This window comes from Pseudophryne corroboree, chromosome 2 (genome assembly GCF_028390025.1).
Source record: "Pseudophryne corroboree isolate aPseCor3 chromosome 2, aPseCor3.hap2, whole genome shotgun sequence".
Lineage (NCBI taxonomy): Eukaryota > Metazoa > Chordata > Amphibia > Anura > Myobatrachidae > Pseudophryne > Pseudophryne corroboree.
The window spans coordinates 419,566,112-419,710,290 of NC_086445.1; positions in this window are offsets into that span (position 1 = coordinate 419,566,112).

Genomic DNA, 144,179 nt, shown 5'->3' on the forward strand with positions numbered 1-144,179 from the left:
TTGGAACCTGGCCTGAAGGTGATAATAAACTTGAAACGAGTAAAAAATAAAGCCCAACGAGCTTGCCGGGCATTCAGCCGTTTAGCTGATTCAATGTACTGAAGATTTTTGTGATCAGTCAAAACTGAAATGGTATGTGTTGCTCCCTCAAGCCAATGCCTCCACTCCTCGAAAGCCCATTTAATAGCCAGTAATTCCCGGTTACCAACATCGTAGTTGGATTCAGCAGATGAGAATTTCCTGGACATAAAGGCACAAGGATGTAATTCTAGAGAATCCGGATCCTTCTGAGATAGGATAGCCCCTACTCCAACCTCCGAGGCATCAACCTCAACAATGAAAGGCAATTCTGGGTTGGGATGTCTGAGGACCGGGGCTGAGACAAAGGCTTGTTTCAAGGCCTGAAAAGATAACTCAGCTTCACGTGACCAGTTGGTTGGATCCGCTCCCTTCTTAGTCAGTGCCACAATGGGAGCAACTAGGTCGGAGAAAGAGTGAATAAATCTTCTATAATAATTCGCAAACCCTAAAAAGCGCTGAATTGCTTTTAAGTTGGTGGGTTGCGCCCAACTAAGGATGGCCTGGAGCTTCTTCGGTTCCATACAGAATCCCCGAGGGGAAATAATGTACCCTAAAAAGGATACCTCCGTGACATGAAATTCACACTTCTCCAGCTTGGCATATAGGTGATTTTCACGTAATTTTTTTAGAACCTGACGCACCTGGGTAACGTGTTGTTCAATAGAGTCAGAATATATCAAGATATCGTCTAAATAGACTACTACGAATCTTCCAAGAAAATCACGGAGCACATCGTTAATGAGATCCTGAAAAACTGCCGGAGCGTTAGACAGGCCGAATGGCATAACCAGATACTCATAGTGACCCGACTGAGTACTGAATGCCGTTTTCCACTCATCCCCTGACTTGATTCGGATGAGGTTATATGCTCCTCTCAGGTCAATCTTAGAAAAAATCACAGCCGAACGTAGCTGATCAAAGAGGACAGAAATCAGCGGCAAAGGGTAAGTATTTTTTACTGAGATTTTATTCAAGGCTCTAAAGTCAATGCAAGGTCTGAGTGATCCATCCTTCTTCTCCACAAAGAAGAAGCCTGCACTTAAAGGGGATTTAGACGGCCTGATAAATCCTTTCCCTAGGCTTTCTTTAACATATTCATTCATGGCCACAGTTTCTGGTCCGGACAATGCATATAACCTTCCCTTAGGCAAAGTGGCACCAGGAATTAGCTCAATAGCACAATCATAAGGCCGATGGGGAGGCAGAATGTCCGCATTGCCCTTGGAAAATACATCAACAAAATCCTGGTATTCCACAGGAATGGGTGCGGGAATGACAGCAGCTATTCTGATGGGAAGCGTAATACATTCCTTATTACAGATGGTACCCCACTGTGAGATCTCCCCCGACTGCCAATCAATGATGGGATTATGAAAGGCCAGCCAAGGGTGACCCAGAACCACTGGAACTGCTGGGCAATGGGTAAGGAAAAATTCAATTTTTTCGGAATGAAGAGCTCCTACCGAAAATAGTACAGGAGGTGTACAGAGAGAAATAACCCCATTGGACAAGGGACTCCCATCTAAACCATGCATGGTGATACACCTACCCAAGGCTAACTGAGGAATACCTAAGGCCTTGGCCCACGTTAAGTCCATAAAGTTCCCTGCAGCTCCACTGTCAACAAAAGCCGACACTGAGGAACAGAGGCTGCCAAAGGAAACTTTAGCTGGGACTAACAGTGAATTATTTGAGGAGATAAGCTGCAGACCAAAGTGAACCCCCTCACAATTCACTTGGTCGAGGCGTTTCCCGACTTGTTCGGACAATTACGGGCAAAATGTCCCTTACTCCCACAGTACAAACAAAGACCAGAATTTTGCCTTCTGGTTCTTTCTTCAGGAGACAGCTTGGAGAGACCTATCTGCATGGGCTCCTCTATGTCCACAGGAATGGAAAAAACACCAGGAGTAGACCCGACAGATGCTCCTTTTTCAGCCCTCCGCTCTCTGAGACGACGATCAATCTTAATAGAAAGCTCCATGAGTTTATCAAGAGTCTCAGGAGCGGGATACTGAAGGAGACTGTCTTTTATAGACTCAGATAAGCCGAGGCGAAACTGACTGCGCAGGGCTGGGTCATTCCATCCACAGTCGTTCGACCAACAGCGAAACTCCGTACAATAAATCTCTGCGGGATTCTTACCCTGTCTGAGAGCACGCAAATGACTCTCGGCGGATGCCTCTCTATCAGGGTCATCATACAATAGCCCTAAAGACCCCCAGAAAGGCGTCTACAGACAACAATGCCGGATCGTCAGTTCTTAAACCAAAAGCCCAGGTCTGGGGATCCCCCTGAAGTAAAGAAATAATAATTCCGACCCGCTGAGATTCCGTACCTGAGGAGACTGGTCTTAAACGAAAATAAAGTTTACAAGACTCTTTAAAATTAAAAAACTGCTTTCTATCCCCAGAAAAACGGTCAGGCAAATGCATTTTTGGTTCAGGAACGACCCTCAGGGAAGTCCGTAACAGATCTTCCTGTGACCTCACCCGAAGGGATAGATCCTGAACCATCTGAGTAAGTTCTTGAATCTGACTAACTAGAAGCTGGCCAGGATTTGGCCCTACACCAGTGGGATTCATGAGGCCGACAAATCTTCCAAACAAAAAATCAAACCCTGTTTAATTTTAAATTTTAGTCGGGCCGGTAATAATGTTATGATACCAGTACGTCTGACCAGAGGTGATCTTATGACGGAGGTCAGAGTACTGGAATGGAATGCTGGTTACGGGAGCAGGAAAGCCTAGTAACCCCTGGCGCCCTAACTCCGTTGTCTCGCCCGTGTTATCAGAAATCCCCTGCGAGACTATGGTTGCTTGAGCCCATGGCAGCCGCGTTTGAAGGGCGGATTATGTCTGCCCAACTCCGATGCCCCCTCAGGTCTTAATGGGAGACAAAGGGAAATCCGAGACAGGGTGATAACAAGGGGCCCTCTGACTAAGCAACCAGGCCAGGGGCTACAAGCTAACTAACTTAAACCAGAAGTATGTGCGGACAAACCGCCAGGGAAAAGGACAACCAAAAATCCACGAATCCGTTACTCCTATCCAGCACCGCTGGATACCAGAGTGGATTTGTGGGAGCGGAATCCTCCGCAAAAGCTCCGAAACACAATGTAACCAAATAATAAATAGTAAGCGGTCAAGCCGCAACACACGGCTACGCCGCGACTCACGAACACCACAGGATGTTAAAGGTGCTCGGTCAGGACTCCAGGAAAAGATGACAACTTCCGAGTATTGGACCACTGAGGACAGGAACGACCGGATAGACAGGACTGGAAAACTCTCTGCAACAGACACAGCAAACAGGAAGCTATTACCGGCGTCTGTGAGAAGTCCAGAGAGTGCTTTTAACTGGGAGCTCTCCAATCAGGAGCCAGACAGGGTAATTAACAATCATGCCGTGCAGCTGCATGCTGCACGGCCAGGATACCAATGAGGTGATTAATCTAGACCCAGCAACGGGGAACGCGGTCCGACAGTGGCGTCCCCGTTGCTAGGGTCTGAGCGGCTCCGTGCGCCCGGCGTCTAGCGTTGCTAGGGAGCCGGCGGCTGTCCGCATGCGGCGTCCCTAGTTGCTAGGCGCCGGGCCGCACTGACGGGCGGACCCTCGGCGCCTAACAATATCCAGCTCCCGATTATCAGTGATGAGAACCGTTGAAAAGAGTAGAGAGCTGGCCCAGGTCGGCTTGTCTTTATATACACTTACAAACAGTACAGTACAATGGTCCCTACATTCTTATTGTTCATTGGACACAGGAATTCGTCTTCGCATTATAACAAAAGGTCATAGGTTGGTTCATACAGGTGGGCTGTGACTATTCCAAACTGCTCAGGTGGGAGGGAAACTGGGTTTCCCGCCGCATGGGTAATAAAGTGCAAATATAGTAAATGTCCATAAACTTCTTATGTCCATAACTATACGCACGAGCGAGTAATCCGCTTCAAATTAACACCGGAATATTGCTAATTATATTCTCTTCCGATGGATACTAAACACCACTGTGTAACCCCTGTCTGACCCTTCATATCATACAAAGAGGGATCTCTCTGTCTCTGAACATACTACATTGACTAAACTTTCAGATTCTATCAAAGGGACCATAATCTACAAAATACATTATATGACTAAAATATGTAACGATCGAGTCGCCCGCTAGACGCACACAAACTCTACCGTAAATGCGCATACTGTGCGCCTGCGAGTGCACGCGACCGCGAGTATACGCACGCACGGGAGGGCTCATGCACGTGCAGCGGGCACACGCATGAGGTGCATATATGGCAATGTGCAGCGTGATATTTTTCTGACTTTGACAGTGCATTTGCGCTGTGGCCAAGGCACCATTGGCACACACCTAGTTACTGCCCTGGTACACAGCATATTATGATTCTCATACTGGGCAGGATGTACTAAGCGGAAAATGCAGGTCAGCGCCGCGGCGGGGTTCGCCAGCTTTAGCTGGCGATAGTCCATAGAAGCCTATGGGCTTCTCTCCGCGGCGCTGTGTGAGGGATCCGATCGGATCCCTCCCAGCATGCCTTGCGGCCACCCCCGTCACCCTGCGCATGCGCAGACTGACTCCTGGGCCGAATCCCGGAAGTCAGGCTGCCGCTGTGCATCGCGGAGGACAGCTCTTATTGGAAGAGCTCTCCTCCGCAATGCTGATCGCATATGTAAGTACATATGCGATCAGCATCGTGGCGCATGGCGGCGATGGGCGGCGATGTACATTAGTACATCCCGCCCACTGTAATGATGATGTATAATACCTGTGCACAGGAGAAGTCTCATACTGTACTGATGATGTATAATACCTGTGCATGTTAGGCGCATCGGGTCTCGTCGCCGCCCGGCCGTTGCCGCGTCACGTCGGAAGCCAATCATTGGAGTCCTTCCTGCCTTCCTGTTGGTAGAAACCTGTGTCCGAGATCTCCAGGTTCCGGTTCACCTACGGTTGTTTGCCCGGTGTTGTGAGTAGCGGACTTTGCCGCATCTTGCGGCCTTGGCCATAGTATTTCTGTTATACTTGTTGCCAGTGTTTTTGCGGAGGTGCTCCGCCATAGCTGACCTCCCCAGTACATGACGGTGCCGTGTAGGGTGTGGACAGTGTTACCTTTGTTGCCTTTTTCCATTGGCGGCCGTGCCGCACATACGTTTAGTTTTTAGTTCTGAAGTAGCCCCTAGCTATGTTTGTTTAGTTAGAGGTCCCCTTGTACTTATCCCATCTCAGTTTACGCCTTGTCTCATATTAAGACCGGGGGCATCGGAGTTGGGCAGACTTAATCCGCCCTTCAAACGCGGCTGCCGTGGGCCCAAGAACACATAGTTTCGCAGGCGTAGACTGACCACGTGGGTGGAACAATGGAGTTAGGGTCCTAGGGGTTACTGCTATACTTCGTCCTTATTTCAGCGTCACGTTCCTGTGCTCAGGACTTACCCACTCACTATCCTACGTTCTAAGCACAGAAAACCTAACATTATCACCGGCCAGCAACAACAACAACAACAACAACAACAAAAAGGGCTAAATCCGATATTCTAATCAGGGTGGCCTTGAAATTCTGTTCTCATGAATCCGGCAGCATTAGGACAGAATCCCAGCCAGCTTTTGGCCAATCAGATTCAGGAACTCAGATGGTGCAGGATCTTACCCTTCGAGTAAGGTCGCAGGAAGATCTTCTGCGAGCCTCCCCGGGTATGATTCCTGAACCAAAGATGCACCTTCCTGACCCCTTTTCGGGTAAACGAAAAGATTTCTTTAATTTTAATGAAGCCTGTAAACTTTATTTTCGTTTAAGGCCCAGGTCCTCAGGTCTAGAGTCTTAGCGGGTGGGCATTGTGATGTCTTTGCTTCAAGGCGATCCACAAACCTGGGCTTTTGGATTGAAATCTGATGATGCAGCCTTGCTAACAGTAGATGCCTTCTTTAAGTCATTAGGCCTTTTATGTGATGACCTAGATAGGGAAGCGTCGGCTGAGAGCCACCTACGTGCACTAAAACAGGGTAAAAATCCCGCTGAGGCGTATTGTACAGAGTTTCGCCATTGGTTGAACGACTGTGGCTGGAATGATCCTGCCCTGTGCATTCAGTTTCGCCTCGGTCTGTCAGAAGTAATCAAGGATAGTCTCATTCAGTATCCAGCTCCGGAGACTTTAGATAAGCTCATGGAGCTTGCTATCAAAATTGATCGCCGTCTCCCAGAGCAGAGGGCCGAAAGAGGGGCAAATTTCAGGTCTAGTCCATGTGTGTATGCTCTCCCTGAGGACGTCGAGGAGCCCATGCAAGTGGGTCTCTCCCGGCTGTCTCCAGAAGAAAGAGCCAGAAGGCTAAATTCAGGGCTCTGCTTATATTGTGGTGGCAAGGGACATGTTGCGCATAACTGCAACCGTGAATTGTGAGGGGGTTCACTTGGGTCTGCAATTAATCTCCTCAAATGATTCCTTGTTAGTTCATGTAAAAATGTATTCTGGAAGTCTCAGTTCATTTGTTTCAGCCTTCATTGATAGCGGAGCTGCCGGGAACTGTATGGATCTTGCTAGGGCTCAGGCTTTGGTAGTTCCGCAGCTTCAATTAGATAGACCTATCACTATGCATGGACTAGACGGTGGTCCACTCTCTAATGGGGTAATTACTCATCGGACCCCTCCAGTACAACTGACAGTGGGGGCATTACATTCCGGAAAAAAATAGTTTTATCTCACCCATTGTCCGGCTGTGCCTGTCGTCTTAGGTCACCCCTGGCTTGCCCTTCACAATCCCATCATAGATTGGCGGTCTGGGGAAATTTCTCGGTGGGGTTCCTTCTGTGTTAAAGGATGTATTTCTCGTCCAGTCCGGGTCACAGCTGTTACTCCGGAACTTATACCTTCGTATATCTGGATTTTGCTGATGTTTTCTCTAAAGGTAACGCCGATATCCTGCCACCCCACCGGTCATATGACTGCACCATTGACCTTGTCCCTGGTGCCACTCTGCCAAAAGGGAGACTTTATGCATAATCTGGCCCGAGACTAAGGCCATGGATGATTATGTACAGGAGAGCCTGAAGAAGGGGTTTATTATGCCCTCGAAATCTCCCTTAAGTGCACGTTTTTTGTTGTTGTTGAGAAAAAAGATGGATCTCTAAGACCGTGCATAGACTATCGGGCCTTGAATAAGATTTCTATTACAAACACCTACCCCTTGCCGTTGATTTCGGTGTTGTTTGATCAGCTCCGCACTGCGGTTATTTTCTCCAAAATCGATCTCAGAGGAGCCTACACCCTCATCCGAATAAGATCTGGGGATAAGTGGAATACGGCTTTCAGTACACAGTCCGGACATTACGAATATCTTGTGATGCCGTTCGTTCTGTCTAATGCTCCTGCGGTGTTTCAGGATCTTATTAACGATGTCCTTCGCGACTTCCTAGGGAAGTTCGTGGTCATTTATTTGGACGACATTTTAATTTATTCCGAGTCTCCAGAACAGCATGTTGTCCATGTGCGACAAGTGCTTCAAAGGTTACGGGAGAATCATTTGTACGCCAAATTGGAGAAATGTGATTTCCACATCACTGAGGTGTCCTTTTTAGGATATAATACTTCTCCAAAGGGGTTTTTTATGGAACCTAAGAAACTCCAGGCTATCCTAAATTGGACGCAACCCACTAACTTGAAGGCTATCCAGCGATATTTGGGTTTTGCTAATTATTATAGACGTTTATTCATGCCTTTTCAGATTTAGTTGCTCCTATTGTGGCGTTAACAAGAAAAGCAGCTGATCCTTCCAACTGGTCGCCTCTAGCCGAGTCTGCCTTCCGGGCCCTCACACAGGCCTTTGTTTCAGCTCCAGTTCTCAGACACCCCAACCCTGATCTTCCCTTTATTGTCGAGGTGGACGCCTCAGAGGTTGGAGTGGGAGCCATTCTTTCTCAGGAAGACCCCAGGTCTCTGGTGTTACACCCTTGTGACTTCATGTCCAGGAAATTCTCTTCTGCTGAATGCAACTATGATGTTGGTAATCGAGAATTGCTGGCAGTCAAATGGGCTTTTGAGGAATGGAGGCACTGGCTTGAAGGAGCTAAGCATACCATTACGGTATTCACTGACCACAAAAATCTACAGTATATTAAATCTGCTAAACGGCAAAATGCTCGGCAGGCCCGTTGGGTGCTGTTTTTTACACGATTCAAGTTTATCATCACCTACAGGCCCGGTTCTAAGAACACCAAGGCCGATGCCCTGTCACGTTGTTTTCTTCCGGCTCACAATAACCACTCTTCCGCAATTCCCATTGTTTCAACATCTGTCATCTGGGCCGGCCTCACACAGGATTTGTTCACACAACTTGTCCAGGTTCAGCAGCAGGCTCCCAGTAATACTCCTGTTGGTCGTCTCTTCGTTCCCGAGTTCTTGAGAGGCAGTGTCCTTGCAGTATTTCATGATAATAAGGTTGCTGGCCATCCTGGTATTGCTAAAACCTTAGAGTTAATCTCTCGCTCGGTGTGGTGGCCTAATCTTTCTAAGGATGTTAGGGAATTTGTCCTTTCCTGTCAAGATTGTGCTAAGCACAAAGAGCCGGTTGGGCAACTCATGCCTCTTTCAATTCCACTAAGCCCATGGTCACACATTTCCATGGATTTCGTAGTGGATCTTCTTCTTTCATCCGGGTTCCAGGTGATTTGGGTAGTTGTGGACCGTTTTAGCAAGATGGCCCACTTTATTGCCTTACCCGGTTACATTCCGCTCAAGTTTTGGCTGTTCTGTTCCTCCACCATGTCTTCAGGCTTCATGGTTTACCTGTGGATATAGTCTCTGACCAGGGACCACAGTTTATTGCCCATTTTTGGAAACGTTTTTGTGCCTCGTTAAACATGAAACTCTGTTTAACTTCTGGATACCATCCACAGTCTAACGGGCAGACTGAAAGTGTGAATCAATTACTAAAACAATATTTACGTCTCTATACTGCCAAACTTCAGAACGATTGGTCAGATTTTCTTCCTCTGGCCGAGTTTGCCTACAATAACTCTTGTCATTCATCCACCAAGGAGTCTCCGTTCTTTTCGGTTCTGGGCTTCCACCCTAGAGCTAATTGCTTTACTCCTCATTATCCAGCTTCTTCTTTGACCTTAACATCCCGTCTCAGAGTTATTTGGAGGAAGGTACACCTTGCCCTTAAGAAAGCTGCTTTCCGAGATAAAAAAATTTCGGATAGATTCCGACGCCCATGCAACTTTAAGGTAGGAGATAAGGTGTGGTTGTCGACCTGCAACATCAAGCTCCGACAGCCTTCGGCTAGATTGGGACCTGATTATCAAAAAGGTTAATTCAGTGACTTTTCGGTTACAGTTGCCAAAGTCACTTAAAATCGCCAACACCTTTCATTGTTCCCTGTTTAAGCCATATGTTTTTTTCCAGGAAATTCCCTCGGAAAATTTTACGGGGTAGACCTCCGGTGGATGTTCTGGGCCAACAAGAATTCTTAGTAGAGAAGGTGTTGGATTCTACATTCTCTTGTGGTCTGCTGTATTTTTTGTCCATTGGAAAAGGTACGGCCCAGAAGAGAGGTCTTGGGTCCAGGACAAGGATTTACATGCCCCTAGACTCAAGAGGATGTTCTTTTGGGAATTTCCTCATAAACCCGGGTGTAGGGGTTCCTTAACCCCTCCTCAAGGGGGGGGGGGGTACTGTTAGGCGCGGCGGGTCTCGTCGCCGCCCGGCTGTTGCTAGGCAACGGGGCCGGCGTGTCACGTCCGCCGCACCTTCCTCTGCTCCCCGCACAGCGCCTGGCAACAAGAGGACGCTGTGCGCGGAGAAACGCCGGCTCCCTAGCAACGGGGATGCCGGAGGCGGACTGCGTTCCCCGTTGTCCTACAATTAGAGTCACCTGTCAGTGCTGGGTCGTGCAGCAGAGCAGCTGCACGACATCTCTAATTTGGGTTGCCTTCAGCTATTGGAGGAGATCCCTCTTATATTCTCCCTCAGTGCCTGACACAGACGCTGGTGATAGCTTCCTGTGAGCTGTTCCTGCTCTGGAGAATTCCCTGTCTGGTGTTCTGTGGTCCGGTCTACCTTGTTCCTGTGGTACTGAGTCCTGGTGTTCGGAAGCCAATCATTGGAGTCCTTCCTGCCTTCCTGTTGGTAGAAACCTATGTCCGAGATCTCCAGGTTTCGGTTCATCTACGGTTGTTTCCCCGGTGTTGTGAGTGGCGGCCTTTGCCGCGTCTTGCGGCCTTGGCCGTAGTATTTCTGTTATACTTGTTGCCAGTGTTTTTGCAGAGATGCTCCGCCATAGCTGTCCTCCCCGGTACACAACGGTGCCGTGTAGGGTGTGGACAGTGTTACCTTTGCTGCCTTTTTCCATTAGTGGCCGTGCCGCACATACATTTAGTTTTTAGTTCTGAAGTAGCCCCTAGCTCTGTGTTTTGTTTAGTTAGAGGTCCCCTTGTACTTATCCCGGCTCAGTTTACGTCCTGTCTCATATTAAGACCGGGGGGCATCGGAGTTGGGCAGACTTAATCCGCCCTTCAAACGCGGCTGCCGTGGGCCCAAGAACACATAGTCTCACAGGCGTAGACAGACCACGCGGGTCGAACAACGGAGTTAGGGTTCTAGGGGTTACTGCTATACTTCGTCCTTATTTCAGCATCACGTTCCTGTGCTCAGGACTTACCCACTCACTATCCTACGTTCTAAGCACAGAGAACGTAACAGTGAGAAGTCTCATACTGTACTGATGATGTATAATACAGTACAAAGCATATGATGATTTTCATACTGTACTGATGATGTAAAATACCCGTGCATGGGAGAAGTCTCATGTTGCACTAATCATGTATAATTCAGTACACAGCATATGATGATTCTCATACTGATACTCAGTAGTAGGGAAAGTAATGGAAAAACTAAGAAAGAGTTGTGGAATATCTTAAATCAAACAACTTACAGGATCCAAAACAGCATGGATTTAGTGGTGGGAGATCATGCCAAACAAATCTTATTGACTTTTTTGACTCTGTGATGAATGTAATAGATCAAGGGGGAGCTGTAGATGTAGCATATCTAGACTTTAGTAAGGCATCTGACACTGTTTCACATCACAGACTGCTAAATAAACTTGAAAGCGTGGGGGTGGATTATAAAACCGTTAAATGGATAAGAACCTGGTTGCAGGATAGGAAACAGACAGTTGTAGTTAATGGAGTGCAATCTATGGAGGGAAATGTTACCAGTGGGTTACCCCAGGGATCTGTACTTGGTCCAGTTCTCTTTAATATCTTTGTTTGTGACATTACAGATGGTATTGAAGGGAAGGTATGCCTTTTTGCAGATGATACAAAGATATGCAACAGCGTAGACACACCGGGAGGGGTAAAACAAATGATTGATGACCTAGGTAGGCTTGAGAAATGGTCAAGAACGTGGCAACTACAGTTTAATGCTAAAAAATGCAAAAATCATGCACTTGGGTCTCAAAAACCCAAAGGCTAAATATAGTATCAAGGGTACTATAATGGAAACTACTGAGGAGGAAAGGGATTTAGGAGTCACAATTTCAAGTGACTTGAAGGCAGGAAAGCAATGCAACAAAGCAATGAGAAAGGCAAGTCAGATGCTTGGTTGCAAAGGGAGAGGAATCAGTAGCAGGAAAAAAGAAGTGATAATGCCACTGTATAGGTCATTGGTTCGGCCCCATCTGGAATACTGTGTCCAGTTCTGGAGACCATATCTCCAGAAGGATATAAATACATTAGAGAGTGTACAAAGAAGGGCAACTAAAATGGTGCATGGCCTACATCACAAAACTTACCCGGAAAGTTTGGAAGAGAAAAGGGAAAGGGGGGACATGATAGAAACTTTCAAATATATCAAGGGTCTTACAAAGTTCAGGAGGGAAACATTCTTCAAAGGAAGAGAAGTATTAGAACTCGAGGACATACACTGAGACTTGAGGGGGGGAGATTCAGGGGAAATTTAAGGAAAAATTACTTCACAGAAAGGGTAGTGGATAAGTGGAATAGCCTCCCATCAGAGGTGGTAGATGCTAAGACTGTAGAGCAATTTAAACATGCTTGGGATAGGCATATGAATATCCTTACAAAGAATTAAGGTTCAAAAAGGGTTGAGATTGCCTAAAGGATAAAAAAAAGGGGCAGACTAGATGGGCCAAGTGGTTCTTATCTGCCGTCAAATTCTATATTTCTATGTTTCTATGATGTATAATACCTGTGCACAGGAGAGATCTCATACTGTACTGATGATGTATAATACAGTACACAGCATATGATGACTCTCATACTGTACTGATGATGTATAATACCTGTGCACAGGAGAGATCTCATACTGTACTGATGATGTATAATACAGTACACAGCATATGATGACTCTCATACTGTACTGATGATGTATAATATCTGTGCACAGGAGCAGTTGATGATATGTAATACCAGTGCACACTCACTTCAGATGATGATTCTTAGACTGTACTGATGATGTATAACACCAGTGCACAGGAGATGATAAGCCTTATATGGTAGTGATGATGTATAATACCAGTGTACACTCACTTCAGATGATTCTCAGACTGTACTGATGATATATAATACAGTGCACAGCATATGATGATTCTCATACTGTACTGATGATGTATAATACCTGTGCACAGGAGATAATTCTCAGACTGTACTGATAATGCATATCAGTGCACAGGAGATCAGTGACGGATTCGGGGAGGGGGGGGCACCAAGGCACGTGACTTTCTTTCCCCCTGCATCATCCTTCCCCCTGTCGTTTAGGATCATTTTAATTTATTTTATTTATAACAGAGCTAGGTGTCCCCCGGGCCGTTTCTGCAAGACTGCCATAGTGGTCCAGTGGTTTGTGCAGCTACAGCAGCTGCTGCCACAACTCATCAGTCACTGTCGGGGGCAGACGCGGGCCCGTGATCCTACTTCTTTTGGTGACGCGACGGTGGGTGGGCACCCTCATGCGGAGGAGGGAAAGGAAAGCTGCTGCCGGAGTAACACGTGTCTGTGACTCTGAGCTGCCGTGTGGATGGCCATCGGTGGGCTGTCCATCGATGGTTGCCATTGATGCCACCATCTGTGATATCTATCGATGACACATAAACCATCTATGGCGAACCATCAATGATTTGTACCACTCGATGGCCATCGCTGAAAGGTGCTGGCTGGGCCAAGGACCCAAAAAATAAATACAAATGGGGGTGGGGCTTAGCTAGTGTCGGGGGCGGAGCTATGCTCAACACCATTCAAAAAAATAAAAAAATAAAAAATTGTTTATGCTGTGCCATCGATGGAGGGAAACCATCAGCTTATCTTCCATCGATGGCAAAAGCATTCGACATCGGCCATAAACCATATATGCCCACTACATCATCCGACGGTGAGTCATGCTACTCCTGGAGAAGAGGGGTGATGTTTGTGCTCACCGCACTATTTGTGGAGGTACGAAAGGGTAAATGTATGGAACAAGCTTATTGGGGGGGGGGTATCAGTGCATGTTATGTGCACTGATACCACTTCCCTCCCATGTATGAATGCAGCAATGCGTGTCCAGTGACAGGGGCACTGTCATATCGGTGCTGCTATCTAAAATGTATAGGGCAGTATATGAATGGTCGATTTCGACAGCTGCAGGGCACCGATGCCCTAGCTCCACATCAGGGACAATTCTGGTAATTTTCTCTCCGTCGTGCCCGCTACAGTAGGAATCGGTCAGGATGCAGGAGATATGCCTACTCTTCGGTGGGTGCTGGGGACTACCTGAAAATTTTTCCAAGAGAGTAGACAAGTATGTGTATAATACCAGTGCACAGTCTCAGACTGTACTGATAATGTATCTTGTGCACCGGAAATTTTTCGGGTTTTGTGTTTTGGTTTTGGATTCGGTTCCGCGGCCGTGTTTTGGATTCGGACGCGTTTTGGCAAAACCTCCCTGAAAATTTTTTGTCGGATTCGGGTGTGTTTTGGATGCGGGTGTTTTTTTACAAAAAACCCTCAAAAACTGTACTGATAATGTATCTTGTGCACCGGAAATTTTTCGGGTTTGTGTTTTGGTTTTAGATTCGGTTCCGTGGCCGTATTTTGGATTCGGACGCGTTTCGGATTCGAACGCGTTTTGGCAAAACCTCCCTGAAAATTTTTGGTCGGATTCGGGTGTTTTTTTTACAAAAAACCCTCAAAAACAGCTTCAATCATAGAATTTGGGGGTAATTTTGATCCCAAAGTATTATTAACCTCAATAACCATAATTTCCACTCATTTCCAGTCTATTCTGAACACCTCACACCTCACAATATTATTTTTAGTCCTAAAATTTGCATCGAGGTCGCTGGATGGCTAAGCTAAGCGACCCAAGTGACCAACACAAACACCTGGCCCATCTAGGAGTGGCACTGCAGTGTCAGACAGGATGGCAGATTTAAAAAATAGTCCCCAAACAGCACATGATGCAAAGAAAAAAAGAGGTGCGCCAAGGTCGCTGGATGGCTAAGCTAAGCGACCCAAGTGGCCGACACAAACACCTGGCCCATCTAGGAGTGGCACTGCAGTGTCAGACAGGATGGCAGATTTAAAAAATAGTCCCCAAACAGCACATGATGCAAAGAAAAAAAGAGGTGCAATGAGGTAGCTGTGTGACTAAGCTAAGCGAACCAAGTGGCCGACACAAACACCTTGCCCATCTAGGAGTGGCACTGCAGTGTCAGACAGGATGGCAGATTTAAAAAATAGGCCCCAAACAGCACATGATGCAAAGAAAAAAAGATGTGCACCAAGGTCGCTGGATGGCTAAGCTAAGCGACCCAAGTGGCCGACACAAACACCTGGCCCATCTAGGAGTGGCACTGCAGTGTCAGACAGGATGGCAGATTTAAAAAAATAGTCCCCAAACAGCACATGTTGCAAAGAAAAAAAGAGGTGCACCAAGGTCGCTGGATGGCTAAGCTAAGCGACCCAAGTGGCCGACACAAACACCTGGCCCATCTAGGAGTGGCACTGCAGTTTTCTAGCGAGAGGATGAGTGCTTCCATCCTCATCTGAATCTGAACCACTAGCCATGAACATAGGGCCTCAGCCGTTCCTTGCCACTCCGTGTCATAAATAGCATATTGGCAAGTTTACGCTTCTCATCAGACACTTTTAATTTAGATTTTTGGGTCATTTTACTGAACTTTTGTAGTATACTTGACGACACAGAGGTAGAGCAGTGGACTACTGTACCGTTCTGCTATATATATACTGGTGGTCAGCAAAATTCTGCACTGTCCTCCTACTATATACTGCGCACAACTAAAATGCAGCACAGGTATGGATGCATAGTATACTTGACGACACAGAGGTAGAGCAGTGGACTAAGGTACCGTACTGCTATATATATATATACTGGTGGTCAGCAAAATTCTGCACTGTCCTCCTACTATATACTGCGCACAACTAAAATGCAGCACAGGTATGGATGCATAGTATACTTTACGACACAGAGGTAGAGCAGTGGACTACTGTACCGTACTGCTATATATATACTGGTGGTCAGCAAAATTCTGCACTGTCCTCCTACTATATACTGCGCACAACTAAAATGCAGCACAGCACAAATATTGGAAAGCTGCTCAATCAGATGTAATATCAGTCAGGTGCTAAAAGGGAGGGGTAATTCTGTGTAAGAAAAAACAATCTGTGTTCCCTAATGCACACTGAGTGAGTAATAATACTACATAATAAATCGGATAATCTTAGTTGCGGAGATCTTAGTTGCGTATATCTGCAGATATAGGGTTAAGCCCCCAGGCCGATCGACAAGGCTTCTCCGTCACTGGGGTCCCTAATACTAGGTATGGGTCCGGGGTGCAGGACCCCATCATGCCGGCACAGGTCGGCTACCCCAGGTCAGCACACAGGTGAAAGTTATGTAGTATTATTACTCACTCAGTGTGCATTAGGGAACACAAATTGTTTTTTCTTACAGAGAATTACCCCTCCCTTTTAGCACCTGACTGATATTACATCTGATTGAGCAGCTTTCCAATATTTGTGCATTGTATTTAGAGAGGCATGGATGGGTCAGCATTAGGAGGGATTGCTGACTCCAGAGTGCCATTGGGGAAGCCAGGGGTGTCTCCAGGTAAGCTGGCTCTCAGATGCTGTAGTAGCCATTATCATGTGGCCTTACACTGGGCATTTAGACCCAGACATATATGTAATTATTTATGGGGTGGGTGTGGGGTGCGGTGGTCCCTGTCGGTATGGCTGGGTGGCTTCAGATCGGCACCAAAATGCTGCACTGTACTACTATATATACTGCTCACAAAAATGCAGCACAGATATGGAATGGATACTTGCAGTAACACAGAGCTGCAAGATACAGCAATGGCCTACTGTACTGTACAACTATATACTGTTGGTCACCAAAATGCTGCACTGTACTACTATATATACTGCTCACAAAAATGCAGCACAGATATGGAATGGATACTTGCAGTGACACGGAGCTGCAAGATACAGCAATGGCCTACTGTACTGTACTACTATAATTATATACTGGTGGTCCCCACAATGCAGCACACTGAGCACAGATATTTGCAGCACACTGAGCACAGATATGGAGCTTTTCAGGCAGAGAATGTAGATATTTGCGGTACACTGAGCAGAGATATTTGCAGCACACTGAGCACAGATATGGAGCTTTTCAGGCAGAGAACGTAGCCACGTCCTCTCCGTTAAATCTCCAATGCACGAATTAAAATGGCGGCGACATGTGGCTCTTTATATAGAATACGAATCTCGCGAGAATCCGACAGCAGGATGATGACGTTCGGCCGCGTTCGGGTTAACCGAGCAAGGCGGGAAGATCCAAGGCTGCCTCAGAACCGTGTAAAATAGGTGAAGTTCGGGGGGGTTCGGATCTCGACTAACCGAACCCGCTCATCTCTAAATACAAGTAATAATAATAAAATGTTATTTTATTTACATAGTGCTCTTTATACAACAGAGTACAATTCTCAGACTGTACCCAATAACGTATAACAAGTATCCAGCAGACCACAATCCTCAGACTGTACCTGATAATGTATAACAAGTACACAGCAAAGTACAATCCTCAGACTGTACTGGTAATGTATAACAAGTACCCAGCAGACCACAATCCTCAGACTGTACCTGATAACGTATAACAAGTACACAACAGAGCACAATCCTCAGACTGTACTGGTAATGTATAACAAGTATCCAGCAGACCACAATCCTCAAACTGTACCTGATAACGTATAACAAGTACACAACAGAGCACAATCCTCAGACTGTACTGGTAAGGTATAACTAGTACACCACAGAGCACAATCCTCAGACTGTACTGGTAAAGTATAACAAGTACACCGCAGAGCACAATCCTCAGACTGTACTGGTAATGTATAACAAGTACACCGCAGAGCACAATCCTCAGACTGTACTGGTAAAGTATAACAAGTACACAGCAGAGCACAATCCTCAGACTGTACCTGATAACGTATAATAAGTACACAGCAGAGTGCAATCCTCACACTGTACATGATAACATATACCAAGTACACAGCAGAGCACAATCCTCAGACTGTACTGGTAAAGTATAACACGTACACAGCAGAGCACAATCCCCAGACTGTACCCGATAACGTATAACAAGTACACAGCAGAGCACAATCCTCAGACTGTACTGGTAAAGTATAACACGTACACAGCAGAGCACAATCCCCAGACTGTACCCGATAACGTATAACAAGTACACAGCAGAGCACAATCCTCAGACTGTACTGGTAATGTATAGCAAGTACACAGCAGTGCACAATCCTCAGACTGTACCCAATAACGTATAACAAGTACACAGCGGAGCACAATCCTCAGACTGTACTGGTAAAGTATAACAAATACACAGCAGAGCACAATCCTCAGACTGTACCCGATAACGTATAACAAGTACACAGCAGAGCACAATCCTCAGACTGTACTGGTAATGTATAACAAGTACACAGCAGAATACAGTCCCCAAACTGTACCTAATAACGTATAACAAGTACACAGCAGAGCACAATCCTCAGACTGTACCCGATAACGTATAACAAGTACACAGCAGAGCACAATCCTAAGACTGTACCCGATAGAGTATAACAAGTACACAGCAGTACACAATCCTCAGACTGTACCTGATAACATATAACTAGTACACAGCAGAGCACAATCCTCAGACTGTACCCGATAACGTATAACAAGTACACAGCAGTGCACAATCCTCAGACTGTACCTTATAACGTAGAACAAGTACACAGCAGAGCACAATCTTCAGACTGTCCCCAATAACGTATAACAAGTACACAGCAGAGCACAATCCTCAGACTGTACTGGTAAAGTATAACAAATACACAGCAGAGCACAATCCTCAGACTGTACCCGATAACGTATAACAAGTACACAGCAGAGCACAATCCTCAGACTGTACTGGTAATGTATAACAAGTATATAGCAGAGTACAGTCCCCAGACTGCACCTAATAACGTATAACAAGTACACAGCAGAGCACAATCCTCAGACTGCACCTGATAATGTATAACAAGTACACAGCAGAGCACAATTCTCAGACTGTACCCGATAAAGTATAACAAGTACACAGCAGTACACAATCCTCACACTGTACCTGATAACATATAACTAGTACACAACAGAGCACAATCCTCAGACTGTACCCGATAACATATAACAAGTACACATCAGAGCACAATCCTCAGACTGTACTGGTAAAGTATAACAAGTACACAGCAGATCACAATCCTCAGACTGTATTGGTAATGTATAACAAGTACACAGCAGTGCACAATCCTCAGACTGTACCCGATAACATATAACAAGTACACAGCAGAGCACAATTCTCAGACTGTACTGGTAAAGTATAACAAGTACACAGCAGATCACAATCCTCAGACTGTATTGGTAATGTATAACAAGTACACAGCAGTGCACAATCCTCAGACTGTACCTGATAACGTATAACAAGTATACAGCAGAGCACAATCCTCAGACTGTACCCGATAACGTATAACATTGGGCCCCATATTACAAAAAGGATATAGAGGAGCTAGAAAAGGTTCAGAGGCGGGCGACCAAACTAATCAAGGGCATGGAGACGCTGGAATACAAGGAAAGGCTTGCAAGGCTAGGCATGTTTACATTGGAAAAAAGGAGACTAAGAGGGGACATGATCAACATCTACTAATATATAAGGGGTCAATACACAGAGCTTGGGAGGGACCTGTTTTCTATAAGATCAGCACAGAGGACACGTGGTCACTCGCTTAGGTTAGAGGAGAGGAGTTTCCGCACATTGAGGCGAAAAGGTTTTTTCACAGTAAGGACAATACATGTTTGGAATTCCCTGCCTGAGAGAGTAGTAATGGCGGACTCAGACAACACCTTTAAGAATAGGTTAGATAAATTCCTATTGGATAAAGATATTCAGGGTTATGGTGTGTAGTCACGCATTATAGTTAATATAACTAGTCCTAACATAAAAATAACTAGTCCTATAATAAGACTGCATAGGAGACCACAAATAGGTTGAATTTGATGGACAATTGTCTTTTTTCAACCTTAGTTACTATGTTACTATGTTACTATAACAAGTACACAGCAGAGCACAATCCTCAGACTGTACTGGTAAAGTATAACAAGTACACAGCAGAGCACAATCCTGAGACTGTACTGGTAATGTATAACAAGTACACAGCAGTGCACAATCCTCAGACTGTACCTGATAACGTATAACAAGTACACAGCAGAGCACAATCCTCAGATTGTACCCAATAACGTATAACAAGTACACAGCAGAGCACAATCTTCAGACTGTACTGGTAAAGTATAACAAATACACAGCAGAGCACAATCCTCAGACTGTACCCGATAACGTATAACAAGTACACAGCAGAGCACAATCCTCAGACTGTACTGGTAAAGTATAACAAGTACACAGCAGATCACAATCCTCAGACTGTACTGGTAATGTATAACAAGTACACAGCAGTGCACAATCCTCAGACTGTACCTGATAACGTATAACAAGTACCCAGCAGAGTACAATCCTCAGACTGCACCCAATAACGTATAACAAGTACACAGCAGAGCACAATCCTCAGACTGTACTGGTAAAGTATAACAAGCACAAAGCAGAGCAGAATTCTGCCCTCTAGGGTCCTACAATTTGTTTTACATAATAAAACTTTTTGTAAAACAACGTAACTATGATTTCAACCTCATGTGTTAAATTATTATCTACAGTATATCAGTGTTTTCCATCTCTGGTTCACAAGAAACCCTAACAGTGCATGTTTTACAGATCTCAGTATTATGGTGCCTACAAACGGTGCAATTCTGCCTATGTGGCTGATTTGCACTATGCGATTTTCCTTGAACTCCCTGGAGCCCAGAACGAACCACCGATATTGTCATACACACTGCAATTTGGGCTATGCACGATTTTGACTATGGCCAATTTTGACTATACTATGTACTAGATTGTGCATTTTCTAGTCAAAATTGGCGTGACTGCACAGTCTTTTTTTTCTTGTGATACCGACTCTGCGGGAGTGCGCATTGGCATTGCAAGCCCTAAACACACAGTCAGTGTTGGACTGGGGCATGAGGGCCCACCGGGGAAACGCAGTGGTAGGGGCCCATGTTTAGGAGTTTGGTCAGTCGCAAGAGTGGCTGTGGCCAGCCGCCACATTGGTTTGCTTAACCATTAGAGAGTGCATTGATAAATATATATACAGTAAATACTGCAAGTGCATATATGATAATATACTAGACTAATAACAGCAATGCACTGTAGAAAATATACCATAGTTCTGTGCAACATAAGGTAACATATGTATAATGGCCCTCATTCCGAGTCGTTCGCTCGGTAATTTTCTTCGCATCGCAGTGAAATTCCGCTTAGTACGCATGCGCAATATTCGCACTGCGACTGCGCCAAGTAATTTTACAATGAAGATAGTATTTTTACTCACGGCTTTTTCTTCGCTCTGGCGAACGTAGTGTGATTGACAGGAAATGGGTGTTACTGGGCGGAAACATGGCGTTTTCGGGGCGTGTGGATAAAAACGCTACCGTTTCCGGAAAAAACGCAGGAGTGGCCGGAGAAACGGGGAGTGTCTGGGCGAACGCTGGGTGTGTTTATGACGTCAAACCAGGAACGACAAGCACTGAACTGAACGCAGATGCCGAGTAAGTCTGAAGCTACTCTGAAACTGCTAAGTAGTTTGTAATCGCAATATTGCGAATACATCGGTCGCAATTTTAAGAAGCTAAGATACACTCCCAGTAGGCGTAGGCTTAGCGTGAGCAACTCTGCTAAATTCGCCTTGCGAGCGATCAACTCGGAATGAGGGCCAATGTGTAATTCAAGTACACAGTCTGGAACAGATCCTAGAGGAAGAAGTGTTCCCCCCCAGGCAGCGGGGCCAACCGGGGGTTTCCCTCTGTAGCCCTGTGGCCCAGTCCGACATGGTGCGATATGCACTACAGTATGTTTTCTACCTATATAAACTATACAGTCCATATCAGTAGTTATATCACACCGTGTGTATGCGGCAAAACAATTGAAAAATCCACAGCGCCACCTGTGGATCTTTGATAAACTATCAGCCAGTAATGCTGTGCACTAACTAGGAGATCTGTATAACATACACCATTAGGGGTCCCTGGGAACTGGAGTTGGGAAACACTGCTCTATTTTGACATAAATGAAAATATATACCGTATATACTCGAGTATAAGCCGACTTTTTCAGCACTTTTTTTTGTGCTGAAAAAGCCCCCTCGGCTTATACTCGAGTCAGTGGGAAGGAGGGACACGGAGGGCACAGCGCGTGCCTCTCCTGTGTCCCTCCTGCGTCTCCGGCTGCAGTTGCGGGTCTATCAAATGAAGTACCCATTCATGAGCTTTGATTGGCTCACAAACCGACACTTCATTTAACAGACCCGCCGCGGCCGCCGGAGACGCAGGAAGGACACAGGAGAGGCGCGCGCTGTGCCCTCCGTGTCCCTCCTTCACAAGACAGCATGGGAGCGGCGGACGGTAATTTATACCTGGCACTGGGGGAGCATATTTGGCACTTGGGGGGCATATGTGGCACTAAGGGGCATATCTGGCAGTATGAGGACATATCTGGCACTGTGGGGGTATATCTGGCACTATGAGGGCATATCTGGCACTGTCGGGGCATATCTGGCAGTGTGAGGCCATTTCTGGCACTGTGGGGGCATATCTGGCACTATGAGGGCATATCTGGCACTATGAGGGCATATCTGGCACTGTGGGGGCATATCTGGCACTATGAGGGCATATATGGCACTGTGGGGGCATATCTGGCAGTGTGAGGGCATATCTGGCACTGTGGGAGCATTTCTGGCACTATGAGGGCATATCTGGCACTGTGGGGGAATATCTGGCAGTATGAGAGCATATCTGGCACTGTGGGGGCATAGCTGCTAGTGTGAGGGCATATCTGGCCCTGTGGGGGCATATCTGGCACTATGAGGGCATATCTGGCACTGTGGGGGCATATCTGGCACTATGAGGGCATATTTGGCACTGTGGGTGCATATCTGGCAGTGTGAGGGCATATCTGGCACTGTGGGGGCATATCTGGCACTATGAGGGCATATCTGGCACTGTGAGGGCATATCTGGCACTGTGGGGGCATATCTGGCAGTATGAGGGCATATCTGGCACTATTAGGACATATCTGGCACTGTGGGGGCATATCTGGCACTGTGGGGGCATACCTGGCACTATGAGGGCATATCTGGCACTGTGGGGCATACCTGGCACTATGAGGGCATATCTGGCACTGTGGGGGCATATCTGGCAGTGTGAGGGCATAGCTGGCACTGTTGGGGCATATCTGGCACTGTTGGGGCATATCTGGCACTATGGGAGCATATCTGGCACTATGAGGGCATATCTGGCACTGTGGGGGCATATCTGGCAGTGTGACGGCATATCTGGCACTGTGGGGGCATATCTGGCACTATGAGGGCATATCTGGCACACTGAGGGCATATCTGGCACTGTGGGGGCATATCTGGCACTATGAGGGCATATCTGGCACTGTGGGGGCATATCTGGCAGTATGAGGGCATATCTGGCACTGTGGGGGCATATCTGGCACAATGAGGGAATATCTGGCACTGTGGGGGCATATCTGGCACTGTGGGGGCATATCTGGCACTATGAGGGCATATCTGGCAGTATGAGGGCATATCTGGCAGTATGAGGGCATATCTGGCACTGTAGGGGAATATCTTGCAGTATGAGGGTATATCTGGCAGTGTGAGGGCATATCTGGCACTGTGGAGTCATATCTAGCACTATGAGGGCATATCTGGCACTGTGAGGGCATATCTGGTACTGTGGGGGCATATCTGGCACTATGAGGGCATATCTGGCACTGTCGGGGCATATCTGGCAGTGTGAGGCCATTTCTGGCACTGTGGGGGCATATCTGGCACTATGAGGGCATATCTGGCACTATGAGGGCATATCTGGCACTGTGGGGGCATATCTGGCACTATGAGGGCATATATGGCACTGTGGGGGCATATCTGGCAGTGTGAGGGCATATCTGGCACTGTGGGAGCATATCTGGCACTATGAGGGCATATCTGGCACTGTGGGGGCATATCTGGCACTATGAGGGCATATCTGGCACTGTGGGGGAATATCTGGCAGTATGAGAGCATATCTGGTACTGTGGGGGCATAGCTGCTAGTGTGAGGGCATATCTGGCACTTTGGGGGCATATCTGGCATTATGAGGGCATATCTGGCACTGTGGGGGCATATCTGGCACTATGAGGGCATATTTGGCACTGTGAGGGCATATCTGGCAGTGTGAGGGCATATCTGGCACTGTGGGGGCATATCTGGCACTATGAGGGCATATCTGGCACTGTGAGGGCATATCTGGCACTGTGGGGGCATATCTGGCAGTATGAGGGCATATCTGGCACTATAAGGACATATCTGGCACTGTGGGGGCATATCTGGCACTGTGGGGGCATACCTGGCACTATGAGGGCATATCTGGCACTGTGGGGCATACCTGGCACTATGAGGGCATATCTGGCACTGTGGGGGCATATCAGGCACTGTGGGGGCATATCTGGCAGTGTGAGGGCATATCTGGCACTGTTGGGGCATATCTGGCACTATGGGAGCATATCTGGCACTATGAGGGCATATCTGGCACTGTGGGGGCATAACTGGCAGTGTGACGGCATATCTGGCACTGTGGGGGCATATCTGGCACTATGAGGGCATATCTGGCACACTGAGGGCATATCTGGCACTGTGGGGGCATATCTGGCACTATGAGGGCATATCTGGCACTGTGGGGGCATATCTGGCAGTATGAGGGCATATCTGGCACTGTGGGGGCATATCTGGCACAATGAGGGCATATCTGGCACTGTGGGGGCATATATGGCACTATGAGGGCATATCTGGCACTATGAGGGCATATCTGGCACTATGAGGGCATATCTGGCAGTATGAGGGCATATCTGGCACTGTAGGGGAATATCTTGCAGTATGAGGGCATATCTGGCAGTGTGAGGGCATATCTGGCACTGTGGAGTCATATCTAGCACTACGAGGGCATATCTGGCACTGTGAGGGCATATCTGGCACTGTGGGGGCATATCTGGCGCTATTAGGGCATATCTGGCACTGTGAGGGCATATCTGGCACTGTGAGGGCATATCTGGCACTGTGGGGGCATATCTGGCAGTATGAGGGCATATCTGGCACTGTGGGGGCATATCTGGGACTGTGGGGGCATATCTGGCACTATGAGGGCATATCTGGCACTGTGGGAGCATACCTGGCACTATGAGGGCATATCTGGCACTGTGGGGGCATATCTGGCACTGTGGGGGCATATCTGGCAGTGTGAGGGCATATCTGGCACTGTTGGGGCATATCTGGCACTATGGGAGCATATCTGGCACTATGAGGGCATATCTGGCACTGTGGGGGCATATCTGGCAGTGTGAGGGCATATCTGGCACTGTGGGGGCATATCTGGCACTATGAGGGCATATCTGGCACTGTGGGGGAATATCTGGCAGTATGAGGGCATATCTGGCACTATGAGGGCATATCTGGCACTGTGGAGTCATATCTAGCACTATGAGGGCATACACCGTGAGGGCATATCTGGCACTGTGGGGGCATATCTGGCAGTATGAGGGCATATCTGGCACTATTAGGGCATATCTGGCACTGTGGGGGCATATCTGGCACTGTGGGGCATATCTGGCACTACGAGGGCATATCTGGCACTGTGGGGGCATACCTGGCACTATGAGGGCATATCTGGCACTGTGGGGGCATATCTGGCAGTGTGAGGGCATATCTGGCACTGTGGGGGCATATCTGGCACTATGGGAGCATATCTGGCACTGTGGGAGCATATCTGGCACTGTGGGAGCATATCTTGCAGTGTGAGGGCATATCTGGCACTGTGGGGGCATATCTGGCACTTTGAGGGCATATCTGGCACTATGAGGGCATATCTGGCACTGTGGGGGCATATCTGGCACTATGAGGGCATATCTTGCACTGTGGGGGCATATCTGGCAGTATGAGGGCATATCTGGCACTGTGGGGGCATATCTGGCAGTATGAGGGCATATCTGGCACTGTGAGGGCATATCTGGCACTGTGGGGGAATATCTGGCAGTATGAGGGCATATCTGGCACTATGAGGGCATATCTGGCACTGTGGGGGAATATCTGGCAGTATGAGGGCATATCTGGCAGTGTGAGGGCATATCTGGCACTGTGGGGGCATATCTGGCAGTATGAGGGCTGTGTACGGCTAGAGCTGCATTTCCCACCCTAGGCTTATACTCGAGTCAATACGTTTTCCCAGCTTTTTGTGGTAAAATTAGGTGCCTTGGCTTATATTCGGGTCGACTTATACTCGAGTATATACGGTACATGGGTTATAGTTATACTATCCCAAATAGTTCTGTAATATACTTTGAGATTTGCTGTAAATTAAATAATATCTTTGCAGAAACAAAAGAAACTATGTCCAAGGAATCAGTACGATTTACCGGTGGATGGGATGCCGGCTGTCAATTTCCCGGCAGCTGCATCCCGGCCGCCAGAATGCCAGCAGTGGGACGAGCACAAAGAGTCTCCCTGCGGCTCACTGTGCTCGCCACGCTGCAGGCTCGGTGTTGCTTACAGAGAAGTACTTATTAAGAGGTGTTTGTACAGCCATACAAATCTATTTATAGGCATTTTCTGCTTGAAGGTTCAAGGCAAAGGTGATGTAACAAAAGGATATTTATGAGAGGAACAGCAAAGCTACTGGAAAATTTTGGTTACAATTTTAAAATTAAGCTAATTGGGAACTTCCATTTACTTAATAAGTCCTATTTATTTACTATGCTAGGAAAAATCAGAATTGCTCTGGGGGTGTGCGAAAGTAGACGTATAGAAATCCCTGCATCTCATTTTCAGTCCTGCATTTCAATAGCAAAACCCAGCAACTGCAGGAAAACCCAGCACTGCATGAAAACCCAGCACTGCATGAAAACCCAGCAACTGCAGGAAAACCCAGCACTGCATGAAAACCCAGCAACTGCAGGAAAACCCAGCACTGTGGTGGTTTTTAAATGTACGGCTGTTAACTGAATTCCTCGTATGTAGGCTGTATGAGGGTATATCTGGCACTGTGGGGGCATATCTGGCAGTATGAGGGCATATCTGGCACTGTGGGGGCATATCTGGCACTATGAGGGCATATCTGGCACTGTGGGGGAATATCTGGCAGTATGAGGGCATATCTGGCACTATGAGGGCATATCTGGCACTGTGGGGGAATATCTGGCAGTGTGAGGGCATATCTGGCAATGTGAGGGCATATCTGGCACTGTGGGGGCATATCTGCCAGTATGAGGGCATATCTGGCACTGTGGGGCATATCTGGCACTTATGAGGGCATTCCTGGCACTGTGGGGGCATATCTGGCAGTGTGGGGGCATATCTGGCACTGTGGGGGCATATCTGGCACTGTGGGGGAATATCTGGCAGTATGAGGGCATATTTGGCACTGTGGGGGCATATCTGGCAGTGTGAGGGCATATCTGGCACTGTGGGGGCATATCTGGCAGTATGAGGGCATATCTGGCACTGTGGGGCATTTCTAGCACTGTGGGAGCATATCTGGCACTATGAGGGCATATCTGGCACTGTGGGGGCATATCTGGCAGTATGAGGGCATATCTGGCACTGTGGGGGCATATCTGGCAGTGTGAGGGCATATCTGGCACTGTGGGGGCATATCTGTCAGTATGAGGGCTGTGTACAGCTAGAGCTGCATTTCCCACCCTAGGTTTATACTCGAGTCAATACGTTTTCCCAGCTTTATGTGGTAAAATGAGGTGCCTCGGCTTATATTCGGGTCGACTTATACTCGAGTATATACGGTACATGGGTTATAATTATACTATCCCAAATAGTTATGTAATATACTTTGAGATTTGCTGTAAATTAAATAATATCTTTGCAGAAACAAAAGAAACTATGTCCAAGGAATCAGTACGATTTACCTGGCGGATGGGATGCCGGCTGTCAATTTCCCGGCAGCTGCATCCCGGCCGCCAGAATGCCAGCAGTGGGACGAGCACAAAGAGTCTCCTTGCGGCTCACTGTGCTCGCCACGCTGCAGGCTCGGTGTTGCTTACAGAGAAGTACTTATTAAGAGGTGTTTGTACAGCCATACAAATCTATTTATAGGCATTTTCTGCTTGAAGGTTCAAGGCAAAGGTGATGTAACACAAGGATATGTATGAGAGGAACAGCAAAGCTACTGGAAAATTTTGGTTACAATTTTAAAATTAAGCTAATTGGAAACTTCCATTTACTTAATAAGTCCTATTTATTTATTATGCTAGGAAAAATCAGAATTGCTCTGGGGGTGTGCGAAAGTAGACGTATAGAAATCCCTGCATCTCATTTTCAGTCCTGCATTTCAATAGCAAAACCCAGCAACTGCAGGAAAACCCAGCACTGCATGAAAACCCAGCACTGCATGAAAACCCAGCAACTGCAGGAAAACCCAGCACTGCATGAAAACCCAGCAACTGCAGGAAAACCCAGCACTGTGGTGGTTTTTAAATGTACGGCTGTTAACTGAATTCATCATATGTAGCTAAATGTATAACAAAATAAGTGAAGGAGGGTATAAGAAACAGTACCTAAAGTCTGTTTATGCTATATGACACACACGCATGCACTCACACACACAGGCCCAGATTAATCAAGCCTTGGAGAGTGATAAATAGCATGGTGATAAAGTACGAGCCAACCAGCTCCTAACTCATTTTTCAAACACAGCCTGTGACATGGAAGTTAGGAGCTGACTGGTTGGCACTTTATCACTGTGCAATTTAACACTCTCCAAGGCTTGATAAATCTGTGCCACATTTTCATATACAAATACAATTACAAGTAAAAGTACAATTTATGTATAGGACTGACTATTTGCCCTCTTAACATCTGTAGAACATTGAAATGTACATCTTAAAACAGCATGCATTTTCAATGCTTAAAAATTTAAGTTGATAACCATCACAATATTACTTAACAGCAATGAAACAGTTAAATATCTTAAGCATTCCTTTCGGACTGAGCTCATTTAATGGAAACTGTATGTTAAGAATTTACTGCTAAAAAGCAATTTTCAGATTTACATCTCCATCTACAAATGTGCCCTGATTTCTCTACAGATTTGTAACATACCCTTGCAGACAGGCTTGGAGTTTGGCTCTGTACCATTTGGTGCAAAAGAGAAAAAGGGAAATTAAACAACTGTATATCAAGAGACTCTGTGTCAGTTTGGGGAATGAAGAGCCCACTGGGGGAATGCAGTGGTAGGGGTCCTCGCAATTTATATTAAGTTTAGAGATGAGTGGGTCCAGTTCTCCGAGAACTGGATCCACCGGAACATTGCGTCTGGCTCGGGGTGTCCCGTCTGAATCGGATCCCAAAAAGAGGCAAAACTTCATCCTCACGCTGTCGGATTCTCGCGGGTTTTGGATTCTATATAAGTCACCTGGTAATCGGTGCCATTTCATTCCTGCTGTGGAGCTTGCAGTGAGCGGACGTGTCCTTGCTGTGTCCATCCAGGGGTGCCGCAGTGTTGTCCATCAAGGGGCCGGGGTTGTTTTATCCAAGGATACTCTGTCTGTGCTGTGTCCATCTAGGGGTGCTGAGATAGCCATTCAGGGGTCCTGTAGGAATACATATGATATCCCGGCAGATGGGATGTAAGCTGTCACTATACTGACAGCGGTATCCCGTCTGCCAGAATGCCGGCAGCGAGTCCACTTGCCACGCATCGGGCCCAGTAGCATCGTTTGCTCGCCACAGTTTCTATTACCACTCGGTGGTGTCTCGACAGCCGGTATATTGACTGCATCCCATCCTGCAGTATTGTCCATCAAGGGGCTGGTGCTGCTTTAGCCAGTGGTGCTCTGTCCGTGCTGTATCCATCAAAGGGATGCTGTATTTTCTATCCATGGGTGCTCTGTCAATCTATGGGTGTGAACCCAGTGTAAAAATAAAAGCAAAAAATCTAATTATAAAAAAATATACATTTATTTGCTATACCCCAGTATACTATGCTATTATTTTTCTGTGACACTGCCGGCCAGACCGCAGTGTATCGTACACGTATTGTGACACTGTAGGTAATCTGTCCCCATGCATGCTTTGTTGTGCATAAAGGTGCTGTGTCCGACAAGGGACTGCTGTGTTCATACTGCAATGGGCTCTAATGTGGCCCCTGCCTACGTGGGTATCTTTATGCACGACTATGGGGGTAATTCAGACCTGATCGCTAGGCTGCATTTTCGTACAGTGGGCCTATGCATGTGTATGCACCGCAATGCACAGGGCGCGTCACACGGGTACAAAGCGGATCACCGCTCAACGATGGGTTTGTGCAAAGGATCCATTCGCATGGGCATTCGCAAGGAGATTGACAGGAAGAAGGCATTTGTGGGTGTCAACTGACCGTTTTCTGGGAGTGTTTGGAAAAACACAGGCATGTTCAAGCATTTGCAGTTCAAGCGTTTGCAGTTCAAGCAGTTCAATTTTTGCACTGCGTCAGATAGTTGCTGCCCACAGGGGAGTGTATTTTAGCTGTGCAAGTGTGCGATCGCTTGTGTAGCAGAGCTGTACAAACATTTTGTGCAGTCTCAGCCACTGCGATCACTTCAACCTGTCCGGGACTGGAATTGACATCAGGACCTGATGTCATCACTTGCTAGTGAACAGGTCTGAATTACCCATAATGAGTTAATTAATATTCTGCCAAAGTATGGTGCTAAGATCATCTATTATAAGAGATTTATTGATGATATATTTATGTCTTGGAATGGCACTGAGGGGAATTTTTATTTGATGTTGAAGGAATTGAATGCCCTGGAATCCACTGTTTGCTTCGCTGGACACTCCAGAATGGAGTCTATTTACTTTTGGATGTAAGTTTTTTGGGAGGGTACCAGGTTGAGGATCACTCTCTACAGAAAGGAGACGGATGCTGCTAGCAACCATCCGCCAACTCTTAAAGCTAGTCTCCCTATCTCGTAGGTTATGCGGGTTCTTTGCAATAATACCAATCTGGTAACAGCAGAGACACAGATTGTGGAGATGAAGGAGCGGTTCCTTGAAAGAGGATATAAGAAGGATGTGGTTGAGAATTGTCTTATGAAAGCTCGAACTAGATTAAAATCTAATTAAGCACAACTGAATTATTTTTGTCACACAATACAATGACAGGGCACCTGCGATCTCAAAAGCAATCAGGAGACATTGGCCTTTAATATGTTCTGAGCCAAGGTTTGGCGGTACGCTGGAAGATCCACCTATGATGGCATTTAGGCGTGGGCGTAACTTGAAACAGATTCTCATGCATCCAACCCAACAGACTTGAGCAAATTATAGAACATGGTTAAAGACTGAGAAGCCGGGATGCTTTAAGTGTGTGGGGTGTGTTACATGTTACTCACTTATGCCAGGCAGTACGTTTCCACATCCTCATACAGGGAAGCCAATAAGCATCTGCTACAAGCTCCATTGTAGACTAAGCTTTGTGATATACATACTGCTATGTCCCTGTGGCTTGGCATATGTGGGGATGACGACATGTGGGTTTCGTGAGCAGATGGCCAACCATAGAAGTTCAATACATCAAACCATTGATGTCAGGGGCTACTGATAAGCCAGCTGCCCAGCATTTTTTGACAGCAGGACACCAGGTGTCATCACTTAGGTGTAGAATAATATACTAGGTGCCTGCACTAGTGAGTGGAGAAGACCGTGCTTGATCGTGAGGAAGCTAGAAGCGAGCTGGATTTTCAAGCTTGATACACTTGCCCAGGGGGTGTAGTATGGTATGCAGGTGGCCAGGCTCCCGGCGACCAGCATACCGGCGCCGGGAGCCCAAAAACATGTTGCAAATTATTAATAGGTGGATTAGTGCAGGGCCGGTGCTAGGGTGTTCGGCGCCCCCTGCAAACTATAAATTTGCGCCCTCCTATACTTTACAAAGGCACAGCGTGTACCTTTGGTGCGCATTGGAAAAGGGTGTGGTCTCACAAGGAAGGGGCGTGACCACACAATAGTACCTCAATTTCAAATTACGCCACACAGTAGCACAATCTTATTTACATTGCAACGCATGTAGTAGTGCTACTGATATACACAATGCCCCCAGTAAAGTGCTGCTTATACACATTATGCCCCTGTAGTAGCCACACCTTTACATGTAATGCCTCCTGTAGTAGTGCCACTTACACACATAATGGCCCCTGTAGTAGTGCTACTTATACACATAATGCCCCTGTAGTAGTGCCGCTTATGCACATTATGCCCCCTGTAATTTATTTATAAATTAGCAGTTTCTTATATAGCGCAGCATATTCCGTTGCGCTTTACAATTAGAACAACAGTTATAGAACAAAACTGGGCAAAGACAGACAGACATAGAGGTAGGAAGGCCCTGCTTGCAAGCTTACAATCTATAGGGAAATAGGCATTGATACACAAGGCTAGATGCTACCTGTTACATAATGGTCCACCAGATTGCTAGGTTCTTAATGGGTTGTATGATATGATCACCCAGCAATGTTGGAAGATAAAATGTGAGGTTATGTGGACTGTACAGAGAGGATGTAACTGGATAAGGAAGCATTGAAGGTTATGTGGGTGGGTCTGGAATTTGGTAGGCTTGTCTGAAGAGATGGGTTTTCAGGGAAAGTTTAAAGGTTTGGAGACTAGAGGAGAGTGTTATTGTGCGTGGGAGGGCATTCCACAGCGTGGGTGAAGCCCGGGTAAAGTCCTGTAATTTTGAGTGGGAACAGGTAATACATGTGGATGAGAGACGCAGATCTTGTGCAGAGTGGAGTGGTCTGGTAGGGTAATATTTTGAGATGAGTGAGGAGATGTATGATGGTGCAGTTTGGTTAATAGCCCTGTATGTAAGTAAAAGTATTTTATATTTAACACGATAGAATACCGGTAACCAATGGAGGGACTGACAGAGCGGATCAGCAGTAGAAGAACATCTAGAGAGGAAGATTAACCTCGCACCTGCATTTAAAATGGATTGTAGTGGTGAGAGCCTATGTTTGGGAAGATCAGTAAGGAGACTATTACAATAATCAATGCGGGAGATGATGAGTGCATGGATTAGAATTTGTGCAGTCTCTTGTGTAAGGTAAGGGCATATTTTGGATATGTTTTTACTGTGCATGTTACATGATTTAGAGACAGATTGAATGTGTGGAACAAAGGACAGTTCAGAGTCAAGGGTGACACCTAGGCAGCGAGCTTGTGGGGTAGGGTGGATAGTTGCATTGTCGACAGTTATGGAGATATCAGGTTGGTAACTACTCTTGGCTGGTGGGAAAATAATTAATTAGGTTTTGGAAATGTTGAGTTTGAGGTTGCGAGATAACATCCAAGATGAAATGGCAGACAGGCATCCAGTGACACGAGCAAATACAGATGGTTATAAATCTGGGGAGGATAGGTAGATTTGAGTATCATCAGCGTACAAATGATACTGAAATCCGAAGAAGCTGATTAGTTTACCAAGAGAGGAGGTATAGATTGAGAACAGCAGAGGACCTAAGACTGAGCCTTGCGGTACTCCAACTGATAGAGGTAGAGAAGAGGAGGTAGAATCAGAGAAGTGAACACTGAAAGAGCGATTAGACAGGTAGGATGAGAACCAAGTAAGGGCTGTGTCCTGAAGACCTAGGGATTGTAGTGTTTGTATGAGAAGAGAGTGGTCAGCAGTGTCAAAAGCAGCAGCGAGATCTAGAAGAATAAGTAGTGTGTAATGGCCTTTTGATCTAGCAGTGACTAGATCGTTCACTACTTTGGTCAGTGCTGTCTCTGTGGAGTGTTGGGCACGAAAGCCTGACTGAAGTGGGTCCAATAAGTTGTGGGAGTTAAGAAAGTGTGTAAGGCGAGTGTAGTCAAGTCTCTCAAGTAGCTTGGAGGGACCTGGTAGCTCAGAAATGGGACGGTAGTTAGAGAGTGTGTTTGGGTCAGAGTTGTGTTTTTTTAAAATGGGAGTAATCACTGCATGTTTAAACAGAGACGGAAAGATACCAGTAGAGAGAGAGAGAGAGAGGGAGAGAGAGAGAGATTACAGATTTTAGTTAAGGTTGGGATAAGCACAGGAGACAAGGTTTTACTGACCTGTGAGGGTATAGGATCAAGAGGAGAGGTAGTGGAGTAGGAGGATGAAAAGAGTGTTGATACTTCATCTTCACTTGTGGGATCAAATGAAGAGAAAGTGCCAGAGGGTTCAGGTAGGGAATTGAGCAGGTCACTGGCTGAGTTAGAGCATACCATTTCATCTCGGATTTTATCACTCTTATCCTTGAAGTAGGAAGCAAGTTCTTGTGCAGTTCTAGTGCCGCTTATACACATTATGCCCCCTGTATTAGTGCCGCTTATACACAAAATGCCCCTGTAGTAGTGCCACTTATACACATTACGCCCTCTGTAGTAGCACCGCTTATACACATTATGCCACATTATGCCCCCTGTAGTAGTGCTGCTTAGACAAATTTTGCCCTCTGTGGTACACACTATGCCACCTGTAGTACAACTCCACCTGTAGTAGTGACACATACACACAACACCCCTGTAGTAGTGCCATTTATACACATTATGCCCCCTGTAGTAGTGCCACTTATACACATTATGCCCCCTGTAGTAGTGCCGCTTATACACTTTATGCCCCCTGTAGTAGTGTTGCTTATCCACATTATGCCCCCTGGCATAGTGCTGCTTATACCCACAACACCCCCTGTAGTAGTGATGCTTACACACACAATTCCCCCTGTAATAGTGCTGCTTATACACACAATGCCCACTGTAGTAGTGCCACTTACCCAAAAAGCCCCCTTTAGTAGTGCCGCTTATACACATTATGCCCCTTGTAGTAGTGTCACTTACATAAAATGCCCCCTATAGTAGTGACACTTATACACATTTTGCCAACACAATACCACATACACACACAGATACACACACATACATAGATACAGATTAACTGTATCCCATACATACAGACATACACATTCACACACACATACACATAGATAAACACACACAGATACATAAACACACACAAACTTTCTCTCACTCTCTTTCCATCCACTTACCTAAGGAAGCCTGGCTGGTCAGAGCTGTAACAGCTTATCCTCCTGTTCCTCCTCATCAGCAAGGTCCCATGTAGCTCTGCCCCTCAGCTCTGTGTAGCTCCGCTCCCTTTTTAGATCCTGCACATTGCACTGTCATAGGGGAGGGGGAGAGGATGCTGTCTGTCATAAAGTGTGACAGGCGCAGCAGCAGGGATGCAGAGCAGGGAGAGAGCCTCTCAAGCCTGGCGCCTCCCTGCTCTACATCCCTTTGCAGAGCGGGTAGCACCAGGCCTGGATTAGTGCAATAACCATTAAAAAATGTTGTCTATGCAACAAAGACCATCACCAATGCCCCCAATGATTAATTTACATTTTTAGAATCAAACAAATAAAAAATTACTACTCAATCCTTTCTTCCACTACATACCCTCCCTTGGGCCCTTCATCTAGTTATTGATAAAGGTGTGCACCAGACCATTTTTGCTGATTTTGGTTTCATATTTTGTTTTCCAAACATTTACAAAAATAGAGAAAATCACATGATTTTGGCCTTTTTTTGTTCCTAGAGTATTATTAACCACAATAACATTAATTTCCAGATATTTCCAGGCAATTTTGACTACAGTACAAACAATTTAAAAATATATACAATATATATTTTTAGATGCTGGTATCATCTGTTGAAATTATTTTAAACCTTAATGGAGTATCAGTTCCTGAAAGGCATATTTGACCTAGCACAGGAGCCTGTTGCTCTCTTGCTGGCAGTTGTTTGTCAACAACGAGTGAAGTGCCTCAGGTTGCCTCAACCTGCTTTACGCAAGGTATGTACCATGTAAATATGTATGTTTTTGACCAATGTACACAACTAATTTTTGTATTAATTAAACATATTTTCACTTTATTGCAGACATCCTGGCCGAGTCCTGGCTGCGGTTCCTTTATATGGAATCCAAAACCTGCAAGATCTGACGTTTGGGTAATGATGTTTTGGCTCGATTTGGAATCCAAGTCTGGTGGGAAACCCAAGCCGAGCACGCACATCTCTAGCCCCTCATCCTTCATAAATTTTCTTTGGAATAAAAATAATATTCAATTTACTGTTACTAATCAGTCCTTCCTTTTTCCTTTACCGGCCTTCCAGTACATACATAGGGTGGAATTCAAATGTTTGAAAAGTTGGTTGGGTGTGTGTTTTTTCCTGTCTACTAGATAGGAAAAAACAGACTCCCAACTGACTTTTCAAACATTTGAATCTCCCCCACTGTCTACCTTCATTTGTTAGGTGGATACTGGATAGTGGGTACAATGGCATTTTGTAGGCCAAGAATGAGCTTTTTTTAAAATGTCCCGGTACAGCCAAGGAATTGCTTATCTGCTAAAGTAGAATCAAGACGGAATTTGGTAGCGGATCCTCAATTAACCGCTAAATCCTGATGGACTGCTGCCCATATGACCCCCTGCTCCCTCATAAATTTGCTTTGAAATAAAAAATAAGATTACATTTACTAAATAATCAATCCTTCCTTCCTTTACCTGTCTTCCACTACATACATACTCCAACTCCCTCGGGCCTCTGCTCTAGCTCTTGATAAATTAAAACATTGTTGGTTTCTATGGGTTTGTACAGTTGATTAAACTGCTTTCCTGTCTGGCACTGCAGTGCCATTCTGTTTCCTAGATGTGCTATGTTGGAAGTTTACGTGCTGCGTTTGTGCTGCCCATTTCTGTCGCTTAGCTTAGTCATCCAGCTACCTTGGTGCAACCTTTTGGCTTAAACTGGATGAAACCAATATTGTGAGGTGGTCAAAATTGACTGGAAATTAATGTAACTGAGGTTAATACTACTGTAGGAACAAAAACAGGCCAACAATCTGTGATTTTAGCTGTTTTCGTGTAAAAAAAAAAAATCCACAGGGGCAGTTACTGCAAAACTAAGTAGAGATCCAAAACGCAAAGGAGATACAGATCCAAAACCCATGATGGAGACCAGCGCAGGGCCGGATTAACAATGGGGCGGATGGAGCTGCAGCTCCAGGCCTCCCCATCAAAATAGGCCCACAGCATCTCTATGAAAAATGTTTCTCCTATTACAGGCTGCTGAAACTCTGGTAAACCACCTCCCCTGGCTGCCCGCCAGCAAATAAAGCACCAGGCACTCTCACACACGGACTCACACATGGCCGTGGTACAGTGGGAGGCTTCACTAGCTCTGCATGTCAGCTCAGTGTTTCAGGCTGGCCCCTCCTCCCAGGGGGCAGAGCTACCGGAGCAAGAGATCCAGGCACCGTGACCAGGCACAGTCAGAAAGTAAGAGTGTGACCAATGCAGGCATCGCTGCTCAGCACTGCACGGTGGGTGGCAGCTGTTATTGCTCCACACAGAGGGACACTGCTGACATCAGAAGAAGAGCCTGATGTGAGTGGCAGGGGAAGGATGGCCCTTGAAAGCAGGGGTATTACAGGCTGAAGCACCTCCCTGCATCTTCCATGTGTGATGTGAGTGACAACTGCTCTCCTTCCTGCAGCTGCGCATGGGGTGTGCTATCCTCGTGGCAGATCTATATCAGGAGGCGGAAGTAGAATAATGGGGAGTGCAGAAGGGATGATTCTACTGTACAGTAGCTGCCTGAATTTCACCATTAATGAGGCAGGAAAAATGTAATCAGTGGGGATATTTTACATTAATGACAGAAAACATAAAGACTTCTTTATATATCTGTATATATCTACCAAATGGTGAGGTTTGTTCTGTGATTTATAATATAACTAGTTATTGTGCAGATATTTTTGCTTTCTAGACCTACCCTCCCATCTGTTTCTGCTCTTATTCTTCCTCCCATCTCCCCCTATTTTACCTCTATTCCTCCTGTCTCCTCCTATTCTTCCCCGTATTCCTCTCATCTCCCCTTATTCCTCCCATCACCACCTGTTCTTCCCCTATTCCTCCCGTCTCCTCCTATTCTTCCCCGTATTCCTCTCATCTCCCCTTATTCCTCACATCACCACCTGTTCTTCCCCTATTCCTCCCGTCTCCTCCTATTCTTCCCCGTATTCCTCTCATCTCCCCCTATTCCTCCCATCACCACCTGTTCTTCCCCTATTCCTCCCGTCTCCTCCTATTCTTCCCCGTATTCCTCTCATCTCCCCCTATTCCTCCCATCACCACCTGTTCTTCCCCTATTCCTCCCGTCTCCTCCTATTCTTCCCCGTATTCCTCCCATCTCCCCCTATTCCTCCCATCACCACCTGTTCTTCCCCTATTCCTCCCGTCTCCTCCTATTCTTCCCCGTATTCCTCCCATCTCCCCCTATTCCTCCCATCACCACCTGTTCTTCCCCTATTCCTCCCGTCTCCTCCTATTCTTCCCCGTATTCCTCCCATCTCCCCCTATTCCTCCCATCACCACCTGTTCTTCCCCTATTCCTCCCGTCTCCTCCTATTCTTCCCCGTATTCCTCTCATCTCCCACTATTCCTCCCATCACCACCTGTTCTTCCCCTATTCCTCCCGTCTCCTCCTATTCTTCCCCGTATTCCTCCCATCTCCCCCTATTCCTCCCATCACCACCTGTTCTTCCCCTATTCCTCCCTTCTCCTCCTATTCTTCCCCATATTCCTCTCATCTCCCACTATTCCTCCCATCACCACCTGTTCTTCCCCTATTCCTCCCGTCTCCTCCTATTCTTCCCCGTATTCCTCTCATCCCCCCCCATTCCTCCCATCACCACCTACTCTTCCCCGTATTCCTCCCATCTCCCCTATTCCTCCCGTTTCCTCGTATTCCTCCCATTTCCCCTATTCCCCCCGCCTCCTATTATTCTTCCCCTATTCTTCCTGTCTTCTCTTGTTCTACCCCATATTTCCCCAATCTCCTTTATTCCTCCTTTCTCCTCTTAATCTTCCCTGTATTCCTCCTTTCTCCCTTTTATTCTCTCCCCTATTCCTCCCATCTACCAACTCCAGAAAGCGTGACTTTCCTGGGCTTGTATTTGCTAGGTAACACCATCAATAGATGGCATTGCCTATAGAAGTCTATAGGCGGCTTATTGCAAAAATCCCAGAGAAACATCAGATTGCCGAGCCTTTGCACTTCTGGGTTAGAAACCCAGAAGTAACTGCATCGCCAGAACAGGTCTATATTGGAAGAGCTGTCCCAGTGGATAAGTATTCGTGTATACAGGGATCAAAATTGCAGCATGCATGCAAATAGGGGGCGATGTATTGGAGTTTTATTTGCAATGGTTGACACATATCTCCCTATAGCTGTTATTGGGGTATGTTTATTACAGGTTTTTTTTTTGTGTGTGTATTTTTTTGGGGGTGGGGGTGGGTAATGTATGCCAGGACTGATAAGGCTGCCATTTAATTTCACTGTGTAACACCTTGTTAAGATGGCAATAGTCCACTCATGAGGTTCACTTTAACTTACCCTCACGTGTTGGCCGTACTTCTATTTGTGAAATTGTTTAAAGGGAGGGGAGAGGCACCATATCATGTGCTTGCTTGGTCGGGGTGCCGTGTCTCCAGGCTACATCCCTGCCTCCTCCGTGCTGCGTGACGTCACACCAGTGCTGCCACACCACCGCACTCAAAAGAAGCCGAGCCTGAGCTCAGCTTTATGAAGGTGGCCCTGCCAGGTGTCTGATCTTTAAGTGTCTGTCTTGCTGACTGCTGCCGTTCATGTGTTGTGCTGCAGGGTGCTGCTGCTCTATCTATCTATGCAGCAAAGTGTCAGCACATTGTGTTGTGTTTTAAAGACAAAAGGCATTGAGTACTACAAAACTTCAGTGCTCAACAATGATCACAAGGATGACAGCAGAGATACTGTATAACCATAGATCATCAGATACTTATCAGCCACAGATGTCAGGGTGGTCAAAAAGTTAGGCATGAAAGCTGTCAGCCTAAATATACAGATACTCTTTCACAGGTAGCGTGTGTTTTTTGATTCCCTTTCTGGGGTTTGGATTCATGTTTATATGTTTTTACAGTATCTTTAGTTATAATTTGTCATTTATTCTTAACCATTCTAAATTCGCAGCTTGGCACGTCATTGTTTTTCTATTTTTCAAATATGAGAGGCAGTTGCCGGCATCTGGGGTTGCTATAGCAATGACAGCGCTGCACTGCATATTATGGTCATGTTAACAATAGGTGTTTCCCTTTGTTCAAAGACTCTCACATTACACTATTAATATACTCTTTGTGCAGACCACACCCCCACAACAATGGTCACACCTCCAACATCACTAATCACATCCGCATGATGCTAATCACACTCCCTGAAGGTGGCACACAATAGGCCCTTCATAAATTTCAGCTTCAGGCCCATGTGGACCTTTATCTGGCACTGGGCCAGCGCACATCTCTAGTTAAATTAATGTTTTTTTTGTTAATGTAACCGGAGAGTGTGTTATAAACACGCCTCTCACCATTCTGACCATTGGGATAGAGGGCCTAATTCATGTTTGTACGTAATGCCGATGTTTTAGCAATGGAGCAATAATCAGCAGAATGCTCATGTGCGCATGAGTGATTGACAGGTGCAGTGCGCATGAGTGATTGACAGGAAGGGACTATTTGGGGGTGTTAACGCATGATTGTCATGCCCATTTTTACCTAAGTGCCAATAAGTGTAACATTTATTTTGTTGTACATATATTATTATTATTATTATTATTATCCTTTATTTATATGGCGCCACAAGGGTTCCGCAGCGCCCAATTACGGAGTACATAAACAAATAATCAAACAGGAAAACAGCAACTTACAGTTGATGACAGTATAGGACAAGTACAGGGTAAATAAACCATACTTGCCTACTTTTGAAAAGTAGTTTCAGGGAGATTATAGATCGCACTCTAATGCGCCGCGTGGCGCAGCATTGAGGGGGCGTGTCACCTTCCACCCAATGGGCGTGTCTATCTCCACATATGGGCGTATCTACTGTCAATCAAGGGTGTGTCCTGCAGTGTCAGGTGAAAGCCAAAGTACAAAGCTCAGTACTGGCTACACACTGACATCGCAGCTACATTACACAGCAGAGCATAAAACCGGCATCACACTTACATCATTATACACATACAGTATATGTGACATATACATTTGACAGACTTTAATCAAGCCCTGGTGATAACTACTGGGGAGGATATTTTCCAGTGTCAGGGGGGGGGGGGGGGTCAGAGAAAGTGAGGTAATGAGAAGGGGAGAGCAAGAGTGAGGGAGAGAGAGGATGTCAAGGAAAGTGAGGGAATGACAAAGAGAGACAGAAGAGCAAGAGTGTCAGGGATAGAGGGAGAGAGTGTCAGGGATAGAGAGGGTGAGAGAGTGTCAGGGATAGAAAGAGAGAGGGGTGAGAGAGAAGGTGTCATTGATAGAGAGAGAAGAGGGTGAGAGAGAGGGTGTCAGGGATAGAGAAATAAGGGGGTGAGAGAGAGTGTTTCACTGATAGAGGGGGGGTAGAGAGAGAGGGTGACAGGGATAGAAAGAAGGGTGTGTGAGAGAAAGGTTGCAATGGATAGAGAGGGGGGTGAGAGAGTGTGTGTCAAGAATAGAGAGGGAGAAAGAGTGTGCCAGGGATAGAGAGAACGAGAGAGGGGGAGTGTGTCTCAGGGATAGAGAGAGAGGGAAGAGAGAGAAGGGGCTGAGAGGGAGTCAGGGATAGAGAAAGGGGGGTGAGAGAAAGGGGGTGAGAGACGGTGTCAGGGAGAGAGAGAGAGAGAGAGAGAGAGAGAGAGAGAGAGGGTGTCAGGAATAGAGAGAGGCAGTGGGAAAGATGGTGTCAGGGAGGGAGAGGGAAGAGAGAGAAGGGGGTGTGAGAGAGAGGGTGTCAGGGACAGAGAGGGAGGGATGAGAAAAAGGGGTGTGAGAGAGTGTCAGAGATAGAGAGAGGGAAGAGAGAGAAGGGGTGAGAGGGTGTCAGGGATAGAGAGATGGGGAAGAGAGAAAAGGGGGTTAGAGGGAGACAGGGATAGAGAGGGTGTTAAGAATAGAGAGAGGGGAGGTAAGAGATAGAGAGAGAGTGTCAGGGATAGAGAGGGGGGGGAGAGAGGAATGAGAGAGAGTGTGTCAGGGATAGAGAGAGTAGGGGCTGAGAGAGAAGGTATCACTGATAGAGAGAGGGTGAGAAAGTGAGAGGGTATCAGGGATAGAGAGAGAAGGGTGTGAGAGAGTGTAAGAGAAAGAGATGGTGCCAGGAATAGAGAGAGAGGGGGTGAGATGGTGTCAGGGATAGAGAGAGGGGGTGAGAGGGAAGAGAGAGAGGGTGTCAGGGATAGAGAGAGGGGGGTTGAGAGAGAGAGGGTGTCAGGAGTAGAGAGAGAGGGAGTAAGAGAGAGATGGTGTCAGGGATAGGGAGAGAGGGTGTCAGGGAGAGATAGATAGATAGATAGATAGATAGATAGATAGATAGATAGATAGAGATGGGGTGAGAGAGAGGGAAGAGAGAGGGTGTAAGGGATAGAGAGATAGGGGGGTGAGAGAGACGGGGGTGTCAGACAGAGAGAGATCTGAAGGCAGATCTTCTTTTCAACCCCAACAGGAATCAGGTCCTGCAGCAGAGAACACTAACCAGGCAGCACGGAGGTAGCTGTGAGGAGTTGCCGGTGTCAAGACTTCAGCAGCCAGATCATGCCATGAGAGGGGGTTTGGGGGTGCTGCGGATAGGGAAGGGGGAAGTCTGCAGCTATGAGGGGAGAAAGTGAAAGGCTAAGGAAACAAGCCTCTCTGCAAACAGAGCCTACCCTGCTGGATAATAGGACCTCCGTGGCTCTGCTACGTGTGACTGTTGTGCTGGACATGCTGTCACAGTAGATGCCGGCGTGGACTGGTGGCAGGAGAAGCTCAGGCTCCTCCAAGCTGCAAAGTCTCTGTAGCTGCCGGTGTTCTGTAAGGAAAGCATGGTGAGTGATGTGTTACGGGAGTGGGGTCACATGCGTTCCTTCCCACAGTCCTACCAGCCCCGACCCCGTTAATTCCATACTCGCGCATGCGCTGTCCATATTCTATTGGGATGGGGGGGGGGGGGCACGCTGTGGAAATCCGGGAGCTGCACTTTAGTTTGCGGGGCAGAGGGGGACACTGGTAAAAAAGCAGGAGCCTCCCACATTTAGGCAAGTCTGCCCAGCAAAAAAAAGTTCACATATTATATATAAAATATATATGTGTGTAGCAGCGCTGAATGATATACAATTATACTGTAGTAAAATTTAAAAAAAATTATTTAAACATATAAAACTTTAAAATTCAATAACACATAATATGTATATGCTCAGGACTCCTTTAAACCCCGTACAATTATGCAGGGTCACCCGCTATCATTTGTTCCAATCAATATGGACAGCTCTTGGAAGAACTGTTCATTTTGATTGGAACAAATGATAGCGGGTGACCCTGCATAATTGTACGGGGTTTAAAGGAGTCCTGAGCATATACATATTATGTGTTATTGAAGTTTAAAGTTTTATATGTTTAAATAATTTTTAAAATTTTTACTACAGTATAATTGTATATCATTCAGCGCTGCTACACACATATATATTTTATATATATATTATGTGAACTTTTTTCCTGGTTATACGATATAAGAATTGACTACGCTTTATTAGCAGCTGCTTTTGGAAATTTAACCCATATAAGCGCCAAACTTTCTTTCCTATTGGATAAGTCTGACCAGCAGCCTCCCTCACACACATGACCCAGCCCTGCATACAACAGCCATCCTCACACACATGACCCAGCCCTGCATACAACAGCCATCCTCACACACATGACCCAGCCCTGCATACAACAGCCTCCCTCACACACATTATGCCCCAGCCCTGCACCTAGCAACCTGCCCCACAACTATATGACCCAGCTTGGCACTCAGATTCTTAACCTCCCTCAAACATATATACCTCTGCCCTGCCCCAGTCACCTCAATCTCTCTCTGCCCGAGTCCAGCTCTGACTGACTTGGAGCTGGAGGGGGCGGGGCTACCAGCCGGAGTGTGGAAGAAGAGCACCCAGCTGCAGCTATGAAGTCCCGGGGCCTGGCTGGGAGGATGCTTGGAGGCTGTTCCTGCTCTGGCAGCCGAAGGAAAGGATGTCAGACGCTGGTGAGCACACCCACCCTCCCCCCTTCCCATCCCCTCCCTCTCCTTACCCACTGGGGAATGTCAGGGCTCCGGTGCACAAGCACATAGATATGGGTAACTTCCTGGAAGCTGGGACATCTTCTCCCTGCCGGCTGCTACATTCTGCGCCAGGACCCGCGGCTGCTGTCTCCTCCACAGACTGCCCCGCCCCCCGGCTTCCTCTGTGCACTGCATAACGGCCACCGCTACTGACAACTCGCGGTGGCCGACGCTTAGGTAACATGACGTCAGACGTCGTGACATCTCCTGTTTAGGTCCCATCCTCAGGTATTTGCACATGCGCAGTCAGTATTTTTTTTCGCACCAAGACCGCAAAATGCGGGAGGGCAAGCAGAGTTTGCGGGGCAGCGGGAGGCTCAATTAAAAAACGGGAGCCTCCCGCTAAATGCGGGAGGGTAGGCAAGCCTGACATAAACATAGTTACATCAGCAGATGACACTGGAATAAGTATCAGGTGGCAGAAGAGTCGGAAGACTGATGGATTTGGTGCAGTTGAAGATTATTAAAGTAAGAAAAAGGATAAGCACATTCGGGAAGAGGGCCATACTCGTGAGAGCTTACATTCTGAAGATATAAATGTTAGTTTATCATATAATATATATGATAAAGCTTTGCAAATATTACAATAAAGCTCTACTATATTTATAATAAGCAGTATAAGTGAAATAAGCATCATGAATCACAAATCATCCATGTCATAAATGTGCATCAATACCAGTAACTAGAGATGTGCACCGGACATTTTTCGGGTTTTGTGTTTTGGTTTTGGATTCGGTTCCGCGGCCGTGTTTTGGATACGGACTCGTTTTGGCAAAACCTCCCTGAAAAATTTTTGTCGGATTCGGTGTGTTTTGGATTAGGGTTTTTTTTTTCCAAAAACCCCTCAAAAGGAGCTTAAATCATAGAATTTGGGGGTAATTTTGATCCTATAGTATTATTAACCTCAATAACTACAATTTCCACTCATTTCCAATCTATTCTGAACACCTCACACCTCACAATACTATTTTTAGTCCTAAAATTTGCACCGAGGTCGCTGGATGACTAAGTAAAGCGACCCAAGAGGGCGGCACAAACACCTGGCCCATCTAGGAGTGGCACTGCAGAGTCAGACAGGATGGCACTTAAAAAAATTGGCCCCAAACAGCACATGATGCAAAGAAAAGAGAAAAAGAGGTGCACTGTGGTCGCTGGACGGCTAAGCTAAGCAACACAAACCCCTCAATATCACAGGAATTATTCGTTCTAATCAATGGTATTATTGGTCCAAATCACTGGAAGAAAATGACAAAATCACTGGAATTATTCGTTCTAATCAATGGTATTATTGGTCCAAATCACTGGAATTATTTGTTCTAATCAATGGTATTATTGGTCCAAATCACTGGAATTATTCGTTCTAAACAATGGTATTATTGGTCCAAATCACTGGAAGAAAATGACAAAATCACTGGAATTATTCGTTCTAATCAGTGGTGTTATTGGTCCAAATCACTGGAAGAAAATGACAAAATCACTGGAATTATTCGTTCTGATCAATGGTATTATTGGTCCAAATCACTGGAATTATTCGTTCTAATCAATGGTATTATTGGTCCAAATCACTGGAAGAAAATGGAATGGATGGATACTTGCAGTGACACAGAGCTGCAAGATACAGCAGTGGCCTACTGTACACAACTATATACTGTTGGGTCACCAAAATGCTGCACTGTAATACTATATATATACTGCTCACAAAAATGCCGCACAGATATGGAATGGATACTTGCAGTGACACAGAGCTGCAAGATACAGCAATGGCCTACTGTACTGTACTACTATAATTATTATATAGATGACAGATATAAAGTTACATTGTGGGGGAATCCAGTATACGTTCTGTCACCGGGGGTAGTACTGGTGACCGGCGGTCAGGAGACCGCCGGTCAGCTTACCGACGCCGGGATCCCGGCAGCATACCGACGCCGGGATCCTGGCGGGGAGGGGCGAGTGCAGCAAGCGGTCGCCACGGGTTCTATTCCCACTCTATGGGTGTCGTGGACACCCACGAGTGGAAATAGTCCCTGTTGGTCGGCATGCCGACCATCGGGATAGTGAGCCGCCGGGCTGGTGGAGGAGGTCATGTGACTGTCGGTCAACTGACCGGCGGTCACATGAATACCACCCCTGTCACCAGGTACCAGTGAATGACCACATCATGTATATAGGTGACAGATATAACGTTACATTGTGAGGGAATCCAGTATACGTTCTGTCACCAGGTACCAGTGAATGACCACATCATGTATATAGGTGGCAGATATAAAGTAACATTGCGGGGGAATCCAGTATACGTTCTGTCACCATGTACCAGTGAATGACCACATCATGTATATAGGTAACAGATATAAAGTTACATTGTGAGGGAATCCAGTATACGTTCTGTCACCAGGTACCAGTGAATGACCACATCATGTATATAGGTGACAGATATAAAGTTACATTGTGTGGGAAATCCAGTATACGTTCTGTCACCAGGTACCAGTGAATGACCACATCATGTATATAGATGACAGATATAAAGTTACATTGTGGGGGAATCCAGTATACGTTCTGTCACCAGGTACCAGTGAATGACCACATCATGTATATAGATGACAGATATAAAGTTACATTGTGGGGGAATCCAGAATACGTTCTGTCACCAGGTACCAGTGAATGGCCACATCATGTATATAGATGACAGATATAAAGTAACATTGTGGGGGAATCCAGTATACGTTCTGTCACCAGGTACCAGTGAATGACCACATCATGTATATATAGGTGACAGATATAAAGTTACATTGTGAGGGAATCCAGTATACGTTCTGTCACCAGGTACCAGTGAATGACCACATCATGTATATAGATGACAGATATAAAGTTACATTGTGGGGGAATCCAGTATACGTTCTGTCACCAGGTACCAGTGAATGGCCACATCATGTATATACTTATACTGGTGGTCCTCAGTCCCCACAATGCAGCACACTGATCAGATATTTGCAGCACACTGAGCACAGATATGGAGCGTTTTCAGGCAGAGAACATAGATATTTTCAACACACTGAGCACAGATTATTTGCAGCACACTGAGCACAGATATTTTCAGCACACTGAGCACAGATTACGGAGCTTTTCAGGGAGAGAACGCTGCCACGTCCTCTCCGTTCAATCTCCAATGCACGAGTGAAAATGGCGGCGACGCGCGGCTCCTTATATAGAATACGAATCTCGCAAGAATCCGACAGCGGGATGATGACGTTCAGGCACGTTCTGGTTAACCAAGCAAGGCGGGAAGATTCGAGTCTGCCTCGGAACCGTGTAAAATGGGTGAAGCTCGGGGGGGTTCGGATCCCGAGGAACCGAAACCCGCTCATCTCTACCAGTAACTATATAGCTGTAAATATACCAAGATTATATTATTAGATATTATTATATATATTATATATTATTATATCAGGCACTGCATTGGTTTTGTTGTTGTACTGATAACATACTAGTCAGTAATTCCATCTTCTTTAATTTCAAACCACTTTTATTGTGAAGTCAACATATCCAATATACTTGTACTTTCTGTCAACGACAGTGGTACTAGACAGGTGCTTTTAATGCTAGTTCATTTTCCAGCAGGAAAATGTACTTATAGTAATAGAGATTCATTCTTCAGCGGAAAATCTTAAGTCAAGTGGTGTTACATGTGAGCGATGATGCTACAAAGTTTCTGCCCTTAGGGTTACAATCTCCCATCTGTCACCACCGTTGCTTTCATAGGTTTGTCACTGCCTGCTGTTCCAGACAATTGTGAAATGATTGACAGGAACTCCTTGATGAAGACTGGGCAGTATGAATTATGAATCAATATTGAAAACAAGAATTTTACAATGCTTCGCTCATTTTTAACTGAAATTCTCCACAATAGCTAAGAATATCTTTCTTACAGAACTCTCATATTTTAAGCTCAACACCCTCTCTAACTTATTTCCTTACACAAGATTGCACATTGCATGCTGCCAGGAATTAATACATATTGGTATGCCTGATGCCAAAACGACCCATGTGAGCATATTAGGATCTGTCACACAACAATACCAAGAGCAAGCCCTAACTGTTAGGGTACATGTTAGGCATGTTTGATTCAGTGCTCCAGGGGCTGCTAAAAACCTGGACCAGGGTTGAGTACCGTCCCTCTGAATAGTAGATGTATTAGCAAAGGCGGAGTTGAGCCAGTTTATCCAAATACGCTCAAACATCAACTCCGCATTTCTGGCTAGGAGGACTTTTATTTCATGGGTGATAGTATCATTAACCAGGGAGAGCCAAACAGAGTTCATTGGTCCTACAGTAGCCATCCAGGAATAGTCAATGCAAACTTTGGCAGCACGCACATGTTAACAGCGTATTGTCGGGATATTTGTCTAGTTTATCGTCCTCAATAATAACCCTCCACACACATAATACATGGGTAAGAATATCACATGGGAATCCCATAGAGGAGACAGTCCATATTACCATTCCCCAAAATAACCTAATGAATGTACACTCCCATAATCAATGCCAGAAAGTACCCACTTCCTCATGATATTTAGGGCAGTGAGAACTAGATCTACCTCCAAATCTAAACAACCAGTCAGGGGTTAGATATACTCTATGCAGTAAGAATAGTTGGATTTGTTAAAAGCGAATTGAAAAGGTAGACACCCGTCACCTTCCCAGGGCTTCCTGCCATGTCTCATCCAAGATAGTCCTCACATCTATCTCCCACTTATTTTAAGGAGCTGCAGGTCTTTGTTCTTTGCTATAATACGTCTGCATTAAAGAGGAGTAAAGAAAGGACACTAGGTGATGGATGCCAGCTGTGCATAAGAGATTTTTAACAGGAGAATCCTTAATCAAGCAGGGAGTGTTTAAAAACTAAATGGATAATGCATGTTGGGGTTGCACATATCTATAAAAATATGTAGTTGGTAAACCAAATTCTAACTGCAGCTGAGAAAATGATTTGAGGCCCCCGGAGATATAAAGCTGCCCCACAGATACCATTCCCCACTTACCCCATACCTCCCTAACATGAAGGGTGGAAAGTTCAGCGAGCTTCTTAGTCTGCCAATGGGGGGATATGGATTCCACCCTTGAGCCTGTTAAATATCAAGCAATAATAACATTTGGGTCTTAAAATAATAGGGCCTTCATTCACCACTTAAAAGTGAAGACCAAAACCACACAATTAATGAGGCAGTCATTGTCGCTTTATTGTAACGGGACTTACAAAGCGTTTTGCCCTCATCCTACAAACATTTCAGTCTTTACAACATTGACGTCTGTATTCAAGTAAGCTGAGGATGATTACTATGTACTAGTGGGGTGCAGAGCTGAGTCTTTGACCCGAGTGACAGAAATCTTAGCTCCACTAATGAAGTACATAAGAGTGTGTTTGTGGAATTGCAAACACATGCAGACCTTGAGAAAACAGCTAAGAAAGCCATATCATTTTTGGGTGCTCAGGAGCAAATAGCGACTGATAATGATTACAGATAACAGCACTAGTGAACTATTGAACTGCTTGTGACTGGCTGTTTGTGAATGCTCCACTAACACTTATTGGTACTGTTTTTTTTATTGCTTGGCATAGATTTTGAATTTGTGAGCGTTTAAGAAAATGTGTTTTTATTTTATTTTTTGCCCATAGGAGAGTTGCTTCTGCTGTACTAGAGAGGTTTTTGTAGTTTAGGGGCCAATTTACCAATGAGTTTAAGCTATTTTGGCTATTTGCTTATAATAAATGGTGTTCCAGGCCAATTAGCTCCTAACTGTCATGTGTGTGAAAAATGACAGTTGGAGCACCATCATCATCATACACAACGAGTTTTAAATAGTAAAACTCACTGAAAAATGGGCCCCTTATTGCGATGCCTTTAGAGAATGCATTTGTTACACATACAGTATATAAATGATTTACAACAGTGACGCAACTGGGACGTGTTTGTGATGCTTGTCTGGCATGTGCTACTGTTGCTGAAAGCATATCAAGGATTACAGATGGGATAAACTAAGCTATTTTTGTGTGTGACTTTTTCAGCCATAAATTGCACTTATTTTGCAGACAATTCTGCAAGAGCCCACTAGGCCCTAATTATGCAAATTTATCCAGTCAGTTCCAGGGCCAAAGGTACTAAGCCTTGAAAAGTGATAACTTGCACGGTGATAACGTACCAACTAAGCAGCTCCTAACTGTCATTTTTCAAACCTAGCCTGTGACATGACAGTTGGGAGCTGATTGGCTGGTACTTTATCACTGTAAAATGTATCACTTTTCAAAGCTAAAGGCCCATACACACTGTGCGATTTTATGAGCTGAAAGCAGGTCACTTTTGGTGTTTTGAGCTGCTTTCAGCTCAAAACCGCCCAGTGTGTATGCCCTAGCGATGAGCCCTGATGTGCGCTCCCGCTTCATCGCCAGCGGCCGCCGTTCATCTGCTGGTATTACCAGTAGATGAATGGCGGGGTGAACGGCTTTCCATAGTGTCCTGCTATGGAAAGCCGTTCACCTCCACTGACATCGCTGAGAAGGAGGGAAAAGCACTCAGTGTGTATGCAGTGAGCGATTTTCAGCCCAGCGATGTCAGCGATCATCACTGTGCATACACGCTGGGCAAAAACTCCCAGTGTATATGCACCTTTAGTACATCTACACCCCCCCCCCCCCCCCCCATCTGCTTGTAAACCTGGGACTTCTGTGGGGTGGTGCTAATCATTTCCACTGGCAGCACGCTGGTTCATTTCCAAGCATAGTGCACAGGAGCAGTTGTGTCACAAGGGGGTTGGCACCAAAGTGCAGACTCCAGCTCAGTAACAGAAGCAGGGTGCTGCACTGTAAACTTACGTGCAGCAACCCAGCTTCTGTCATCCTGTAGAAGCCAGCACGCCAGTCTCCGGGGGCAGACTGCATCTCCCTGATCCCCAGAGTGACGAAAACGGGGTAGGGAAGCTTGACCACGACTATCCTGAGAAGTCACGACGGGTGAATCTTGTGAGTCTGACAATTTACTGTAACTGTAGGCCCTCTAGGCTTGCTGAGAACACTATATAATTCTGCAAATCATGTGTGTTTTATATATATATGTATATATATATATATACACACACACACCATATTTGCTTTCCCCTTCTGTAAGGGGGGGCACCGGACTCCAACCTGCCTCCAGGTGACTGGAATGAACTTATGCCCCTGATGGTGCTATATGGCTTTAGGGTTATATTATTTTGCGACCTATAGAGTTCAAGGGCTAAGGGGGTCATTCCAAGTTGATCGCTCGCTAGCTAGTTTTAGCAGCTGTGCAAGCGCTATGCCGCCACCTACTGGGGAGTGTATTTTAGCTTAGCAGAAGTGTGAACGCATGTGCAGCCGAGCTCTGCAAAAACAGTTTGTGCAGTTTCATAGTAGCTCTGAACCTACTCAGCGCTTGCGATCACTTCAGCCTATTCGTGTCCGGATTTGACCTCATACACCCGCCCAGCGAACGGCCAGCCACACCTGCATTTTTTCAGACACGCCTGCGTTTTTGCAAACACTCCCTGAAAACGGTCAGTTGACAGACAGAAACGCCACCTTTCTGTCAATCTTCTTGCGGCCGTCAGTGCGACTGAAAACTTCGCTAGAACCTGAGCACAACCACAATGGGCTTTGTACCCATACGTCGCGCGTGCGCATTGTGGGGCATGCGCAGAAATGCCGATTTTTAGCCTGATCGCTGCGCTGCGAACAACGGCAGCTAGCGATCAACTCGGAATGACCCCCTTAGTGTTTAATTAACTTCTTGCTGCCGTCTGTGCTTTTACAGTATACATAAAGTCATGGTTTAAATACAACTTACTGTCTAACGCTACAACCATATTACAGTTTACTGTAACTGGTTATTTAAGCGTTATTAGGAAAGTTGATTTCTGAAATGAAAGCCACTTCTTATTAAAGCAAATACTGTAATAGTGACTCTTTGAAGCTTACATATTGTTTTCACAAAGCTTATATAACAACTAAAATAAACAAGCCTGTCCCAAACACTGCTGAGAAGATTTATCCAGAGCACTACTTTTCTGGCAGCTTTTGCTAGAAAACAATTGTCTGTGAGAAGAAAAGGTGCTGTGAAGCAATTGAGCAACCTTGCTTGGAGAAGTAAAAACATTGGAGACTACTGTATTTTAATCACCTGTGACTCTGTGCTGAAATAACAGTGGCATCCTGGCAGATGGAATAAATAACATAATATCAGACAACTGTTATACATAAAACAATAGTTTACCAAAATACAGCTGTGGAGCTCAGCTATTTTGTCAGGGCAGATTCTCAGTAGAAGCTCTTAAGTAATGGTGCATTAAGTATTCTTTCAGCATATAAATAATAAATGTAAAAAGTGCCAACAGCAAAAAAAATCTATTTTTTTTTAAATATCAATTGCAGACTGCCAGAAATCAGATGATCCGGCCTGCAATCTAACAGGTAATCAGTGGTGTAACTACAGGGTGGCTAGAATGGCAAATGTCCACGGGTCCCATAAAATGAAAGGGGCTCACTGCATACTTACCTACTATCCCGGAAGCTGTGGGAGGCTCCCGTTTTTTGGGGTAGCCCCCCGCACCCCCGGAAGAGTGGGCAGGTCTCCCGCATCCTGCTCGCACCCTAGTGATGCGGGCAGGATGGAGAGATAATCTCCCGCATTCGCGGGTCCGTCGGGTGGAGAAGGGGTTAAAATGACGCAAATTGCGTCATTTTAGCCCCGCCCCCTTCCCGCGGACCCGCGAATTGCGACATTTCCCGATGCTGGGGCGGGGCTTAGTGATGTCACAGTCCGGACCCGCCCCCGAAGAAACCTGCAGTGTCTCCTCTCCGGGCTTCTCCCGGAGAGGAGAAATACAAAGTAGGTAAGTATGGCTCACTGTGCTCCGGAGTATGAGCTGCATCATTTCAAAAAGCCAGCAGCCATGGACTAGATGCTGCGACCACGCCGATGCTGCTGCCTGCTGGGCACCCCTGACCCCCCAGCATCAGCTGTCTCCTCGTCTGTTAGCTCCTTGTTTGGCTCCGCTGAAACTGACAAAGCTGCACATGTAGACCCAAGGATTTATAGAAATCAAATAGGAGGCACACCTTGAAAGTTTGCCAGGGGCCACCAAGCAGAACCTGATTGGGGGGGAGGGCACAGGGGGTACGTTACCCCAGGCCCCCCTCTTTTATGGCCCCCCATGCCTGCCATTCTGCACATTAGCACTTCTGTGGGGTGAAGTCAGGTCATGGGTAGCATTGGTATGTACTGCCACTGCCGTGACTTTCTAGCACTACTTCAGTGAGATGCCGGTTCCAGTCAGACACTTAGTGGAGAGCCTGTTCATTCCCACCCAGTGGCTGCCTATCCTGGTCTGCAGCTGCCAATGGTTTACCCGCTACTATTACGGTTCAATATTTGGCCATTCACATCAGTCCCTGCCCAGTGGAGCTTACAATCTATATTCCCTACCACACACATTCACACTAGAGTTCATTTTCCTGGGAGCCAATTAACCTACCAGTATTTTTGGATTGTGGGAGAAAACTGGAGTACCCAGGGGAAACCCACAGGGCGAATATACAAACTCCACAAAGCCATGGTGGGAAACGACCCCGTGACCTCAGTGCTGTGAGAGAATAATGCTATTACACCATCTATGCTGTCCATATCTATCTATCTATCTATCTATCTATCTATCTATCTATCTATCCAGAGCCGGCACTAACCAATATGACGCCCTAGGTAAGATTTTGGCTGGTGCCCCCTAGAACCACCATTAGTTCAGCTTATGACCCTGCACCCCTTTCCCAGCACCATCACCCCTCACCCATAGAATTCCTTATTTTAGTGTTCTTACTACCTATATTTTAAATAGGAACAGTGTGCCCAAAAAGGGGTGTGTTTTTGCTGGCAAGGGGCATGGCAACGCAATAGTACCCCCAATTGAAATTACGTTGCACAGTACTGCAACTTTATTATCACACTGAATTGCTCCTTATTTACATTACACTGCACCATATTGCTCTTTATTCACATTAGACCACACAGTAGTGCCCTTTCTAAATGTAACACCACACAGTAGAGCACCTTATACACATAATGCCACACAATAGTATGCCTATATACACATAATACCACACAGTAATGCCCCTTACACATATAACACACATTATTAATATTCTTATAAACATAATGCACCTTACACATTATGCCAACCTTTATTAATGCCCTTATACACATAATGTCCCTTACACATATGCTGCAATTATTAGTGCCCTTATACACATGACACACATAATATCCCTTACACGTATACTGAACATAATTAATGCCCTTCTACACATAATGACACACATAGTGCCCCTTACACATATGCCGCACATTATTAATGCATTTATACACATAACACGCATAATGCCCCTTACACATATGCTGAATACTATTGCACAACCAACCCACTCACACACAGCACTCACATAGCCGTTTACACTGTGACCTCTGCCTCTGCTTGGATACAGATGTGTCCTCATAAATCTTACCTCAATACATCTTGCAGCAGGAGATGCCTGGCATGGGTAAGCTGGCAGCTCTGCTAACGTCAAGCGCCTTTTTTTGATGCAAATCCATCTTATTTGCATTGCTATGTGCCTAGGATACACAAGCAGCTTCTGCTGTTTAAAATTATATGCAGCATGCCTATATACTGTGTGCGACTATGGCTGTATCTGCATATGAAATGCTACACACAGAATATAGGCATGCCGCATATCATTTTAATCAGCAGAAGCTGCTGGTGCCCCTAGGCATTTGCCTAGTTTGCCTATGCCTAGGGCCAGCTCTGTATCTATCTATCTATCTATCTATCTATCTATCTATCTATCTATCTATCTATCTATCTATCTATCTATCTATCTATCTGTACATATTTAAAATGTGCCCTCCCTTTCTGACATAGGACCATGTGCCACATTAGCAGTTTTACTATTCCCATATGGTGCTATCAACCTGAACTATAAGACAAAACAGAAATGGCATAAAAGAGGCCATGTGTACGCCTTTTATTAATTGTTTTTAACAGGACTCACCTCTTATGCAAAGCAAGTATGAGGGGGCACCCAAAAGAAACAGGAATTAATGATTATTTAATTTATTTTTTGTACATTTTGAAACTTCAATCACCCTCACTATACTATTCTCTTGAATCAATACATTTGTCCGAATGTTTTTTTTCCATTGCTCAAAACATTTTGTTAAACTCATCTTTGTTGATGCCTGATAGCACTTTTGTCTTTTTTTGTTTCACCTCTTCAATATAAGCAAAACGTTTTCCTTTATGGTCTCTTTTCATCCAAGGAAATAAAAAAAAGTTTCATGGGGAGAGATCGGGTGAATATGGTGGGTGAGGCAAAGGTGTCATGTCGTTTTTGGTTAAACATTGCTTAAAACTCAGTGCTGTGTGGGCAGGTGCGTGGTCATGATGGAAGAACCAGTCACCTGTTCGCCTGTTTCTTCCTCAAATCATGATGCAACCTTTTCAAAACTTCCAAATAAAAACTTTAGTTGACATGTGGTTGGCATTTTTTCCCAAAAGGAAACAAAACTTCAGAGCAGCATGATGTTCATGTGAATCAGCCATCACAAAAACAAGTGAAAGAGAAAGGGGAAAGAAACTCGTTGGGAAAAAAAAAATCACTGCAGTCAAATGATACCATTACCCGCAACGTTAGTAGGAATCAGAGTTGCCTATCCTCCCTCATTCTGCAGGAGACTCCCTGAAATAGCAGCAATCTCACTGACTCCCTGAATAGTCCAGCAATCTCCCTGATTTTACCTTACCCCCATTATATAGCTGTTACATTCTTGGGGAAAAGATAAATTAGCGATATATACATTCAAATGGAATCATCAGTGCCATTTCTCTGTATTAGTTATAAGGCACAATGATCCCTATATCTACATTCAGTTTAAATAAGGTTTTTCATGGCCACTTACAGTATATGTGTATACAGTATACTAAGTTTGGGGCTCATTTACATTTGGATGTAAGTCATTTTCATGACACGACTCTCAGATGTAGCTGTACACGTCCGCACTTATAGGTGTTAATTTCACAATTTCCCTGAAATGCTTTTTCAAAAGTAGGCAAGTATGGTGGGAATACTGGCTCAGAAGGGTTCTGCGAACATTCACCTAGCGACGGAAGCCCGTACTACATGCGCCGCGCCCTCTAGAACACGATTCCTGCTACTTTTGGGTAACCCCTCGTGTGTATATATGTTTGTGTGTGTGTGTATATATATATATTGTGTTTTGGTTTTGGGTTCGGTTCCGCGGCCGTGTTTTGGGTTCGGACGCGTTTTGGCAAAACCTCACCGAAATTTTTTTGTCGGATTCGGGTGTGTTTTGGATTCGGGTGTTTTTTTCAAAAAACCCTAAAAAACAGCTTAAATCATAGAATTTGGGGGTAATTTTGATCCCATAGTATTATTAACCTCAATAACCATAATTTCCACTCATTTTCAGTCTATTCTGAACACCTCACATCTCACAATATTATTTTTAGTCCTAAAATTTGCACCGAGGTCGCTGGATGGCTAAGCTAAGCGACCCAAGTGGCCGACACAAACACCTGGCCCATCTAGGAGTGGCACTGCAGTGTCAGACAGGATGGCCCTTCAAAAAAATTGTCCCCAAACAGCACATGATGCAAAGAAAAAAAGAGGCGCAATGAGGTAGCTGTGTGACTAAGATAAGCGACCCAAGTGGCCGACACAAACATCTGGCCCATCTAGGAGTGGTACTGCAATGTCACGCAGGATGGCCCTTCAAAAAAATACTCCCCAAACAGCACATGACGCAAAGAAAAAAAGAGGCGCAATGAGGTAGCTGTGTGACTAAGCTAAGCGACCCTAGTGGCCGACACAAACACCTGGCCCATCTAGGAGTGGCACTGCAGTGTCACGCAGGATGGCCCTTCAAAAAAATACTCCCCAAACAGCACATGACGCAAAGAAAAAAAGAGGCGCAATGAGGTAGCTGTGTGACTAAGCTAAGCGACCCTAGTGGCCGACACAAACACCTGGCCCATCTAGGAGTGGCACTGCAGTGTCACGCAGGATGGCCCTTCAAAAAAATACTCCCCAAACAGCACATGATGCAAAGAAAAAAAGAGGCGCAATGAGGTAGCTGTGTGACTAAGATAAGCGACCCAAGTGGCCGACACAAACATCTGGCCCATCTAGGAGTGGCACTGTAGTGTCACGCAGGATGGCCCTTCAAAAAAATACTCCCCAAACAGCACATGACGCAAAAGAAAAAAAGAGGCGCAATGAGGTAGCTGTGTGACTAAGCTAAGCGACCCTAGTGGCCGACACAAACACCTGGCCCATCTAGGAGTGGCACTGCAGTGTCACGCAGGATGGCCCTTCAAAAAAATACTCCCCAAACAGCACATGATGCAAAGAAAAATGAAAGAAAAAAGAGGAAGGTCAGGCATCGCAACCGACACAATTGGACTCTCCTTGACGATTTGTGATTTCGAAGAACGCACAGTTCTTTGCTGTGCTTTTGCCAGCGTAAGTATTTTCTTTTTTCTAGCGAGAGGATGAGTGCTTCCATCCTCATGTGAAGCTGAACCACTAGCCATGAACATAGGCCAGGGCCTCAGCCGTTCCTTGCCACTCCGTGTCGTAAATGGCATATTGGCAAGTTTACGCTTCTCCTCAGACGCTTTTAATTTTGATTTTTGGGTCATTTTACTGATCTTTTGTGTTTTGGATTTTACATGCTCTGTACTATGACATTGGGCATCGGCCTTGGCAGACGACGTTGATGGCATTTCATCGTCTCGGCCATGACTAGTGGCAGCAGCTTCAGCACGAGGTGGAAGTGGATCTTGATCTTTCCCTATTTTTTTAACCTCCACATTTTTGTTCTCCATATTTTAATGCGCACAACTAAAAGGCACCACAGGTATACAATGTAGATGGATGGATAGTATACTTTATGTATGACGACGAGTGACTGAAGACACAGAGGTAGGTACAGCAGTGGCCTACCGTACTGCTATATACAGTATAATGGACCTGGTGGACACTTTCAGCAGACTGCTAAACTAGTACTACTAGTATAAAAAAAAAAGCCACCACAGGTATACAATGTAGATGGATAGTATACTTATGAACGACGAGTGACGACACAGAGGTAGGTACAGCAGTGGCCTACCGTACTGCTATATACAGTATAATGGACCTGGTGGACACTGTCAGCAGACTGCTAAACTAGTACTACTAGTATAAAGAAAAAAAGCCACCACAGGTATACAATGTAGATGGATGGATAGTATACTTATGGACGACGAGTGACGACACAGAGGTAGGTACAGCAGTGGCCTACCGTACTGCTATATACAGTATAATAAATGGACCTGGTGGACACTGTCAGCAAACTGCTAAACTAGTATAAAGAAAAAAAGCCACCACAGGTATACAATGTAGATGGATGGATAGTATACTTATTATTATTAATGGATGACGAGTGACTGACGACACAGAGGTAGGTACAGCAGTGGCCTACCGTACTGCTATATACAGTATAATGGACCTGGTGGACACTGTCAGCAGACTGCTAAACTAGTACTACTAGTATAAAAAAAAAAGCCACCACAGGTATACAATGTAGATGGATGGATAGTATACTTATGGACGAGTGACTGACGACACAGAGGTAGGTACAGCAGTGGCCTACTGTACTGCTATACACAGTATAATGGACCTGGTGGACACTGTCAGCAGACTGCTAAACTAGTACTACTAGTATAAAGAAAAAAAGCCACCACAGGTATACAATGTAGATGGATGGATAGTATACTTATGGACGACGAGTGATGACACAGAGGTAGGTACAGCAGTGGCCTACCGTACTGCTATATACAGTATAATGGACCTGGTGGACACTGTCAGCAGACTGCTAAACTAGTACTACTAGTATAAAAAAAAAAGCCACCACAGGTATACAATGTAGATGGATGGTAGTATACTTATGGACGACGAGTGACGACACAGAGGTAGGTACAGCAGTGGCCTACCGTACTGCTATATACAGTATAATGGACCTGGTGGACACTGTCAGCAGACTGCTAAACTAGTACTACTAGTATAAAGAAAAAAAGCCACCACAGGTATACAATGTAGATGGATAGTATACTTATGAACGACGAGTGACGACACAGAGGTAGGTACAGCAGTGGCCTACCGTACTGCTATATACAGTATAATGGACCTGGTGGACACTGTCAGCAGACTGCTAAACTAGTACTACTAGTATAAAGAAAAAAAGCCACCACAGGTATACAATGTAGATGGATGGATAGTATACTTATGGACGACGAGTGACGACACAGAGGTAGGTACAGCAGTGGCCTACCGTACTGCTATATACAGTATAATAAATGGACCTGGTGGACACTGTCAGCAAACTGCTAAACTAGTATAAAGAAAAAAAGCCACCACAGGTATACAATGTAGATGGATGGATAGTATACTTATTATTATTAATGGATGACGAGTGACTGACGACACAGAGGTAGGTACAGCAGTGGCCTACCATACTGCTATATACAGTATAATGGACCTGGTGGACACTGTCAGCAGACTGCTAAACTAGTATAAAAAAAAGCCACCACAGGAGTGTTTTTCAGGCAGACAAACGTATACTGGTGGTCACTGTCAGCAAAACTGTGCACTGTACTCCTGCTATAGCTGCTCCCCAGTCCCCACAATTAAGCAGTGTGAGCACTCAGCACAGATATATCATGCAGCACACTGAGCACAGATATGGTATGGAGCGTTTTTTTCAGGCAGAGAACGGATAAAAAAAAACTGGTGGTCACTATCAGCAAAACTCTGCACTCTACTCCGAGTCCTAACAGCTGCTCCCCAATCCTCTCCACAATTAGTAATAAAACAAGCAATCAACTGTCTCTTCTACAATTATAAACGGAGAGGACGCCAGCCACGTCCTCTCCCTATCAATCTCAATGCACGTGTGAAAATGGCGGCGATGCGCGGCTGCTTATATAGAATCCGAATCTCGCGAGAATCCGACAGCGGGATGATGACGTTCGGGCGCACTCGGGTTAGCCGAGCAAGGCGGGAGGATCCGAGTCTGCTCGGACCCGTGTAAAAAAAGGTAAAGCTCGGGTGGGTTCGGTTTCTCGGAAACCGAACCCGCTCATCACTAATATATATGTACAGAGTCCAACAATGTGGAGGTGCACTCATCCAGTTAGAAATTCTTCAACAGCTTCAATTTCATAGTAGTTTTATTTCAGTCGAAATCAGGCTTATTATTGTCAACGTTTCGATCCAATATCCAGGATCTTTATCAAGACCAGCTTCCGTATACACAAAATGATTTTACAGCATCACATATTGATCACTACAAAAACAGAAAATACAGATAAAAACAAAAAATTATAATAAACAGAAACAGAAACAATCTCCTAGGTCCCTGACCCTTGGCATTGGATGTGTTTACTTTTAATGTATTCACACCTTATGTGTCTATATGTATACAAGATATAGTTTCAGCATTAACATATCAAAGACCAAGCTCACCAAATGTGCAGAAAAACACCATATTAATGTAACCATAAATAGTAAACATTATATGGGGAAATACAACCATCCTAAAGGAATACTATAGTGTTAGAATCAGGAGACCAGCACCCGTGAGGCCATAAGTGAACACAAATAATCCACTTACTATCATAGGTCAATATGTCATATTCAGACAGTATCGTGGCAGCATGACGTGCGATCCATAATTCATATAACAACTCTGCTGTGGTAGCTCAAACAGTAAGGCTAATAGAAAAATGTCAACAACTCATCACCCTCAGGAGTGCACAGAGTGTAATACTCGCAATATATTAAATTCACTCTCAGTGAATATATCAACCGGACAAATGGGGACAAGACATCACTGCTGATAAGAATCACATAAGAAGATATGGACGGTCAGAATGCTAAATAAGCAACATGTTTTCTAAAAAAAAAGTATCACTAATAGGCAATTTAGTACTCACCACTAGGATGCCCCGTCTGACACGCAGTCCAACTACAGCCACACAACAAGCCAACATGCACAGTGACCTTATATACCCCTGAACTGGAAGTAGGCTGTGCGTCCATGGAGTAAAACTACTTAAAAACTACTTGTAAACAGATTACCATACTAATGCATACTCAGGGTAACCAAGCCTTCAACAATATAGTGTCTAAAGAATTATAAATAGAAGCAGTAACGTACCAAGACATACTAAATCACGGGAGTCTGTGAACGCGATGCGTTCCACCTCTTGGAAACCGGATGTACCATGCGCACCATGTGCCCAGAGAGAAAAAAAATATTAAGCAAAACAAAACTAAGTGCGCCAGCCAGAACGGCCAGACGCGTGCCGCACCATGGCCCCAACACTGCACGCCCGCCACAATATATATATATATATATATATATATATATATATAATAGATAGATAGATAGATAGATAGATAGATAGATAGATAGATAGATAGATAGATAGATAGAAAAAATGTGGCAGTGTGAGGGTAAATTGTTTTACTGAAACGTGTTCAGAGTGTGTCTGGATGGAAAAGGAAAAAGGAGGCGTTACCACACATAATGGCTTCTGCAGAGAAGAGACAGTCATAGTGGAACTGTGCAGTCAAGGGCTGGCTGATGCCAGTGTATCCAGTCAAAGTGGGATTTTATGTACTACCCTGGTGATAAAGAGCCAGTTGGAAGTGGTACAGTCAGAGCAGTGGCGGAACTAGCGAGCGGTGGGCCCAGGTGCGACAAAATGCTTTGCCCCCCCCCCCCCACCATCCCATCCAAATCTACGGCAGACAGCGTCCCCTTTTTTACACATTACGGCAGACAGCGTCCCCTTTTTACACATAATGGCAGACAGCGTCCCCTTTTTACACATTAAGGCAGACAGACAGAATAGATAGATAGATAGATAGATAGATAGATAGATAGATAGATAGATAGATAGACAGATAGATAGATAGACAGAAAGAAAGAATAGATTATACTTACTGTCTCCGCTGGCAGTCAGGCTCCGCAGTGCAGCTTGATGGCGGATGATGATCCCGGGCAGAGGAGAAGAAGAAGGAGGTGGGAGGTGTAGGAGGGAGTTGCAGCAGCGCAGTGTAATTGGTGGAGGCGCTGCTGCAGCTGTCCCGCTCCTTCACCAAAGACTGTAAATGCTGGGATGCGCTTCCCAGCATTCACAGCGGTGGAGGGCAGCCTATGGTGAAGGAGAGGGAAAGCAGCAGCAGCGCCTCCACCAATTGCACTGCGCTGCTGCGGCTCCCTCCTCCACTTCCCTCCTCATCCTTCCCCTGCCCGGGATCATCATCCGCCATCAAGCTGCACCGAGGAGCCTGACTGGCCCCCCAACCCACCGCCCCCCCTCCCCGGTGCAGCACTCCTCGGCGGGCGGAGGACAGTGGCATGTAATGAGTCAGTTTGACTCATTACATGCCGCGCTGGCTTTGGGCCCGTGGACAGTGGCGGGCCCAAGTGCAAGGCACTGCTTGCACTGCCGGTAGTTCCGCCACTGAGTCAGAGTGAAGCAGGACATGTGGTCAGGATTCTACTTGCAAGGAAGCAGGACAGAGCTATGTGTTGCTGAGAAGAAGCCAGGACGGATAGTTAGAATGTCATTCAGATCTGATCGCAGCAGCAAATTTGTTAGCAGATGGGCAAAACCATGTGCACTGTGGGTGTGGGTGTGTGTGTGTGTGTGTGTGTGTGTGGGGGGGGGGGGCAGATATAACATGTGCAGAGAGAGTTAGATTTGGGTGGGGTGTGTTCAGACTGAAATCTTAATTGTAGTGTAAAAAAAAAAAACAGCCAGTATTATTTACGCTGCACAGAAACAATATAACCCACCCAAATCTAACTCTCTTTGCACATGTTATATCTGCCGCCCCCTGCAGTGCACATGGGCCCTCATTCCGAGTTGATCGCTCGCTAGCTACTTTTAGCAGCCGTGCAAATGCATAGTCGCCGCCCACGGGGTAGTGTATTTTCGCTTTGCAAGTGTTGTGCGCACACCTGTGCAGCCGAGCAGTACAAAAACATTTTGTGCAAAACAAGACCAGCCCTGTAGTTACTTATTCTGTGCGATGATTGCTGCGACGAAGGTCCCGGAATTGATGTCAGATACCTGCTCTGCAAACGCATGGAAACGACTGCATTTTTTCAAACACTCCCAGAAAACGGTCAGTTGACACCCATAAACTCCCACTTCCTGTCAATCTCCTTGCGATCGGCTATGCGAATGGAATCGTCGCTAGAGAAAGTGCAAACTACGATGCCCTTTGTAGCCGTACGCCGCACGTGCGGGTTTTGCCATTTTTTTTAAAAATGATTGCTATGCAGAGAACAACGGCAGCTAGCAATCAACTCGGAATGAGGGCCATAGTTTTGCCCATTTGTTAACAAATTTGTTGCTGTGATCAGATCTGAATTAGGCCCTTAGTCAGGGGCGAAGATGTGAGTAAGGGCCCTGAATGGGCCCCCCTTTTTTTAAGTGCCTTGGGCCCACTGAGCCTTTATCCAGCTCTTCCTCCAAGCCTCTACTTATGCCATTGAAGGTAATCCTTTCTAATTCTGAGAAAATCAATAATCTGCCATAAACCACATGAACTTGGATTTTACTTTAAAATGCCATACAGCATACCTCCCAACTGTCCCGGTTTTCGCGGGTCAGTCCCGTTTTTTTTGGACTGTCCCGCTGTCCCACCTTCGGGTCTTAGTGTCCTGTGGTGTGTGTGTGAGTGTGTGTGTGTGTGTGTGTGTGGGGGGGGTGGGGGCGGTTTGGAGGCACCTGTCAATAACTCCTCTGCCTAGCAGAGCAGCGTTTTATAGACACTGTATGCATGTGCACAGCGTCTATTTAATGGAGACAGAAAGAGAGGGGGCATGCCAGCAGCTCACAGAGCACTGGGCATGCCCCCTCAGTGACGAAAGATGGGGGGCATGACCAGCGATCGAGGCACTGCCGTGCATAGGCCACACCACATTTTTGCCGCGGTAGCGCGCTGTGTGCACGCATGACAAAGGTGTTCCGCTTTCGGCAAATGGAATGTTGGGAGGTATGCATACAGGATTTCAGCACTCTATCTTTCACCTTTCCCATAGGCTACAAGTCTAGCTGCATCCCTCCTAACATAGGTACTCTTTTTCTTACACACCTAAAGCTACTGTAGCAAGGGAAACCTGCAATTTAATTCCCAATTTCACACACAATGGGTGGAATTCAAATGTTTGAAAAGTTGGTTGGGTGTCTGTTTTGTCCTGTCTACTAGGAAAAAACAGACTCCCAACTGAGTTTTCAAACAATTGAATATTCCAACTTCATACTGTACATTTGCATTTAAAGGGCTAGATGCATCATCACTTGGAAAGTGATAAAATGGAAAGTGATAAAGTACCAGCTAACCAGCTCCTAACTCATTTTTCAAACCCAGCCTGTGACATGGTAGTTAGGAGCTGATTAGCTGGTACTTTATCTCTGTCCACTTTATCACTCTCCAAGTGATGATGCATCTAGCCCGAAGTGTTAACAGAGCCAACAATCTACTGTACCTCCACAAGCTATTATTGTACTTACAGCAATAAGGAGATCAACTTATTAAATTGGAATTTAATATATAAAAATTATACAATACACAGAGACTCCAAAAATCAATTTATAAAGATGACATATAATATAACATGCATGGCTAATCTCAACCGTAACTAGTTTTCTGTGGGTTGTGTGCATGAACATGAGCACCTGTGTATAGTCGTACCCGCATCGCATAGACATTGCATTGTCTAGTAGCGGGTGTGATGTGTGCGCATGTGCATACGCATCAAGGCAATGATAAAGCTGGCTACATCTGTAACAAATTGTAAACTGAAAGGAAAACATACAGAAGGTATAAATGTACATCTGAGCTTATACCAACTGTGCCCTGGACTGTAATGAAAAGATGGATATGACTGATTTCCTAAAAACTGGCAACAACTATTACATGACCTGGTGGTATTTATATTAGTCGGTTAATTTGATTTTCCAGAAAAACTGTGGCAACAATGATAACCAGCGTTAGGTCTTGCAGCCTAGACTGGCATTGTAAAAATAAGGAGGCTTTGCCAGCTGGTGGTATCAAAGATGCGACACTCTCAGTGTGGGGGTACCCACCACAATTCCATGGCTGGGACCAGAGCTTGGTTCTCCCATGGGGTCAGCTCAGAAATAAAGTAAAAAGTGCAGTAGGACTGGGTATGCCTGGGGTGTGGTATGCTTGTCCGGCGGTCAGCATACCGAAGTCGGGATCCCGGCAGCGGAATCCCAGTGTGTGTGTGTGTGTGTGTGGGGAGGGGGTGTTAGTGTAGCTAGCCCCTTGCAGGGTTTGCTGCGCTCGCCACACTGTGGGCTCAGTGGCGACCTGTGGTCACCGTGGGTTCTATTCCCACTCTATGGGTGTCGTGGACACCCACGAGTGGGAATAGTCCCTGTTGGTCGGTGGTGTAAGAGAACAGGATGTAGGGGGAGGTTATGTGACCGTCTGTCTCCTGACCGCCGGTCACATGATTACATCCCATACCAAGAAGGGATGTGATCAGCTCTGTGTGTACGATGTACATACAAGCTGATCACTGTGTAAGAAAAAAAAATCATACTTACCTACCCAGGGATTGGTGATTGATGGTCCTGGAAAGCTGCCTTTCATCTGGGCTCCCTGCCGCTGCTGTGACCCCCAGTGCAGTAAAATAATGCTGCAAAGTGGCAGCTCATTTTACAGCACTGGAGGTGATAGCAGCAGGGAGCCCCGATGACTGGCAGCCTTCCTGGAACACCAATCACTGATCCCTGGGTAAGTATGATCAGCGGTTAGGGGGCCTCGCGATGGGCGGGAGGGTGTCTGTCGGTGGCAGTAGCAGTGATGTTGGCAGTGGTGCATGTGCAGCACACACATGGGGTGTTTTGTGCAAAAAATACCCTGATATTGCTGTGTAGTGGCATCGCAGGGACAGAGATTTCTCGCAAGCTCTGTCCCTGAATGCGATAATTGATAGATCCATGCTATGTAATCAATTATTGCATTGCGATTGGGTCGATTTGATCACATTCCATTCACATCCTCAGATGCGGATGGAGATTAATCGGCCCCTATACAATTTCCGGGGGTGATCCACCCTTTGCTGAGCAGTAAGTGGCATACCCCTTTCCAGGGGCGGATTGGGAACAAAAAGCGGCCCTGGAAAAATTTGTACTAGTGGCCCCACATGGGCAGCACCAGAGGTGTAAGGTCTAGCCATGGGCCATGGCAGCAGCACCCTCCCCGCAAGACTTTCCAGATAGTGGGCATGTCCAGCATCAAGCGGGAAGTTAAAAGGAAATAAAATTTAATATTATGAGCACATTACATGATACACCTTCAGAATTTAGGAAACTATATCATTCTTTAGAAAGATATATTTTCTTGCTTATTACACCAACCGCGTATCTTGTCACTATTCACTCAATCTTATATGTCAGCCAAGCAGGCAGACAGAGCATACACTAGATCATCTGCAATCACAAGCTAAGTGGCAAAGTCATTTTCATATATGCAAATTGTTTGGCCTCTTATTCATTATGTCTATAAATAGGACCACATGTCCTCAAACAAAACAGGCCCCGCGGGTGCGTCTGCCCACCGGGAATCTTCCCTGTTAGCCCTATGGCCAATCCGCCTCTGCCCCTTTCTGTAGGGTGCATGGCCACTTCTCCCTGATTTGGCAATGCTCCCCATGACCTAGAGCCATCCTCCATCTCAACAGCCATATATATATACTTTATGTTCTGCAGCCCTGCAGAACTGGGAAAACAAGCTACAATAATTGCATACAGATATTTTCATAATAACACATATTAATGCAACTACAGCTTTTGTATTTATAGTTACATATATAAACCAAAGCATGTTAACAACATATAGAGGGCCAGATGTACTAAGCTTGAAAAGTGATAAATATCACTGTGATAAAGCACCAGCCAATCGGCTCCTAACTGTCATTTTTCAAACACAGCCTGTGACATGGCAGTTAGGAGCCGATTGGCTGGTGCTTTATCACAGTGATATTTATCACTTTTCAGGCTTAGTACATCTCCCCCATAGCCTGTAGCCATTTCTGAGAATGTGCTCTATCTAGCTGTAAACCAAATGGGCTTAGAAAAAAAAAAACAGTCTGCTAAGTGAAGAATATTTCAACTTGAGGCTATTTATACTGTATGTCAGTAATACAGACAACCATAAATTTAGAGCTGAAATCAATGAAGATGTCAGACAGTCATGACTGGTTTACAGTAGTCTAGATTTACTATCTTTCTCTTTTCTCTCTCAGAGTTACCTCCCACATCATGCCCTCAGGCATATCAGTTAATAATAATAATAATAATAATAATAATAAAGTGATCTCTATTTTTGATGCCTGTCAAGCCTATCCAGATTTATTAAATTGTGTAAGAAAAGATTAAATAACCCAGATATTTTAAAAGGCTACAGTTAGACATATAAAAATGTGTCCCCTGCGTTGTTCATCACTGTAATGTTTGGCTATATAAAAAAGCACATACTGTACGTATACTACCTGTCAGCATTTTTTGAACACCTCCTTTTTTTCAGTGTTTATTGAAATACAGTATAAGCAATTCAAGTCCACTGAATAACCACAAATAGTAAAAAGATGAGCAGTAAACTGCTAGTGTGGTACCCCCGCCCTAGCCAATTTGATGCCCTAGGCAAGATTTTACCTGGTGCCCCCTAGCACCGCTGCTAGTTCTGCATCTGACCAAGCCCCCCTCAGACAGTGGGGCCCACTGGAGGTTTACCTTCTGCCCAGTGGTGGGATTCAAATAAATTAACAACCGGTTCTATGTCCTAATGACCATTTTAAGTACACCGAAAGGTAGTTTAATAATTCATGCATTTAATACTCAAATAACACCCATTATGCGTTATGCCACACACTGTAATGCCAATTACATATTATGATACACACAGTTATGGTCCTGACACCATTTTATATACCCCCACACAATAATGCCACTTACATTGCCTGGGGTCTCCTGTGCGTTGCCAGGGGTTTCATGCGCGTTGCTAGGGGTCTCCTGTGCGTTGCCAGGGGTTTCATGCATGTTGCTAGGGGTTTCCTGTGCATTGCCAGGGGTTTCATGCGCGTTGCTAGGGTTCTCCTGTGCGTTGCCAGGGGTTTCATGCATGTTGCTAGGGGTCCCCTGTGCGTTGCCAAGGGTTTCATGCGCCTTGCTAGGGGTCTCCTGTGCGTTGCCAGGGGTTTCCTGCGTGTTGCCAGGTATCTCCTGGCCGCTGCCCCAGTAAAGTTGAGAAGGGTGGGTGCGGACTTCAGTGGTTACTGCTAGCCCCCGCAGTAGATTGAGACACGCTGGGGGCTGCGGAAGCGCTTCTGTACCATAGCAGTCACAGCAGTGTAAAAAAAACACCCTCTTAAAATGCCCGCCGCCGAGGAGACAGGTGCTAGAGGTCAAATGTGACCTCTAGCATCTGTCTCCTCTTTGGCGGCGGCCATTTTTTTTCTTTTTTTTTACATTGCTATGGTACAGAAGCACTTCCGCAGCCCCCAGCGTGTCTCAATCTACTGCGGGGGCAGCGGCGGCTAGCTCTACTGGGGCAGCGGCGGATTCCATGGGTGCTCCTCGCGGTCCATAGGTGCTCGGGTCCGGGAGCACCCACGCAATTAGCAACCGGTTCTAAGAACCATACCTAACTTTAGGTATCGGTTCTAAAGAACCGGTGCAAACCGGCTGAATCCCACCACTGCTTCTGCCCCTGTGGACCAGTCCAACCCTGCATAATGCCACACAATAATGCACTTTACACATATGCTCCACATTAGTAATGCCCATAATACATATAATTGCCACACAGTAATGCACCTTACACATATGCCCACATTAGTAATGCCCATTATATACATAATTACATACAATAATGCACCTTACACATATGCCCCACATTAGTAATGCTAGTAGCTTTTTTTTTTTAAATAAAACTTACTTTTGCTTGCTGGCTTGCTGTCAGTCAGTGCGTCCAACCCTGCAGTGACCTGAATCCCTGACTGTGGCTATAGGGAGACAGTGTCTCCACATAGGCACATAGGAGGTGGAGCTTCTGCTGCTGGTGGTCCTGTGCAGCAGTCCTCCTCCTGCAGCCATTTTTGATACTCCCTGCTGCCCTCACTGACTGTTCCTGGCCCGTCAGCTCCCGTTGCTGGGAGCTCCAATTGCTGTAGCCAGCCCAAAGTAGGACCTCTGCCCAGGGGCAAATCTAGAAGAAAAAGATAGGGGGCACAATGATACAGGGAAGGGGGAGTGGTCAGCATGTGCATCACGGCATGCAACTCATGGTATTCACAGGGTGTGTACTTGCGCTCGCACCCACTAAAGGGGCATGTCCTAGCTAAAAAGGGATGTGGCCTCGCAGGGTATCCAGTCCTTTGCAAGTCTCACCCCTTATTTTAAGTTTTTGGACACAAATACATTTGCCCAGATACTGTACACTTGCTGGTTAGACACAGATTGCCAGCTCAACTTTCTGTTTGGACACAGATGGCAGCAATGTCCAATTATTGCCAAACTTGCTGGTTACACAAAAAGACCGGTAACAAACATGTAGCAACTGTCCACTCTCTCCACTGTTTAGAGTGTTTGCTGGTGTCTGTTACCCCTGGCAACAACAAGTCCTTTATTTTATACTGTGGGAGGGATATGCTCTGCCCTCCAGTCTGACGTGTCCGAAAGTCGCAATGCACTGACGTTTCATATAGAAATAGTGCAACACAGCTTATTGACCACGTTATAGTGCCATGGGCAGGGGAATTTTACGCTGTGGACTGACTGAGAAATATAGTGTGGGAAGAACACTGCCCATGTTACATCCCTGCAGACACCTGGGGTTTACACAGGTATAAGGGACCAACACAGGATGACATGGTCCCCCTCCCCCATATTCACACTTTAAGCACAAGCTGTGATGTCAGTATTATTTGTAACAGTCTTCTAAATACACATGTGGCATCATATGGAGCCAGTAATAACTTACATAGTCAGTGAATATGTCACAGTAAGGTCCAAGAATTGCACTCTTTGGGCATGTGCATTCTCTGTCTCCACTAGTTACGTTGAGAGTAAGGTACAGTCTGCAATCTACTTGCCAAGTCTAATTAACAGTGTATACAAGAGTAAGCAACAGTGTTGGTAAAGTAGAAATAGTTTGCAGACTGTCCCTTACTCCCTTTAAGAATGAGATCCTGCAGACATGCTTGAATGCCCCAAGGCATTCCAAATGCCCTAGGAAATTGCTTAGCTTGCCTATAGCTAAGGCTGGCTCTGCCAGAAAGTGGTGTGTGTGTCACTTTAAAAGCTTACTTACAGTGACTACAGCAGTGAAGGTGAAGTGCTGGTACAGCAGGGGATAAGAATGGACTGATTGCGGATTGGACAAGGCAGTCTGGGAGCAGAGGGGCCTTGTGGGAAGAAGAAGGAGGAGTCTGATGGAAGTGAATGGAGGTCTTAGACACGCTGAGTGAGGAGCAGAGCATGAGCTGAGTAACAGATGCAAACTACATGGTCACGCTGGGTGGTGAGAGCAGCGCAGCAGAGCACAAGCAGTGGGGGTGCTACCGGGAAGCAAAGAGCCAGGTGATCGAGTGTGAGATGTTGCAGCCAGAGACACCGCCAGGCCTACTTAAAGGCGTGGATGCCGCGGACATCTTGTACAGTGAGGAACCGCTGAAACAGGTCCAGTAAGTGCACAACTCTACTCCAGAAGTTCTGAGTGAGTACACAGAGACTGTTATTGTCACAAACCATGGGCAAACCAAGTACCAAGTAACCAATTAGTCACATGCTGCATGGTGTAAAGGGAGCAGGCAGTGCAATACAGCCTTACAGCGTAACATCTTACAAATCAGCCTCTGTTGGAGTATAGTTAAGACAACCACTCCATGCTTAAAAACTGCTGGGAGATATATTAATGCAAGTAAAAGTGAGTTACTTTATCTGGAAAAGACTGAGTTTATTTGACCAAGGAACCCTTGCTACTAAGTAAGCTGCATTTGTCAAGAGACACTATAATCCCTTTGCTAGCTACATTCTTTTTAAATAAGACTGAGATACAATGACATTCTTATAACCCAGTATTTATTGTGTTCATGTGTGCCATTCCCCCATTGCAAAACTGTTGCACTATAGGATTTGAAGAGAGCTCCAACGTTAACTGCCTGTGAAGATTATAACAATTTGGTTAGGGAAAGCTAGAAATTTAACAACTGTTATTGTTTAAGAGTATTTTTCATTCCTCTTCTCATCACCACATTATAGTTTGTGATTGTAATACGCCAATATCCGTGATTTAATCATCTTTTGCATTTTTGAATGATCCAATGTAATGTGAACTACAAGCCAATTGTCAATCTCTTTATCTTCTTTAATTGCCCTGTTCTTCTTGTAATTCTCTAATATTTTTACCAATTAACCAATCCTCATGCTCAATCCAGAGTTCATTGCAGCTCAATAAAAAGATATCCTGTTGGAATTGCTGACACACTCCTGTTTTGTATCAATCTATCCTACCTCTCTTAGCAAGATACTACAGAATAAGGTATGGGGAAGAACATTTCAAGGGAAAGGTCTGTCACATAGCTACCCAACATCTATGATACCTCTTTCAATCACTTAGACATACCAGCCTACCCCGGGGTGTTACACTACCTGTTAAAAAAAAAAAAACTGAAAAATAATGTATATTTTAGAGTAATAAAATTTTTTTTTTTTCAGGTAACTAGTGGGTTAATATCTTACAGTTATACAACAGCAATAAAAAAGAGAGTCTTGTCTGGGCTATGAAGCAGCAAAAGTGGACAATGTCTAGTGGACTGATGAATCAGAATTTTATCACGCAGGGTTTTTGTATACCAACGAGTTGAAGAAAGGATGGTCCCCCATTGTGGTCAAATCTGTTCATATTGCTGTAATTACCAAATGTAATAGGGTGTGAGTAAATTTGCGGTATCAAACTCACACCTGCTCTCAATGTTAAGATGTGCATTTGTCCCACAATTTGCAAATGTAATAGCCTGTGAATTAGAGCGCCCAGTGGAGCTCAGTGCTGGTTCTAAAAATACGGTGAACCCCTACTCACTTTGTTCCCCAAGTATTTTTAGAACCAGGGCCAGCTCAGAGTGCCCGGTGTTGGTTCATAAAATACAGGTGAAACCTAGGTAATTTTTTCTCTGTATTTTTTGAACCAAGGCAGTCTCAAAGAGCTCGGGGCTGGTTTTGCATTTGGGGGAGACCCTACGCCATTTTTTCTGATTTTCAATTCTTTTTTTTTTACTTTTACACACAGAAGCCTGCACAGATCTCACTAATCTACGCATGCTTCTGCACAACTCGCCAGTCTGAAGCTGGTCGATTATTTAGCTATTTTTTTTACATTGGCCCTCATTCCGAGTTGTTCGCTCGGTATTTTTCATCGCATCGCAGTGAAAATCCGCTTAGTACGCATGCGCAATGTTCGCACTGCGACTGCGCCAAGTAACTTTACTATGATGAAAGTATTTTTACTCACGGCTTTTTCTTCGCTCCGGCGATCGTAATGTGATTGACAGGAAATGGGTGTTACTGGGCGGAAACACGGCGTTTCAGGGGCGTGTGGCTGAAAACGCTACCGTTTCCGGAAAAAACGCAGGAGTGGCCGGAGAAACGGTGGGAGTGCCTGGGCGAACGCTGGGTGTGTTTGTGACGTCAACCAGGAACGACAAGCACTGAAATGATCGCACAGGCAGAGTAAGTCTGGAGCTACTCTGAAACTGCTAACTCGTTTGTAATCGCAATATTGCGCGTACGTCGGTCGCAATTTTAAGAAGCTAAGATTCACTCCCAGTAGGCGGCGGCTTAGCGTGTGTAACTCTGCTACATTCGCCTTGCGAGCGAACAACTCGGAATGAGGGCCATTGGGCGAGTTGTATGTGTTCCATGGGAAAACATCTAGATTCGAGTTTCAGCCTTGCTAGTAGTGGATTTGCGAGTAACATGCGAGTTTGCATGTTCTCACAGCCTATTGTATGCGCGAGATCTAAAAATAAAAGTGCTAGTTTAGCGCTTAGCTTGCACTTTTTTAGAACTCGCACCCTATTATATTTGGCCTATTGTGTTTAACATAAAATTTGAGAAAGTTTTGTAAATTTCTAATATTAGAATGGATCAAAACACTTTTATCAATGCATTTTCAAAAGTACATTACTTACCTCTGCCATGTTTCTATGTAGAACATTACTATGTTTTCCAAGCCTGCCATTAAAACTCAAACCAAAGTCCTCTCCAATATGGTCAGCTCAAAACTGGTTCATCTGCCACTGCAGATACTTCTTTACTTGTTAAGAAGTATTAAATGTTCAGTTCAAGCTATTAAGGGAGACTTGATTACAATTACTATTTTCATTGTAAAAAAACAATAAGCACTAAAATGTTCTGAGGCACTTAACTAGTATATACATGCTAGATCTTTTCAATAAAAGCTTGGTGACAATTGATTTTTTTTATAGGGCATTCAATATATCCAGTTTGGTAGCAGTATCTAATGAGTAGAGCCCCTTATACATGTTATGTCATGGTAGAGCCCCTTCTACACTTTACACTACAGTAGTGCCACTATGGAAGTAGCTGTATTTAACTATTTACTTGTTTAAGTAAAATATTTTAAAAACACTATGTATACCCCGACTGACCTGACCTGACCTCACAACTCCCAATCCCTTAATGAATATAATGCCTAAAATGTGGCCTCCCACAGACCTGTTAACTCCCTCAATCTCTCAATGAAAATAATGCCACCTCCAGATCTGATAAACTCCCAATGCCTCAATGAAAATAATGCCTCTCAGAACTGAACCCTCCCCCCAAACTCTCAATGAAAATAATGCACCAAAACTGCCCCCCTCCCCCCCCCCCCCCCCAATTTGAACTGTCATCCCTGATCTGATAATCCCACTATGCCTCAATGAAAATAGTGTCCCAGAATTTCCTGAGGGGCAGAGAGAGCAGCAGCTTCAGTGACAGAGAGGGTGCTGCAGCTGATTTAGATGCAGAGTAAGGTGCTGCAGGAGCAGCTGGGGCAGAGAGAGGTGCTGCAGCATCAATGTAGAGAGAGGTGCTGCAGCAGTCACAATAGAGAGAGGAGCAGCAGCATTTGGGACAGAAAGAGGTGCTGCAGCAGTTAGGGCAGAGAGAGGTGCTGCAGCATGTGAAGTAGAGACATATGCTGCAACTTCCAGGAACGAGAGAGATGCTGCAAAAGCTGGGGCAAGAGAGATTATGCAGCAACTGGAGCAGAGTGAGGTGCTACAGCAGCTGGGCTACACAGAGAGAGGTGCTGTAGCAGCAGAGGTAGAGAGTGGTGCTGTAGGACAGAAGTAACCCTGCTGCACAGCTACAAGCACACACTGAGCCATATAAAGAGTACGGCCAGAGCTTCAGCATGTGCTGGCTTACAGTGTCTCCTGCTGTTGTCTCTGGCCTGCCCTGTTCCCTACCTAGTCTTACAGTCTGAGTCAGTGAGCTGCCCCAATGCTCTTCCTCCTCCAGCTGCCTATACAGTGGTCTGCAGCATAGCGCACGTGCCCACAGGAGGGGCGGAGGCGCACCCTCTACCAAATGTATGCAAGTTGTGTACCCATACACAGCTTATACACAAAAACGTTAATACACAAAAACATAAAAAATCGACTGCTCGAATACTGTACATCTATGGCTACACAGACTAGACATGGCAATAATAATGCAGAGTCTATGTTATTGTGTGCAGGAGCTCACAGCTGACATCACATACATGCCCTGTAAGTGGCCATGAGATGCCTGGTTTTTTTTCAACAACTCCATGCTAACACCATGATACAAACCAAAACGGTCACTTCCTGTTAATCACTTTGCAACTAAATCCTCATTGCAAATGCATTCCCAAACGTGCCTTTGAGCATGCGCAGTGCATGCATGCGCTCCAACTGTACCTTTTTGGCAGGTACAGTACCTTTTTTTTATGGTATGTACCAATTTTTAGCTCTCCAAACTTCCATTGAAATTATAGGAAAAGGGGCATGGCCACGCCCACTTTCCCTGCGGCCATGCCCCTTTTAGAATTTGTACCGATTTTTATGTGTAAATTGTTGGAGGGTATGGTGCATGCTCAGTATGCCGATAATTGCTTAATTGCAAAAACATCAGCATAGCGTACAACTCTACCAGAAGTCCCAGATGGCCAGTCCAGCGTGACTGAGATGCAGTCTGTGTGGTATTTTCCAGCAGTCCCATTAGACTTTATTAATTCATCAACCAGATAAATAAATGAGTCGCATTATTGTGACCACCAACTACATTTGACGTCGGCAGCGCATATCCCATTTAGTACATGGGTATATAAGGTGTGCGATAGGCTGTCTACACACATATCACTCATTGCTATCACGGGTAAAAGGGACAATTTATCAGAGTTGCAAAATAGGATGATTATTGGCTGTCGGGCCAAGGGTGGCAATATTTTTGAAAGAGCGCAGTTTGTGAACTGTGCTGCTGTGGTGAAGGTGTATCGTGACTGGACAAATGGCACCATTGCTAATAACTGACTTGAAAACTACGGAGCACCACGTCGGCTACAAAGCTGCATGATGGACTACCAACACGCTACAGTGGAGCAGCTTACCTTCAAAATGAACCTGAGGGCTACCAGACAAGTTTCTAAAATGACAGTTCATCAAACTTTGCTACATATGGGATTCCTAAGTGTTTACTCTGGCTATTAGCTGGTTTTCATAATAATGTGACTCGACCGTATACATCTACAGTATAAAGTAAAGAACTTCCCATGCTACCATACTAGTTTTAACTACAACAAAAGTCTTATTTCTTCAGCAGCATTTCTGACATACACTAAATGCCTACAGACTGCTGTAACAATGTTATTGTATGAGGGCTTCCAATCACACAGTCAGCAAATTTGTACAATATTACTGTTCTCGCGGCTTAGGAGTATATCAAATATGCCCTTTGAGGTCAACAAAATATTATGATACTTCAATGAAAATAAGCCTTCCATTCTTCAGACAGTAACACCAAATATCCACAGTTATGATCACTTATGGACATTCATGTGAATTTACAAATAGATCCTTTATTATGGCACTGCCAAGATCTGTTGATTAAGTGATTTTATAAGTGTAAACTGTAAATAATTTGTAACAACATACAGGGGCAATCCTATGCTGCAGACATGGGCGTAACTATAGTCAGGACCAACAACAGAAATCTTGAGGCCCAGAAAACTCACGTTTTTGAGGAACCCATCCCTCCCAGCGAGGTACAGGAAAGTTGGCCATTGGCTAATCCCCTTGTGTCTCTCCAGCCTCTTCCTCACCTGTCTCTCCAGCCTCACCCTTGCCTGTGTTTCCTCAGCCTCATCTCCTTTGTGTCTCTCCAGTCTCATCCCCTTTTGTGTATCTTCAGCCTCATCACCAGCTCTGTGTCTTGAGAGCTTTCTTCCCTATGTCTCTCATACCTCATCCTCCATCTGCTATCATCAGCCAATCCCTCCGAGTCTCAACTCCCCCACCCCTCCCCCTGTTTTTCTCAGCCTCATCCCACCCCTGGATCTCTCAGCCTTATTTCCCCCTGTATCTCTCAGCCTCATCCCTTCCATGGTCTTTTGGCCTTAACCCCACTGTGTCTCTCAGTTCAAGTCATATACTCTAGTTCTCTACCACGTTCTCAGAATTGTCTGTATCCAGCCTATTGCTGGACCTAAAAAAGTACACTAGTCAGGGCTCATATAGGTGGGGGCACTGTAATGTGGCATAATATGAATTGGGGCACTGTAATGTGGTTAACTGGGGGGTATAGTAATGTGGTGTATAGTAAAGTGATTTTATAAGTGTAAACTGTAAATAATTTGTAACAACATACAGGGGCAATCCTATGCTGCAGGCGTGGGCGTAACTGTAATCAGGACCAACAACAGAAATCTTGAGGCCCAGAAAACTCACGTTTTTGAGGAACCTATCCCTCCCAGCGAGGTACAGGAAAGTTGGCCATTGGCTTGGGGCACTGTAATGTGGTTAACTGGGGGGTATAGTAATGTGGTGTACAACAAATTAGAATGTTGCACAGTGTGAACTGGGAGCACTATAGGAGTGGTGTCGAAAGAGGGGGGAGAGGGTACAAATTATCCGGCACTACGGTGAGGCATAATATGTACTGGGGCAATGTAACATGACATAATTTGAACTGGAGGGCACTCTAATGTGGCACAATATAAGGTGGAGGCATTATAGTGTGGCATAATATGAATTGGGGACACTGTATGTCATAATGTGAATTGGGGATACTGTGTGGCATAATGTGTACTGGCAGCCCTATGATGTGACATCATGTAAACTAGGGAACTACAATGATTTATAACGTAAACTAGATCACTTATATGGGGCATAATATTAACTAGGGCACTACTATGGTTCAGATAATGAACTAGGGCACTATTATGGGTCATAAAAGTAATAACTGCTTTGGATCGGTGTCTGTCAAGAAGCATTGGGACATGGTCCTAATTCAGACCTGATCGCAGCAGCAATTTTTTTTCTCTGATTGGCAAAACCATGTGCACTGCAGGTGGGGCAGATATAACATGTGCAGAGAGAGTTAGATTTGGGTGGGTTATTATGTTTCTGTGCAGGGTAAATACTGGCTGCTTTATTTTTACACTGCAATTTAGATTTCAGTTTGAACACACCCCACCCAAATCTAACTCTCTCTGCAAATGTTATATCTGCCCCAGCTGCAGTGCACAATCACATGGTTTTGCCCATTAGAGAAAAATGTTGCTGCTGCGATCAGGTCTGAGTTAGGTCCATGGGCCCTTTCAATATTTTGCTCTGGGGCCAACAAAGGGGGTCATTCTGAGTTGATCGCTCGCTAGCAGTTTTTAGCAGCCGTGCAAACGCTATGCCGCTGCCCACTGGGAGTGTATTTTAGCTTAGCAGAAGTGCGAACGGTTGTTTCGCAGAGCGCCTGCAAAAAATTTTTGTGTAGTTTCAGAGTAGCTCGAAACCTACTCAGCGCTTGCGATCACTTCAGACTATTCAGTTCTGGATTTGACGTCACACACCCGCCCAGCGTTCGCCCAGCCACGCCTGCGTTTTTCCGAACACTCCTTGAAAATGGTCAGTTGCCACCCAGAAACGGCCACTTCATGTCAATCACTCTGTGGCAACCAGTGCAACTGAAATGCATCGCTAAACCCTGTGCAAAACTATATCATTCGTTGTGCCCGTACGTCGCGCGTGCCCATTGCGCCGCATACGCATGTGCAGTACAGCCGTTTTTTAGCCTGATCGCTGCGCTGTGAACAAATGCAGCTAGCAATCAACTCGGAATGACCCCCATAGTTCTGGTTACACCCCTGATGGCATAGTATTATAGCCTACTGCCATTGTTTAGATGCACCCCCTCCTCCTAACAAAAACAAGTAACACACACACTTTTTTAGTCACTGGAGTAAATATATTTATTAAAATCCCTGAAACAATTGATCTCATCCTCCTAGAGTGAACAAAATGTTAGGTCAAAATAGGGGCAAGCTGTTTTATAATTGTTTTTGGAAAGCTTCTTAGCAGTGTAGTGTTGCAGATCCATTGATCTGCCAAGAAAAAGGAATGGGTGGAGTAAGCAATAGTTTGACAAAGCATTAAGTGGTAAACCCTTTTTAATCTCCCTCTAGAACTTTGCAAAACAAATATATTGTACATACATGGGATCTGGCAGACACATAGTTTTTCCTTCCTGTTTTAAATAAATGTTACCAAATAACAGTTAATGGTACCTGGGTGTGATCAGTGTTGCTAGTTGTGCATAATCCTGTGTAATCAATAAGGGTTAAACACACAGTAATACTTGCTTATGTGAAGGGCCAGAGATGGTTTACTCTGTATACTGAATAAATGGATTGTGACAAATGATCTGTACAAACTCATTCATTGCTGCGTTGTGAACCTTATAACAGGAAAAGTAAAAAAAAAAAACGAAAGAATCTGCAGATTCACAATGCTTGGTTCTCTTTTTGCACTGGTGAATGTACTTGCCCACTGAACATATTTCACAGATCCTAGTCATGTCCTGATCTTCAGAAACAGCCCAGTGGGGAAAAAAAGACTAGTGTTGTAGATTTGATGATGCTCTGGAGGGATCGGTATGAAATACCTCCAATCAAAATCCCGACGGTCAAAAGCCTGACAAGGTCAAAATCCCGACATGGACAAAATACCGACATTTAAAATACGGACAAGGTCAAAATACCGACATGTAAAATACAGACAGGTCAAAATACCGACATGCGGTTTTCATTGTTTTTGTGTGTGTATGTCGACATAGGTCGACATGGACACCATATAAGTGTACCGCGTCCCGTCGCATGGCTCGCTGCGCTCGCCATGCTTCGGGCACGGTGCCTCGCTGCGCTCGGCACACTATTATCTTCCCCCTCCAGGTCCACTGGGATGGTAAAGTATGAACAAGTCGGTTTCAATGAAAAAAATCATGAAAAACTCATGTCGGTATTTTCACCTGTCGGCATTTTACATGTCGGTATTTTGACCTTGTCTGTATTTTAAATGTCGGTATTTTGTCCATGTCGGGATTTTGACTGTCGCGATTTTGACCGTCGGTCAATTGGTGTCGGTATTTCGACCGTTGGGATTTTGATTGGAGGTAAATTGACTGCATCCCGCTCTGGATAATGCACTGCACAGGGTGGAAAAAGTAAGAACATCATACAGTATCTAAGGGATGTAGTTATGTGACCGGTGGTCACACCATCTCCAAAACTCCAGATCTTATGTTATGTTCCCAGTACACAGTGGTTTGTACTTACCTACAAAGGCTCAAGGAAGGACAACTGATGAATCAGTGACAGGGTCAAGTGTGCCCAAGGCTCATTGATGCACATGGGAGTGAAGGCTAGCTCGTCTGGTCCGATCCCACAGAAGAGCTACTGTAGCTAAACTGCTGAAAAAGTTAATGCTGGCTATGATAGACAGGTGTAAGATAATACAGTGCATCGCATCTTGCTGCATATGGGGCTGTGTAGCAACAAGCCAGTCCGATTGCCCATGCTGACCCTTGTCCATTGCTAAAAGCACCTACAAAGGTATGTGAGCATCAGAACTGGACCATGGAGACAGCGCCGTAACTACCTATGTGCCAAGTGTGCCTGGCACACAGCGCAGTTACACTGAGGGCGCACGGCCAGCGGCATGTAATGAGTCAAATTGACTCATTACATGCCGCCTCTGCTGGGTGCCATTATCCGCGCTGGAGGGAGAGCAGCACCAGAGGCAGAGAAGGAGGAGGAGGGAGGGGGACTTGAGCCGCAGCAGCACTATGTCATTGGTAGCGGCGCCGCTGCAGCACTCCCCTCTCCTTCTGTATTGGCTGCCCGGCGCTGCTATGAATGCTGGGATGCGGTTCCCTCATCCCAGCATTCTCAGCAGCGGGCAGCCAATGCGGAAGGAGAGGGGACAGCTGCAGTGGCGCCGCTACCAATGACATTGCGCTGCTGCGGCTCAAGTACCCCTCCCTCCTCCTCCTTCTCCCCTGCGGCTGCCCGGGATCTCTGCCAGCACGAGGAGCCTGACTGACAGCGGGAGAGATGGTAAGTATATCTCTCTCTTTCTGTCTTTCTGTCTCTCTCTCTCTCTCTCTCTCTCTCGTGTCTGTCTGCAGCAATGTGTAAAAAGGGGGACTGGCTGCCGTAATGTGTAAAAAGGGGGTCGCTGTCTGCCATAATGTGTAATAAGGGGGATGCTGTCTGCCGTAATGTGTAGTAAGGGGGACTGTCTGCCGTAATGTGTAAAACGGGGGACGCTGTCTGCTATAATGTGTAAAAAGGGGGTCGCTGTCTGCCGTAATGTGTAAAAGGGGGACGCTGTCTGCCGTAATGTGTAAAAAGGGGGTCGCTGTCTGCCATAATGTGTAATAAGGGGGACGCTGTCTGCCGTAATGTATAATAAGGGGGACTGTCTGCCGTAATGTGTAAAACGGGGGACGCTGTCTGCTATAATGTGTAATAAGGGGGATGCTGTCTGCCGTAATGTGTAAAAAGGGGACGCTGTCTGCCGTAATGTGTAAAAAGGGGGACGCTGTCTGCCGTAATGTGTAAAAAGGGGGACGCTGTCTGCCGTAATGTGTAATAAGGGGGATGCTGTCTGCTGTAATGTGTAATAAGGGGGATGCTGTCTGCCGTAATGTGTAATAAGGGGGACTGTCTGCCGTAATGTGTAAAATGGGGGATGTTGTCTGCCGTAATGTGTAATAAGGGGGATGCTGTCTGCCGTAATGTGTAAAAAGGGGGACGCTGTCTGCCGTAATGTGTAAAAAGGGGGGACGCTGTCTGCCGTAATGTGTAAAAAGGCACGCCGTCTGCTATAATGTATAAAAAGGGGCTGTACCTGGTGTAGTGGCGCTACTGTGCAGCGTAATTTGAATAATGGAGACTACTATGCACCGTAGTATGAATTGGCATTATTTTGTGGCCACGCCCCTTCCCCCATGAAGCCACGCCCCTATATATTTTTCACGCGCCTGCGGCGTGCACTGCTCCTGTCTTGCATGGGGGGGGGGAGCACCAATGCCGTTTCTTGCACACAGCGCTAAAATACCTAGTTATGGCACTGCATGGAGAAATAGAAGAAGGTGGCCTGATCTAATGAATCAGGTTTTCATTTGCATCATATGGACAGCTGGGTGCATGTTCATCATTTACCTGAAGATAAGATGTCAGCAGGATGTAGAATGGCAAGAAGGTAAGCTGGCAGATGCAGTGTTATGCTCTGGGTAATGTTTTGTTGGGACACCTTGGGTCCTGGCATTCATGTGAATGTTACTTTGACATTTACTTAACCAGTGTTGCAGACCAAGTACACCCATGCATGGCAACAGTATTACCTGATGGCAGTGGCCACTTTCAGCAGGAAAATGCACCCTGCCACACAGCAAAAATTGTTAAGGAATGGTTTGAGGACAATGACAGAGAGTTCAAGATGATGACTTTGCTTAAAACTTGTCCAGATATCAATTCGATCGAGCATCTGTGAGAAGTGCTGGAAAAACAAGTCAGATCCATGGAGGCCCACCACTTTACTTACAGGACTTAAAGGATCTGCTACTAACATCTGAGTGCCAGATACCCCAGGACACCTTCAGAGGTCTTGTGGAGGCCATGCCTCGATTGCTCAGAGCTGTTTTGCTGGCACATGAGGGAGTTACATAATATTAGGCTGGTGGTTTTAAATATATATATATCTGAGAAGTGCAGGGCCGGCTATTTTATTGTGTCATATCTGCCACTCTCTAGAAACATCTTGTCATGGCTGTATTACATTTAACCCCAAACACGACAGCACTAAGAGCTTCAAAAACCACACAAAGTTCACATTTTTCCAGCATATCAGAACATTATGTGTTCTTTCAGCAGGGATAAAATGAATAAGTGAAAAATAAATATTTGCACTTACTCATTGTACCCCTGACTATACGTATAACATTCTGAAACATTCGTGAAACTTTAACTTTATGTGATTATTGATGCTCTGAGTGCCACTGTGTAGTTTTGCAGCTTGCGTAATGAAATCATTAGCAATAAGTATGTATGGAATTGCCCATTTGACAAACTTATACCCCTTTTTCCACTGCCTAAAAAACCCGGGTAATATCTGTGTCTATCCCAGAGACAGTGTTGCCGAGAGATGGGGGAAGAGGGTACAAAATACCCGGGCCCAGGTCTGATGGAGGGGCCCAGCACTCGCTGCTGTGTACTGGGCTGCAGTGTGGCCATGGTGGTGCTTAAAATACTACTTTTTTCAGTATTTATTCTAAGGGTACATGATGACACCTCCTGTGATTAGGCCACAACCCTTTAAAAGTACCTGGGCCCAGCCCGGCTTCCGACTGCTCTGCCCGGATATGGCTAAGTGGAAACAGCTCCAAGGAAAAAAATCCCTGGTCTACTGACCAAGGATTTTTTTCCCGGGTATTGAGCAGGGTTTTAGTGGGTAACAGTGCAGTGGAAACAGCTCTTTCCTGGGTTTTTCGACATGGGTAATTGCAAAAGCTGCTGATTGGTCCCTCCAGGGTGCTGGGCAGAGAGCGGGATTGGAAGGAGAGCTGGGTGCTGGACTCTTGACACAGTCCCCACCCCTCCCGTTTGCTCCTTTACTGTGACCTCATCTTTGTGGGTCTGAATAAAGGCCATTTTTAATAACATCTACAGGTTTTGCTGTGCTTACCCGGGTTCAGTGGAAACGGAAGCGACCCAGGAAAAACCCAGGGCGATGGTGCAGTGGAAACGGTGTCTAAGGGGTATTACAATAGTGGAATGAGACATGGAAGCTTTTCCTGACATGTTGTTGTCTGAGGTAGTCACTGACATTCAAGACTGAGATTTGTCTGTTGCACTTAAGAATGAGATCATCAGAGGTGATGCCTAAAATGTTGCCAGGTCTGGGGTATGCCTAAATCTCCTTAAGAACGTAAGCGGAGAAGAAATTTATTACATTCTTAAAAGTAAGGTACTGTATTATTGTACAATGCAGAGGTAGAGGCTGGATGAATGATGAATGGTAGAAATACACTGTACTGTAGCTATTAAATGACAACATTTTGGCACCAACACACAACAGTATAATCTATAACACTATCTATTTAAATGTGCATTTAACTCAATTTTGAAAAGCTTAATGTTTTTAGTCTAACTCCTGCTTTTCCAGGACAGAATAAATTGTAGCCAATCAGATTGTTGGAATGATAACAGCAGTAGCAAGGAGTGCTGATGTTGTAGGAGATAATGACCTGAGCGCATAGAGATGTTTGATCCCTTGAAATTCAATTTTCCTCAGTTCTCTAGAAAATAGACTAAATCAGCACGTCACTCTACTCACTTACTACTAGGAATGCACCATTTTGTTCCAATTTACTGGTTTGTGCCTATGCACTGTAATTTACATTTGCCAACCATCTGTGTAACCTGTACTGTAGTATAGTCCAATTTATGTTTTCAGTTTGTTTTCACACATTTAAAATAGAGATGAGCGCCTGAAATTTTTCGGGTTTTGTGTTTTGGTTTTGGGTTCGGTTCCGCGGCCGTGTTTTGGGTTCGAACGCGTTTTGGCAAAACCTCACCGAATTTTTTTTGTCGGATTCGGGTGTGTTTTGGATTCGGGTGTTTTTTTCCAAAAACACTAAAAAACAGCTTAAATCATAGAATTTGGGGGTCATTTTGATCCCAAAGTATTATTAACCTCAAAAACCATAATTTACACTCATTTTCAGTCTATTCTGAATACCTCACACCTCACAATATTATTTTTAGTCCTAAAATTTGCACCGAGGTCGCTGTGTGAGTAAGATAAGCGACCCTAGTGGCCGACACAAACACCGGGCCCATCTAGGAGTGGCACTGCAGTGTCACGCAGGATGTCCCTTCCAAAAAACCCTCCCCAAACAGCACATGACGCAAAGAAAAAAAGAGGCGCAATGAGGTAGCTGTGTGAGTAAGATTAGCGACCCTAGTGGCCGACACAAACACCGGGCCCATCTAGGAGTGGCACTGCAGTGTCACGCAGGATGGCCCTTCCAAAAAACCCTCCCCAAACAGCACATGACGCAAAGAAAAAAAGAGGCGCAATGAGGTAGCTGTGTGAGTAAGATTAGCGACCCTAGTGGCCGACACAAACACCGGGCCCATCTAGGAGTGGCACTGCAGTGTCACGCAGGATGTCCCTTCCAAAAAACCCTCCCCAAACAGCACATGACGCAAAGAAAAAAAGAGGCGCAATGAGGTAGCTGACTGTGTGAGTAAGATTAGCGACCCTAGTGGCCGTCACAAACATCGGGCCCATCTAGGAGTGGCACTGCAGTGTCACGCAGGATGTCCCTTCCAAAAAAACCCTCCCCAATCAGCACATGATGCAAAGAAAAAGAAAAGAAAAAAGAGGTGCAAGATGGAATTGTCCTTGGGCCCTCCCACCCACCCTTATGTTGTATAAACAAAACAGGACATGCACACTTTAACCAACCCATCATTTCAGTGACAGGGTCTGCCACACGACTGTGACTGATATGACGGGTTGGTTTGGACCCCCCCCAAAAAAGAAGCAATTAATCTCTCCTTGCACAAACTGGCTCTACAGAGGCAAGATGTCCACCTCATCTTCACCCTCCGATATATCACCGTGTACATCCCCCTCCTCACAGATTATCAATTCGTCCCCACTGGAATCCACCATCTCAGCTCCCTGTGTACTTTGTGGAGGCAATTGCTGCTGGTCAATGTCTCCGCGGAGGAATTGATTATAATTCATTTTAATGAACATCATCTTCTCCACATTTTCTGGATGTAACCTCGTACGCCGATTGCTGACAAGGTGAGCGGCGGCACTAAACACTCTTTCGGAGTACACACTTGTGGGAGGGCAACTTAGGTAGAATAAAGCCAGTTTGTGCAAGGGCCTCCAAATTGCCTCTTTTTCCTGCCAGTATAAGTACGGACTGTGTGACGTGCCTACTTGGATGCGGTCACTCATATAATCCTCCACCATTCTATCAATGTTGAGAGAATCATATGCAGTGACAGTAGACGACATGTCCGTAATCGTTGTCAGGTCCTTCAGTCCGGACCAGATGTCAGCATCAGCAGTCGCTCCAGACTGCCCTGCATCACCGCCAGCGGGTGGGCTCGGAATTCTGAGCCTTTTCCTCGCACCCCCAGTTGCGGGAGAATGTGAAGGAGGAGATGTTGACAGGTCGCGTTCCGCTTGACTTGACAATTTTGTCACCAGCAGGTCTTTCAACCCCAGCAGACCTGTGTCTGCCGGAAAGAGAGATCCAAGGTAGGCTTTAAATCTAGGATCGAGCACGGTGGCCAAAATGTAGTGCTCTGATTTCAACAGATTGACCACCCGTGAATCCTTGTTAAGCGAATTAAGGGCTGCATCCACAAGTCCCACATGCCTAGCGGAATCGCTCCCTTTTAGCTCCTTCTTCAATGCCTCCAGCTTCTTCTGCAAAAGCCTGATGAGGGGAATGACCTGACTCAGGCTGGCAGTGTCTGAACTGACTTCACGTGTGGCAAGTTCAAAGGGCATCAGAACCTTGCACAACGTTGAAATCATTCTCCACTGCACTTGAGACAGGTGCATTCCATCTCCTATATCGTGCTCAATTGTATAGGCTTGAATGGCCTTTTGCTGCTCCTCCAACCTCTGAAGCATATAGAGGGTTGAATTCCACCTCGTTACCACTTCTTGCTTCAGATGATGGCAGGGCAGGTTCAGTAGTTTTTGGTGGTGCTCCAGTCTTCTGTACGTGGTGCCTGTACGCCGAAAGTGTCCCGCAATTTTTCTGGCCACCGACAGCATCTCTTGCACGCCCCTGTCGTTTTTAAAAAAATTCTGCACCACCAAATTCAAGGTATGTGCAAAACATGGGACGTGCTGGAATTTGCCCATATTTAATGCACACACAATATTGCTGGCGTTGTCCGATGCCACAAATCCACAGGAGAGTCCAATTGGGGTAAGCCATTCCGCGATGATCTTCCTCAGTTGCCGTAAGAGGTTTTCAGCTGTGTGCGTATTCTGGAAAGCGGTGATACAAAGCGTAGCCTGCCTAGGAAAGAGTTGGCGTTTGCGAGATGCTGCTACTGGTGCCGCCGCTGCTGTTCTTGCGGCGGGAGTCCATACATCTACCCAGTGGGCTGTCACAGTCATATAGTCCTGACCCTGCCCTGCTCCACTTGTCCACATGTCCGTGGTTAAGTGGACATTGGGTACAACTGCATTTTTTAGGAGACTGGTGAGTCTTTTTCTGACGTCCGTGTACATTCTCGGTATCGCCTGCCTAGAGAAGTGGAACCTAGATGGTATTTGGTAACGGGGGCACACTGCCTCAATAAATTGTCTAGTTCCCTGTGAACTAACGGCGGATACCGGACGCACGTCTAACACCAACATAGTTGTCAAGGACTCAGTTATCCGCTTTGCAGTAGGATGACTGCTGTGATATTTCATCTTCCTCGCAAAGGACTGTTGAACAGTCAATTGCTTACTGGAAGTAGTACAAGTGGGCTTACGACTTCCCCTCTGGGATGACCATCGACTCCCAGCGGCAACAACAGCAGCGCCAGCAGCAGTAGGCGTTACACGCAAGGATGCATCGGAGGAATCCCAGGCAGGAGAGGACTCGTCAGACTTGCCAGTGACATGGCCTGCAGGACTATTGGCATTCCTGGGGAAGGAGGAAATTGACACTGAGGGAGTTGGTGGGGTGGTTTGCGTGAGCTTGGTTACAAGAGGAAGGGATTTACTGGTCAGTGGACTGCTTCCGCTGTCACCCAAAGTTTTTGAACTTGTCACTGACTTATTATGAATGCGCTGCAGGTGACGTATAAGGGAGGATGTTCCGAGGTGGTTAACGTCCTTACCCCTACTTATTACAGCTTGACAAAGGGAACACACGGCTTGACACCTGTTGTCCGCATTTCTGGTGAAATACCTCCACACCGAAGAGCTGATTTTTTTGGTATTTTCACCTGGCATGTCAACGGCCATATTCCTCCCACGGACAACAGGTGTCTCCCCGGGTGCCTGACTTAAACAAACCACCTCACCATCAGAATCCTCCTGGTCAATTTCCCCCCCAGCGCCAGCAACACCCATATCCTCCTCATCCTGGTGTACTTCAACACTGACATCTTCAATCTGACTATCAGGAACTGGACTGCGGGTGCTCCTTCCAGCACTTGCAGGGGGCGTGCAAATGGTGGAAGGCGCATGCTCTTCACGTCCAGTGTTGGGAAGGTCAGGCATCGCAACCGACACAATTGGACTCTCCTTGTGGATTTGGGATTTCAAAGAACGCACAGTTCTTTGCGGTGCTTTTGCCAGCTTGAGTCTTTTCAGTTTTCTAGCGAGAGGCTGAGTGCTTCCATCCTCATGTGAAGCTGAACCACTAGCCATGAACATAGGCCAGGGCCTCAGCCGTTCCTTGCCACTCCGTGTGGTAAATGGCATATTGGCAAGTTTACGCTTCTCCTCCGACAATTTTATTTTAGGTTTTGGAGTCCTTTTTTTACTGATATTTGGTGTTTTGGTTTTGACATGCTCTGTACTATGCCATTGGGCATCGGCCTTGGCAGACGACGTTGCTGGCATTTCATCGTCTCGGCCATGACTAGTGGCAGCAGCTTCAGCACGAGGTGGAAGTGGATCTTGATCTTTCCCTAATTTTGGAACCTCAACATTTTTGTTCTCCATATTTTAATAGGCACAACTAAAAGGCACCTCAGGTAAACAATGGAGATGGATGGATTGGATACTAGTATACAATTATGGACGGGCTGCCGAGTGCCGACACAGAGGTAGCCACAGCCGTGAACTACCGCACTGTACTGTGTCTGCTGCTAATATATAGACTGGTTGATAAAGAGATAGTATACTCGTAACTAGTATGTATGTATAAAGAAAGAAAAAAAAACCACGGTTAGGTGGTATATACAATTATGGACGGGCTGCCGAGTGCCGACACAGAGGTAGCCACAGCCGTGAACTACCGCACTGTACTGTGTCTGCTGCTAATATATAGACTGGTTGATAAAGAGATAGTATACTCGTAACTAGTATGTATGTATAAAGAAAGAAAAAAAAACCACGGTTAGGTGGTATATACAATTATGGACGGGCTGCCGAGTGCCGACACAGAGGTAGCCACAGCCGTGAACTACCGCACTGTACTGTGTCTGCTGCTAATATATAGACTGGTTGATAAAGAGATAGTATACTCGTAACTAGTATGTATGTATAAAGAAAGAAAAAAAAACCACGGTTAGGTGGTATATACAATTATGGACGGGCTGCCGAGTGCCGACACAGAGGTAGCCACAGCCGTGAACTACCGCACTGTACTGTGTCTGCTGCTAATATATAGACTGGTTGATAAAGAGATAGTATACTCGTAACTAGTATGTATGTATAAAGAAAGAAAAAAAAACCACGGTTAGGTGGTATATACAATTATGGACGGGCTGCCGAGTGCCGACACAGAGGTAGCCACAGCCGTGAACTAGCGCACTGTACTGTGTCTGCTGCTAATATATAGACTGGTTGATAAAGAGATAGTATACTCGTAACTAGTATGTATGTATAAAGAAAGAAAAAAAAACCACGGTTAGGTGGTATATACAATTATGGACGGGCTGCCGAGTGCCGACACAGAGGTAGCCACAGCCGTGAACTACCGCACTGTACTGTGTCTGCTGCTAATATATAGACTGGTTGATAAAGAGATAGTATACTCGTAACTAGTATGTATGTATAAAGAAAGAAAAAAAAACCACGGTTAGGTGGTATATACAATTATGGACGGGCTGCCGAGTGCCGACACAGAGGTAGCCACAGCCGTGAACTACCGCACTGTACTGTGTCTGCTGCTAATATATAGACTGGTTGATAAAGAGATAGTATACTCGTAACTAGTATGTATGTATAAAGAAAGAAAAAAAAACCACGGTTAGGTGGTATATACAATTATGGACGGGCTGCCGAGTGCCGACACAGAGGTAGCCACAGCCGTGAACTACCGCACTGTACTGTGTCTGCTGCTAATATATAGACTGGTTGATAAAGAGAAGGTATACTCGTAACTAGTATGTATGTATAAAGAAAGAAAAAAAAAACACGGTTAGGTGGTATATACAATTATGGACGGGCTGCCGAGTGCCGACACAGAGGTAGCCACAGCCGTGAACTACCGCACTGTACTGTGTCTGCTGCTAATATATAGACTGGTTGATAAAGAGATAGTATACTCGTAACTAGTATGTATGTATAAAGAAAGAAAAAAAAACCACGGTTAGGTCACTGGTATATACAATTATGGACGGGCTGCCGAGTGCCGACACAGAGGTAGCCACAGCCGTGAACTACCGCACTGTACTGTGTCTGCTGCTAATATATAGACTGGTTGATAAAGAGATAGTATACTCGTAACTAGTATGTATGTATAAAGAAAGAAAAAAAAACACGGTTAGGTGGTATATACAATTATGGACGGGCTGCCGAGTGCCGACACAGAGGTAGCCACAGCCGTGAACTACCGCACTGTACTGTGTCTGCTGCTAATATATAGACTGGTTGATAAAGAGATAGTATACTCGTAACTAGTATGTATGTATAAAGAAAGAAAAAAAAACCACGGTTAGGTGGTATATACAATTATGGACGGGCTGCCGAGTGCCGACACAGAGGTAGCCACAGCCGTGAACTACCGCACTGTACTGTGTCTGCTGCTAATATATAGACTGGTTGATAAAGAGATAGTATACTCGTAACTAGTATGTATGTATAAAGAAAGAAAAAAAAACCACGGTTAGGTGGTATATACAATTATGGACGGGCTGCCGAGTGCCGACACAGAGGTAGCCACAGCCGTGAACTACCGCACTGTACTGTGTCTGCTGCTAATATATAGACTGGTTGATAAAGAGATAGTATACTCGTAACTAGTATGTATGTATAAAGAAAGAAAAAAAAACCACGGTTAGGTGGTATATACAATTATGGACGGGCTGCCGAGTGCCGACACAGAGGTAGCCACAGCCGTGAACTACCGCACTGTACTGTGTCTGCTGCTAATATATAGACTGGTTGATAAAGAGATAGTATACTCGTAACTAGTATGTATGTATAAAGAAAGAAAAAAAAACCACGGTTAGGTGGTATATACAATTATGGACGGGCTGCCGAGTGCCGACACAGAGGTAGCCACAGCCGTGAACTACCGCACTGTACTGTGTCTGCTGCTAATATATAGACTGGTTGATAAAGAGATAGTATACTCGTAACTAGTATGTATGTATAAAGAAAGAAAAAAAAACCACGGTTAGGTGGTATATACAATTATGGACGGGCTGCCGAGTGCCGACACAGAGGTAGCCACAGCCGTGAACTACCGCACTGTACTGTGTCTGCTGCTAATATATAGACTGGTTGATAAAGAGATAGTATACTCGTAACTAGTATGTATGTATAAAGAAAGAAAAAAAAACCACGGTTAGGTGGTATATACAATTATGGACGGGCTGCCGAGTGCCGACACAGAGGTAGCCACAGCCGTGAACTACCGCACTGTACTGTGTCTGCTGCTAATATATAGACTGGTTGATAAAGAGATAGTATACTCGTAACTAGTATGTATGTATAAAGAAAGAAAAAAAAAACCACGGTTAGGTCACTGGTATATACAATTATGGACGGGCTGCCGAGTGCCGACACAGAGGTAGCCACAGCCGTGAACTACCGCACTGTACTGTGTCTGCTGCTAATATATAGACTGGTTGATAAAGAGATAGTATACTCGTAACTAGTATGTATGTATAAAGAAAGAAAAAAAAACCACGGTTAGGTGGTATATACAATTATGGACGGGCTGCCGAGTGCCGACACAGAGGTAGCCACAGCCGTGAACTACCGCACTGTACTGTGTCTGCTGCTAATATATAGACTGGTTGATAAAGAGATAGTATACTCGTAACTAGTATGTATGTATAAAGAAAGAAAAAAAAACCACGGTTAGGTGGTATATACAATTATGGACGGGCTGCCGAGTGCCGACACAGAGGTAGCCACAGCCGTGAACTACCGCACTGTACTGTGTCTGCTGCTAATATATAGACTGGTTGATAAAGAGATAGTATACTCGTAACTAGTATGTATGTATAAAGAAAGAAAAAAAAAACCACGGTTAGGTGGTATATACAATTATGGACGGGCTGCCGAGTGCCGACACAGAGGTAGCCACAGCCGTGAACTACCGCACTGTACTGTGTCTGCTGCTAATATATAGACTGGTTGATAAAGAGATAGTATACTCGTAACTAGTATGTATGTATAAAGAAAGAAAAAAAAACCACGGTTAGGTCACTGGTATATACAATTATGGACGGGCTGCCGAGTGCCGACACAGAGGTAGCCACAGCCGTGAACTACCGCACTGTACTGTGTCTGCTGCTAATATAGACTGGTTGATAAAGAGATAGTATACTACTAATATTATATACTGGTGGTCAGGTCACTGGTCACTAGTCACACTGGCAGTGGCACTCCTGCAGCAAAAGTGTGCACTGTTTAATTTTAATATAATATTATGTACTCCTGGCTCCTGCTATAACCTATAACTGGCACTGCAGTAGTGCTCCCCAGTCTCCCCCACAATTATAAGCTGTGTGAGCTGAGCAGTCAGACAGATATATAATATATATAGATGATGCAGCACACTGGCCTGAGCCTGAGCAGTGCACACAGATATGGTATGTGACTGAGTCACTGTGTGCTGTGTATCGCTTTTTTCAGGCAGAGAACGGATTATAAATAAAAGTGGTGGTCACTGGTCACTATCAGCAAAACTCTGCACTGTACACTACTGAGTACTCCTAATGCTCCCCAAAATTAGTAAATCAAGTGTCTCTCTAATCTATTCTAATTCTAAACGGAGAGGACGCCAGCCACGTCCTCTCCCTATCAATCTCAATGCACGTGTGAAAATGGCGGCGACGCGCGGCTCCTTATATAGAATCCGAGTCTCGCGATAGAATCCGAGCCTCGCGAGAATCCGACAGCGTCATGATGACGTTCGGGTGCGCTCGGGTTAACCGAGCAAGGCGGGAAGATCCGAGTCGCTCGGACCCGTGAAAAAAAACATGAAGTTCTGGCGGGTTCGGATTCAGAGAAACCGAACCCGCTCATCTCTAATTTAAAACTCTAGTACTCAGACCTATTGTTACAGTCTACGGGGAGCATTATTGTCCTTATCTTAATAGTCATGTTCAGTGCTGCAAGTAGAATCTTTTTGTTAGTGGTACTGATCAGGGGTGTATCTAGGGGTCTGAGCGCCCCTGGCAAAGTATGGAACTGGCGCCCCCCACCTCCCCCACCCAGAGACACAGAGGGAGGAGTTACATATAGGCTGAGGTCAGGGACACTGAGGGAAAATTACAGGGAGGGTGCAGGTACAGTGGCAAACGCAGGATTTCTAGAGGGGGGTTTCCAAATGCAGTACACAATCTCCCACTCTGCGGAACGGTGGAGCAATTGTGGGAGTCTGGGGGAGCGGTAGAAGAACCTAGTAAAAACCCTGGACATTAATGTATACTGTATGGAATATAGTATTAATATTTAACACTATAGATAGTCTATAGTATAGGCTGTATCACACATTTAAATAATATAAATAAGTGGTCAGGAAAAAGATTAAACACACCATAATAAATAAATAAATAAATACACAAACATAATAGAACCAGTCCTGCACTTTTTAAGCACACATTCTTCCACCTCATGGTAAGGCTCCTGTCTTTTCTTCCAGGTAGCTACTCTCTTGTCCAGTGTACTGATTGAGGATTCCCACAGCAAACTTGGTAGAAGAAGATGCTGCCACTGGGCATGTGCAGCAGCTCTGATCTGTCCCTTAAACTGCATTATGTGATGGTAGCTCTAGTTATCGTGTTATATACCATTGCTATTGTTTTCATAATTTGAGCCACTTTCCAAGAGGAGGGGGGTTTCCGGGCAATGAGGTAGAGGGCTTACAGGGAGGGTCAGGGACACTGAAGGGCAATTACAGGGAGGGTGTGGGCAGGGACACTGAGGGGGAATTACAGGAGTGTGCGGGCAGGGACACTGAGGAGGAATTACGGGGAGGGTACAGGCAGGGACATGGAGGTGGAATTACAGGAGGGTGTGGGCAGGGACACTGAGGGGGGAGTCACAGGGAGGCTGAGGTCAGGGACACTAAGGGGGAATTACAGGGAGGGTTCGGGTAGGGAAAATGAGAGGGAGGGGCTACAGGGAGGCTGAGGTCAAGGACACTGAGGGGCAATTACAGGGAGGGTGTGGGAAGAGACACTGAGAGGGAATTACAGGAGTGTGCAGGCAGGGACACTGAGTGGGGAGTCACAGGGAGGCTGAGGTTAGGAACACTGAGGGGCAATTACAGGGAGGGTGCAGGTGGGGAAACTGAGGAGGAATTACGAGGAGGGTGCGGGCAGGGATACTGAGGGGGAATTACGAGGATGGTGTGGGCAGGGACACTGGGGGCAATTACAGTTAGAGTGCGGGCAGGGACACTGAGATGGAATTATGGGGAGGATGCAGTCAGGAAGACTGAGGGGGAATTATGAGGAGTGTTCAGGCAGGGACACTGAAAGGGAATTATGGTTAGGGTGTGGGTAGGGACACTGAGAGGGAATTACAGGGAGGGTACGGACAAGGATACTGAGGGGGAATTACGGTTAGGGTGCGGGCAGGGACACTGAGAGGGAATTATGGGGAGGGTGCGGGTAGGGACACTGAGAGGGAATTACGGGGAAGGTGCAGGCAGGGAGACTGAGGGGGAATTATGGGAAGGGTGCGGGCAGGGACACTGAGAGGGAATTACAAGGAGGGTGCGGACAGGGACATCGAGGGGATATATGCACACATACATACAGTTAAAAACTCCTCTCTAAGTGTGGTGGCACTACATGTCCCAGCAAATCCAGTTGACAAGGTGTGCTGGGACTTGTAGTCTCAACACAGCTGGACAGGCAGTCACTGGTCTAGATACCTCTCCATACAGAGCTCTATGCAAGCTGTGATCCAGACTGCCAGGATAGACCAGGCAGTGCAGCTACGGTACCGCAGAAAATGTACAGGTATGCTCATGCTGCACTGCTGACTGGTGCTGATTGTAGTGGCTGGTGTTTGGTGAGAGACCGCGTGGGACCAATGAGAAGGGGAGTGGATGAGGAAGAGGAGGTGCCTCGCCCCTCCCCATACCTGGAAGTGCCCCGCTCCCCAGCTATATTCACCATCATTGTGACTGTAGTCACAGAGGTGGTCATTCCGAGTTGTTCGCTCGCTAGCAGTTTTTAGCAGCCGTGCAAACGCTATGCCGCCTCCCACTGGGAGTGTATTTTAGCTTAGCAGAAGTGCGAACGAAAGGATCGCAGAGCGGCGGCAAACTTTTTTGTGCAGTTTTAGAGTAGCTCAATACCTACTCAGCGCTTGCGATCACGTCAGTCTGTTCAGTTCCTCTTTTGATGTCATGAACACGCCCTGCTTTCGCTCAGCCACGCCTGCGTTTTTCCTGGCACGCCTGCGTTTTTTCGAACACTCCCTGAAAACGGTAAGTTGACACCCAGAAACGCCCACTTCCTATCAATCACTCTGTGGTCAGCAGTGCAACTGAAAAGCTTTGCTAGACCCTGTGTGAAACTACATCGCCCGTTGTAAAAGTACAATGCGCGTGCGCATTGCGCCGCATACGCATGCGCAGAAGTGCCTTTTTTTGCCTAATCACTGCACAGCGACCGAATGCAGCTAGCGATCAACTCGGAATGACCCCCAGAGAGTGTCAGAGTGCAATACACTTCTGAGAGTCCGGCAGTGGATGAGCACTGCTAAGGGATATACTCAGTGAGGACCACTATGTCATTCTACCCCCTGGCGCATGTGGCACTGCTGGGCGGCGCCCCCTCCTTGTCCGGCGCCCCTGGCAAGTGCCATCCTGGCCAATAGGAAGATACACCCCTGGTACTGATAGTAAAATGGGTGTGGTCACGTGTCATGAGGGGGCATTGTCACACGGAACTAGGGGAGTGGCTACATGACAGCAGGGGCATGGCCACATTATGCCACACACCGTAATGCCCCTTACACATTATGACACACACCGTAATGCCCATTACACATTACGCCAGACACCTTAATGCCCATTACACAATATACCAGACACCGTAACACCCATTGCATATTATGTCACACACCGTAATGTTTATTACACATTATGCCACACAGCATACAGTATGTTTATTACAAATTATGCCAGAAACCGTAACACCCATTAGACATTATGCTACACACCATAATGCCCATTACACATTATGGCACACACTGTAATGCCTATTACATACAGATGGAGCGGCACTCATCTGAGGCGGCTCCATCGCAAATGAGCACTCCCAGCGTGACTAGGCGATCCGTCCGCCTAGTCACGCCGGGAGTGCACAGAGACACTCCCATTCAGAGCATCTCTGTCCAGGAGCGCAGACAGAGACGCTCTCCATTCAAGTGAATGGGGCGTGTCTCCATCACGGGCGCGCTCCCAGGTGGATGGGGACGCTCTCGTCGATAGGCGCGCCGCCTAGTCACAGACGGAGCCACAACTAACATGGCTCCATCTGTATTATACCACACACCATAATATCTATTACATATTCCTCACACAGTTATGCCCCTGACACAATTTTACAAAAATGCCCCTTATAAATTACACCCCAGCAGTGGGCTGGTGGTACTGCGTACCACCTCCATATTTCTTAATGGTACTCCGAACCACCCCATACCACCCTACTTTCAGCACTGGTCACGTTTAAAACAACATTTAGGGATTATTTTTTAATATCAGTTCTGACATTTTTATTCTTATTATACTTCTGGAATGTCCTTGCGGATATCAGTATATTGGACAAACAAAAAGAAAATTAAAAATCAGAATCTCAGAACACATTTACAATATACGAAAAGGCCTGGAAACTCATAGTGTTTCAAAACACTACAAAGACCACCATCAACAGGAACCATCAAGCTTGAAGTTTATGGGCATACAAAAAGTCCAAAAAAACTGGAGAGGGGGAAATTTGAGTTTAGATCTTAGAAGAAAGGAAACCAAATGGATCTACTTCATGCAAACACTGCAACCTTCTGGTCTGAATGTAGAAATAGATATAAATGCTTTTTTGAAAACCTAATATGTTTAGAATAAATTCATAATTCACACAAACCCAATTTTAATTTATTTTTAATCCACCATATGATTTTTAGTTATTGAAAATACCGCCATACCATCAAATATACCTTTTTAATAGAATGAACTATTTTGGCACATGGTTGCCGCTAAATACACAACTTCCGGAATGATCACTTCCGGTTTTAAACAGAATGAACAATAAAGTTTTTTGAATGTTTTTTAAAAAAAAATTAACAAATAAAAAGGAACAGGAAATCGTACTCCCTCATCCTTGAGAAAGGGGTTAAACCCCGAAACGCGTTGGAGAGAGAAAGACGGAGGAAGGAGGTGCAGCCACACGTCACCATTGGACGCTCGGCAAAGCAACTTGCACGCATACCGCTAACAAGCGGTGAGGAAACCAGGACCGGAAACCGGAAGCAAGCCGCAGTCAGCGCCTTGCAAGGTAGGGTCAGCAGGGCTAGACAGGACGGGACTGCTTCATATGAACATTACCCACATCGGGTACCGGACCATATTATATTTGGAATCCTCATTACTCCACATCCGCAGCTTAAACAAAAACACCTCTAAAAGGGGCTGTAAACATTATTTTTAACCCACTTTTTTTACAGGTATGAGCGGTACTATTTATAACAAGCGCTCCTTTATTTAAAACATTTATACTTCTGTTGGCAGCAGAGACTTCTGTAGTCTTGCATTGATAGTAGTGCACCAGTTGTTGTGACAGTAGCTGTCTCTCTTATCATTGGACCCAATTTATACATAGCAACTCCTATTTGGACAAGTCATGCACTTGACTTGTTCGAGTACTCCGTAAATAACTGCCAGAGCGCACTGATCACAGAGCAAATGGTGCAGTATTTGTGATCAGCAGAAGTTTGCACTTGCAAGCAGGAGGATTTTCATACCCTACATAGTATAAATGACATACACTGTTGTGCATAGCTTTACATTTTAATTTATAGTACAAAGCAAGAGTCTTGAGATGAGCTTAAGGGGCCAAGAAGGCACATTTTAGGAGCTATCCTGGCTGTGTGGACAGCTATACAGAAATTGCCATACTGTAAAACCCAATAATTGTTCATTTTTCCCCCCACTTTATAAAATGCTAAATAAATCTTTAAACAAACATGTCCATATATCATTAGCATGCTGGGGGCCTAATTCAGCATGACTTGTAGATGTGTGTAAAATCACACACCTACAACCCATTACTAACATGCAGTGGGAAGCTTTTATTGGAGCCACTGTCCCAGCAGAAAATAAATGATAGATTGAAACAAAAAATATGGATAATCTTTGTGATATGTGGAAATAAATAATGATCATTTGTGGGGCTTTGCTGCCATCAACGATAAGCAGACCCCATAGTCATTATAAACATGCATACAGTCCAGCACAAAACACTTCTGACTCATTTAGAGTTTGTCAGAAAACCAACAAGGTGGTGCAGTTTTGCACTTTGTCAAACCATGTTGTAGAAGAAGCAAAATTAAAATGTGTATACATATTTAAAACTGGGAGAAGAGTACCCTAGCTAAATTTTAAATTGAATCATTATTGCTTAGTTTTCTGGAATTTCCGGGAGACTCCAGGATTTGAGGGAGTTCTCTAAGATCCTGGAAAAGGAGACAACCCTCCCGGATCCCACTCACTTAAGCAGTGGATTGACACTGTGAATTGCACAACTATGATCCTGACCCCAAGGCATTATGTTGTGCGAGCAGGGCTACAAAAGCCCAAATCATGATGTAGCACCTCCAAGCTAGATCTCCTTTTCCTCAGATATCCTGTAGACAGTGATCAGGGCTGAATTAAGAGTGGTGGGGACCCAGGGGCAATGACGTTGTGGGGGCCCCCAGTGGTAAAATTCATGGGAAACACTCCCCCCATCATGAACTTGTACATACATATCCCTCCATGTACACTATCATACACACATATCCCTCCATGTACACTGTCATACACTTATCCCTCCATATACTGTTCACTGTCAGACATCCCCCCCATGTAGACTGTCTTACACTTATACCTACATATATCACCCCATGTACACTGTCATACATCCCTCCGAGTACACTGTCATGCCTCTCTCCATGTAACAACCCCCCCCCTCCTCGCACACAGACACACACAGACATTGACCATTGCAATGCGTCCGGGTTACGGGAACTGACTCATGGCATTGTGAAATCCCGTCAGATAGTGCCCGTGAGCCGACTGTGTCACTACAGATGCCTCCTCACTTGCCGCTATTAATTAACAGCTCAGCCGCTGGAGGGGTAATAATCTGCTTTAAACAGCTGTGCCGCCCCTGTCGCCCCTCCCTTCATCTGGCCCTAACAGTTATGTGCGGAGAGTTTTGACTATAAAAATTATTTGAAAAATACAAAAAAGATATAATAAAGATATAATAAATATCTTCTTTGTATTATGCATTGTTGTGAATGCCTGGGAAAACTGACCTTGTCCGTCTCTGCTGAAGCAGATATAAATCCCTGTAAATATGTGTTGGGATATTGTGGAATGCGCATGATAGTTATCCAGTAGATATTATCAAATCCTGATGAATAACCACCAATGTGCCCTCCTGATGACAAACCAACCTAAATATTTGTTTTTGTTGTTTTTTAATATATCCTACAGAACTGCTTTTCAGCAGACACAAGGGACCCATTCACTGCACTATTTATATTAATAACATTTACGTTAAATCAGCTCACGCATAATTAAGTGAACAGGTGTCTTATTCTCCAGTGCTGTAGAGTAGTAAACAGATGACCTTTTCTCTTCCTTCTAGTTCTGAAGTGCCTCATTTTAATATTGTGGAATGTGGATTCATTTGAGGTTCATCTGTACTTGGAAAGCTAAACAATATCTAAAGCCACAGAAAACTTTCCATTCATGACAGGTGAATATAACGCTACTTAGACTAGGTAACTAGAGATTTTGAAGATTATGAACCCAAAACATTGATCAACATAAGAAAATTGATGTGCTCAAAATGACAATTCATGACAATGTGAGGGGGGCATTATGTGGTGCTGCAAGGGGGGACATGCTCTTAAGGGGAGCAGTATATGGTGTAGTGAGGGGGATATGATGTTCTGTGAGAGCTGGCAAGTATGTGGTACTGCGAGGAGTAAATTTTGCGCTGCGAGGGGGCAATATGTGCTGTGAGGGGAATTATGTGGTGCTGCAAGGTGGACATTATGCATACCTCCCAACTGTCCCGATTTTTGCAGGACAGTCCTGTTTTTTTTGAGTCTGTCCCACTTAGGGTTACCAAATCTTCCCTTTAATTCTGGACACATATTAATAATTACACAGGTTTTGTGGCTGATTAGAACCAGGTGAAATGGGGTCTTGAAGTCAGCCATCCACAGAACATGTGTAATTAATAGGTGTCCAGAATTAAAAGGATGAGGTGGTAACCCTAGTCCCACTGTCCCTCCCATGGGCCGCAGTGTCCCGCGGTGGGGGTAGCAGCTGGGAGGCTCCCTATCACTTAGTTCAGATGAGAGCACCGCTGAATAGACACTGTGCGCATTCCAGTGAGCCAGAGGGACTGAGGGCATGGCCAGCAGCTCACAGACCACTGGCCGTGACACCACTGTGACGGAAATGTGAGACGTAGCTCGCAATTGCGCCGTTTATGCGAAGTCACACCCCTTTTCAATAGGCCATACTCCCTTTTTGGTGGCGCACAGCTTCACCGCGCAAGGGGTCCCAACTGCAAACCTCCGGATGTTAGGAGGTATGCATTGTGATCTGTGAGGGGGAAGTAGTATATGGTGTAGTGAGGGGGACTTTATGTTCTGTGAGAGGTAGCCAGTGCTGTGCTGTGAGGGGGGAGTAGTATATGGTGTAGTGAGGGGGACTTTATGTTCTGTAAGAGGTAGCCAGTGCTGTGCTGTGAGGGGGGAGTAGTATATGGTGTAGTGAGGGGGACTTTATGTTCTGTGAGAGGTAGCCAGTGCTGTGCTGTGAGGGGGGAGTAGTATATGGTGTAGTGAGGGGGACTTTATGTTCTGTGAGAGGTAGCCAGTGCTGTGCTGTGAGGGGGGAGTAGTATATGGTGTAGTGAGGGGGACGTTATGTTCTGTGAGAGGTGTCCAGTGCTGTGCTGTGAGGGGGGAGTAGTATATGGTGTAGTGAGGGGGACTTTATGTTCTGTGAGAGGTAGCCAGTGCTGTGCTGTGAGGGGGGAGTAGTATATGGTGTAGTGAGGGGGACGTTATGTTCTGTGAGAGGTAGCCAGTGCTGTGCTGTGAGGGGGGAGTAGTATATGGTGTAGTGAGGAGGACGTTATGTTCTGTGAGAGGTGTCCAGTGCTGTGCTGTGAGGGGGGAGTAGTATATGGTGTAGTGAGGGGGACTTTATGTTCTGTGAGAGGTGTCCAGTGCTGTGCTGTGAGGGGGGAGTAGTATATGGTGTAGTGAGGGGGACGTTATGTTCTGTGAGAGGTGTCCAGTGCTGTGCTGTGAGGGGGGAGTAGTATATGGTGTAGTGAGGGGGATGTTATGTTCTGTGAGAGGTGTCCAGTGCTGTGCTGTGAGGGGGGAGTAGTATATGGTGTAGTGAGGGGGACTTTATGTTCTGTGAGAGGTGTCCAGTGCTGTGCTGTGAGGGGGGAGTAGTATATGGTGTAGTGAGGGGGACTTTATGTTCTGTGAGAGGTGTCCAGTGCTGTGCTGCGAGGGGGGAGTAGTATATGGTGTAGTGAGGGGGACTTTATGTTCTGTGAGAGGTGTCCAGTGCTGTGCTGTGAGGGGGGAGTAGTATATGGTGTAGTGAGGGGGACTTTATGTTCTGTGAGAGGTGTCCAGTGCTGTGCTGTGAGGGGGGAGTAGTATATGGTGTAGTGAGGGGGACTTTATGTTCTGTGAGAGGTGTCCAGTGCTGTGCTGCGAGGGGGGAGTAGTATATGGTGTAGTGAGGGGGACTTTATGTTCTGTGAGAGGTGTCCAGTGCTGTGCTGCGAGGGGGGAGTAGTATATGGTGTAGTGAGGGGGACTTTATGTTCTGTGAGAGGTGTCCAGTGCTGTGCTGTGAGGGGGGAGTAGTATATGGTGTAGTGAGGGGGACTTTATGTTCTGTGAGAGGTGTCCAGTGCTGTGCTGTGAGGGGGGAGTAGTATATGGTGTAGTGAGGGGGACTTTATGTTCTGTGAGAGGTGTCCAGTGCTGTGCTGTGAGGGGGGAGTAGTATATGGTGTAGTGAGGGGGACTTTATGTTCTGTGAGAGGTGTCCAGTGCTGTGCTGCGAGGGGGGAGTAGTATATGGTGTAGTGAGGGGGACTTTATGTTCTGTGAGAGCAGGCCAGTATGTGATACTGTGAGGGAGACATTATGTGCTGTGAGGGAGACATCATGTGCTGTGAGGGGAGGCCAGTATGTGCTGCTGCGAGGGAGACATGTGCTGTGGGGGGGCAGTATATAAGGGGATAATTATGTGCTGGCAGGGGGCAATATATGGTGCTGTGAGGTGGGCAATGAAAGATGCAGTATGCGCTGTGAGTAGGACAGTGAAGGGGGCATTATGCGCTTTGAGGAGGACGGTGAAAGAGGAATATGTTGTTCTGTGAGGAGGGTCAGCATACGATGTGGGAGGTCAATGTGTGAGCTGGGGAGAGAGTGTTAGTGCTGGAGGGTGGCAGTAAGGCAGTGGCGTGCAGTGAGGTCAGTGGCTGGTGAGGCACTGCAGCCATAATGTCCGCCGAGTTCCGCCGATGATCCCTACCGCCACCGAGCCAATGCCAGCTACTGCCACTGAGCCGATGTCTGCTACTGCCACCGTCCCTGATGCCCACTACCCCTGCCACTAATGCCCACCACCCCCACCAATGACTTACAAAATCACCCACCATAAACTGCCCTGGCCCCCCTGCCACTAATTCGCATATCAGTCCGATGCAACAACCGCCAATGCCTGCAGCCTGCCTGCTCATCAAACTTGTGATGGGCAGGTGGCTAATAAATAGAACTGGGGAGGGAGTGGAAGGAGGTCATAAATGCAATTTTGTTATACAGTGCTTCCCTTAACTTAATAGCGCCATGGGTGTGAGAGGGCAATGCTAGGGAGAGGGTGACACCAGAGAAAGGGTGACAGCAGTGGGTGATAGGGAGAGGGTGACAGCAGTGGGTGACAGGAAGAGGGTGACGCCAGGTAGAGGGTGACAGCAGTGAGTGACACCAGATAGAGGGTGACAGGGAGAGGGTGACCGCAGTGGGTGATGCCAGGGAAAGCGTAACAGCAGTAGCAGTGGGTGAGACTGTGACAGAGAGAAGGAAAGGGTAATGGGGACAGGCAGTGAGTAACAATTATACTGCTATTTACTTACCTGGTCCAGGGCCTAGAACTGCAGCGTGACTCTTACTTTGATGTTAACTCCGGGGATCGCCGGTGGAAATTGCAAGCAGGAATCCAGGTTTGGAGGTAGAGTGAGAGAAGAGGGGATGAGCGAGGATCCGTGGCCTCTCCTCCCTCCTCTAGCCGGACTGCACTCAGTGCCAGCTGCAGCTCATGATTTTAATTAGTGGCAGAGTAGGCCAGAGATGGGCAGTGAAAGTGAGGTGGGCGCAAGTTACGGGACTGGGGGCTCTCTGGCTGCGCCGCACACAGGGAAATTTCTCGGCAACCACTTCCCTGGCCAGCGGCACTCCCCCTCTGCCACGGTGCATGGGCAGAGCCGGATTAAGGCTCCAGGGGGCCCAGGGTACTTAAGACATGGGGGGGCCTCTAAGGACTAATATATAGCTATATATGGTATACGGCATTCAATTCAAATAACTGGACACAAGAGTCTCCTTCACAATCAACGTTTCGGTATTATTAACCTTTGTCAGGATCCTGGCGAATGTTAATAATACCAAAATGTTGATCGTGAAGGAAACTCTTTTGCCCAGTTATTTGAATTGAATGCCAGTCCTGAGTGTGCCACCCACACTGCTGAATATATATATATATGTATATATATATATATATATATATATACAGGTCGAGTCTCCCTTATCCAAAATGCTTGGGACCAGAGGTATTTTGGATATGGGATTTTTCCGTATTTTGGAATAATTGCATATCATAAGGAGATATCATGGAGATGGGACCTAAATCTAAGCACAGAATGCATTTATGTTACATATACAACTTATACACACAGCCTGAAGGTAATTTTAGCCAATATTTTTTATAACTTTGTGCATTAAACAAAGTGTGTCTACATTCACACAATTCATTTATGTTTCATATACACCTTATACACACAGCCTGAAGGTCATTTAATACAATATTTTTAATAACTGTGTATTAAACAAAGTTTGTGTACATTGAGCCATCAAAAAACAAAGGTTTCACTATCTCACTCTCACTCAAAAAAGTCCGTATTTCGGAATATTCCGTATTTCGGAATATTTGGATATGGGATACTCAACCTGTATACACAAACATATATATATATATATATATATATATATATATACAGATATACATAGAGATAGACTGCACTACATCACATACTGACCATGGACAGTCTGTACTACACCCAGACCCTATATATACTGCACTACATCACATACTGACCATGCACACTGTATTACACCCAGACTGACCCTATATATACTGCACTACATCACATACTGACCGTGCACACTGTACTACACCTAGACTGACCCTATATATACTGTACTACATCACATACTGACCATGCACACTGTACTACACCCAGACTGACCCTATATATATACTGTACATCACATACTGACCATGCACACTGTACTACACCCAGACTGACCCTATATATACTGTACTACATCACATGACCGTTCACACTGTACTACACCTAGACTGACCCTATATATACTGTACATCACATACTGACCATGCACACTGTACTACACCCAGACTGACCCTATATATACTGTACATCACATACTGACCATGCACACTGTACTACACCTAGATTGACCCTATATATACTGTACATCACATACTGACCATGCACACTGTACTACACCTAGACTGACCCTATATATACTGTACATCACATACTGACCATGCACACTGTACTACACCTAGACTGACCCTATATATACTGTACTACATCACATTACTGACCCTTTACTCACTACATAATAACCTTTCACAGACTACACACTACACAACAAACTGACAAGTTGCGCACACTACTATGCAGAGAGAGCACCCCAGCCTTGGCGGCTAGCACGTCCTCGGTTACATTGTGGGTGGGCAGGAGCAGGTACACGGAGAGCGGCAGCGCTGGCAGCAGCCGCACCGACATCTCCCTCATCCCGGCGGCACTTCCAGGTGTGGGACGTCACCCTGCGCTCCCTCAGCTCCTTGTTGATGTACACTAGAGTACATGGCAGGGACAAAACAGGTGAGGTTGGGAGGGTGTGCGCGCGCAGCGAAGTACGGAGTGGGGCGCCGATCGCTATAGGCAGTACGGGACTGCAAAGGAGACGGACGGACGGACGGGGGGGGGGGGGGGGGGCGGCGGCGGTTTAGCTAGGGTTACCAAGGTGATTCTAAAAATAAAAATCCAAGATGACAGGGCGGACGCATGACAGGGTGCTCCCCCTCAAGCCGCATCCGCCCAATCACAACTTCCACAGTGACAGGGGCGTGCTTTCATTTGGGCTGAAAGCATGCCCCTGTGAAAGAGGCACTTAAACTTGTGCCGCTTTCAGTGATTTTTTGAATGGGCTTCTACTGCCCGATGTTAGGCACCGCCCCCCCGCTTCCGCTACTTTAGCATTGACAGCTGGAGGCACCGAGAGCGGTGCCTCCAAAACACTATTACAGCCTGTTTTTACAGTGGTAAAAACTATTAGAATAATATAAAGGATAAAACAGATACTTATGACACAGAATATGTGTCATAAGTATCTTCTTTATATTATTTTAATCATTAATGACAGGGGAGGCACTGCCTCCCCTGCCTCCCCTGACTGCACGTCCCTGCAGTAAGGGATCAGCGAGTTTTGTAAGGTGGATAGGGAGATGGTTGCTGCATGTGCCGTGAGGGGCTATCAATTAGTTGGGAGGGAGGCCAGCGTGCTGAGAAGGGAAATTAAGGGTCTAATTCAGATCTGGTCACTGGGCTACTAATTTGCTGTCCTGCCATCAGATAGTCGCCGCCTACAGGGGGAATGTAAATTCACCATGCTAGTGTGGGATCGCATGTGTAGCTGAGCTGCAAAAATTCACTTTGTGCAGTCTGTGCGCAACCCAAGACTTACTCCTCCAGTGTGCAACCCAAGACTTACTCCTCCAGTGCGATGAGAACGGGCTGACCGGGGCCGGAGCTGACTTCAGACACCCTCCCTGATAACGCTTGGGAATGCCTTCGTTTTTCCAGACACTCCCTATAACTGCTCAGTTGCCACCCACAAACGGCCTCCTCCTGTCAATCACTTTGCGAACACCTTTGCGTACTGATGTTTTGCACCATCCCATCGCTGACCGGTGATGCCCGTTTCAGCTGTTGTCTGACGTGCCTGCGCATTGCGATGCATACGCATGCGCAGTAAGGACCTGATTGCCCGCTGTGCGAAAATGCACAGCAGCAATCAGATCTGCATTACCCCCTAAGTGCTGTGAGAAGGTGAGTGCTGGTCAGTTTGATATGTAGAGAGGAATCAACAGAGGCATATTAAGGGGCCTGTGTGCAGCCTCCATTCAGGGCCCCTCCTCTCTAGCAGGCTGCCGGCAGCACTGAGCACTAGTACAGCAGTGTGTTAGAGACTACAGTGCATGCACAGGTCTCTGTGAAAGTGGCGCAGCAGCCATTTTCTTTGCAATTTCTCTACTGCCTATGCACAAAATGTGAGGAGAATGATTGCCACAACAGTTTCTCTGCGATTTTGTAGAGCTGCAGGTGTCAGCACAAGAGTCCGGAGAGGTAAATATTGAAGAATATAGGTGCAGAGTGTGAACCTGGGGACCGATGTGCACAGCACACCTTGCACCCAGTATATTTTTGCCACTTGGGACCAATGAGACAGCAGTTGAGGTGGGCCCAGGGAAAATGGAGATATGCTGGGAGGGCTCAATGGAGAGGGCAATTAAAAATCTATGCAAGAATAATGAGACAACAAGGGGGGGGGGGGGGGCAACGAGACAGTTATGGAGGGAGCAGTGAATTAGATATGGGCAGTGAGAGAAATCCATTAATTTTAATGCTTTATCTTGGCTGGCAGTTGCAGATTTAGGGAGAGTGATGTCAATTTTGTGTCACTTTTTAAGTATACAGTTGTGCTCATAAGTTTACATACCCTAGCAGAATTTGTGATTTTCTGGCCATTTGTCAGAGAATATGAATGATAACTCACAAACTTTTCTTTCACTCATGGTTAGTGGTTGGGTGAAGCCATTTATTGTCAAACAACTGTGTTTACTCTTTTTATATCACAATGACAACAGAAACTACCCAAATGACTCTGATCAAAAGTTTACATACCCTGGAGATTTTGGCCTGATAACATGCACACAAGTTGACACAAACGGGTTTGAATGGCTACTAATGGTAACCATCCTCACCTGTGATCTGTTTGCTTGTAATCAGTGTGTGTGTACAAAAGGTCAGTGAGTTTCTGGATTCCTGAAAGACCCTTGCATCTTTCATCCAGTGCTGCACTGACGTGTCTGGATTCTGAGTCATGGGGAAAGCAAAAGAATTGTCAAAGGATCTGTGGGAAAAGGTAATTGAACTGTATAAAACAGGAAAGGGATACAAAAAGATATCCAAGCAATTGAGAATGCCAATCAGCAGTGTTCAAACTCTAATTAAGAAGTGGAAAATGAGGGATTCTGTGGAAACCAAATCACGGTCAGGTAGACCAAGAAAAATTTCAGCCACAACTGCCAGAAAAATTGTTCGGGATGCAAAGAAAAATCCACAAATAACTTCAGCTGAAATACAGGACTCTATGAAAAAAAAGTGGTGTGGTTGTTTCAAGATGCACAATAAGGAGGCATTTGAAGAAAAATGGTCTGCATGGTCGAGTCGCCAGAAGAAAGCCATTACTACGCAAATGCCACAAAGCATCCAGCTTACAATACTCCAAACAGCACAGAGACAAGCCTCAAAACTTCTGGAACAAAGTCATTTGAAGTGATGAGACCAAAATTGAACTTTTTGGCCACAACCATAAACATTACATTTGGAGAGGAGTCAACAAGGCCTATGATGAAAGGTACACCATTCCTACTGTGAAACACGAAGGTGGATCGCTGATGTTTTGGGGATGTGTGAGCTACAAAGGCACTGGAAACTTGGCCAAAATTGATGGCAAGATGAATGCAGCATGTTAAAATACTAGTGATGAGCACCGGAAATTTTTCGGGTTTTGTGTTTTGGTTTTGGGTTCGGTTCCGCGGCCGTGTTTTGGGTTCGAACGCGTTTTGGCAATACCTCACCGAATTTTTTTTGTCGGATTCGGGTGTGTTTTGGATTCGGGTGTTTTTTAAAAAAAAAACCTAAAAAACAGCTTAAATCATAGAATTTGGGGGTCATTTTGATCCCAAAGTATTATTAACCTCAATAACCATAATTTCCACTCATTTTCAGTCTATTCTGAACACCTCACACCTCACAATATTATTTTTAGTCCTAAAATTTGCACCGAGGTCGCTGGATGACTAAGCTCAGCGACCCAAGTGGCCGACACAAACACCTGGCCCATCTAGGAGTGGCACTGCAGTGTCACGCAGGATGGCCCTTCCAAAAAACACCCCTTAAACAGCACATGACGCAAAGAAAAAAAGAGGCGCAATGAGGTAGCTGTGTGACTAAGCTAAGCGACCCTAGTGGCCGACACAAACACCTGGCCCATCTAGGAGTGGCACTGCAGTGTCACGCAGGATGGCCCTTCAAAAAACTACTCCCCAAACAGCACATGACGCAAAGAAGAAAAAAAAGATGCGCAATGAGGTAGCTGTGTGACTAAGATAAGCGACCCTAGTGGCCGACACAAACACCTGGCCCATCTAGGAGTGGCACTGCAGTGTCACGCAGGATGGCCCTTCAAAAAACTACTCCCCAAACAGCACATGACGCAAAGAAGAAAAAAAAGATGCGCAATGAGGTAGCTGTGTGACTAAGATAAGCGACCCTAGTGGCCGACACAAACACCTGGCCCATCTAGGAGTGGCACTGCAGTGTCACGCAGGATGGCCCTTCCAAAAAACACCCCCCAAACAGCACATGACGCAAAAAAAAAAGAGGCGCAATGAGGTAGCTGTGTGACTAAGATAAGCGACCCAAGTGGCCGACACAAACACCTGGCCCATCTAGGAGTGGCACTGCAGTGTCACGCAGGATGGCCCTTCCAAAAAACACCCCCCAAACAGCACATGACGCAAAGAAAAAAAGAGGCGCAATGAGGTAGCTGTGTGACTAAGATAAGCGACCCAAGTGGCCGACACAAACACCTGGCCCATCTAGGAGTGGCACTGCACTCCCCAAACAGCACATGACGCAAAGAAAAATGAAAGAAAAAAGAGGTGCAAGATGGAATTGTCCTTGGGCCCTCCCACCCACCCTTATGTTGTATAAACAGGACATGCACACTTTAACCAACCCATCATTTCAGTGACAGGGTCTGCCACACGACTGTGACTGAAATGACGGGTTGGTTTGGACCCCCACCAAAAAAGAAGCAATTAATCTCTCCTTGCACAAACTGGCTCTACAGAGGCAAGATGTCCACCTCATCATCATCCTCCGATATATCACCGTGTACATCCCCCTCCTCACAGATTATCAATTCGTCCCCACTGGAATCCACCATCTCAGCTCCCTGTGTACTTTGTGGAGGCAATTGCTGCTGGTGAATGTCTCCACGGAGGAATTGATTATAATTCATTTTAATGAACATCATCTTCTCCACATTTTCTGGATGTAACCTCGTACGCCGATTGCTGACAAGGTGAGCGGCGGCACTAAACACTCTTTCGGAGTACACACTTGTGGGAGGGCAACTTAGGGAGAATAAAGCCAGTTTGTGCAAGGGCCTCCAAATTGCCTCTTTTTCCTGCCAGTATAAGTACGGACTGTCTGACGTGCCTACTTGGATGCGGTCACTCATATAATCCTCCACCATTCTTTCAATGGGGAGAGAATCATATGCAGTGACAGTAGACGACATGTCCGTAATCGTTGTCAGGTCCTTCAGTCCGGACCAGATGTCAGCATCAGCAGTCGCTCCAGACTGCCCTGCATCACCGCCAGCGGGTGGGCTCGGAATTCTGAGCCTTTTCCTCGCACCCCCAGTTGCGGGAGAATGTGAAGGAGGAGATGTTGACAGGTCGCGTTCCGCTTGACTTGACAATTTTCTCACCAGCAGTTCTTTGAACCCCAGCAGACTTGTGTCTGCCGGAAAGAGAGATCCAAGGTAGGTTTTAAATCTAGGATCGAGCACGGTGGCCAAAATGTAGTGCTCTGATTTCAACAGATTGACCACCCGTGAATCCTTGTTAAGCGAATTAAGGGCTCCATCCACAAGTCCCACATGCCTAGCGGAATCGCTCTGTGTTAGCTCCTCCTTCAATGTCTCCAGCTTCTTCTGCAAAAGCCTGATGAGGGGAATGACCTGACTCAGGCTGGCAGTGTCTGAACTGACTTCACGTGTGGCAAGTTCAAAAGGTTGCAGAACCTTGCACAACGTTGAAATCATTCTCCACTGCGCTTGAGACAGGTGCATTCCACCTCCTATATCGTGCTCAGTTGTATAGGCTTGAATGGCCTTTTGCTGCTCCTCCAACCTCTGAAGCATATAGAGGGTTGAATTCCACCTCGTTACCACTTCTTGCTTCAGATGATGGCAGGGCAGGTTCAGGCGTTTTTGGTGGTGCTCCAGACTTCTGTACGTGGTGCCTGTACGCCGAAAGTGTCCCGCAATTCTTCTGGCCACCGACAGCATCTCTTGCACGCCCCTGTCGTTTTTTAAATAATTCTGCACCACCAAATTCAAGGTATGTGCAAAACATGGGACGTGCTGGAATTTGCCCAGATTTAATGCACACACAATATTGCTGGCGTTGTCCGATGCCACAAATCCACAGGAGAGTCCAATTGGGGTAAGCCATTCCGCGATGATCTTCCTCAGTTGCCGTAAGAGGTTTTCAGCTGTGTGCGTATTCTGGAAACCGGTGATACAAAGCGTAGCCTGCCTAGGAAAGAGTTGGCGTTTGCGAGATGCTGCTACTGGTGCCGCCGCTGCTGTTCTTGCGGCGGGAGTCCATACATCTACCCAGTGGGCTGTCACAGTCATATAGTCCTGAGCCTGCCCTGCTCCACTTGTCCACATGTCCGTGGTTAAGTGGACATTGGGTACAACTGCATTTTTTAGGACACTGGTGAGTCTTTTTCTGAGGTCTGTGTACATTTTCGGTATCGCCTGCCTAGAGAAATGGAACCTAGATGGTATTTGGTACCGGGGACACAGTACCTCCAACAAGTCTCTAGTTGCCTCTGCAGTAATGATGGATACCAGAACCACGTTTCTCACCGCCCAGGATGCCAAGGCCTCAGTTATCCGCTTTGCAGCAGGATGACTGCTGTGATATTTCATCTTCCTCGCAAAGGACTGTTGGACAGTCAATTGCTTGGTGGAAGTAGTAAAAGTGGTCTTACGACTTCCCCTCTGGGATGACCATCGACTCCCAGCAGCAACAACAGCAGCGCCAGCAGCAGTAGGCGTTACACGCAAGGATGCATCGGAGGAATCCCAGGCAGGAGAGGACTCGTCAGAATTGCCAGTGACATGGCCTGCAGGACTATTGGCATTCCTGGGGAAGGAGGAAATTGACACTGAGGGAGTTGGTGGGGTGGTTTGCGTGAGCTTGGTTACAAGAGGAAGGGATTTACTGGTCAGTGGACTGCTTCCGCTGTCGCCCAAAGTTTTTGAACTTGTCACTGACTTATGATGAATGCGCTGCAGGTGACGTATAAGGGAGGATGTTCCGAGGTGGTTAACGTCCTTACCCCTGCTTATTACAGCTTGACAAAGGCAACACACGGCTTGACAAATGTTGTCCGCATTTCTGTTGAAATACTTCCACACCGAAGAGCTGATTTTTTTAGTATTTTCACCAGGCATGTCAATGGCCATATTCCTCCCACGGACAACAGGTGTCTCCCCGGGTGCCTGACTTAAACAAACCACCTCACCATCAGAATCCTCCTGGTCAATTTCCTCCCCAGCACCAGCAACACCCATATCCTCCTCATCCTGGTGTACTTCAACACTGACATCTTCAATCTGACTATCAGGAACTGGACTGCGGGTGCTCCTTCCAGCACTTGCAGGGGGCGTGCAAATGGTGGAAGGCGCATGCTCTTCACGTCCAGTGTTGGGAAGGTCAGGCATCGCAAACGACACAATTGGACTCTCCTTGTGGATTTGTGATTTCGAAGAACGCACAGTTCTTTGCTGTGCTTTTGCCAGCTTGAGTCTTTTCATTTTTCTAGCGAGAGGCTGAGTGCTTCCATCCTCATGTGAAGCTGGACCACTAGCCATGAACATAGGCCAGGGCCTCAGCCGTTCCTTGCCACTCCGTGTGGTAAATGGCATATTGGCAAGTTTACGCTTCTCCTCCGACAATTTTATTTTAAATTTTTGAGTCCTTTTTTTACTGATATTTGGTGTTTTGGATTTTACATGCTCTGTACTATGACATTGGGCATCGGCCTTGGCAGACGACGTTGATGGCATTTCATCGTCTCGGCCATGACTAGTGGCAGCTGCTTCAGCACGAGGTGGAAGTCGATCTTGATCTTTCCCTATTTTTGGAACCTCAACATTTTTGTTCTCCATATTTTAATAGGCACAACTAAAAGGCACCTCAGGTAAACAATGGAGATGGATGGATACTAGTATACTTATGGATGACGAGCGACTGCCGACACAGAGGTAGCTACAGCCGTGGACTACCGTACTGCGTCTGCTGCTAGTATAGACTGGATGATAATGATATAAAAAATATATATATATCACTACTGCAGGACAGGTATATATTATATAATGACGGACCTGCTGGACACTGTCAGCACTGCAGACTCCTAAAGTAAACTACTAGTATGAAGAAGATAGAAAAAAAAAAAACACCACAGGTAGGTATACAATTATGGATGGACGAGCGACTGCCGACACAGAGGTAGCTACAGCCGTGGACTACCGTACTGCGTCTGCTGCTAGTATAGACTGGATGATAATGATATAAAATATATATATATATCACTACTGCAGGACAGGTATATATTATATAATGACGGACCTGCTGGACACTGTCAGCACTGCAGACTCCTAAAGTAAACTACTAGTATAAAGAAGATAGAAAAAAAAAACACCACAGGTAGGTATACAATTATGGATGGACGAGCGACTGCCGACACAGAGGTAGCTACAGCCGTGGACTACCGTACTGCGTCTGCTGCTAGTATAGACTGGATGATAATGAAAAAAAAAATATATATATATCACTACTGCAGGACAGGTATATATTATATAATGACGGACCTGCTGGACACTGTCAGCACTGCAGACTCCTAAAGTAAACTACTAGTATGAAGAAGATAGAAAAAAAAAAAAAACACCACAGGTAGGTATACAATTATGGATGGACGAGCGACTGCCGACACAGAGGTAGCTACAGCCGTGGACTACCGTACTGCGTCTGCTGCTAGTATAGACTGGATGATAATGATATAAAAATATATATATATATATATATATATATCACTACTGCAGGACAGGTATATATTATATAATGACGGACCTGCTGGACACTGTCAGCACTGCAGACTCCTAAAGTAAACTACTAGTATGAAGAAGATAGAAAAAAAAAACACCACAGGTAGGTATACAATTATGGATGGACGAGCGACTGCCGACACAGAGGTAGCTACAGCCGTGGACTACCGTACTGCATCTGCTGCTAGTATAGACTGGATGATAATGATATAAAAAATATATATATCACTACTGCAGGACAGGTATATATTATATAATGACGGACCTGCTGGACACTGTCAGCACTGCAGACTCCTAAAGTAAACTACTAGTATGAAGAAGATAGAAAAAAAAAAAACCACCACAGGTAGGTATACAATTATGGATGGACGAGCGACTGCCGACACAGAGGTAGCTACAGCCGTGGACTACCGTACTGCGTCTGCTGCTAGTATAGACTGGATGATAATGATATAAAAAATATATATATATCACTACTGCAGGACAGGTATATATTATATAATGACGGACCTGCTGGACACTGTCAGCACTGCAGACTCCTAAAGTAAACTACTAGTATGAAGATAGAAAAAAAAAAACACCACAGGTAGGTATACAATTATGGATGGACGAGCGACTGCCGACACTGAGGTAGCTACAGCCGTGGACTACCGTACTGCGTCTGCTGCTAGTATAGACTGGATGATAATGATATAAAAAATATATATATCACTACTGCAGGACGGGTATATATTATATAATGACGGACCTGCTGGACACTGTCAGCACTGCAGACTCCTAAAGTAAACTACTAGTATGAAGAAGATAGAAAAAAAAAACCCACCACAGGTAGGTATACAATTATGGATGGACGAGCGACTGCCGACACAGAGGTAGCTACAGTCGTGGACTACCGTACTGCGTCTGCTGCTAGTATAGACTGGATGATAATGATATAAAATATATATATATCACTACTGCAGGACAGGCATATATTATATAATGACGGACCTGCTGGACACTGTCAGCACTGCAGACTCCTAAAGTAAACTACTAGTATGAAGATAGAAAAAAAAAAACACCACAGGTAGGTATACAATTATGGATGGACGAGCGACTGCCGACACAGAGGTAGCTACAGCCGTGGACTACCGTACTGCGTCTGCTGCTAGTATAGACTGGATGATAATGATATAAAAAATATATATATATCACTACTGCAGGACAGGTATATATTATATAATGACGGACCTGCTGGACACTGTCAGCACTGCAGACTCCTAAAGTAAACTACTAGTATGAAGAAGATAGAAAAAAAAAAACACCACAGGTAGGTATACAATTATGGATGGACGAGCGACTGCCGACACAGAGGTAGCTACAGCCGTGGACTACCGTACTGCGTCTGCTGCTAGTATAGACTGGATGATAATGATATAAAAAATATATATATATCACTATTGCAGGACAGGTATATATTATATAATGACGGACCTGCTGGACACTGTCAGCACTGCAGACTCCTAAAGTAAACTACTAGTATGAAGAAGATAGAAAAAAAAACAAAACACCACAGGTAGGTATACAATTATGGATGGACGAGCGACTGCCGACACAGAGGTAGCTACAGCCGTGGACTACCGTACTGCGTCTGCTGTTAGTATAGACTGGATGATAATGATATAAAAAATATATATATCACTACTGCAGGACAGGTATATATTATATAATGACGGACCTGCTGGACACTGTCAGCACTGCAGACTCCTAAAGTAAACTACTAGTATGAAGATAGAAAAAAAAAAACACCACAGGTAGGTATACAATTATGGATGGACGAGCGACTGCCGACACAGAGGTAGCTACAGCCGTGGACTACCGTACTGCGTCTGCTGCTAGTATAGACTGGATGATAATGATATAAAAAATATATATATATCACTACTGCAGGACAGGTATATATTATATAATGACGGACCTGCTGGACACTGTCAGCACTGCAGACTCCTAAAGTAAACTACTAGTATGAAGAAGATAGAAAAAAAAAAACACCACAGGTAGGTATACAATTATGGATGGACGAGCGACTGCCGACACAGAGGTAGCTACAGCCGTGGACTACCGTACTGCGTCTGCTGCTAGTATAGACTGGATGATAATGATATAAAAAATATATATATATCACTACTGCAGGACAGGTATATATTATATAATGACGGACCTGCTGGACACTGTCAGCACTGCAGACTCCTAAAGTAAACTACTAGTATGAAGAAGATAGAAAAAAAAAACAAAACACCACAGGTAGGTATACAATTATGGATGGACGAGCGACTGCCGACACAGAGGTAGCTACAGCCGTGGACTACCGTACTGCGTCTGCTGCTAGTATAGACTGGATGATAATGATATAAAAAATATATATATATCACTACTGCAGGACAGGTATATATTATATAATGACGGACCTGCTGGACACTGTCAGCACTGCAGACTCCTAAAGTAAACTACTAGTATGAAGAAGATAGAAAAAAAAACAAAACACCACAGGTAGGTATACAATTATGGATGGACGAGCGACTGCCGACACAGAGGTAGCTACAGCCGTGGACTACCGTACTGCGTCTGCTGCTAGTATAGACTGGATGATAATGATATAAAAAATATATATATCACTACTGCAGGACAGGTATATATTATATAATGACGGACCTGCTGGACACTGTCAGCACTGCAGACTCCTAAAGTAAACTACTAGTATGAAGATAGAAAAAAAAAAACACCACAGGTAGGTATACAATTATGGATGGACGAGCGACTGCCGACACAGAGGTAGCTACAGCCGTGGACTACCGTACTGCGTCTGCTGCTAGTATAGACTGGATGATAATGATATAAAAAATATATATATATCACTACTGCAGGACAGGTATATATTATATAATGACGGACCTGCTGGACACTGTCAGCACTGCAGACTCCTAAAGTAAACTACTAGTATGAAGAAGATAGAAAAAAAAAAACCACCACAGGTAGGTATACAATTATGGATGGACGAGCGACTGCCGACACAGAGGTAGCTACAGCCGTGGACTACCGTACTGCGTCTGCTGCTAGTATAGACTGGATGATAATGATATAAAAAATATATATATATCACTACTGCAGGACAGGTATATATTATATAATGACGGACCTGCTGGACACTGTCAGCACTGCAGACTCCTAAAGTAAACTACTAGTATGAAGAAGATAGAAAAAAAAACAAAACACCACAGGTAGGTATACAATTATGGATGGACGAGCGACTGCCGACACAGAGGTAGCTATAGCCGTGGACTACCGTACTGCGTCTGCTGCTAGTATAGACTGGATGATAATGATATAAAAAATATATATATATCACTACTGCAGGACAGGTATATATTATATAATGACGGACCTGCTGGACACTGTCAGCACTGCAGACTCCTAAAGTAAACTACTAGTATGAAGAAGATAGAAAAAAAAAAAAAATACCACAGGTAGGTATACAATTATGGATGGACGAGCGACTGCCGACACAGAGGTAGCTACAGCCGTGGACTACCGTACTGCGTCTGCTGCTAGTATAGACTGGATGATAATGATATAAAAAATATATATATCACTACTGCAGGACAGGTATATATTATATAATGACGGACCTGCTGGACACTGTCAGCAGAATGCGTTTATAGAATAAAAACACCACAGGACGAGTGTTTAACTTTTTCAGGCAGACAATCACAATATACTGGTGGTCAGTGGTCACTGGTCAGTCACACTGGCAGTGGCACTCTGGCAGCAAAAGTGTGCACTGTTAAATATGTACTCCTGCTATAACTGCTCCCCAGTCTCCCCCACAATTAAGCTGTGTGAGCAGTGAGCACTCAGCACAGTCAGATATACATAGATGATGCAGCACACTGAGGCTGAGCACAGATATGGTATGTGACTGTGTATCGTTTTTTTTCAGGCAGAGAACGGATTATATTAAATAATAAAAATAAATAAAACTGCACTGGTGGTCAGTCACTAGTATAACTATCAGCAAAACTCTGCACTCTCTGAGTACTCCTCCTAATGCTCCAGTAAATCAAGTGTCTCACTCTCTATCTATTCTAAACGGAGAGGACGCCAGCCACGTCCTCTCCCTATCAATCTCAATGCACGTGTGAAAATGGCGGCTACGCGCGGCTCCTTATATAGAATCCGAGTCTTGCGATAGAATCCGAGCCTCGCGAGAATCCGACAGCGGGATGATGACGTTCGGGCGCGCTCGGGTTAACCGAGCAAGGCGGGAGGATCCGAGTCGCTCGGACCCGTGTAAAAAAAGGTGAAGTTCGGGCGGGTTCGGATTCCGAGGAACCGAACCCGCTCATCACTAGAAAATACTGGAGGAAAATTTGCACTCATCAGCCCGGAAGCTGCGCATGGGACGTACTTGGACGTTACAACATGACAATGATCCTTAACACAAGGCCAAGTCGACCTGTCATTGGCTACAGCAGAATAAAGTAAAGGTTCTGGAGTGGCCATCTCAGTCTCCTGACCTCAATATCATTGAGCCACTCTGGGGAGATCTCAAACGTGCAGTTCATGCAAGACAGCCCAAGAATTTACAGGAACTGGAGGCTTTTTGCCAAGAAGAATGGGCAGCTTTACCATCTGAGAAAATAAAGAGCCTCATCCACAACTACCACAAAAGACTTCAAGCTGTCATTGATGTTAAAGAGGGCAATACATGGTATTAAGAACTGGGGTATGCATACCTCCCAACTATCCCGATTTTCGCGGGACAGTCCCGTTTTTTGGGGACTGTCCCACTGTCCCACCCGCGGGCCGCAGTGTCCCGCGGTGGCGGGGTGGGGAACAGTTGGGAGGCTCCTGCATGCTCTGCCCTGCTTAGCAGAGCAGTGGTGAATAGGCGCTGTGCACATGCGCACAGCGTCTATTCACTGGAGTCAGAGGGAGGGGGGGCATGGCAGCAGCTCACAGAGCGCTGGGTATGCCCCCTCAGTAAAAAAAACGGGGGCATGGCTCGCGATCGCGGTCCTCCCGCGAAGCCACGCCCCTTTTTATTAGGCCTTTCCAGTGACTTTTTACACCTGCAGTTAGTCATTTATTACACGTTCCATTTTGTGAACAATAGACTTTTTTCCTTTTACTGTATTACCAGTGTGTTTTAATGTTCATGCTTTTTTTTTAAGTTAGGACAATTAGAAGACTCAATCCAAATAAATATCCTTCTGTGAAGTGTGGCATACTGTACATACAAAATGCATGTTAACAAGTTAACAACATTAGTAGCACAGAATGAGGCTTGAGGAAGCTGATAAGTATCAAAGATGACCCAGTTAGAGAGACAATGCCTCCCTCCTGTGGTTCTTTGCAGAAAGTACATGCTGCCTGAATTTTGGCTGGCTCTTTGTCATTCTTATCACTATATAAAAAAGCATTGTTTACAGCACTATTTTTGTGTTTTATAGTATGTGATTCCAGGGAAATATACATAATATAACAACAAAGTCCCAGCGCTTCCAAGCCACCAAGCTAACCAATTTTTATATCATTATAATTGTAATGCGGCTCCCAATTTAGCAGTACTGTCCTGCCAATGGTAAACAATAAAAAAATATAATAAATAAGATCAATAGATCAATTTATCAAGAGAGCGCATTAGTAATTTATTATATCAATAAATTTCCATAAAGATGACACAGCTTAAAATACACACACACGTACAATAAAGAATTACATACAATATCACTCTGTAAAAGCAATAAAAACTATAGCTCCTATAATGAATAAGGAGTGGTTATAATCACCATTTGTTTATAAATCCTATAATTCAGCTGGATCCAATCCTTTTGATGTGCATAAAAGGGCTAATTGTTAAATGCTTGTAACAAACAGTATACCGTCCACATCTCCTTTAGGGTACACCTGTTATTGACAAGTTGAATCCCTGGTGCTAGAATCAATGAGCATTGTCCACCTTATTACGCTTTCACAGGTAACAGCACAGAAGGACTATAGGTGAAGAGGAGACACACAGTGTAGTATGATTCAAAGCCCTGATTGCGGTCAGATAATGTCTCTTAAGAGGCAGGTCAGGGAGGACGCTGTAAGCGCTGGAAATCACAGCGTTATGCTTGAACCATCTCTGCAGAATGCCGCTGCACTTGTCATGTATAGGAGTTCAATGTATTACTTCCAGCCGGGAGAGGAGTTTTATTTGCTCTTGGTTAGGTAATTTAGTGTACCTGCCCGGCATGATGGTTGGGAAGAATGAACTCCAAAACACTCGGTGACCCGCTGAGAGTAAGTTCGGTGCAAGTCCAAAATGCCTATTTCTCCTTCCTAAAGGTGTGTACACACGGTACGATTTTTTCATTCGATTCTGACTATATAGTCAGAATCGGATGAAAAGATAGTGCAGATCGCAAGGTGAAAGTCACCTTGCGATCCTTATCCGATCCCGATGCGCGTCCCCGCGCGGTCGGCATCGCAAGAAAAGATAGACCGAGCTGGCAAGTCAATCCTTGCTAGATCGGTGTCCTATCTAGTTCATATCGCAAGTGTTTCTAGTACCTTGCGATATGAGCTTGCGATGCCGATCAGCGTCATGTGGCCACTCCCCGCCGGTCCATTCTCTTCACAGCGCGGAGGAAGGAAGAAAGAAGAAGCAGCAGCAGCGGCAGCACGTGGAGGAGAAAATCCAAGGACACGTAAGTATATCCAGCGGGGTTGGGGGGCAGCACTGGGGACTGTGGGGCACTGGCACTGTGGGGCAATGTAACCTGGCACTGAGGGGCATATCTGGCACCGTGGGGCAATGTAACCTGGCACTGGGGGTCATATCTGGCACTGTGGGGCAAAACTGGCACTGGGGGGGGCATATCTGGCACTGTGGGGCAATGTTTACTGGCACTGGGGGGGGGGGATATCTGGCACTGTGGGGCAATGTAACCTGGCACTGAGGGGCATATCTGGCACCGTGGGGCAATGTAACCTGGCACTGGGGGGCATATCTGGCACTGTGGGGCAATGTTTACTGGCACTGGGGGGGGAATATCTGGCACTGTGGGGCAATGTAACCTGGCACTGAGGGGCATATCTGGCACCGTGGGGCAATGTATACTGGCACTGGGGGGCATTTCTGGCACCGTGGGGCAATGTATACTGGCACTGGGGGGGCATATCTGGCACCGTGGGGCAATGTGACCTGGCACTGGGGGTCATATCTGGCACTGTGGGGCAAAACTGGCACTGGGGGGGGCATATCTGGCACTGTGGGGCAATGTTTACTGGCACTGGGGGGGGGGATATCTGGCACTGTGGGGCAATGTAACCTGGCACTGAGGGGCATATCTGGCACCGTGGGGCAATGTATACTGGCACTGGGGGGGCATATCTGGCACCGTGGGGCAATGTAACCTGGCACTGGGGGGCATATCTGGCACCGTGGGGCAATGTAACCTGGCACTGGGGGTCATATCTGGCACTGTGGGGCAAAACTGGCACTGGGGGGGGGGCATATCTGGCACTGTGGGGCAATGTTTACTGGCACTGGGGGGGGATATCTGGCACTGTGGGGCAATGTAACCTGGCACTGAGGGGCATATCTGGCACCGTGGGGCAATGTATACTGGCACTGGGGGTCATATCTGGCACTGTGGGTCAAAACTGGCACTGGGGGGGCACCGTATCTGGCACCGTGGGGCAATGTATCTGGCACTAGGGGAGCAATGTATCTGGCACTGTGGAGGCTCTCCCACATGCGGCTCTCCCCCCTCCTCCGCCGGCTCCGTCCTCCCACTGACAGGAGCAGCGGCATGGCCCTGCAGTGTATGCGGCTCTCCCCAGCAGCAGCAGGTTAGTCTCTCTCTCTCTCTCTCTCTCTCTCTCTCTCTCTTCCTGTGGATGTGTTAAGTTTTTTTTTTTTTTTACAGGTACCCCTACCCTATTGGATTCTACTGGACAAGTGGACGTGACCGGCGTGGGATGTAGGTAAGTAATCTGTCTCTCATTTTTACAGGTACCCTATTGGATTCTACTGGACAAGTGGACGTGACCGGCGTGGGATGTAGGTAAGTATGTGTGACTGTGTAAGTGTGTTTTAATAAATTTTTACTGTCACGGTGTGCGAGTTGTGTTTTTATTTGGGTATTTTTTTTTGGTTGTAGACCTACAGGTACCAGCGAGCCCGTTATTTCCCTGCATGCTGGTACTTGAGGTTCTCCAAGTACCAGCGAGCGGGGGAGGCTTGCTGGGCCTTGTAGTTCCACAACAAAAGACAATATTCTCTTCTTTAAACACATGACTATCAGCCTCCCATCCACCGCCCACGGATGGGGGGGACAGCCTCGGGCTTCACCCCTGGTCCTTGGGTGCCTGGAGGGGGGGTGACCCCTTGATTTAAGGGGTCCCCACTCCTCCAGGAAACCCCGTCCAGGGGTGACTAGTTGGGGGGGTAATGCCACGGCCGCAGGGACCTCCATAAATGTGTCCCCCGGCTGTGGTATTATGTCCCTGGCTAGTGGAGCCCGGTGCTGGTTTTAAAAATACCGGGGACCCCTACATCTTTTGTCCCCCGTATTTTTGGAACCAGGCCCGGACTAAGAGCCCGGTGCTGGTTGTCGAAATACGGGGAACCTCTGTCCAATTTTTTCCCAGTATTTTAACAACCAGGACTGGCTCAAAGAGCCCGAGGCTGGTTATACTTAGGAGGGGGGACCCCACGCATTTTTTTTTGTACTTTTTTAACACATTCAGACCCTTCTCCATTAAGTTAATGGAATCCCTGGACAACAAAATTGCATTCATGTCCTCCCACTCCCTTCCCATACAGTAATTGTTATTTTTTTCTTTAAAAATGTACAATATATTACAAGTATGATGAGCAGGCAGGCCTGGAGATGCAAATTAGTGGCGGAGGGCTGGGTCAGTTGATGGTGGGCGACTTCGTAAGCCATTGGTGGTGGCAGCAGGCATTGGCTCATAGGCAGTAGTGGGCATTGGCTCGGCGGCGTTAGGGGTCATCGGCAGGATTCGTCGAACATTATGGCTGCCACTGACCTCACCGCACGCCACTGGTAAAAAGTGGACTCTTGCCTGCCGTGATGTATAAAATGGGGACAATTGCCTGCAGTAATGTATAAAATGGGCATTCTACCCTGATGTATAAAATGGGGACACGTGCCTGCCATAATGTGTAAAAAGGGGGACACTTGCCTGCAGTAATGTATAAAATGTGGACTCTTGCCTGCCGTAATGTGGGGATTTCATGTATCAAGGGCATTGCGGAGTGTGGCATAATATGGTGCAGGGGGCATTACTGTGTGGGGCTTAAGATGGTTGAATTTTTATTTCCCTATGGTGGGCGTGATCTGTTGGTACACGGTCAAATACTGGGGTTTGAGGTAGTTTTTTCAGATGAGGCACGCCCATTAAAATGAGGCCAGCACATTTAAATAATGAGGACACGCCCCCTTGCCGGGGGGATGCTGGCGACACATTAAGGGATGCATTTTTGGGGTAGATATATATATATATAGATATAGATATAGATATAGAGATAGATAGATAGATAGATAGATAGTATTTTTAGGCTTTTTGTATGTGACGGTTGTATTTTGTCGGCTAATTGTGTTATTTTATTTTCAACCAGCAATGTCATCTGCGGAGTACCGCCAATTCTGGTCAGGATTCATTGATCTGTACCGTCAGAACGAGTGCCTGTGGCGTGTCAGGAGCCCGGACTATGCCAACAGAATCAAGCGGAATCGGGCATATCAGCAGCTTATTGAGTACAGTAGAGGCAAAAACTCTGATGTTGATGTCGATTGGGTGAAGAAAAAAATTTCAAATTTCCGAACAGTGTTCGTGAAGGAACGCAAGAAGGTGCAAGATTCACAGCGATCCGGAGCCGGGACTGATGAGGTCTATAAACCGACGCTCTGGTACTATGACCAAATTCAGTTCATTATAGAGCAAGAGGCGCGGGTAAGGTCACGGGACGCTCTAGATCCAGAGTCTCCAGTTCTTGTCGAAGAGGAGGCCCAGGAGAGTCTGGATCTGGTAAGTACACACACATTTGTTTCATATGCCACCCACTAATTTTGACATAGACCTAATTTTTGTTTTTCTTATATTGCAGGATGCTATCCCGGAGCTGGAGGTGGAGCCTACCACAGGCCAAGGGGCAGAAGTGGAGGAGACGGTAGCGGAGCCGGTGGCACCCCCACAGGCGCGCCCAGGAAGACCGAGGCGCACGGCAAGGAGGACCACTTCTGCAGCCTATAGCACCCCCTCTGGCTCCCAGCAGTTTTTTCAACGCGCTGAGGAGGTTTTGCATAGGCCCCCGGATGCCGAACAACAATTTGGCAATTTTATTGCATCGGAAATGCGCCTGATGACGGATGATCAAAAATTCCTCGTCCAACGGTTAGTCAATGAGATTGTCTCACGTGGCAGGCGCCAAACACTGGTGTCGGCGTGTGAGATAGTGCCAACTGACCCTTGGTATCACCCAAATTTGTCCCGTCCCCCCTTCCCAAACAACCCCCCCATGGAGCATGCGCCGGTAAACCCCCCTCAGCAACCGTATTTTTTTCCGTCGGGAGCCACACAGCCCAGCCCCTCCCCCCAATCTAGCACCTCGTCCAGTGGCATGTACTCTGACATGCAGAGTACACAGTCCTCTGTGCTGGGCGACCCACGCTTTTTTCATTTATAATTAGTTTTTTGGACCCGGTTTTTTAGTTTTGTTAGAAAAATCTGCTGGTGACCTTATCCTACGCTCTTGCTCAAAGTGAACTGTATTGAGGTCATTAGTACTGCAGCGTCGGTTTTGTGTCCTCACTGTCCCGGACTACGGATCGTTGTAAAGACTGCACTTCTTGTGTTCCTTCAAGACTGTTTGGAAATTTGATGATGTTCTTCACCCAAGGCAAAATTGCACTGTTTACCTCTACTGTACTCGGATATGCCCGTTTCCTGTTCTGTTGGCATAGTCCCTGTCCAAAAGCACTCGTTCTCATGGTACAGCTTATGAATCCTGGCCAGAGTTGGCGTTGGCATTTAATATTTTTATAAATTTTACGAAAAAACAAACTGTGTGGTGTATTTTTTTTAAAAAAGGTAAAGGGGTTTATATTGTGTTATCGGCAGGTAGTAAAAACTACAAGTCCCAGCAAGCCTCCCCACATGCTGGTACTTGGAGAACCACAAGTACCAGCATGCAGAGAATTAAAAGGCCTGCTGGTACCTATAGTTCCACAACAAAAGAAATACCCCAAGAAAGACAAAACACACACACCGTGAAGGTAAAAGTTTATTGACACACACACCAACACACTCGCACATACTTACCTAGTGTCCCACGCAGCCCCTCGGTCCTCTTGTCCATGTAGAATCCATAGGTTCACTGGAAAAAAATGTCAACAAAAATCAGCCACAGAGCAGAAATGCACTGTTTTAAAAATGGCTGACAGTCGAAAAAGACACTCCCCCCAACCCTGTAATGCCATCCCACTATTATAATGAGATAGTCAAAATCTCACATAAGCCGAAATCTTACATAAACCAAAATCTCACATAAGCCAAAATCTTAAGCACACAAACACAGATCTCAAGAAAAGTTAGTCAAAATCTGTCCTATCTGGCCTCCGGGGAGTTCAAGGGAAATCTCAAGAAAAAATAGGACATAGCAAGGATCTCACCGTGTGTACACACCTTAAGTGAATAAAAGTTATCCAATGGCTAATTTTACTGCTTAGTTTTGCAGATTTATTGTATCACAAATTAGTGTGTTTTTGCTCAATTGGCAACCTTGCTGGAGGTTAAAATGAGCAACTTTGAGTGTCTTTTCTTTTCTGTTTACCTTACATCTGGTCTGCTACTAATTAACTCCTATTCGATTATATATATATATATATATATATATGTATAACAAATGGAGACAGCCCGGCACTCCTCTAAATATCCAAAGTGCCCTGGTGCCCTCAGTGTGAGATCAAACAACAAGCAAGGAGTCTGCGGCACTCAGGGTCTTGTGAAAACGTAGATTGTATTAAAACATCAACATGGATATTATGTTGATGTTTTAATACAATCTACGTTTTCACAAGACCCTGAGTGCTGCAGACTTCTTGCTTGTTATATATATATATATATATATATATATATATATATGCAGTGCACCTGCAAAGTAGTCACAGCGCTTCACTTTTTCCACATTTTGGTAAGTTACAGCCTTATTCCAAAATGGAATAACTACAATTTTTTCCCTCAAAATTCTACACACAATACCACATAATGATTACGTGAAAAAACTTTTTTTGAGATTTTTGCAAATTTTTAAGAAATAATAAAAAAAAGAAATCACATGTACATAAGTATTCACAGCCTTTGCTCAATACTTTGTTGATGCACCTGTGGCAGCAATCACAGCCTCAAGTCTTTTTGAATATGAATCCACAAGCTTGGCACACCTATCTTTGGGCAGTTTTGCCCATTCTTCTTTGCAGCACCTCTCCAGCTACATCAGGTTGGATGGGAAGCGTCGGTGCACAGCCATTTTCAGATCTCTCCAGAGATGATGAATCGGATTCAAGTCTGGGCTCTGGCTGGGCCACTCAAGGACATTCACAGGGTTGTCCTAAAGCCACTCCTTTGGTATCTTGGCTCTGTGCTCTGTGCTTAGGGTCATTGTCCTGCTGAAAGATGAACCTTTGCCCCAGTCTGTGGTCAAGAGCGCTCTGAAGCAGGTTTTCATCCAGGATGTCTCTGTACATTGCTGCATTCATCTTTCGCTCTATCCTGACTAGTCTCCCAGTTCCTCCCACTGAAAAACATCCCCACAGCATAATGTTTCACTGTAGTATTGGCCTGGTGATGAGCGGTGCCTGGTTTACTCCAAACATGACACCTGTCATTCACACCAAAGAGTTTAATCTTTGTCTCATCAGACCAGAGAATTTTGTTTCTCATGGTCTGAGAGTCATTCAGGTGCATTTTGGCAAACTCCAGGCGGGCTGCCATGTGCTTTTTTACTAAGGAGTGGCTTCGGTCTGGCCACTCTACCATACATGCCTGATTGGTGGATTGCTGTAGAGATGGTTGTCCTTCACAAAGGAATGCTGTATCTCTGACAGAGTGACCATCGGGTTCTTGGTCACCTCTCTGACTAGGGCCCTTCTCCCCCAATCGCTCAGTTTAGACAGCCGGCCAGCTCTAGGAAGAGTCCTGGTGGTTCTGAACTCCTTCCATTTACGGATGATGGTCAAATGTGGAACCTTATATAGACAGGTATGTGCCTTTCCAAATCATGTCCAATCAACTGAATTTACCACAGGTGGACTCCAATTAAGCTGTAGGAACATCTCAAGGATGATCAGAGGAAACAGGGTGCACCTGAGCTCAATTTGAGCTTCATGGAAAAGGCTGTGAATACTTATGTACATGTGATTCAATCTTTTTTTATTTTTAATAAATATGCAAAAATCTCAAAATAAATAAATAAAATTTCACATTGTCTTTATGGGGTATTGTGTGTAGAATTTTGAGGGAAAAAAATTAATTTATGTAATTTTGGAATAAGGCTGTAATTTAACAAAATGTGGAAAAAGTGAAGCGCTGAGAATACTTTCCGGATGCACTATATATATATATAAAATAGAAGAAGTCCAGCACTCTCATCTTAATAAACACCAGCGGGGTGCACTACACAGAAAGCCACTTACGCACAGAGGGGATTTCCGATAGATATAGTCCAGACATAGGCACTCTCCAAACTTCAGCAAGCTTTAAAGTATTTTTAATCCAATACTCACAACACAGAAATGCAAGGCTTTTTTAAATGCATGGCAGTGAAAATAGCAGCGACGTTTTGGTCCATCCGGACCATTCTCAAACTTTCCATCATTATATGCCCATAAGAAATCCAAAATAGCAGAGTAATTTACAGCGGAAGTGTCATACCCCATCACTGCCTGCCTTTTAAGTGCTCAAATGCCGCCAAAACATGCTCAATTCTGGCATGCGTTTCAACCACTGCGTGGAACACATCCGGACATACTTCCGGTTCCGGTCACGTGATTTTGCGGTCCAGCACCCGGCGTGACACGCACGTCAAGGCCGGACACACACTGCACTAAGTACCATCCAGACCCGTTTTATACAAAAAAGAAAACTTAATGTGTCTTGAACTCTGCAATTTTATCAGTGACAGAACTTGTTGTGAGTGATGGACCCATGTGCAAAAATAGGCTTTGGGCTGGGATCCATTCAGGATTCCGGTAATCGGCATCCTGGCAGTCAGAATGCCAATGCCAAAATTCAGACACTGCTCGGAATGCCAACGCCGGGATCCCATATGCCAAAACCCCAAACGAGTTCCACCGGGACTTGGTGTTATGGTTGCTGTAGATCTTCTTGGTACTGGCCCATGTACATGAGAAGATAAAACCCGTAGAACTGACTAGCAGGTCTTCTTGCCTTATGGCAGCCACATTTCCCTTAAATCTATTTATCAGGGAGAGAACCCATGGAAAAACAGATTCCTTGATTGCAGACTCAATTGCAGCTGAGCTGCACACACACACTGAGATCTTGAATACAGGCTGACTGCAGCTAAAAAACCTCCACAATACTGACAGCTTCACTGTTGCTTAGCAACATCCAGGATTAGCAACTCAGACATCCTTTCAGTAGACTGTAACACTTGGAAAACCGCGCAGGGGGAGAGGGGTGTAGGTTAGGTTTATGCTGCAGGGGAAGGGTTATAGGCCCTACACACTGGCCGATATTCCTCAAAGATATGAACGATCTCGTTCATTATTGAACAAGATAACGTTCATATCTTTGAGTGTGGAGTCACCAGCGATGAACGATGTGCGGCCCCGCGCTCGTTCATCGCTGGTGCCCTGTCGGCTGTACATGCAGGCCAATATGGACGATCTCGTCCATATTTGCCTGCACTTCAATGGAGCCGGGTGACGGAAGGAGTGAAGAAACTTCACTCCCCCGTCTCTGACCCCCCGCCGCCGGGTCGCCCGTCAGCCGCATCCACCGTCGGGCAGCTTGGTGGCGGATCTTTATATGTGTAGGACCCTTTAGGGTTAGGCTGAAGGGAAAGGAGGGTTAGGGTTAAGCTGCAGGTAGGGAGGGTTAGGCACGCCCAGGAGGGCTAGGGTTAGGCTGCAGAGGTGGGAGAATTAGGTTTATGCTGCGAAAAGGGGGGGCATGTTTAGGCACCATCAGGAGGGTTAGGGTTAGGCTGCGGGGAGGGAGGGGGGTTAGGGTTAGGCTGCAGGATGGGAGAGTTAGGGTTAGGCTATGGGTAGGGGTGTTAGGCATAGAGATGAGCGGGTTTGGTTCTCAGAGATCCGAACCCCCCCGAACTTCACCTATTTTACATGGGTCCGAGGCAGCCTCGGATCTTCCCGCCTTGCTCGGTTAACCCGAACGAGGCCGAACGTCATCATCCCACTGTCGGATTCTCACGAGATTCGTATTCTATATAAAGAGCCGCGCGTCGCCGCCATTTTCACTCGTGCATTGGAGATTGAACGGAGAGGACATGGCTGCGTTCTCTCCCTGAAAAGCTCCGTAATCTGTGCTCAGTGTGCTGCAAATATCTGTGCTCAGTGTGCTGCAAATATCTGTGCTCAGTGTGCTGAAAATATCTACATTCTCTGCATGAAAACGCTCCATATCTGTGCTCAGTGTGCTGCAAATATCTGTGCTCAGTGTGCTTTATTGTGGGGACTGGGGACCACCAGTATATAATTATAGTAGTACAGTACAGTAGGCCATTGCTGTATCTTGTAGCTCTGTGTCACTGCAAGTATCCATTCCATATCTGTGCTGCATTTTTGTGAGCAGTATATATAGTATTACAGTGCAGCATTTTGGTGACCAACAGTATATAGTTGTACAGTAGGCCATTGCTGTATCTTGCAGCTCTGTGTCACTGCAAGTATCCATTCCATATCTGTGCTGCATTTTTGTGAGCAGTATATATAGTATTACAGTGCAGCATTTTGGTGACCAACAGTATATAGTTGTACAGTAGGCCATTGCTGTATCTTGCAGCTCTGTATCACTGCAAGTATCCATTCCATATCTGTGCTGCATTTTTGTAAGCAGTATATATAATATTACAGTGCAGCATTTTGGTGACCAACAGCATATAGTTGTACAGTAGGCCATTGCTGTATCTTGCAGCTCCGTGTCACTGCAAGTATCCATTCCATATCTGTGCTGCATTATTTTGAGCAGTATATAGTAGGACAGTGCAGCATTTTGGTGACCAGCAGTATTCATATATAGTACAGTACAGTAGGCCATTGCTGTATCTTGCAGCTCTGTGTCACTGCAAGTATCCATTCCATATCTGTGCTGCATTATTGTGAGCAGAATATAGTAGGATAGTGCAGCATTTTGGTGACCAGCAGTATACATATATAGTACAGTACAGTAGGCCATTGCTGTATCTCGCAGCTCTGTGTCACTTCTAGTATCTTGATCAGTGCTCAATATCTGCTGCATTGTTGTGACCAGTATGTATACTGTACTGTGCGACGTGTGTTATACACCTGGTGATTACTGATTATACATCCTGTAATCTGTACTGAGTGATGTGTGAGATACACCTGGGGATTATACACCCTATATACTGTACTGTGCGACGTGTGTTATACACCTGGTAATTACTGATTATACATCCTGTAATCTGTACTGAGCGATGTGTGAGATACACCTGGTGATTATACACCCTATATTATTATTATTATTATCCTTTATTTATATGGCGCCACAAGGGTTCCGCAGCGCCCAATTACAGAGTACATAAATAATCAAACAGGAAAACAGCAACTTACAGTTGATGACAGTATAGGACAAGTACAGGGTAAATAAACATAGTTACATCAGCAGATGACACTTGAATAAGTATCAGGTGGCAGAAGACTGATGGATGTGGTACAGTTGAAGATTATTAAAGTAAGACAAAGGATAAGCACATGAGGGAAGAGGGCCCTGCGCGTGAGAGCTTACAATCTAAAGGGGAGGGGTAGACAGACATGGGTGACACAGATGGGGTACATAGAGAATGTGGAACAGAGGGTTAGGATGAGATTTGGCTGGGTTTGGTGAAGAAGTGGACCCCCAGAAGGCACAAGTCAATGCTTAACATTGCAACATTTTACTGGGCTATGCAGGAGAAAATTAAAAATAGTGGGGAAAAAAAGAAAAAAAAAGAATCGATAACTTCTACCGCTTTCAAAAAGGTCAATGGAAGCTGAAATAATGGACAACTACCTCATGGAAGCCAGATACAGTATACCAAACAGTACTTAGCAGAGTTAGGAATGAGTGCTTATGAAATACAGTAACATTTTGTCATAATATTTCAGAAACTGCATGGCTGGTCTCTTGCACTCTTTTGCTCTAATACACCACCTGCTTTAGGATTTATATTCAAAAACATTGTCTCCATAATCCCAAAAACGTCAGTCTTCTTGGAAAGTGGTTTGTTCCTTTGTAAGGGAAAGAGAACAAACGTTCTCAAACAATGGTTTCTCAATTTCTTTTTCCTCTGGGAAGGATTCGCAGGAATATCTGAGCATTTCTGTAATCAGAAAGCAGCGACTTTCTACAAATGTTTACAAATAATTCCAGTGATTTTGTCATTTTCCTCCAGTGATTTGGACCAAAAATACCATTGATTAGAACGAATAATTCCTGTGATTTTGTCATTTTCTTCCAGTGATTTGGACCAATAATACCATTGATTAGAATGAATCATTCCTGTGATTTTGTCATTTTCTTCCAGTGATTTGGACCAATAATACCATTGATTAGAACAAATAATTCCTGTGATATTGAGGTGTTTGTGTCACTTAGCTTAGCCGTCCAGCAACCACAGTGCACCTCTTTTTCTCTTTTCTTTGCATCATGTGCTGTTTGGGGACTATTTTTTTAAGTGCCATCCTGTCTAACACTGCAGTGCCACTCCTAGATGGGCCGGGTGTTTGTGCCGGGCACTTGGGTCGCTTAGCTTAGTCATCCAGCGACCTTGGTGCACCTCTTTTTTTCTTTGCATCATATGCTGTTTGGGGACTATTTTTTGAAGTGCAATCCTGTCTGACACTGCAGTGCCACTCCTAGATGGGCCAGGTGTTTGTGCCGGCCACTTGAGTCGCTTAGCTTAGCCATCCAGCGACCTTGGTGCACCTCTTTTTTTCTTTGCATCATGTGCTGTTTGGGGACTATTTTTTTAAGTGCCATCCTGTCTGACACTGCAGTGCCACTCCTAGATGGGCCAGGTGTTTGTGCCGCCCACTTGGGTCGCTTAGCTTAGTCATCCAGCGACCTTGGTGCAAATTTTAGGACTAAAAATAATATTGTGAGGTGTTCAGAATAGACTGGACATAATACTATGGGATCAAAATGACCCCCAAATTCTATGATTTAAGCTGTTTTTGAGGTTTTTTAAAAAAAAAAACACAGAATCCAAAACACACCCGAATCCGACAAAAAACTTTCAGGGAGGTTTTGCCAAAACGCGTCCGAATCCAAAACAAGGCCGCGGAACCGAATCCAAAACCAAAACACAAAACCCGAAAAATTTCCGGTGCACATCTCTAGTTAGGGATAGGCACTGCCAAAGAGGGCTAGGGTTAGGTTGCGGGGGTGGGAGTGTTAGGTTTAGGCTGCGGAAAGGGGGGGTTAAGTTTAGGCACCACCAGGAGGGTTAGGGTTAGGCAGCAGGGGGGGAGAGGTTAGGGTTAGGTTGCAGGAAGGGAGGGTTAGGGGGTGTGGGGAGGATAAACATACTTACCAAACCCCTGTCTGGATTCTCTGCTGCTGGCATCCCATTCGCAGGGGTATCATATGTATCTCCTTTGGGCCTTCTCCTCCACCCCACCCTAAGCTCATAATATGCCACATGGCAGTGGGGGTCAGGGAGAGGAAGCAGGTGACAGATGTGCAAGCATATGCATGTGCATGGGGCTGCCTTATGTGCACAGGCACAACCTAAAGCCGGGCACCCCCACACTCCAGGTCTGCAGCTGCACAACTGATCTATAGCCCCAGTGTCGGATTTTCCATAAGGCAGTACAGGCGGATGCCTAAAGGGCCCGTCTGGAGCCTGCCACAGTATGCACAATCTTCTGGCTGCCTGAGCCTCAACTGTTAATGTGGCCTGGCAGCTGCAAGCAGAGGATCCTGGCACAGCATACCACAATCTCCTCTGCAGTGCACTACTGGATAATAAATCCCAGTATACTCTACAAAGGGGTCAGAAGAGCATGTGCTGAGCTCTGATTGGAGGAGCCCATCACATGCTCCTCTGACCCGTGAAAATGATCATCAGCAAAAGCAGCCTCATGGGACTCCTCACTCCCCAACCCGGCACCCAGCAACAACTGCAGCTTCTACCACCCCAGCAGGATAAGTTGGGGAACAATTACAGCAGGCTAGTGCCAGGAGTTTCTCAGCCTAATACCTACTCATCGCTCATCAATTCCCGTGCCTGCAGCTACTGAAGCAGTCATGACGATCCCCCTGTCAGTCTCTCACACAGGTCAGTGGCCTGGAGGTACAGAGGTGTACAAAGGAACAGAGCTTATAAAGAGCATTGGTCTGCCCCTGGGCATGAGCAGCATAATTCGCGCTCTGACGCCATGTCAGGGTCAGGCACAAAAGAACAGCAGGGCACAGCACCACCGTCCAGAACTGAGGGCGGAGAAGAAAGCCGCGGCAAGGAGGACGGTGGCGTAGGAGATAAGTAATGACAAAGAAATGGCTGATGCTTGTGATAAAAAAGATTCTATAAAAAATTACCACTTTAATATTCGCAATTATGTAATTACTGTATATTGGTAGCTTGTTCCTTGCAGTTTAAAATAGCAAACTTTAATATATAGTAGTTAACTAATTTAAATTCTAATAAGTTACCAATATAGTTAAAAAAGTGAGAATATAAAAGTGTTCTTTTTTTTTTTTATAGGACCTTTATTTTTATAGTATTTGCCTGGCATGGTTGCATGTGATGTTCCCAAAGCCAGTAGTCCGTTATCTGGCTTGGTCACATCACATGCAACAATCTGTCCCCCAGTGTCAGCAGCCACTGTTGTGCGCTTCCCCCTCCTTGTTCCCGGAACCTGTATGGATATATGGATGCGGCGGTCTCTGCCCGCCGACATCACTGTCGGACTTGTGCCACAGAATGCCGTGCAGCCGGCATTCTGGAGCGCATGCTCCAGGAATCACAGTACAGGGAGGGGAACGTTCATTCCTTTCCCTGCACAGTGTGCAGAGATCAGCTGCAGCGATCAGTTCCCGCTGCACTCTGCATGGGGTAGGGGTGGGGGGAGGGGGTACATGCACATGGGGGTGAAGGGGGTGATCCCCAGAGGAAAACTTTGAGCAGTGGGGCTGGGGGAGGGGTGGAGATAAATGTAAATATTAAAATGATGCAGAGGGTGGGGGGGATGACTACAGTATACTAATAATAAAAAAATACCAATGTCAGGATATTTGGGGGGCACAGATAAATTTATATTTTTTTTGCAAAACACCCCATAGATTTATTTATTTTTAAATAAAATATTTGAATATTTTATTAAAATCATTTTTTAAACTTTATTGAGTGATAAAAATAAACATCAATTTCTGAGCAGTTTTGTGGGGAAACAATGTCGGTTAAGTGGTTAATAGTCAGTTAATGTTTATTCATCTCTCTCTATCACAGAAACTAGTTATGGGATTGACAGACTATTTTGCGACAGACTACAGTATGTAGATGCCAGGATACAGATGGTATGTTAACACTGTTAACATGCTGCTTATAGCAAGTTAACTGGACCGAAAGCAAAACTTTAAACAAGCTGCCTATCTAGTATGTTTACAGTTGTAATACTGATCCAGTTAATGTGCTCTAAATAACATGTTGTTAACCTTGCTCCCCCCTCTATTTTGCATTCTTGCTCTCTCCGCCATACAATAATTGTAAAATAGCACTAGACACGCCCGATAGGCGGTGATAGACATGACCCTCAGACGGTGCACACTGTAATGAAATGTGCTGTGCACTCCTATATGTACAAACACACAGTCCTGCGCGGTGCTGAGAATGGGGGATGTACCTTGGTGGGGGTGGGAACATATCAATCACATCTGAAAGCATTCTACAAAGTGTCATTAGTGGTTTATTAGCTAATACATTCACTATTTAAGCACAATATCACGTTTGTTTGTTTTTCAAGAATAGATAACAAAAGTATGCTTTGTTTGCTGCCTTGAGGAAATAATGTTCTGGAAAGAAATCTTGGTTTTGTTCCAATGTATCATTACCACAGGCTGTAAGGAAACATTTGCTATGTCAATGTTACTTATTATGACAATTATTTCCTATGCTTTGACTGTTGCAACATAAAGTTTTAGGCCTGTAGGCAGTTCACATAATTATCTAGAGAAGTAGACACTATTATTGTGACACATAGGTTTTGTTAATTGATTGTCATGAATTATCTCTTTGGGGTAAATTTACTAAGATTCGTATTTTCCAGAATCATGTCCAAGTTCAATCACGAATGACATCGACAGTGTAAAATTGCAACTTTTTGAATTGATTACGATGGATTTACTAAGCTGTCGTATTCGGGTTTTTCTTTTCTTCCGATGTCGATGTCATTCGTGGTTTTTTACCTATTTTTACGGCAGTGATTAGCAAAACACTGCCGACTTTTTTTACAATCAATCTCGGCCGGATCTGTGTGATCCGTGCTGGGTTTTTTTTTTTTTTAATTAAACACTGTAAAATCATTAAAAAAAATGCGTGGGGTCCCCCCTCCTAAGCATAACCAGCCTCGGGCTCTTTGAGCCGATCCTGGTTGCAAAAATATGGGGAAAAAAATGACAGGGGTTCCCCCATATTTAAGCAACCAGCATCGGGCTCTGCGCCTGGTCCTGGTCCCAAAAATACGGGGGACAAAAAGAGTAGGGGTCCCCCGTATTTTTAAAACCAGCACCGGGCTCCACTAGCTGGACAGATAATGCCACAGCCGGGGGTCACTTTTATATAGTGCCCTGCGGCCGTGGCATCAAAAATCCAACTAGTCACCCCTGGCCGGGGTACCCTGGGGGAGTGGGGACCCCTTCAATCAAGGGGTCCCCCCCCCCCCAGCCACCCAAGGGCCAGGGGTGAAGCCTGAGGCTGTCCCCCCCCATCCAATGGGCTGCGGATGGGGAGGCTGATAGCCTTTGTTGTAAAAGAAAAGATATTGTTTTTAGTAGCAGTACTACAAGGCCCAGCAAGCCTCCCCCGCATGCTGGTACTTGGAGAACCACAAGTACCAGCATGCGACGGAAAAACGGGCCCGCTGGTACCTGTAGTACTACTACTAAAAAAATACCCAAAAAAAGACAAGACACACACACCGTGAAAGTATAATTTTATTACATACATACACACATACATAGTACATACTTACCTTAAGTTCCCACGCAGGTCGGTCCTCTTCTCCAGTAGAATCCAAGGGGTACCTGTTGAAGAATTTATACTCACGAGATCCAGGGGTCCAGGCTCCTCGGGAAATCCAGGGGTAATCCACGTACTTGAAAAAAAAAAAAAAACGGTGTCCCGACCACGAACTGAAAGGGGACCCATGTTTGCACATGGGTCACCTTTCCACGAATGCCAGAAACCCACTTTGACTTCTGTCTAAGTGGGTTTCTTCAGCCAATCAGGGAGCGCCACGTTGTAGCACTCTCCTGATCGGCTGTGTGCTCCTGTCCTCACTGACAGGCAGCACACGGCAGTGTTACAATGTAGCGCCTATGCGCTACATTGTAACCAATGATGGGAACTTTCTGCCCTGCGGTTGACCTAAAGTGACGTCACCGCTGAGCAGAAAGTTCTCATCATTGGTTACAATGTAGCGCATAGGCGCTACATTGTAACACTGCCGTGGGCTGCCTGTCAGTGAGGACAGGACCACACAGCTGATCAGGAGAGTGCTACAACGTGGCGCTCCCTGATTGGCTGAAGAAACCCACTTAGACAGAAGTCAAAGTGGGTTTCTGGCATTCGTGGAAAGGTGACCCATGTGCAAACATGGGTCCCCTTTCAGTTCGTGGTCGGGACACCGTTTTGTTTTTTTTGTCAAGTACGTGGATTACCCCTGGATTTCCCGAGGAGCCTGGACCCCTGGATCTCGTGAGTATAATTTCTTCAACAGATACCCCTTGGATTCTACTGGAGAAGAGGACCGACCTGCGTGGGAACTTAAGGTAAGTATGTATGTATGTGTGTATGTATGTAATAAAATTATACTTTCACGGTGTGTGTGTCTTGTCTTTTTTTTGGGTATTTTTTTAGTAGTAGTACTACAGGTACCAGCGGGCCCATTTTTCCGCTGCATGCTGGTACTTGTGGTTCTCCAAGTACCAGCATGCGGGGGAGGCTTGCTGGGCCTTGTAGTACTGCTACTAAAAACAATATCTTTTCTTTTACAACAAAGGCTATCAGCCTCCCCATCCGCAGCCCATTGGATGGGGGGGGACAGCCTCGGGCTTCACCCCTGGCCCTTGGGTGGCTGGGGGGGGGGGGACCCCTTGATTGAAGGGGTCCCCACTCCCCCAGGGTACCCCGGCCAGGGGTGACTAGTTGGATTTTTGATGCCACGGCCGCAGGGCACTATATCAAAGTGACCCCCGGCTGTGGCATTATCTGTCCAGATAGTGGAGCCCGGTGCTGGTTTTAAAAATACGGGGGACCCCTACTCTTTTTGTCCCCCGTATTTTTGGGACCAGGACCAGGCGCAGAGCCCGATGCTGGTTGCTTAAATATGGGGGAACCCCTGTCAATTTTTTCCCCATATTTCTGCAACCAGGATCGGCTCAAAGAGCCCGAGGCTGGTTATGCTTAGGAGGGGGGACCCCACGCAATTTTTTTTAATAAAATAACAACTTTCCCACCCCTTCCCACTGATATACATGCACGGATCTCATGGATCCCTGCATGCCTATCCAATCACGGAAAAAAAAAGTAGGTCTGTTTTTTTTTAGCACTTTTTTACGAGTTGTAATTTTTCACGGCAGTGTTTGTTTGTTTTTTGCTTTGCACTTCTTAGTAAATGACCGAGATTCATACTTAAACAGCCGCGTTTTGACCGATGGTGTATTCATTCGTAATTTTTTACCTGAACTTGCAAAAAATTACGAATGCCCTCATCACTGCCGTGATTAGTGCTTAGTAAATTACCGAGATGACACTTTGATGAAAAAACGGCATCTCGGTCAAAATCGGGAGCTTAGTAAATTTACCCCTTTATGTTAAAAGATATATCCTTTTGGAAAAAAAAATGTTGCAGCAGCTAAAACATCAATATTAATGATTATTGTTATAATTATACTCCAAAACACAAACAGGGGTGGAAGTCACAAAACCAGATTTAATTTTTTTGTTGCGGTGGGCCAAGTTTGCTACCCTGGTTTCTTCCTCTGATCTCCATAGAGCTTCTAATCCACAAATTCTCCGTATATATATATATATATATATATATGGGCCAATCTCTGAATTAGTAGTATTAATAGTGTTTCTGCCCTCAAAAGAGGAGATTGGAGGCTTTAGAGCAGGGAACACATAGCAGTCACCTGAGCACCATGTGGTTCCTCCTCCACTAGTCATATTGCTGTTCTTGAAGTTTCATTGCAGAATTTAGTTAGACGATGACTGCAAATGACAGAGATCAGCCTGCATGTGTAGTCCTCTGCCGTCTGTGGAGAGTGCTGCTCCATGTTCCCCTCCAATTACGATGCGGCAATTTGAATGGCGCGCCAAGTGTGAGCCAATCGGGGCTCACACATTGGCAGCCATTGGCGAGAGGCCGCTGCGAGCCAATCAGGGCTCGCTGCGTCATAGCTCCGCCCTCTCCCAGCATCATATAAGAGACGCTGCGGAGCGGGAGAGCTCAGTCAGGCGCTGGACGTGGACGGAAGAAGACCTCCAGAAGAAGAAAGCAGCGGAAGTGATGACGGCGGAGGTGGTGACGGCGAAAAAGAAGAGGAAGAGGAGAAGGAAGACATCAGAGGAAGACTCGGCAAGGGAAGACGCCCAGCGGCGGAAGTCCGGTGGAGAGTGCTGCAGCGTGAGGGAAGCAAAAGAGCTGATGAAGCTCCCCGCTGCAGCCTCTCCCGCCGTGACGGGTAGGCAGCCTTAGGCAACCTTTACTTACCTCTAACTCCTCCCTAGAGCACCAGGGACAGGCACTAGGCCTGTGGGGACATCCAGGCCCTTCCGGTCTGTGCCACCATTAGTCAGGCCCTTCCGGCCTGTGCCCCATAATCAGGCCTTCCAGCCTGTGCCCCATAACCAGGCCTTCCGGCCTGTGCCCCATAACCAGGCCCTCCAGCCTGTGCCCCATAACCACGCCCTCCGGCCTGTGCCCCATAACCACGCCCTCCGGCCTGTGCCCCATAACCATGCCCTCCGGCCTGTGCCCCATAACCAGGCCCTCCGTACTGTGCCCACAGCTCCAGGCCTCCGGCCTGTGCCCACAGGTCCAAGCCTCCGGCCTGCGCCACACCTCCAGGCCTCCGGCCTGCGCCTCACCCAGGCCACCGGCCTGCGCCTCACCTGGTACTCTATAGGACCTGGGGTTGTAGTGTACAGAACCAGCTCGGACGGGTTCTGCTGGAAGTAGGTCCGTACGGCAGCTCCCGGAGAACACACGTCTGGTCGGGTGCAAGGAACCGGCTGGTTCCACGTGGTGTATAGTGTAAGGGATTGGAGAGAGTGTGGAGTAACGTTCCTGTCCCACACGCCTCAACTTCCCGTTAGTCTGGAGTGGACGGCTGTCCATAACAGAACCACATTCACGTCCTCAGTAAGGAGGGCGGAGAAGTACCCAACGCCCAGTAACCGGTAAGTGAAGTTGGTCATTCGGGGTTAACCTATTGTGCCGGGGTGTTATTCCAACTGACATTGTTGTATTGTGGTTGTGTCTTCATAGTCTGATCTCTGTTAGTTTGGATTAGAACCAGCAGTCTCAGTTGTTACCGTTAATTTGTTCAGGCAGGCGTAGTTAGGCTGAAATTAGTTGTTAGCCGTTAGAGAAGCCTGCAGTTAGGGAGGCTGCTCTTCTTGCCCCTACAGAAGCAGAGAAGTGCGTTGATCAAGGTGACCAGAGAGTCAGGAGTGAGTATTGCTCTGTGTCCATTTGTTATTGTCCCCCGTATACCGGTTAGGGGTTTGCTCACGGACGTGAGAACCCCCTCCATCACACTTCGCGTGAGAGTGCGAGTGGGTGAAAATTGGGTAGCTGAGGCCTCTGGCCAGTGATGACCTTCCACCCAGCTGGTGAAAGTCGCCGCTACCCCTGACATGCCCCGCTCTTGAGAGAGAGAGAGGGTTGATACGTCTTAATCGGTACGTTCCTTTTCTTTAGGCTGCTGTCGACAGTTGTTGAGAGAAGGTGTCCGTGTCTGGGATTGATTTAGGAGGTTGGGTTCCTTGATGCTTCCTGTACATGACAGGAGCGGCCACAGGTAAGCAGTGTGACAACACCTGCACGGCAGCAGGCACTGCATCACACCCCAGCCCTGTTACACGTGCACAGTAACAGGAACTAGGCATGCTGAAAGTGAAATGTCTGGACAAACAATCATTGATCAGGTGCCTCATCAGCTGTAAGTAGTATTGGAAGGAAGATAATAAATACAAGGAAGAAACAGTATGATATATACTTATCTTTGTCTAAAATAGATGCATACCAGTCCTGAGTTTTTGTGGGAAAACATTGATGTCCAACCTAGCTGCACAAGAGTGTTAGTGTACCTTTAAGCCCCAAACAGACTAAACGATCCCAGTCAATGCCGATATTGGCAGCGGCGGGGACTCGGCGGGGTGCCGGCATCGTCAAGTGAATACACACTTGCCCATGCCAGCGGGGAAGGGATCGATGGTGGAGGGAACGACACCCATGCTGCATCTGCAGTATGGTTGTTGTTAACGAGGACCTCCCTCATCTGTACATGTTCAGATGATGGAGGGGGTCGTTAACGATGCGCGGGAGCGCGCATCGTTAACGACACTGAGTGTACACAATGGACGAGAAAGTAAAAGATCTCGCTCAGATTGGCCCTTCTGAGCGAAATCTTTTACTTTCTCGTCTAGTGTGTATGGGCCTTTAGAAAGGTTGTAGTTTGTGCAAATCTGGCTCTGCTTTGAGGGCAATGTCCGGATTTTACACTTGGCAATGTTGGCCAGTATGATGCGCTATGTCCTAACAGGGACACAATAGTGAACGTCTTTTTTTATTTAGTGATTAAAAGTGTTGGTGAGTGATAAATATCACTTTTACCAGTCTGTTTTAAGCAATTAATTAAGTGCAGCTGGATGTGGTACAGTATGTGATTGTAGTAGTGGGCAAAAATTGGGTCTGGTCAATGTCTAGCTACAGTCATTTGACTCAGTACTATGGGCCTAATTCAGACCTGATCGCTGCTTTGCGCAGCCGATAAGGTCTGAACTGCGCATGCGTTGGTGCCACAGTGTGCCGGCGCATGCCAGACAGCCGATGGTCATCTTAGCCCAGCGATTGCCTCTGCCTGATTGACAGGCAGAGGCGGTCGCTGGGCGGGAGGGGGCGGGCCTGCGGCGTTGGGCCACTGTTTTGGGGGCACAGTCCAGGCAATGCAGGCGTGCCTGGACCACAGGTCATAGCGGTTGCGTAACGTCACACGCAGCCGCTGTGACCCGGACAGCGACTGGTAGCTCCCTGCCAGTAGCGAATCTTGCTACGGCACACAGGATTTTTGCCCGGGGCGCCGCCGCCATCCGGAGGGTGCCACCGCCGTGGCAAGATCCGCTACTGGTGGTGACCCCCCCCGGTGCCGGTACTGCTGTATCGCGCACCGCACTGCATTGTGGGAGCGGCACTTAGACACTAAGGGTCATGATTGACCTCTAGTGTCTATGCGGTGCTATAGGAGAGACGTCATGATGTCTCTCCCATAGATCAGAGGAGCGGCGCCAGCGGCCAGAGACGGAGGGCAGCAGTGCTTGGGAATCAAGAGCGGGGATGGTAAGAATTCATTTTTTTATTTTTTATTTTGAAAGCGGCACAAACGGGGGCAATACTACTGGGGCCACAAATGGGGGCAATACTACTGGGGGCACATTGACCACACCCCTTTATGAAGCCACACCCCTATTTTCACCCGGGGTGCCACAAGGGCTAGAACCGGCCCTGCTCCCTGCCAGCGTGCAGGAATTGCGCAGATAGGGAGCTACTTATCAAGTACAAAAGCATTGCCTCTTTGCGATGCTTTTGTACTTTTTCGGGGGGGGGGGGGGGGGGGGCGGAGGGGAGAGGGATGGGCCAGACATGCGGGGCAGACTAGCCCTGTGCTGGGCATCCCCGGCATGTCTGAGTAACTGCTCATAGCCGTGCAAAATTTTGCCCGGCTACGATCAGGTCTGAATTAGGCCTTGTGTGTGTGTGTTAACTATTTTGCTGCATTCCAGTAGGCTAGCCAGGGATTATTTTGTTTGCTACAAACCTCTGTGTCTTGTAGGCTGTCAAACATGCGGATAGTACTTGTACATACAGTATGTGCACTCATGTATTCGCCTATTATAGCTGCATGTCCACATGGACACACAGGGCGTAATTCTGAGTTGATCGCAGCAGGATTTTTGTTAGCAGTTGGGCAAAACCATGGGGGTCATTCCGAGTTGTTCGCTCGCAAGTGAATTTTAGCAGATTTGCTCATGCTAAGCCGCCGCCTACTGGGAGTGAATCTTAGCATCTTAAAATTGCGAACGATGTATTCGCAATATTGCGATTACACACCTCGTAGCAGTTTCTGAGTTGCTTCAGACTTACTCGGCATCTGCGATCATTTCACTGCTTGTCGTTCCTGGTTTGACGTCACAAACACACCCAGCGTTCGCCCAGACACTCCCCCGTTTCTCCAGCCACTCCTGCGTTTTTTCGGGAAACGGTAGCGTTTTTTCCCACACGCCCATAAAACGGCCTGTTTCCGCCCAGTAACACCCATTTCCTGTCAATCACATTACGATCGCCAGAACGATGAAAATGCCGTGAGTAAAATTCCTAAGTGCATAGCAAATTTACTTGGCGCAGTCGCAGTGCGGACATTGCGCATGCGCATTAAGCGGAAAATCGCTGCGATGCGAAGATTTTTACCGAGCGAACAACTCGGAATGACCCCCCATGTGCACTGCAGGGGTAGGCAGATATAACATGTGAAGAGAGAGTTAGATTTGGGTGTGGTGTGTTCAATCTGCAATCTATATTGCAGTGTAAAATAAAGCAGCCAGTATTTACCCTGCACAGAAACAAAATAACCCACCCAAATCTAACTCTCTCTGCACATGTTATATCTGCCTCCCCTGCAGTGCACATGGTTTTGCCCAACTGCTAACAAAAATCCTGCTGCGATCAACTAAGAATTACCCCCCAGACCAGTACTATGGCTTACAAACATACTAGTGTCATGTCAGCCTCTACCAGTTCAGAACTTGTACTCTTGATGTACTTTTAATGGGATATGTAGAATCTATGAAAAAGGAGGAATAGAAATTTTTCAAAATTTTAGGATAGTCATTTACTGTGCTCCTATTCTTACCACCATTGTACTACCACTTCATGGTAAGTAGGTCTACTTATGCTAATTGTGAATGCCATCCAGATACATCTATTTTGTGCAGATCTTACACTTCCAAGCACCTCTGAACAGCCCCAGCAATCAGTAGAAACGATTTTGTTTGGTCTTGTGAACATGCGCAGTGTGAAAAATCGCAGATACAGAAGCTCTGCATAGGAATCAGGTCCTGTGCAACTTCATAGCCTATTTTAAGCTAATTGCACTATTTAATTAAATAATGGGGGACATTGTAATTCAGCTATCAGCAATATGTTGTACATATCACCGATAATTGCGATACTGCAACATTGCTACAGATGTGTCCTCATACATCTTGCCTTAGGGGGGTAATTCCAAGTTGATTGCAGCAGGAATTTTGTTAGCAGTTGGGCAAAACCATGTGCACTGCAGGGGAGGCAGATATAACATGTGCAAAAAGAGTTAGATTTGGGTGGGTTATTTTGTTTCTGTGCAGGGTAAATACTGGCTGCTTTATTTTTACACTGCAAATTAGATTGCAGATTGAACACACCACACCCAAATCTAACTCTCTCTGCACATGTTATATCTGCCTCCCGTGCAGTGCACATGGTTTTGCCCAACTGCTTACAAAAATCCTGCTG